At 37.4% G+C, this 133,135-nt stretch overlaps 1 protein-coding gene and 1 long non-coding RNA gene across 7 annotated transcripts; one reads left to right on the plus strand and one right to left on the minus strand.

Moving 5' to 3' along the window:
- Positions 1–48,043: 48,043 nt before the first annotated feature.
- RBM26 (RNA binding motif protein 26) lies at positions 48,044–101,175 on the minus strand. Of its 4 annotated transcripts, none has more exons than XM_051608397.1 (22): positions 100,700–101,175; positions 88,966–89,084; positions 88,282–88,418; positions 87,329–87,417; positions 86,535–86,746; positions 84,335–84,595; positions 81,567–81,806; positions 79,986–80,126; positions 79,467–79,607; positions 78,392–78,503; positions 77,452–77,611; positions 75,996–76,160; positions 72,407–72,538; positions 71,318–71,389; positions 68,100–68,228; positions 65,841–65,915; positions 65,024–65,212; positions 59,276–59,380; positions 56,549–56,758; positions 54,906–54,992; positions 51,459–51,572; positions 48,044–48,873 (listed from the first exon to the last, which is right to left on the minus strand). In XM_051608397.1, the coding sequence occupies exons 1-22, from the start codon at positions 100,768–100,770 to the stop codon at positions 48,784–48,786; spliced, it is 3,051 nt and encodes a 1,016-aa protein (XP_051464357.1). In that variant the 5' UTR covers positions 100,771–101,175; the 3' UTR covers positions 48,044–48,783. The 4 variants fall into 4 exon arrangements, with proteins under 4 accessions (XP_051464357.1, XP_051464356.1, XP_051464360.1 ...); XM_051608396.1 differs by having other exon boundaries at positions 79,959–80,126; XM_051608400.1 differs by lacking the exon at positions 72,407–72,538 and having other exon boundaries at positions 79,959–80,126.
- Positions 101,176–101,263: 88 nt separating this feature from the next.
- On the plus strand, positions 101,264–119,682 carry LOC127380027 (uncharacterized). Of its 3 annotated transcripts, none has more exons than XR_007888411.1 (4): positions 101,264–101,451; positions 101,524–104,968; positions 105,292–106,134; positions 119,511–119,682. It is a non-coding gene; the product is annotated as an uncharacterized LOC127380027 (long non-coding RNA). The 3 variants fall into 3 exon arrangements; XR_007888410.1 differs by having other exon boundaries at positions 105,959–106,134; XR_007888409.1 differs by having other exon boundaries at positions 101,524–106,134.
- The last annotated feature ends 13,453 nt before the right edge of the window (positions 119,683–133,135 follow it).

A 133,135-nucleotide genomic window follows, 5' to 3' on the forward strand; every position in this document is an offset into this window, starting at 1 on the left:
ATCCCTCGGGCAAGTGAAAGTTAAGTGTGGGCCTTTGACTTTCATTATGTACTTCTTAAAGTCTTATTGTCAATTTAGAGGTAAAATTCAGAACTCAAACAGATCTTCAAAATACTAACTATAATAACTGATGTCTTTCCATAGGCAAATCTCTGTATCACCCTCTGAATCTTAATCAAATAAGTGCAAAGTATGGCCTGATGAGCTTATAAGAAGCTGAGACTATTTTTTTTAATTATGATTTTTCACTGCATTTGCAGATGAGAGTTAGGCTCTTAAATCATGTTGGTATTTGGGCAAAATAATAAAGTTCTTATGAAACAATCCAATATATTTTTGTGGACAATTATTATTAGGAGAAAAAAAATCAGAGAATCATAGACTGGTTAAGGTTGGAAGAGAACTTAAAGATCGTGTAGTTTCACCCCCCCCTGCCATTGGAAGGGACACGTCCCACCACACCAGGTTGCACAAGGACCCATCCAGCCTGGTCTTGAACACTTTCAGGGAGGGGGTACCTACAGCTTGCCCAGGCAACCTGTTCCAGTATCTCGCTACATTCACACTAAAAAATTTATTTATCCACAAGAAGCAGCTGTAGTTTCCAATAATTCTTCTAATGGAATTACTTCAGAGAGATCTCTGATGTTCTCTTTATTTCTGTGAGCTTTATCTACAATCGGTGTTCTAAGTCTTCCATTGAGATCTTAGCTCTCTGAAAGGAACTGTCCTTCAGAGTCTCCAAAAGCTAATTAGTAAAAGTTTCAAACTTCTTTCAAAATGTTCTTCTCTCTTATGTTTTAATTTCTGTGTATTCCCAACATAGCGCAATTGTCACAGAGATCAGCATGCAAGCTGTGTGCTTATTGCTCCATATCTGCACAATGCAAGTTTTTATCCCTAGTAATTCTGGCTCAAGTTGTTTCTTTCCTGTATGTCTTGGTTTGGAAGACATTCATACATGGACTGCAGAAGGAGCCATGTGGCTGTGCAATAACAAGCATCTACCAGAAGGACACTTTATCAGAACAGGTTGTTTCAAGCTATCTGGATTCTTTGTTCAAAGCTTCCTAAAAAAAAATAAAAATGAGGCCTTTATTGCTGAGCTGTTCTCCTATGTGTGTGCTACCTAGTGTATTCTGGTTCAAATACATAGCAAAAACTTTTTTAGTGGTCTGTTGGGTTTTTTTTGTCCATAGATCATTTTTTTATCCATTAGACATAGATACACAATCAGATGTGCATTTTAGAAAAAAATGCAAAAGAACGTCATTCAAAATACCATTATAAACTTTCTGTCAGTAGACTTTTTCCAGACACCTTTGGCCTGTTCATGCACCTACTAGAAGAAGCACAAAGTGATATTAAATCCTAAAGCCTAATTTTCACAGTCTGCCTCATGGGCCCTTGTTAAGATAATTAAAAGTAGCTAGGAAAAGGTCCTAGAGATTTACTGTACTGTTACAGTATGGAAACAGCTCTGTTCACATAACTCTTGATCTCTGTTTCTCTAATATGCTCTGCAACGAGAAATAATCCTTAGTTGATGCACACAGACTATCCCAGCGCTTCAGAGTCTCTTACTGTTAAAAGTTTTTACATTATCTAACATGAATCCTAATTTCAGTGCATTTCTTCTTTTCCTGGTTACACGAATGTTAAAAAGGGTGGACATTTTTTCCTCTTTGAAAATAAATTTATGAGAATAGAATTCTTATGCTTGGAAACTTCTACCATTTTCCCACTTGAACCTTTAGCTATTTAGACTAAACAATCCCAATTGTTAACATCATAAAGTTTTTTAAGTCTCTTGTTCTTTTAAGTCACTAGACTTTCTTGCTTTAGCTCACATCTGCCTTGAAATAAGGTACCAGAATGGCATAAAGTTTACAGCAGAGACCTTGTCAAGACTGTCATGACCAGCAGGACATATTCATGTGTCTTGAAAGCTATGTCCTATTGATATACTACATTGTGGAATTTGCATTTCTGGAAGCGTAATATTTTCAGTCACCTTAATTTGTGATCCATTATAAACCCTAGATTATTTTTTTTGTTGCTGCTAAAAAATCCAACTAATTTTCTAGATGTTTACATATATTGAACGTCACTTTTATTCATCAAAAGCATTCTGACTCCTTACTTTGTCCTTTTCTGCAATTGAGTCACACATAGAATCTCTTATCCCAGGCTACCTCTTTTAATGTCCCTTGACAAGTCCAACTGCAGCATGGAGAGTCTATGCAGTTATGTTAAGCTATCACAGCACTGTCTTGTTGGTGTTCTAACTGTTCCCTTTGATAGAGGTATTGTGAGGAGCTCAGCTTAATGGCACACCACTCCCTGCCTTCAAACATATTTTCAAAGGGCTGTTTTTCACTGTAGTGTCCTGAAAGGGACACGCTTCCAAGTTGTCGCAAAGCCTTGTTGTAAGTTTGGTCACTGTGAGAAAAAACAGACTCTTGCCTAATGTTTGTCATGTTAAAAGGGATTGCTGGATTAGCAAGGCTGCTGCTCAGCTTGTCCCTGTTCCTTGTCACCTTTGATCTGATTCAGAAGCATCCACTAAACCTCATTGGTTAGCTGGAAAATAGTGAACATAGGTCACCCTGCTTCAGAGAGCAGCAAACAAGGAATGGTAGAGCCTGCTCTGCCACACTTCATACCAGTTTGAACATATGTAGGTTTGGGGAAGCAGCTCCAGCACAGAAAACATCTAAATTTCCCCACTGTTCTTTCTTCAGCTCCTGATAATATCAGGGAGAGAAAAGGAAAATAAACCCAGGCAAATACAGATTTCGGATTTACCCTGGTTTTAAAAATTACAACAAAATACTTGCTATAGATCAAGCTAAGAGAGTATTGTATCCCCAGAGAGTCAAAAAGTTGAAAAAAAATGTAAAGTTCAGTAAAAAAACAATAACAATTTTTTTCAAATTCTGAACATTTTACAAGTTTCAAAGTTAAAATAAAAGTAAATTTTAGGATTAAGAATTGTTTTCAATGCATGAAATGGCACCATTTTAAGCTTTTAGAAACCAAAAAGGATTCATCTCAAATTAAATCCTTTGTTGAAAATAAGACACACTGAAAAAAATGTTAGTGTCTCCAAATTGTCCTTCATCTCCCTCACCCAAATTACCCATCATGAAACTTCACTGGCATCTTATAAAGAAGATAGCAAGTATAAGGAGTTAAACTCAACAAGAAGCAGAAATCCTTAGCAAATGGGAAGGAGACTGATGTTTCGAATTTTACTCCTCAAATACGGAAGAACATAGAATCCTTTGGGAAAATGAGTAATGTAGAAGGAGAAAAAGATTCTCTTTCCTGGAATAACAAAAATACACTTATATTTTAATCTCTGTTCTGGCTTTCATAATGCAACGATGTGCTTTCGACTCTGTGGTGCTGTCAGCAAAAATTAATTTTTAAAGTAGCACACATGAGTGACTTCAGCCTTTGCCTTAACTTAGATTTTCCCTAAGAGCTGAGATAAGATGTAGCCCCTCTGAAGAAGGATGGACAGCTGTACACTATATTGTAGGAGACGACAGTGCTAAATTAATCATGTTCTATCTGGAATTTACAATTCTTTCAGAGATGCTCAAGACAATATAAAAAATTTAGTGGTAGTGGTGAGAGTAGGCAGGAGGTTGCAAGGCAGAAAGCTTCAGAGGGCACTTTAAATGTGAAAGATGCATTACAGTTTCTCACACATGAAGAAGATAGCATGCCTTACTAAAAATGTAATAAATAAGGAGTGGGATTCTGCCAGGTACAGCTGTGAAGGAAGCACTCTCCCAGTCAGATGTACTGAGCGTGATTGACACCCTTTTAGCTTTGCTGTGATATGACTAAATATGAAAACGAACAGCCTCGGAATGATGTTTGCTTTAGGAACAAGATACCATTCTGTTACTCTTAGAAGCCCAGAAAATATACCAGAAGTTTTGGTACATGTATTAAAGTCAGTCGGTTCCTTGGTCACAGTTTCACTTTCAGTTTGTTTTTCTGCTCTTCTCTGCTTTTCTTTTTTTCTTATCATTTTCCCTGTATAGTTTCATTGCTTCTTTTTGCTACAAACATCAGCTGAACAAAGTGAGACGTAAATTATCTCATTAGTAGCTCACTGTCTGCTCTAATTTGAATAAACCAGTGCATGCCTGGCTGCAGCAGCAACAGGAGGGAGTTCAGGGTTCCTCTACTTGGGTACCACTGCCGCCTCTGCAAAGACTTTTAATGCACAAGGGTGTTGTGAGCATGCAAGGCTCAATATAGCAACAGGGACCCTCTCCTTCCAGAAGGAAAACTGTAAAAGAAAATTCCTCTTTAAGACTGGAAATAAATAACTAGTGAATTTCCTTTTCCTTGCAAACCTACCTGCAGCAGTCAGTGTCTTACAACCAGGTGTTGAAAGTTGCTCTGGGAGTTTCCACAGCAATCAAAGGCTCTTCAGGGTAGCTCCAAAGTCACTCGGTTTCTGATCAAGATCAGTGAACAAAAGGCTAAATAAGTTCCTTCTTTCCCATCTGAATACAATTCTAGTGCTTTTGAGTCAGGGCTTCTGCTGTACACCTGCATGGGTTTTAGACTGTAGGAGGGACCTTTCTCTCACCACACTGATGTCTGTGCATTTAGGGATGCAAGGAAGTGGAGACGATGGCAACTTTTCATCAGATAGACCTATGCAGGCCATTTTTAATCTTTATAATAAAGTGGACTGTAGTTATAAAGGTGAATGAAAGGCTGTAGAAGCTCTTGGAAAGGCAGTAAAAATATATACAGGAGGAAAACTTCGATACTACCTTTCCCAAATACAGAGACCAAGTAAATTGTTAAGCTGTTTCAAGGAGGATGAAAACCCAAGAAGCACAGAGACAGTGCAAGTGAGAGATAGCCTACAGTGTAAGAAAGCAGTTTCTGAAATCATCCATGACTTCCCTGGGCAATCTGTTCCAGTACCTCATCACCCTCACACTAAAGAATTTCCTCCAAATGTCTAACCTAAATCTTCCCTCTGACAGTTTTAAACCATTACCTCTTGTCCTCTGACTACAAGTCCTTGTAAACATTCCCTCCCCAGCTTTCCTGTAGCCCCTTCAGATACCAAAAGGCCACTATAAGTTCTCCCTGGAGCCTTCTCTTCTTCAGGCTGAATAGCCCAAACTCAGCCTGTCTTCATAGCAGAGGTGCTCCAGACCTCTTATCATCTTTGTGGCCCTTCTTTGGACTCACGCCAAGAGCTCCATATTCTTCCTGTGTATCTTGCCTGCAGGTCCAGCTGCATCTTCCAATTTTTGGTTGCAAGACCCTCTTTTGCAATTGAATTTTTAGCTGAGATCACAACAAAAATTACACCTCACACCTCAGTTTGAGAGTCTGTGGTCTCAGAAATCCTCAATGCTTTAAAGGATCATTTTGTATCTCTGAATCTCATCCTCAACAGACCATCTGGAGTGCACTGGCCAGTTAAAAAGTAGTTGTGACACTACATTAGCCAAATCAGTTACAGCTGGGCTTAATTTTCCACTCACTATTTGTTCTGAGAGACAACGTTGAAAAGCTAACACTGTTATAAAGACCTAGGCTGAAAAACCTCTATGTTTTCATGTTGACTCTTTTTTGGTTCTTTCTGCTTTCACCCAGCTGTATTGCTTTCTGGGGAAAAACAACCTGAGACCCCACAGGAAAATCTTTAATATGCCAATAGCCCTATAAACAGATCATGTGACAAGCAGAGCCAGGTTGGCAGATGAAACTGCTGGGCAAATGAGTCTGTCTCACACTACTCATCAGTGTTTACAAGCATGTTAACGATGCTTGTCAGGAGGACTGAGCCAGGCTTTTTTCAGTGATGTCCAGTGATAGGACAAGGGGCAAAGGGTGCAAACTGGAACATCGGAAGTTCCATGTAAACATCAGAAAAAACGTCTTTACTGTGAGAGTGACAGAGCACTGGAACAGGCTGCCCAGAGAGGTTGTGGAGTCACCTTTGCTGAAGACATTCAAAACCCGCCTGGTCATGTTCCTGTGTGATGTGCTCTAGGTGATCCTGCTCTGGCAGAGGGGTTGGACTAGATGATCTTTTGAGGTCCCTTCCAACCCCTAAGATTCTGTGATACTAACTCCAGCAAAACACTTCCATCCAGGTTAGTTACAAAAGAAGACAATAATTTGTTGAATTACCATTCATGTCTCAAAAGTTGCCTGAATCTGGTGACTGTAACCATTTGATATGGTAGTTATCAATAACTGTTTCATTAAAATTGACTCATAATTTCTTAAATTCAATTTCTGTATAAAATTTCATTTAACTAATGGAATTCATTTAATCATAGAATATGTGAAGCATGTATGTTATTCTAAAATATCTAATCATTTGTAACAAACATTGATAAAACTCACGAAACATCTCACTAGATACATTTTCATTTCAATGTTTTCAAAGTAGTATAAACCATAAAAAAATCTTCAAAATTACTTTTTTTCTCAAAGCATGCACAGTGTAAGTTTTGGAAATGTAATCTTGCCTATAAGTTTCTCATCCATTCCTAAGGGGATCCTTTTCTGTGTAAAATTGAACATATTCTCAGCTTCTACTTTTCTAATCTCTCAATAGCTTTGATTCCATTCAATTTTTATAAATATTATTTTGATTTGGAGTATATTAGTATTTATAAGTTTTAGGGTTGTAACAGATGCAGTGGGTGCCAACCTAGTCAATTCATAAAGTAGAACAGATGGTGGTAGTTTGTTTAAGCAATTTTTACTGCCTGTTATACCCTCGGTTTAAATGTCCTTCACATTATTATTTCATGAATTCGTACTATTATTACTAATTATGTGATGTTGGCTTTTTTTGGTTTGTGGGTTTGGATTTTTTTCTGCTTTGCAGATAGTTCACCTTGATGCATGAACTGATGGCTTTCATTACTATGAATTGCAGAAGTAATTATTTTTTAAGCCAGAGCCTTTAGGTATCTCTTTGTACAGTAATGAAGGTGTGATTGCAGCAGGAATAAGCAGTAGCTATTTATGCTAGATTTAATCTTGGCAGCAGCAGCAGGAACAGAGAAGCCATGACTGACTCTGCGTAGCATGACCTGTACAAGCACATTTGAGACTCTGTGTTTCTGCTTCTGCATTGAGGTCTCTGCTATCACCATGTTGTTATAATTCTTAAAGACAGTTGTAGAGCACTAGAACACCCCTGTGAATGCTGACTGTATCACTAATAACTTGGATTTATCCAACTATCAAACCTCTCTTTTTCTGTGTGGACGTATTAAAAAGAGGAAATAAGGCTCTGTGCAAGTTGTCTTGCTATAAAATGAGATAAAGGGGTGAGGATGGCTCCAAAGCCATGTAATTATGGTGGTTGTTCTAGAAAAAGCTCCATTGGAAAGTCACTGTCCAATACTGCAACCATCACTAACCAAGAAGAGCAGAAAAATCTTCAACCGCTGGGGTGTGTGATAAGGAAGAAATATTAGCTCTTACCCAGTAGGCAATAATTCAGTAGCTTGGTGTGATGGTTGATTTTTTTATTTTATTGTTTATTTTTGTGAGATAGCACATTAAAATCATTTTAGACCAAAAATATTCTGATGCAGAGTGTTAAATCTTTTAGAGAGACATTTTAAAATAAAACTTTGCTCGTACTCATCTGTATGTTTCTTTGTAAATTGCCAGAAAATCTTTGCACACAAAAAAATAACAGTTTGGAGGTGGTTCAGTTTTTTTTCTAAGCAGCTCAGTATTTGGTGTTTCTTCTGCAGCAGTCAGTAGGTGAATCCCTTCTTTAAATGAGCAATGAAGACCCAGCTAAACGCTCTTCACTGAAGAGAATTCTTCTAAAATTAATTATTCTCCCCACCATTAGAGAAAGGATATGGTGAATTAAATACTACAAAGCATGTACATTTCACCTAGGCTACCAAAATATATTAGGTGGACATATATAGCATAAAGTAGCGTTTATTGTGGATAGAATTCAGTACATTTTCAAAAATGCAGGGTAAGCCTTCCCAGCAATTGCTCTTAATACAAATTTGCTTACTAAGTGGTATTAGCTCTCTTCTGTGAGCAGGACAGAAAATGTTCCAAGTGGGGACATGAATCACTAGTGCTCTTTTGTGCAAACCCATGATGAGTTAAAATCAGTTAAATTATTTTCAACTCTAGAAAAACAGATATAGATTTTTTTATTTTGTGTTACATAAAATATTAATTTTCTGGGTTAAGAGCTTAGCTTGTCTGGTGCTCTAGAAGACTGAGATAAAGCATCCATATTCCCAAAAAACTTCTTTTGCAAGTGTGTGAAAATGGTAAGCTCCCTTTCTTGTCTTCACTAGGATTTTACATCATAGTAATTGCAATGTTCACTAAGTGAAAGTAAAAGATATATTTTTGTGTTGGTGCACAAAATAATAATAATAAAAAAATAGTTTCATCCTTTTTCCTGGCATGAGAGAATCTGTAGAACCTCATGCACACCTTCCGTATTTTCTGTCTTCCCAGTGAAACACCCTTCTGAGCAAGCACTCAGAAGCAAGCAGAGATCAATATCCAGTGAAGATGGGTGATATATCCAAGGACATACCATGCAGAAAAATTATCCAGCTGAATGTCCAAAACATAAGAGGAGTGGAACAGCAAATAATTAAATAAATTAACCAGAAGGAGAACTAAAGTAGTAGTATTGTTCTTATTTTATACATGCATATACAAAATCTAACATGATAATAACAAAGGCAGTCAAATGCATGCACTGGGCAATTGTTTAAGGTCAGCTATCTAATTAATTATTTATAAACAACTGGCATAATTTGGCACAGTCTGCCATCTCATACTAGTGTACTGTAAGACCCGTCAGAGAGAAAGTTCTTGAGAGAGAGAGAATTTGAGGTCCTGAATTTTTAAGTTCTTTCACATGAAAATATCATATACAGGCCTTTAGGCATCTTTATTTCCTAGGATTTTACTGTATACATCAAGAGTGTTTATTAAAGTTTTTTAAAACCTGGTTGCAATTCTGGCCCTTTCTTTTATTGTTGTCCAGGACTCTCCATCAGTTTGATTTTTAAGCAGATATATTTCATGCTTAATTTTGGCCTGAAGAGTTCCGTTTTTGTTTTGTTTTGTTTTTTTTAAAGTTAGAGCAAAACTGGAACAGCCATGTTGACACAGGGATACATTCCAGTCTGCTTCACCTGGGAATGGAGTTTAGTTGAGAAGAGTATTCAACCAGGTTGTTTGCAAAGATCTTCAAAGGATGCCTCACTCTTGTGATGGCAATTGTAATCCCTTCTCGTGTCAGTTCCCATTAAGTCAATGGCAGTGTAACCTTTTCCTTTCTATGTGTGGCACAGATGATAGAAACTCTATTTTTAATGAGGAAATATCATACACTCAGATGTAAGTCTGGGTAAGAGCTCTGTTCACACCTACTTCTTTTATGCCACTACTCCTCATTTCCCATTCTGTTTGCTCTGTAGCCTTGAGTTGGCTCTGATTTGAGGTATGGAGTGAGGAGAGGCTTTTTGTGGTGACAGGAGTAAATGTTTAGGCTAAACTAACTTTCAAATTTAATTTAAGTCCTCTATTAAAGTGGAAAAATTCCATTTAACACTGGACACAATAAAATATTTCAATTTTAGTAGCTTAGGAGAAACACAAGGACACGAGAAAGTAGATTGGCAAAGAAAGAGTCTGTCGTTTTTCATGGTAACCTATTGGTTAGGACATGCATCCATGAGAAATCTGGACACCAGCCCCTTCTCACATTACTATTTAATAGTTACACAAAAGGAAAGAACATCTTCAGAGAAACTAAGAACCTAGTACCATTGTGCTGTCAAGCCAGTTCCCCGGGGCAATGGGAGACTGATAGTCAAATATCATCACACAGGAAAGTGAGTTGAACCCAGGGCTCCTATATCCTGGCATGTCCTAAATGTCAGGTTACTAAATAAAGGAGGAACATCTTTTGTGCCAACATATCCTACCAAAGTTCATGAGCTATCTTCTCTTTCTTCACCCTTGTTTACTGCAAGGTAACAGGTCAGGAAAATGCTTGAAGAATGAAACCTATGTCTGAAAAATAGCTGATGAAATATAACATGAAAAGGTTTATAATATTGCCTTTGCCCTTGCTCAGCATTGCTGGGGGGCAGTTTCAGAGGTATGTGGACATATTATAACAAAAATAATACAATTATTCAAATTATTATGGTATGTTTCATGGAAAAGGAAATCAGGGAATTCAATTGAAAAAACTAGACACAGTACTCCAGGTGGGGTCTCAAAAGTGCAGAGTAAAAGCACAGAATCTCCTCCCTAGATCCGCTGGCCATGTTTCTTTTGATGCAGCCCAAGACAAGGTTGGCTTTCTGAGCTGCAAGTGCACATTACCGACTCATGTTGAGCTTTTAATTGACCAACACCCCCAAGTCCTCCTCAAGGTCATTCTCAATCCATTGTCTGCCCAGCCTGTATTTGTGCCTGGAGTTGCTCCAGCCCAGGTGCAGGACCTTGCACTGAGCTATATTGAATTTCATTACATGGGAATGGGCCCACCTCTCAAGCCTGTCAAGATCCCTCTGCATGGCATCCCTTCCCTCGATCCTAGTTGATGTCATTGACAAAGATGTTAAACAACACGAGTCCCAGAACTGATCCCTGAGGATCTCCACCCATCACTGGTCTTCATCTGGATGTTGAGCCATTGATCAGTACTCTCTGACCATCTACTCTGCCACCATCCAGTCAATTCCTTATACACAGAGTGGTCCATCCATCAAATTCATATCCTTCCAGTTTTGAGATCAGGATGTCACGTGGGACAGTATCGAAAGCTTTGCACAAATCCAGGTAAATTACATCAGTTGCTCTTCCCTTGTCTGCCAACCCTTGACCCTGAAGGGCCACCGGATTTGTCAGGCATGATTTGCCCTTGGTGAAGCCATGTTACTTGCCACCAACCACCTCCACATTTTCCATGTGCCTTAACAGAGCCTTCTCAAAGATCTGCTCCATGATCTTGCCAGGCACAGAGGTGAGACTGACTGGCATGTAGTTCCCTGGGTCTTTTCTTCCCTTTTTGAAAACGTAAGTTGTTTCCCTTTTTCCAGTCAGTGGGAACTTCACCAGACTGCCATGACTTTTCAAATATGATGAAGAATGATGTTGCAACTTCATTTGCCAGCTCCCTTAGGAGCCATGGGTGGATCTTGTCTGGTCCCATGGACTTGTGCACTTTCAGGTTCTTTAGATGGTCTCCAACCCGCTCTTCTCCCACAGTGGGGGAATCTTCTTTTTCCCAGTCTCTGCCTTTGCCTTCTGTAATCTGGCCAGAGCCCTTATTGGTGAAGACTGAAGCAAAAGAGTTGTTAAGTACCTCAGCCTTCTCCATATCCTGCATGACAAGGTCTCCTGTTTCCTTCTGCAGAGGGCAAACCTTTTCCCTGTTCTGCCTCTAATCACTGATGTACCTGTAGAAACCTTTCTTATTATCCTTGATATCCCTGGCCAGGTTTAACTCTATCTTGGCTTCAGCTTTTCTAACCTGATCCCTGGCTTCTCGGACAACTTCTTTGTATTTTTCCCAGGCTACATGTCACCATTCCTGGAGGTATTTAAAAGAAGTTCAGATACTGTTCTTAGGGATATGGTTTAGTGGTAGACTTGGCGGTGTGTTAGGTTAACAGTTGGACTGGATGATCTTAAAGGTCTTTTCCAACCAAAACAGTTCTATGATTCTAAAAGCCTAGAGGAGTGAACTCCTACCTTATTCTGGCTGAACTCCTAATTTATCAATCTGTAGAAATTCAGATTGTGCAAACACCTGTGTTCATACCTGCTTGATTTTAAGCATAAACAGGACATCTGAAATCAGACTACTGACACACCTGGAGTTCAGATCACAGAACACCTTTGCAGAACTGGGCACACTTGCTCACTGCACCTTTAAGTGAGACAGTATATAATGGTAGTGTCAGGGAGGGGGACATGGGGCACTGCAGCAGCAAAGGCTGCAAGTAATAAAAAACACTTTTCTAATTGGCTGCAATAATGCTTAAATTTTCTAATAACATCCACGCACGCTACAAATAAGCCCTAGGTGGCATGTTCCAATAGAGATATTTATTTGGTATACTGAACAGATTTCATTTATAGAGTTATACTGCACAGCAGGGAAATCACTCCATATGGAGTGACAGGGCAATGGCCTTATAGCCATCCAGTCCCTTTTATAGCGAAGCACTTAGGCACATGAGTATTGATTTCAGTGGAGCAGCTCAAGCTTTGTATTATGGATATGTATTGCTGAATTGGTTTGAGGAGCAGTACAGAAGCAAAGCAACCTTTAGGAAAATATTTATAGGATCCAGATGGGGTGTGATAAGCCCAAGTTCAAGTGTAAGAGGAAATCTGATTTGCTTGTTTCCTTGTTCTTAATATTAAGCCCTTATATTACAGGTATAACTGTCAGAGAGCTTACTTTTAAAATGTGTTAAGCATTACGTTCTGCAGAAGCACAAATGTGCTTTGTCAAGAGAAATATACTCACACCAATTAATTCCTTTTTTTAATTAAGAGATTTCATAATATTTGGTACCTTGAGCCATGCAGCTGCTAGTGTTTACTGCATCTCTCTGTGTATGTGTGTTTGGCCCTTACTTCAGTCAAAATGTTCTCAGCTGAGTATTTCTTTTTTTTTCTTGTTCTGTGCAGGGATGCATGAGGGAACAAGATGAAACCTGACTAATATTGTTTGGTAATACAGTTGTTTGCAGTTTATTTGTTCTCTAGTGGATTTTATTATAGCTGCTGAATTTTTACTCATTAGTTTAATGGTGGTTATTTTGCAGATTTCTTTTATCCTGTATTTTTTATTGAATCCTTATTCACAATACTACAGTGATTTGAATATGCTCTTCATGATGCAGAATTTAATTAGATACTAACTAAGTAAGTGGTCCATTAAAATATTATTCAGATTGTTCAGGGAAATGTTTTGGTAAACATTTTCCTTGGAAGTTGACTTTTTTGGTAAGAGAAATGGAGAAAGACAAATGAAAGTTTCTCTTTATTTTGTCTCTCAGCATGCAAAGGGTGAGAGTGTGCATCTGAATTACATCTCCATTTGCAGTGGGGGAAAGGACTTGGCCATTAGAAGAATCATAGCATCCATTTATTATGCAGTTCAGATCTAGACTGGCTATACTGTGGTCCATCAAAAAGTATTTTAGGAGAAAGATGCTCATAATGTAGCAGGGAGCTCCACTGTTTGAATGATGATGATGATGATGCACTGCAGTTGCTGAAGCCACATAATACACATTGCTGGAAAATGTTCTGAAAAAGAGTTTAGCTGGAAATAAAGATATACATTGTGTGTATTTAAGTATTGCTCCATTCACTAACAAGAGAGGCTTTAATTATACATGGGTTTTCACAAACAAGTTAGTTCAGAGAGTGTTCAATTCACAAAGGTCTCTTTCTCTATACTCTGGGCTCCCCGTTCTAAGCAGTTTTGCAGCTATTGAAACAGCTGCACAATTTTTGATTTGGTCATGGATACTTTTAATGTGCACATAAAATGAAGGGGAGAGGGAGGGAACATCTCTCTGCCAGCTCCATGCAGAAGAGAGAGCCAGCTTGGTATATGAAGAGTATTCAATGGCTCTGTGTTGACCTCATGGAGCTGGAAACCAGACCTCCCTAAATCACACACACAGCTTTGATGGCAAGTAGCTCGCCAAGTGGCAGCACATCCTTTGGTGGTGAGAGAGAGGCAGAGAGACTTGTTAAGTAGAGAGGTGAACAGGAAGAGGAAAGGTCAAATGTTAGAAGGAAAGAACAGCATGTGAAGCAAGGGGGCTAGAAGGAATGTCAGAATTACAAGCGAAGAAAATTTCTCTCTCAAGAAAGTGTGCTGAAACCTTTTAGCCAGAGTTCTGTGGTCAGAGGCTGTCCCTCACCCCACAAATAAACTATTTATTTTAGTACCACGAGGCTTCTTTCTGCATTCGAGAACACCCTGGTGTGAAGCATCAGCTGCTCTCTGCTGAGGTGTGGCCATGGGGAAATATAGGCAACATTTTAGTCATAGTGTTCATGCAGACACAGAGCGTGGAAACATTTATATCTAGGAAGCATGTTTAAATCAATGCTATGGGTAAAAGGGGAATTAAAGTGGGAGGCAGAGCTCCAAATTGGAAGACCTTCGGCAGGAAATATTATTCTTTAGTGCTACAGTTTAGCAGATTAGTAAGCGTGTTGAGGGAGAAGTTCATCTCGGAGTTGAACTGGAATAAAAGACAGAGTCTTCTGGAATATGAAAGAAGTGAGCCCTTCAACAGGACTAGTGGGATTTTTTTTTTTTTTTTTATTTTTTTTTTTTATGTTAAAGGACATGTTAATGGTCCAAAAACGGAGCCAAACCCAAATAGCATTCAAGGTGCTCTACATGGGCAAGAGCCATGCCCAGGAAATACAAAAAGGTCTCAGCCAGGACTGGTTTCTCAAAGCGCTAACCTGTTGGCTATCTGGCAGTTCCAAAACCAGGTAGATTTTCCCATCAGCGTAAGAGACATACAGCATTTATTATGATTTCATAAAAATTCATGTGAATTTTTTGTAGTGCTGGTGCTTGCATTGCAAACCTTCTCTACAGTAGAGCAGAAATAGGAACTCCTACCTATTTCTCTGACCAGTTAATTCTACAAAACTCACAAAAATATAACACCTTATCAAATGGAGTTAAAATTGGATAACATATTTGAAATTATTTTGGTGGAAATGACAGATACATATGCATATATGTATGACAATGTATGATGTACATGCATGATCACAGAGCACTATCATGTGAGTTTCATATCCTTGAGAAATCAGATTAATTATAGCATTACAGGCTGAACAAAATAATTATGTTTGTCTTGCTGATCTGAGAGGTTGAGAGTTCCAGTTCTTCAAAGACTATAAATAAGATTGTAATAAATCAAGAATTTTGGAAATTAACTCATTTTTCTAACATTTTGAGGCTTTTTTTCTCCCAAAGCATTTGCAAGACTACCTTTGTGCTTCTCAGCCCAGTCCAAAACTTCAGTGCAAAAACTATGTCTAAATCTCAAAAAAAACCACACAAAAAACCAACCAACCAAACAAAAAACCACACACACAAAAACAAAACAAACAAACAAACAAAAACAATAAAACACTTCCCAACAAAGAACAAAAGAACCTCAACTATGGATTCAGGCTTCTAGGCAGTTTTTCCTCCCTCCCATGCTGCACAGGAGCAGTTCGGGTCCCTGGAGGATCAAGATGCCTTCCCACCATAGAGCTTTCATACAAGAGCATGCTGTAGGGTCCCTATGTCCTCTTACACAGATGGTCAAGACAGCTTCATTTCTAGAAAAGGGATCTTCTCCATTTCCCTTCCTTATGTTTCCAAAAATGAGTGTGGAGAAAAACAGCATCTGTGGGAATTCATGCCTGAGAGCGGTGGGACTCATTGATACAGTTCAGTTTCTAATCCTAGAAATTATTCCTCCTGTGAAAGCCAGATCATCCAGGGAAAGATAAAAAGGCATTGCAGGAGATGAGGGTGGAAGAGGGTGACTATTAAGCCCCGGTTATCCATCTCAGGCTCACTCACTCCACTTTTCTCTCCTCAGTGCAAAACATGATCAGCCAACTGGCACTTTAGCATGCAAACAGAGAGCAGCAGTTTTCTCTTGTGTGTACTGTTTCAGCTTTCAGCAGTGCTTGAGTAGAGTTGTTTTTAAATGTTTATATTTTATTCACAAAGCTTAATTGGGAGTTTTTCCTCTCCTGCTGAAGCTATGGATAGGAAAAATTTAAAAATGTTAGCAAATTACCACTGGTAAGTAACTTTTAAAGCATGAGGCAGCACGAATTCTCTTTACATGACCAGTAGTCAAGGGCCATGGTGAAGAGAGAGAGAAGTTGTATATTCATTGCACTTGTATCATAACAGTGTCTGAGACAAGGGATTCCTGATTTAATCTCCCTTCTTTTTCTACATACTTTGATCAGGTAATATCACTCCTTTTGTTTTGAATACTAATAGAGTAATTAATGACACTGGGGATAGTGTGTTTGAGGAAGGTCTGCCCCAACATGGGTCTTTGTAAAGCATTTGTGATGCTGCAGGTGACATGCCTGAGATGCCTGCTCATACTTTTTCAGTGGCTCAAACACAGCTGTGACGTCCCACTTCCCTTCTTCTCCTTTCTGCTTCCCTCTTCCTCACTGCCTGGCAAAATTCCTCACTTGAGACACTGTATGCACTGTTTCTGGGATCTAGTGTTGCAGATGGGTGTTATACTGCCAAAGCTGCTTGCCTCACTGAGGTATATAACAAAAGTACTTTCTTCCTTTGAGATATGTCTCAAACCACAGGAGTTTAAAGACAAGAGCTAGAGATAGAATCAGATTAGAAACTGCTGAGAACTCAAGGATATTTCAGTGACAATTGGGGCCTCTTCATTAGGTGATTTGATCAAGTGCATTTCTGGAAAAAAAATCATAATACGCCACTCTGTTTGTACCTAACCATACTATATATCTTACAATCAAAGTGGTGGTTATGTGCTGAAGGTATATGTTTTCATGAGAGTCTAGAGATGGTTTCTCATGCAGGTTAGCACTAGACCCTTCTGCAGAAGCAGCTGCTACAGAAATTAATTAGGTCTCCAGTCAGTCTACGTTAGTATCCCTGGATACTAACCTGAAACACAGGTCTTTGTAGTCTTTGTATTAAAACATACTGACTTATAGGGAATGCAGAAAAATGATGGAGCAGCTCATTCTGGAGGTCATCTCTAAGCACGTGGAAGAAAAGAATCTTACCAGAAGTAGCCAGCATGGATTCACCAAGGGGAAATCATGTCTGACTAGTCTGATTGCCTTCTATGATGGTGTGACAGAATGGATAGATGCATGGAGAACAGTGGATGTTGTCTTCCTTGACTTTAGCAAGGCTTTTGACACTATGTACCATAACATCCTTGTGGATAAGCTCAGGAAGTGTGAGTTAGAAGAGAAAACAGTGAGATGGATCAAGAAATGGCTAAACAATAGAGCCCAGAGGGTTGTGATCAACAGTCCAGAGTCCAGCTGGAGACCCATGACTAGTGGTGTTCTCCAGGGGTCAGTACTGGGCACAGTCTTATTCAACGTCTTCGTCAGTGACCTGGTGAGGGGACGGATGGAGTGTATCCTCAGCAAGTTTGCTAATGAAATGAAACTGGGAGGATTGGCTGATACACCTGAAGGCTGTGCGGCCATTCAGCGAGATCTATACAGACTGGAGAGCTGGGCAAGGATGAACCTAATGAGGTTCAACAATAACTGTAGAGTCCTGCACCTGGGGAGAAAAAACACTGTACACTGATATAGATGAGGGGTTGACCTGCTAGAAAGCAGCCCCATGGAGAAGGACCTTGGGGTCCTGGTGGACAACAAGTTATCCATGGGACAGCAATGTGCCCTTGTGGCCAAGACAGCCAATAGTATCCTGTGATGCATTAAGAACAGTGTAACCAGCAGGCTGAGGGAGGTTCTCCTCCCGCTCTACTCTGCCCTCGTAAGACCACATCTAGAGTACTGTGTTCAGTTTGGGGCTCCCCAGTTCAAGAGGGTTGGGGATATACTGGAAGGAGTCCAACGGAGAGCTACGAAGATAATTAAGGGACTGGAATATCTGTCATATGAGGACAGGCTCAGAGACCTGGGGCTGCTCATTCTAAAGAAGATTAAACTGAGAGGGAACCTCAGTAATATATACAAATATCTGAAGGGTGGATGTCAAGAATGGGCTAGTCTCTTTTCAGTGGTGCCCTGTGATAGGATGAGGGGAAAAAGCACGAAGTTACAACATAGGAAGTTCCATCTCAACATGAGGAAATGACTTCTTTACTGTGAGTGTGACGGAGCACCAAACAGGCTGCCCAGAGAGGCTGCGGAGTCTCCTTCTCTGGAGAATTTCAAGACCCATCTGGGCACGTTCCTGTGTGACCTGCCCCAGGTGTTCCTGCTGCAGCAGGGGGGTTGGACTGAATGATCTTCAGAGGTCCCTTCCAACCCCTATGATTCTATGATTCTATGAAGGTCTTAGAGGGGGGGGGGGGGAAGCAGCATGAATTCATTTGCAAAGTTGCTGTACTACTTAGCCAAATTTTTTCTTAAGTCAACAGGTAGGTTTTCTGTGGAGAAATTATTTTGGCATGTAGCCATTTTGAGGTTATAGGAAATATGAACAGGGCTTGCAACTCCTTACTAGTGGTGCTGTCTGGATGCATATATTTTGACATACTGCCACTTAGTGATAGGAATGCAGTACTGCAAGAGAAGCTGCACTTCGCTTCCATGAAAGAGTAGAACTCTGCAATAAACCAGCTCGTTTATTTTCATGTTGCTAGGTGTGTTGGGGATGGGGGGGGAGAGGTGTTGGGGTTTTTTTTGCTTGTGCTTGGTTTGTTTTTTACATAAATAGTTTGGTGATAATATTTTGTTTCTAGTCATCAGAGTTATGAGGCTATTACTAGTTGAGGTCAACATGACCCTTAGATTAAAGGCTTTTCCTTGAATATTTACGTGTTCTCTTAGAAAAGTCTCTCTGATGTTTTGCCTGTGGCTCATTTTATATTTAAAGTTGATCGTGGGCCTGATGTGTAGAGAGGTTGGCTGAATCTTACTGAAAATTAGCCTCAGAAATAAGGCATAAGAACTGAGCTACTTTATTTTGCCTTGATCCTATCTTGATTCCCAAGCTGTGTTTTCTGGGTTTTACACTGTGTGAGTTCTTCGAGAGCATAAAAATCCCCTGTAGGAGGGACTGCTACTGACAGGATTCACTGTTGTTACTGTCCTGAGCATGAGATAAAATGACTCATCTTGATGCAGTCACAAAAAAAAAAATAATTAAAAAAAATTCCTTGACTATGGGATTTATTTTCATTACAAAAATGTAGGACCAATAGGGTCTTCTTGATTTTTCAATCCAGTATTAACAAGGGTGATGAGGTAACACACACTGTCCATCACAAATTTGACAAGCTCTACATTAAAACTGTCCATTTTTAGGCTTTGCTCCCATTTTTCACGTGGGTAAGATTTATTTTTCTTACTGTAATGTATAGAAGAAAATATTGTAATCTCTTTTGTACATTTATTTTATGACAAGGCTCATGCTTAGTTCTTTTTTTTTCCCTCCTGGAGTTACCCTGATATACTTCTAGAAGACAGTGTTATTCTGTTTTGCTCCTTGCTTTGAGTCTTCTAATTTCCATTCTAGATGTGAGCTGAATTTTCTTTTTCTTATCACTTAGACAGCAGGAGAGTGATTTGGAAAGAGAGATTGCTACTACTACAAGTTACATTTATGTTGTCTCGCTGGTGAATAAAATGAGACAGATATCAAGTTTTTGGGAGTCGTTCTATCTCTTTGATTAGATTTTGAAATGATAGTAGTTAAAAGATCTCTTCTCCTGGTGATTGCTTTGTACTTTCCCACCATTTGCAGAAATAATTGCAAAAGCAAGTGGTGGAATGTGAGGTTTTAACCCATATTTTATGGGTCACAAATGGGCTCTAAAAACACTGCAGTCTTGCAATTTCATCTAGAGATAATTATTTGATAATGCCAGTAGTAAATTATTTGCTGCTCGTATACTTCCTAATATTCACTACTTGCAGGTAATTATTCCACCATTTTAAAGAGAAAGTACATTTGAGACTATTCGCTGGTGCTTTTAAGAATTGTACACACAATGAGCAAACCATTGCCTCAGCATTCCATACTCAAAGTAGCCATATAATTAGAAAAGCTGGAATAGAATCAGATACTTCACTGTCAATCCAGACCAAGAGTCCTGGGGTTCCTGACCTGCACAGAGTTGCCTTCTCATCCCTGATGGATCTCAGTAGAATTGCTCTGGGTTCACTAGGGTGTAAGAGAGGCCAGAAATCTTTTTTTATCATGTCCTAAATGCACCTAGATGTTTCCATCAAATACTTGGGAAGTTTTTTGTTCAGAAAACCTGTTTTAGTTCAGTTGTCTTGTTCAGATGACTGCTACTCAGTAGGGTAAGAACTCATGTAAGACTTTTCTGTCATAAAGGCTGAAAGAGAGGCCAAGAAATGGTTTTGAAAGCACATGCATAAAGGATATAAACTTCTAATTTATGTGACAATATTGTAAAGATAAGGATAATTACCAACTTGTTTTTTTTAGAAAAGCTAACTTGCTTGGTGATGACTGGCATTAATCATTTTGTTGCAGAATGATCAACCACATCATCACCCATAACTTACATGTGGAGTAGATTATGCATTAGGTTTCTAATCAAATTTATATTCTATCTGCTTGTCCACTTCAGGGACCTCAAAACCACCTTTTCTGTTTTAAATTACAATCAATTTAGGCAACCCATATTGTTTCCACACTACCACAGACAGCAGACTAGCAAACTGTTGTCCTTTGGTCAAGTAATTTAAATTATAAATTTAATCATAAATTGAATTAATCCAAAACACACTCTTTACCTCCAAGAACACAAGATTGGAAAGAAAAATATGTTGTCAGCAATTTCACTATTAATACATTGTGCTGAAAATCAGTGTGTAGTTGGCTCTGGCACTGACAAAATCACTTGGAAGTAATCAACAAAAGTGCCATGGTAGCCTGGAATGAAGCATTTAGTATCTCTGTGAGTGAAGGTCTTCTGCAGAAGTCTTTGCAGTGCCTTATCAGTTTTAGTAATAGCATCTGAACTCCTTTTCTAGGCAATCTTTTTTCTGTAAAGAAATCTACTGCATGATGCCTCACATTTTTGTATGAGGATCTAGAACCACTCAAAAAAAAAATAATAAAAAAATTATCCTGCTAAAGCTCTATTGCATTGTGTAAAGCCTCAAAAAAACCAACACCTGCATCAGGTCTGACTACCTGTAAAAACAATTGATTCACACTCATAAAGCTATATTCAGTCCTCAAAACTGTGTCTGAAGGAGTTCCACCCTAGTGAAATACCAAAACCAGCTCCCTGTGCTGTGTGGTGGGAGTGCACTTTCCATTACTTGAGACCTGAAGAAGAGGAAATTAAGTCCCAAATCCACCTTTTGGTTTGAATTCCCCCTTTTTCATGAGACTTGCTGCTCAAGCAGATGCCCCTTGCCAGAAGATGGACGGGACTTGTCAGAGCTGTGTGTGGAAGCTCAGAAGTCAGGCTGGCACAGTGTCAGTGTTAGCTAATGCCATCAGCATCTCTTTCATGAGTACTTAAGACATCCCAAATTTTTTAAAAGACTTGTCATTGTTTCACATGTAGATAAAAGCTTCATTACGTTTCAGGCTACCAATGCTGCCTTCTTCATGAGTTTGGTGATGTTAAGCACTGCTAAAAATTGATAAAATTCAAATCTCTGCCTAATTTACAAAATAAGAGTCATCTGACACCACATTAAAAGGCTGATCAGCCTTCAAAATTATTGCAGTCTGTTTATTTTTTAGATCATGTTTAATCTTTGGAATGTCAAACACAGTGATCCATTTGAGCTACAAAAGTGGATGAACATATACAGGAATGCCATCTGCTTGGAGAAGACTTGAAAGCATTTGCAGATGGATTCATTATAGAACTTATACCTGTTCTGCATAAAATTCATGAAGAACAATGTAACTAGCCAGCCTCCACTTTGCTACTTAATAGTTTTGACCTTTGGGAAGTTGCACTGGTTTGGTTTGAAGGGATTTTTTGGGAGCTGGGGAGTGGCCCCAGGGGTGGCTCCGGTGAGAAGCTGAGAAGCTCACCCTGCTCCAAAACCAGCCAAGGAGCCATTAGAGGGACAATAGATGTGCCTCTACAATTAACATACAAAAGAACTGAGATAAGAGCTGAGCAGAGTGAACATTTAAAGAAAAAGAAGAGCTCTGCTGGAGAGGTGAAAGGCAGTGCTGGGGTGAAGATCCCCATGGTTGGTGAGGAAGAAGGGGAAGAAGATGCCCTAGTAGAAGTTTCCCTGCAACCTATGACAAGCCAGGAGAGGTGAACTTGGCTGGTGACCTTGGCCAGTCCACTTGGATTTTGTGGCCAGTGGATTTGCTGCCTGTGGACTCTGATTACGCAGCTTTGGAAGACCCCAGCATCAGGGGAGGTGGCTGTTCATGAAGCAGCCCATGACTCCATGAGCAGCACATGCTGGAGCTGCTTGCCCCAGACCTAGTGGGAAGGACTCATGAGGGAGAGGTTTGTGGAGGACTCTCAGCCATGGGAGAGACCCTGTGGAGAAGCAGGGAAGGACTGTAAGGAATCCTTCTTCCTGAGGAGGAAGGAGCAGCAAGAACCATCAGCCTGTGAACTGACTCTAAACCCCATCCCCTTGTCCTCCTGTGCCACTGGGGGGAAGGAGGGAGAGAAATCAGGAGCAAGGTGATTTGGGCCCAGGAGGAAGGGAAGTGTGAGGTAACATATGCAAGTACTGCTCTTTGTGTTGTCTGTGTTTGTGTGTTTGATTAGTGTGAAATTATTTTTTTTTTTCCCCAAGTTGAGTCTGTTTTTCCCAGGACCTTAATTGGTGAAGAACCCTCCTTGTCCTTTGTCTCAACCAATGAGCTTTGTCCTCCTCACCCCAGAGTGTATGTTGGGGGGATTTGAGTGAGCAGCCATGGAGCTGTTCCTTTGTTGTAGTGTTAGGGCCAAACCATAACAGAAGGACACCCACCTTATATCTAGCATGCCATTCAGGCAGGCAGGACAGACATGGTCATGGTATCTGCCTCCTCCTGCCCCTCATTGTATGTTTCCGATGCAACTCTGAAGCTATGAATGTTGATACACTTTTAAAGCAAGAGCCTAAAACAATTCTCAAGCCATATCCAGGCTTCACAAAACAGCTGAGCCTCTGCAGCCAGAAGTATCTATAAATAGGGCACACATACTCACCAATTTCGAGTACAGAGGTAGCTAGGACACTAATAAATTTTGGGACTAAGCAGTCCAGCCTATGGGTGCTGTAAAAGCAGTTACTTCTTCTGAATTGCTCTACAGGAGTTTCCACTGACTTTGCAATTTATTGAAAGGCTGTGGTTGTTACTGGTTATACTGCAGAGGCCCCTGCCTGACCCCAAGTGAACACTGAACAGTGCATGGGAAAAAAAGCCAGAACTAAGCTTATACTGGACTATAAGGGTAGAAGAGCTGGGTACTTAAAAGTCCTACCACAGCTGAAACTCTCAGGATGGATGACAACTGGAGAAAGTTGTGAAAACATTTCATTTTGTCACTGCAAACAGTGGGTGCCAACCAAAGAAGAAAACAAGGAGGAGGGTGGTATTATTTCTGAATAATTTTATTTTTTTACCTAGTTTTCTGTTGACTTGAGCAAAAATGATCAATTATAAACTCACACTTGACATAGCTTGGTGTGGATTTTGTTTATATGACTTCATCTAAATTTTAAGGCTAGAGTGTATTTTTTTTTTCACAGTTGAATGTCTTGGTGCACTGTGGTTTCATCGAATAAAGTGGTGTAGAAATAATTCATAACAATGTCAACTATTTTATTTAACGGCAAACCAGATCCTCTTTATCTTTGGTATTCCATTTAAACATCTTGCTGTTATAGATGGTCTAGGGAATTTTAAAATGTTGTAATACAAAATACAATTTGTTTCTTTCAAGCTAATCTGAAGAACTACATTTTTGTTCAGTCACACAGGACACAGGTAGAAAATTCATTTTAGTAAACAGTCTCTAAAAACCATGCAAGGAAGACTAGAATGATGTGTACAGAATGAGGAACATAAAATTCCACCTTGTCAGATCTGAAAACATGCCTTCACCATCATTAAAACTTGTTATCAATTGTGGTTAATAGATTGAAAATGCAACATTTGTGATATTGTTAGTACTAGAAAGAAAGCTTATATTAAGGCTCTTATCAGCAAGACACTGAAGAATCTGTTTAAATCTTGGAGAAACTGAAATGTGTTAAAATCCATGTATAATGTTAAAGATGTGTCTGTGTCATTTATGGAATATACATAGGCTTGAACGTATGTCTCTCCGAAAGTGGGTATCAATGTGAACATCATTTCAGTTACTTTTTCAGGAGTTGTAGCTACAATAGAGAACAGCAGACTCAGTGGATGTGTAGTTCTGGTCCCAGTGTGCTATCATCAATAAAAGTTTACCAGTAACAATTCTCTCAAGAGACTACAAAGTGAAACATTTTTAGAGGCATCTCCAAATAAAAACCTGTAATTCATAGAATCATGGAACTATTCAGGTCAGAAAAGACCTTTGGGATCACTGAGTCCAACCATCATCCCTACTCTACAAAGTTCTCCCCTAAACCCTAAACTATATCTACCAACACCACATCCAAATGACTCTTAAACACATTCAGGGATGGTGACTCAACCACCTCCCTGTGCAGCCTATTTCAGTGTCTAATCACTCTCTGTGTGAAGAAATTTCTCCTAATGTCTAATCTAAGCCTCCCCTGTTGCAGCTTAAAACCATTCCCTCTTGTTCTGTCACCAGTCACCTGTGAAAAGATACCAGCACCAACCTCTCTACAATGACCTTTCAGGTTATTGAGAGTGGTTGTAGAGAGTAGATGTAGACAGTAGATGTAGAGAGTGATGAGGTCTCCCCTCAGCCACCTCTTCCTCAGACTAAACATTCCCAGATCCTTCAAGCGTTCATAAGATTTATTCTCTAGACCCTTCACCAGCTTCGTTGCCCTCTGTACTTGCTCCAGCACCTCAATATCTGTCTTGAATTGAGAAGCATAAAACTGGACACAATACTCCAAGTGTAATTAGTAACCATTATCTCAAGTGTCTAGAATAAAAGATTCATTAGTATTAGATTTGAACCAATCAATCAACCAACCAACCAAACAAAAAGCACCAACAGTTTTCTCTCTAAATTTAAGGTGTAAACTGATAACAGTTTTAAATTTAATTTTGAGCCGTAGTCACTTCTTCTGTTTCTAATCTTGAGTGTTTGTAGTTTTTCCCAATAGTGAATATTCAGATAGTCTTGTTCTGGCAACCCTTGATACCAGAAATTTCTCCATCGTTAATTGAATAACTGACTTTCAGTAAGATGTGCTATATAAACAGGTAGACACATGTTGAGCTACCTCTTTTTTTTTCTGTTGACCTTCAAGAGTGGAGATATCAGAACCAAACATGCTATACCAGCTCCCACATCACATCCTATAAGCTACAGTACGGTTTGAATACATGACCCATGTGCATTTGACAAGTAGGTGTGTTTCACTGTGGCTGAAACATCTCCCTGAAAACTTGCATTCAATACATTGTATAACTCAACTCTTTTTGTTGTAATGTAATGGATACACTCTCTCGTGCAAGCCTGACCCATGCTGACCCATGCCAAATCTATGTCTCTTTTTTCTTACTTGTTATACTGCCAATTTTGAAGAAGAATTTTTAAGAAGAGCAACTGTCCAGTTTCCAATCTGTTCACTGCTGGCTCTGTATCGATCGTGCAAAATGTAGGCTTTTTCATCACATCACCTGCAATCCATTGGAGCGCCATGCAGAAACCCAACTGTCATCACAGTTCAGCACAACCTTCACTGACTTTTTGCTCCAGTCAGGAGAGCAACACCAACATTCTGTGAAACGTATTTTCCATAAAGTCATAGGAACATTTGCAATTAACTTTGCTATTACACTTCCATTCTTTATTACTCATGTTCCACCTCAGCCATTCTGTAGGAGAAACCTCAAGCTGAACAGCCTACACAGTGATCAAAGCCCAGCCTGGTTTGGTTATTGTTACAAATTTTCCTCCTGCACTTTTTCTTATATAGAATCTCCTAAGTCAAAGCAAGGCACCGAGCATTAAAAAAAAAAAAAAAAAAAAAGCCCCAAAATTAATTTTTTAAAAGTAACTAAGTCATAGGCAGGTATCTGTCCACATTTTTTTGTATATTGTTCCTTTGTAAAAAAAGTAATTGTAAAAAAAATGAACTGATAATCTTCCTGTTCTAACTATTGATACAATTCAACACTAGTGAATTAAAACAGAAGCTGTGTAATACCATTCAAGAGAAGTTATTAGCTATTGTTTTTAAAACATTTCTTAGCTAGGTATGTGACAAAAGCAGTGTGCTCATATATACACAGAGAGAGATTTTTTATTTCAGTTCTCCCAAATTAAGCAGGGATTAATTCCAAAAGAAGCAGACTGCTGTGCATTCGACACTTTAGGAAGAGTTAGGCAGTTTTTTAGTGTGCAAAAATATAGGATTTTTTTAATAAATATCCCAAAGTCAGAGAAATGACAGAGATTTACTGCTCAACAGAGGAAATTTTGATAAGAGAATATGCTGACAGGTGCATCATTTTCACTTTAAGAAGCAAGGAATTGGGTATAGCATGTCATCAGTGTAAAAGGTCTGCTGACACAGACTTGCAATAAATCTGTTTGAACAGTTTTTAAATATCCCTTGTTTTCAGCCTGTTGAAGTCCTTACTCTCCTATCTGTTTTTTCCAATATAGAAAGAATGAAAATTAAAACTTAATAGGGGAAGAAAAAAGGAAGAAATATACTAGATTCACCATTTACTTTTGTAGAAATCTAAGTATATACTAGTGTGTTTTGGGCTATGAATTTCTGGGCTACTGTTCTGTTAGTCTTTGTCAGCCAGGTCCCAGTACACAGTTAGCCCACAAATACACTGTTGCTCCATCATAAGCAAGCAGTCTTGCTGAAGCAGTGGTTGTCTGGTTGTCGGGTGCCCAGTTCTTTATGAGAAGCCTTCTCTTACCACAGCTGCTCCAACCAAACTTGCTTCCTTCTTGCAACTCCAAACCATGTCAAGAGCAGTGGAGATACAAAATGTTTAATGATTTTGAGCTAGAAGTTACACATCTTCAGAAATTATGGAAATAGAGAAAGAATTTGCACTGAATCTCCCTTGTAGCTCAGTGTAAATCAATCAACCATGTGACATGGTTCTATTGGAAACTAAGCTTCATTACTTCTGGCACTCTACTACTTGTTTTTAATTAAATTACTAAATGAGAGATTACGTGCAGAGACTGCACTGCTACTGTAATTGCTTCCAGTGATGAAATTCAAATTTCAAGCCATGAGCTTCTGTAACACAAATGGATCTTTTATCTAGCCAGAATGTAGAGCTGCAGCCAGTTAAAAATAAGATAATAGCTTTATTCACAATTAAAAGGTTGTTGTGACATTAACATCATGATTGTTCCATGACCTTTTCAAATAAACATTCATTTAAACATGTACTCATACCAGTGCAGAAAGCAGAGCTAAACTTGCATAGTAACAGCAGCTGCCAGTGTTTTTAAATTATAAGCTGAGTATAGGAGACTTAAGTATCTGTTTTAGCAGATTAAGAGCATGCAAAGGTACTAAGGGTCAATGAGCACATCTATTCTGACTTCTATCATAACAGTGGTTGTAGAATTCAGTCAGTAGCTTCTGCATCAAGTGCAATTTCTGGTTGAACTACAGCACAGCATCTCAAAAAGAGTTGCAGGAAGAAGATGCGTACAACTTTCTTTAGGCTCTCAGTGCAAAACACAAAGAGAGGAAGGTTATTCCTAAACCCCAAGCTCAGGAGGTGAAAATGCTTGTGTGCAAGAGTGGAGCATGGGTATGTTCAGTCACTCAACAGGGAATTGGCTGAGCATTGTTTTAAAGAAGACATCATATCTTAATTTAAGAATGTCACACAACAGTGAATCATTGTCTGAATTACCTTTGTTAAGACTTATCCTTGTTAAAATTTCCTCACAGTGTTTGAAAAGCTGTCTTTTTATATAGAATGTGTGAAGTCACTAGTCCACCTTCTTTTTTTTTCACCAAAGAAATGCTTACAATTGTCCATGTAGGAGATATTTTTCAGTTTTATTTTGACATACATATCATGGTGCTACTAAACACCCACCAGTTGCTCACTCACCCTGCAGTGGGATGGTGGAGAGAACTGGGAGAGCAAAAACTAGAGAAAACTCCTGGGTCAAGACAGAGACAGTTTCATAAGTGAAGAATAAAAAGCCCAAAACAGAACAGTTTGGGTCACAAATCTAAACCACAGCACCACATGTACTGCTATGAAGAAAATGAACACTCTGCCTTAAGGAAAACAAATAAGCCATAGCTGGGATTTTGTTCTTAGGGTTCACAGAGCTCTGATATTCCACAGGTACATGATTCAGATTAACACTGAAGTTCCTACAGTAATAATTCAACTTAAAACACATAGGATGATAATGAAGCTAACAAAGCACCTGCCTTCAAGTTTCATAATTATATTATTTTGCAACATAGATTAAAAAATAATGAAATGTCACTGGTATTGGAAAAAGTAGATGAAGTCAAGAAAATATCCATTCCATTATACATCTGTAAAGGCAAAATAGATGTAATTTCTCTGACTGCAACCACATATTAAGTTGAAACTTCATACACAGATGCTGTCCTTTTCCAGGACAAAGGATTTCCCTGCAAATTCTATCTTCGCCCAATTCTTTAAAGATGGCTGTTCAAATTCATTAAGTATGTGGCTTTTAAAGGTATTAGTCTGTGTTAGGTTATCAGATAAAATCTCAGCTCCACACAAAGATGCACAGATGAGCAATGGCAAGAGGAGTAACCCAACTAAAACACCACCCGGTGACTTCCAGGCCCATCACAGGAAAGATGTCAGCCTCAGGAATGGAACTCACCACCAGCCAAGGGGAGCAGCCCTTCAGAGCACCTTTTGGACTGCAGGACATCACTGCCTAGGGGCACAGGACATTTTATGGGGTAAAAGGGAAGAGTGTTTTGGAATTGCACAGGACTTAATGTAGGATGTACAGGGAAGAAAGTAGTTGGTCAGTAGGCAAGGTGGTTAAGGAGCCAGGGGGTGTCTGAGGGAAAGACCATGGAAAGAACTGGCTACTGGAAACACTAGGAGAATCCCATCCAGCTGCTGGAGAGATCTCAGGGCTTGGGGCTTGCTGAGAGACTCACATGTAGGTGTACGTGAGGCACCCAAAACCAAAAGGATCCAGGGGCAGTTACCAGACAGGCTGTGTGTCAGATCCCAGTTACTGGAGAAATCACATTGCGCATACATCCACATTTTTCCCACAAATGGGCCTTCACTCCAATCAGCCAGAGAGGCGGACAAGATGAAGCCATGAGTGCCATTTGTGTTAAAGTTTGTCTGCCTATGTTGATCTGTATGGCTGGACAGGTTATATGTATTTATATACATGTTTAGTAGACATGCATTTGTGCACATGCCTACTGGGAATCCAGCTCCATTGCCACTGGTCAGGGATCCTGGAGCTGTGGCTACCTCATCTCCACAGGACTGCCAGATTAGGTAACTCACATAAAACTGTACTGACATTTCAATGTGTCATTTTACAAGTATTGAAGACTTCTGGATCAGCTTCAGTGTCATACACAGAGCAGTGTAAACAGCAGCTTTTGTTCATGTTGAAGTGTCCCTTTTTTTACTCCTTTACTAACGCCTGCCTTTCTGCCACATCTACATTTGTAGTTTAGTTGAAAAGCTATCTGTCAACTTACTTTATTAGAACATAAGAACTTTTTTGTCTTTGCTGGTGAAGTTCACCCAGGTGCAGAGGTACCTTCTGCCCAACAGGTAAGAATTACAACTGTCACCTCTATTGTCTCTCCTTACAGCACACACATGCTCTGCCACAGCATGTGGAAGGCAGGCTATTGAAATCAACTGTGTACAGCATATGCAGATCTCACTTATTTTATTATTCACATTAACCTCAGGTCATTTTCCTCTTATGTGAGCATTTTGATTCAGGTATAAGGCAGTTTATATTATATGCTTTATTATTATTCTTCCATCTTACACCCCTAAAGGTCCCAGCAGCCTCCATTTTTACCATTTGACTATTTGCAGTGTTTCAAAGTAACCACTGGGTGCCTGTCCTTTTTAGCATCTAATTACACTTTGAAAGGGTTTGATTACTAAAATGCATTAAACAATAATTAGATAAGGATAATTTACATCCAAACAATAAAGTTGAAAAGAACAATATAACTGGTAATTGGCCTTGACCAAGGTAAATAATGTCCTCTTTTTTTATTTACATTTGGTTTTCCCCATAAACTGCCTACTGGGTTGTACAGAAGTAAGAGGCTAGCAAAAATCTGAATCCCCATCCATCAGTATTAATCTCACACTTTACTGAGGCCCCATCCATTTATCTTTCCGACACAAATTAGAAATTCAAGAGTTTTAACAAATGAGCCTGCAAATGTAAACTTATTAGGCCATATATTTTTACTACACACTGTGCAGTGCCCTCCACAAAGCTGTCCCTTCAGAGAGTGTTTTCCTATTTTGTGTTATTGATGGCAGCTAACTAATCACATTTTTAATGTTGTCTTTGGGGAGGGCTGTTTGAGTGAATGTGCAAACTAAACTACCCAGAATAAATCTACCTTATTAAATGCTTGAAATTATGTGTCTTTTACGATAAAGAAACTCTCGAGCATTGTTACATTTGCTAACCTTCTTTTTTTGCAGAAATCAAAAGACTGGGATTAATTAAAATAATACATCAAAACAGAGGTTTGTACAGAATGTGTCTGCGCTTGAGAGAAAGGCCAAGAAAAAATGGTTAATTGGTCTCTTCATCCCTGCTCTCTTTCCTTCCATTGAAATATCTTTAAAAATGGCTTTTAAACTAACCTTTTTTTTAGCTAAATGTTGTAATTATCTAGGCTTTCAGAGAACTTACTGGTGAATGAATCAAAATGCAAACCTTGAGACACAGCCATCCTCCTGCACTTGTCACAAGAGTTTGTCAAAGCTGCATAGCAAGGAGACTCTGAACAGAGCATTTCAGATTTTACAAAATCAGGTTATTTTACTGATAATTCATCCCTAAAAGTTTCTGCTAAGTGATATGTTTAGTTTTCTATCTGCTTTTTTAAGGTACAGTTGTTTGTATACGTCTTTAAATCTGTGTGATTTTAAAGACTGGAAGAAAAAGGGACTGATCTGAATGGCACAAGCATTTCTACAAGATCATGCTTAAAACCTTTTAATACGCACAGATAAACCTTGTTGACCAATTATATTAATGAGGTTTTATCTCATCATTCTTAGTGTTTACCAAAATGATGTAATTACTTCAAGGATCTTTATTACTTTGCTAAAAGGCAGGTTAAATCATTTTAACCAATAATTGGTAGAAATGCTAATTGTCCTTTTATTGCTCCCTTCCCAGCAGCAAATACAAACACGGGTGATATCTTGATTCTTATTTTTAAAAGTCAGGCATATTATCTGCTTCCAAGATTTGAGCAGGGAAGCTTGGCTTGGTTTTTTAGGACTGTTCAACGTAGCACACTTCCTTAGTGACTTTTACAGAAAAAGCAGAGAATATTTTCTGTTTTTCAGATAGGTAGAAATTGAAACTTGAGGACCTAGAGATTTATTTATTTTTTAAAAAGGGGAAATATTAATTGCAAATGTACTGCCTCATACAAAGAAAGGGTGATAGTTTTAGGAAGCAAGGCAGGGGATACAGTTCAGTTTGCTTGACATGTGCAACAGTGCAGATGTCTGCTTTTGCAGAAGTCAGCATTTTAAATCAGTTCCCATTAGTTAGTAACAGTTGTTTATATCAATGGTTCTGTGAAAATTAAAACCAAGCAGCATAGTCCTTGATACCAGCCCAAAGGAAAAAGAGCTTTACCACAGGACAAGAGTAAGCCTTGTGAAAGGTACACAGATTTTGTTTTAATTTTCTCTATTCCTGCTCTAATACTCCAGTTACTGTAATGGACCAGATAGTAATATTTTTTCTTTTCTTAATTAGACTTCAGATTCTACAGTACTTGGTAATTAATAAATTACTTGGATTAAACTCTATCAACTGTATTTTTCTATTAAATATATGGTTCTGCAGCTGTTGTCTCAAGCAGATTTATTAGATGTAGTCACAGTTTTTAGAAATTTACTTGAAATCGTTTGATTTTTTATTATTGTTATTATTAATATGCAACGAGAATGTTGTAGGTGCCACTACAGTAGTAAAATTATCTAGCAGAATTTCAGAGCAATGAATATTCTGCCATCTCAATACTATATGTATCCTATAAATAGCACTCTAATGCATATGAAATTACAAATACTGTTATGTTGTCGAAACCCTATGGCTTGTGCTATAGAGGAGGTCAGGCAAGATGATCATAATGGTCCCATTTGGCCTTACGATCTATGAATTTCCAAGAGTTATAGGTATAGTTTAAGTGCACCCTCAGCATGAGTTGCCTTATTATTTAGCAGAAAGAGGGGAAAAGTAACCTTGTTCATGTTTATACTGTAATACAGCAGGTCAACACACATTTTACCCATAGGGTAAATAAGTTTTCTTTTCTATATAAAAAAGGCAGGCAATTTAGCATATTTCTTCCTTTGCAAATACTCACAGACCATGGAGATCTGTGTGTGTAACCTGCTAATCTTTCTACATGGGCCTATTCTTTTGCATTTACCTAGTGTCAAGAGCTAAGCTCATAGGAAGGGGGTCAGCTTTGTATAATAGAATACATAGGGAGAGATGGAGCAGTTGTCTCTTACATGCTTATTAAGTTAGTTGCAATCTAAAGCAAACTAAAAGCAAGTTAAAAGAAGTTTGTTTTTTCTAACATCCACCCTAAGAGATGGAGCTAAGGAGAAACCTTTATTTACCAAGGTGGACCTGGGAAAATGAGAAAATCCCCATGAATCACGCAGAGGTACTTACAGAAGCAGGGGAGATGGTTTTTCATCAAACATCGATAGATATCTAGTTGAAGGATAAATGAAAACTACATTTTATTAGAGCTGAGGGAATATGGCAAAATATTTTCCATTAACATTATTTAAACACATTTTTTGCCCTTAGTCTGTTGTGTTTCTCTGACTTACTAGCAAAACATTTTCCAGATAGGAATATTGAAGGATACAGAACTTGAAGAAAGTTTGCAATGGAGTTTCTGAAATGATAAATCAGGTGCTCACATTTATTAAGGAGACAAACTTACTGAAGAAAGTTTAGAATCTAATTTCCCTTTTCAGAAACTGCCATTTAAGTTCTACTGTCACAAATATTTTGACTGTAAAACTGAGAGCTTATATTTTCCTTTATGTCTGTTGCAGTCATTCTCTTCTCCTTTTCTTGTACTACTTCAGAATAAATCTAACAAGATGCTTAACTAAGTTCAGAGAGGCAAAGCAAGTAAAACAAGGGATGTTTTTGTTTAATTTTGTTTTTTTAATGAATGAAAAGATTGCAGGATTGATCAATAACATTTCCACATATTAATATGGCTAAATTAGAAACCAAGCAAGAAATTAATGTATTGTTAAAATCTGAGAAAAAAACAGAGGACAGAGTCTTACCCATAAACTCAGATCTTCCCATGACCAATAAGGTGCACGAGGATAAGTATTTAATTCTGGTCTACCACTTCTACCAACATACCTATGAGATTTCCAGTTCAAATTATTGCATGGCAAGAAGAGATAACAGTTTAGCAACAGATACTAATGCCACTGTTGAAAAACAGGGTAACTAAGGAAATTTCTAATACACTCTTTATATTAAGAAAATAGGTTTTGAATATGGCACCTATTTCCATGAGAAAATAAATCTTCTGCCTCTTTGATCACAAAGGTATCTCAGGATGCTTCAGCTACCAGGATGTATTTTGCAAGTGGGAGAAGCTGGGAGGCAATATTAGATTCACTATGGAACATGTTATTGAAGGTTACTCAGAGTAATATAAGAGATGTAACAACATTCTGGAAATCTGCAACCATCTTTTTGGTCTGGACCAAGAGCTGCTGCTTCAGATTTTCAGAATCATTTTTTTCAGAATTGCTCTTGTTTTTTTAGCTAAATAATTTCTTAAATTTCCATTGCTACTCCACCATTTGATGCTGAGAGTCTGACATGCTAATAGTATCTTCCAAACATGTCTGTATCCCTCTTTTCCAAAAGTTTTTTTTGCAGATATTATTTGTGTATGTAAACCATTCATTGACAAACTGGAGAAAGAGGGCAGGAGAGGAAGACAAATTTGGAAAGCTATTAATGAAGAAGCAGATAAAGTACTATGATGTGAAGGCAGCATGTGGAAAAGGAAACTGATGGTAGTCGAGTAATCACAAACAAAATTTAGCGCAATAGAGTACAGCGGAGTTATTTCTCCAACTGCATCTTTAATGACAGAATTCAGTAGTAAAAATGAAGAAGAGTAAAATTTTGTGGAAAAATAAAGGACAGTGATCTCCAACACATTGAGCTGTGAATGTTAGTATCTTAAACTGCTGCAGATAAATGCATCAGAATGTCTGTCAAAGCCCTTTAATAGCTCAGTCTGTTTAACCTAGTAAAATGAAAGTGGTGATGACATGACAGTTGTTCATGAACATACCAATGAAGTAAACGTGGTGAAGGGAGAAAAGCTAATTGAAACGAAGGGTAGATACTCAAAGTTAACCTAGATGTAAATCAGTTTAGGTTACAGATTATATAGTTGTATATAATGAGAAAAAATAAACTCTTTGTTTGTTTGTTTGGTTTTTGCAACCTTGCCAGAGAAACAGATGAAAATATCCTACAGTTTTAAGATGGGTCTTGATGAAAGGGATTATGCCATATTTACTACCACTGTTATCAGTGAACTGCACCTGACACGAGGGTCACTTCAGGGACTTTTCCCCCTTCACCAATAGAAAGAAATGAAATTAAAAAGCACGTTCAGCACTATGTTTTCAATTTTATTTTTAAACAATATTTCAGCCATATCTGAAAATAAGCATGTCTTTTTATTCACTATTCCCTTTTGAGAAGAAAATCTTTGTCTTCGTTTTGAAATAATGTATGTTCTTCCTATATATAATCAAAAGCAAAGATATTTCAGGGTTTATACATAAAATGGCAAAATGCAAAGGCATATACCAGTAATAGACTGCAAAATCAATTTAAGAAGTGTGACTGCAGTTGTCTTTCCCAGGTTTTTAATTATGTGTTTGTTTGCCATGGTGGCCTAATTTAGTCAAGTAGATGAGCCAACATTAAAAGCTGGTAGGAGAGGTAAGTAATCCCCAGGGTGGGCTGCTTGTGTCGAGAGTTTAAAAGCTACATGTACAAAAGCAGAAGCCAAGGCAAATTTGAGAAGGGGGTCCACATGATAAACAGTGAAAAGCCAACAAATCAAATTTTTCACAATTAGTTGAACAACAACTGTGACAGGTTCAGCGCTTAGCATTTTCATTTGTGTGCTCAAATTTGGTTATCCGTCCTCTTTTATGCAAATGTGATGTGACAGGAGAAGCTGGGAGCACTCAAGCAGGCCGATCACTCACAACAGGAGCTAGGTCTGTACAGCTGAGAGGCCTGGATTAAATGGACTGAGTGCTGAGGGAAAAATGACATAAGCCAGGTTGAAAGCCTCATGAAGTGATTTAGAACTTCCACAAGATGATGCCCAGAACATAAATTGCACTTTATCCTTAAATGTAAAAATAAAGAGAAAAACAAACAACAAACAACCATCAGCTTCTGCTAGTAAATAGCCATGTTTATAATGTCACTAAATCCAGCATGCTTGCCACCTACTAGAATGCAGAAGTTGGGAAAACTACCTCAAATAATTGCTTATGCACCTCCAACTAACTGCACAACTCACTGTGGTGTTTTTGGGCCTGCATGGGAGACTCAGAAAGCTAATTAAGCAATTAAAACATTCACCCTGCTTTGACAGATGGGAGCATAGCTGATGAAATACACTTACAGACACAGGAAATATTTTCACAATGTATGTGCAAATTATTTGGCAACAAAAAATATCTGGCCAGAGAATTCTATCCTGCTGCAGAAGGTATAATAATTAAGGTGATGTATTGTGCTAGAAAGCATACTTAAGCAAGGCTAAAGGACGAATTGTCTGTGTATAGCTCCCCCTTTGTCAGTTCATAGGAAACTGCAATTCTATAGATAGGCTTGCCAAAGAAGTATCACAGCTTGTCCCTTTCACTACAGTATTGCATTATCGCCAGGTTAATTTTTCAGATGGCTGATGAATTAGTGCATAGTTCAAGAGATCTCCAAACCTTGCTAATAATAAGAAAGTTTGAACATCATGTGTATTTAAACTTGAAGATTTTTATTCACTTCCTTTAATAAGGATTTTTTTTAATGGTTCTCATAAGACCATCATGCATTTTACACTTCTCGTTAAATCCAGTAGTTAATAAAGTCTATACATTTTTGATTGCTGATTGCCATTTATTGGTATGTTAGCAATAGTACTAGGATTTTTTTCAAAAGTACCCTTTCTTTCCTTTTGCTGGTGATATTTTTTGCTAGAGAGGATGGATTCCTTGTAGAATAGTGTTGTCAATCATCCTTCATCTTCCTACAGGGTCCTCCACCTATTGGTGGAACTAGACCCCGTGACCTGCTGCTGTTGGACCAACCTTGGCATTTAAAGATACTGCACAACTTGGACCACATCTGAGTATGTAACACAAACAGATGCAACATGCATCATAGGCACTGGAACTTCATTGTTGGTACTGTTGAATTGTTAGGCCTTCACACAGCAGAGACCTGGATTGGCTATCCCAAGCCGGACTCCATTCCCAGCAGAAAATGTGGACATGGTTGTCCTGTTTTGAAGCATAATAGTGTGTGTGTGAGTTGTTCCATGCTAGTTGGCCTCAGCATCAGAGAACAGTCCCAGCCATGTTTAATTTACTAGTATTGAAGTAGACTAAGAGGCTGAGTACTAACATTCAGACAAGGAACAAGACACTAAGATAAAACTATGCCTCCAGTGAGTTCTGCTAAAAGGAAAATCTACAAAGGCATGCTGAAACTTGATAGTACCAGACAGGCAGCAGACTAAGCCACAGCATGACTGCATAACATCAAGTCATTTGGAGCCACCATGGCTGACCACCTTGCCAAATCTTCAAGCAAGGTGTTACAGGCAGAAGCAGTTGGTGTTGCAGGGACATTGATGGGCTTTTCTCAGTGTTTGATGGTTGCGGCAGAAGAGCAAGTTGTATGTATTTGTCCTTTGTCCCATAAACATTTGGTGTAAAATACAGAAGGTCTCAAGATACTTGCATAATTTAAAATTTAATTCAGTATCTTCAAAACCAAAATTCCAGAATTCATACTGAGGGTTCCTAACATGTAATTTCCATAATCACAACATAATACTTTAGCCACTCTGTTTAGAAGGCTGTGCGTTTTTTGTTTGGATATTTGGAAGGAAACAAACTGTTGAGTTCTTCAACAGGCAATGAGTATTTTTGCAGGTAACAATATATATGGTATTTGATTACATTTTAGAGACTTACATGTGTCACTGTCAGCTTTGAGAACTCCTTAGATTGACCAGTAGATCCACAGAGATAAAATTACTTTTCATTGTGATTTTTGGACTCCAAGAAAAATGTAAGATCACAGCCTACACCTCTTCTTTCATGTTAATATTTCCATTTTTAATGCTTTTGATTATCTGATTTTAGAAAGCAGGCATCAAAGCATACACAACCTCTTTTAGATTAGATAGTACTTGGTATGGCTCCTAACACTTCAGATGTTCAGATGAGTTCCCAATCTGTTCAGAGAAAGAAGGGCAAGACAGGACCATTGATTCTTTGGACAGCTGGAGAGATATCTGAAAGGAGCTGGGTACTGAAATGCTTTTCACTGCAAAAATGACCACTTCCAAAGGTTCACTTGACACAAGCTCCTGCTAATGTAACTGTAAGAGTTCAGACCTGTACCTTCCAGCTTATTATAAAGCCACAAGAATCAAAAAGAGTCCTATATTCCTGTACTATAATAACTCTTCAAAATGTATTTTCCCACCTGAAATTACGAGCTGCATGCTAAGTTGTTCATGTGTTGCGAGCTGATGCCAAAAGAGGCTTCCTGATGTGCACAAGCAGGTAACAAGGTCAGTTAAAAAAACAGCAAAGATCCATTACTTCACCTGTTTCTAACCGGGACTAACAGGTTTGAACACACAAGCACCGACTAGAAATGGACAGCAGTCTTTCAGAACACCAACTGACAACACAACATACTCCATAGAGATCCATAATAAGGGGCACTAAATTCTGTGATCCCTAAGCCATCCAGACGGAACTGCTAAATTAAGGTTTATCTAAAATATTAGGCATCTTGGATGCTATTTTAAAATTTCAGATGGAAGTCTCTGTGAAAGGACAAGGCAGGGAATTGGTATTTCCTTCCTAGTTCTGTGGATTGAGCAGTATATCCCAGATCTTTTGTAGAAAATATTTGTCTCTTCTGCAACAAACTGGGCTGCCCCAGGTGTGGAAGACAGTGGGTGGATTGCAGGAAACATGAACATAAGCTATTTTGTAAAAAAATTTGAACCTCAGCTTCCATCTGCCTCAGCACTTTCTTCTAATAATTTAGTATTGGTAGTTTATTTCACAAACACCCAAAAAACTTCAACAAAACCAGCCTCGATGCTGTCTAATCTAACTTCTAGCCCTATGCCACATGATACATCCCTATACTCACTCCAGTCTCTTCCCACCTGCTTGGTTCCCTGACTAAGCTCCCTAAATGCCATCAGAATAATCTGAATTTCCTTCCAATGGTTTAGCCGTCTACACAAATCCATTAGAGGCAATGATCTCTTCCTGCCACAGCCTAGCCTCAGAGCTGTCTTACCCAACTGGCAAACCTGAGATCCCCCAGGAAGCAAAAATGCGGGCACTGTGGTTCTGCTGCACAATGGTGATGTGGAGGAAACATCTCCTAAGTAGCTTGCTTCTGCTGCATTAGCACTGCACTGACACACCAACGACATGGCCTTTGACACAAAACTACTGTATTCACAATAAGGTAAGAGAAGATCCAAAAGGTCTGACAAAATTCTTCCAAGTCTTCTCATGCCTCCTTTGGAGGCGATCCTGACTCATCTGAGAATGCCTTCCCCACCCACCCCACCAGAACCACTGCAGGATCCACCAAAAGAAGCCAGAGCTCCCAAAGCAAAGTCCCTGTTTATAAGGCTATGAAGACTCCCTTTACACTAACTTCCAAATGGGTACACAGGATCAGCTCAAATGCAGGGACATGCAGCTTTCAGGTTAAAAGGTCAATGTTCAACCACAGCACACCTTGTGTTCCAGAGGAGCCTATGCAAGTGCAATGTTTCTGTTCTCAGTTGCATTTCTGATCTTCTATGGAAGTGCTTCAGCTTCCACATTTTGCTTACTAAATACTTTGTTAAATGTTTCGTCCTTGGTCCTGTAAATTGGGGAAAGAGAAAAAAAAAAACAAGAGTTGAAACCAAACACATGTACCTGTGGTGCCGACGTTTCCAATGAAAGTAGCTCAGGTTGAACTGGACTTCACCTGGCAAAGTAGATTAGGAAGGTAATTCAGCCGGACAACTCCATTTTTAAAAGCATAGCCCAATTCTTCAATTACAACATTATCACACAAATAACTGCTCTGGCAAGCACAAAGGACAGGCAGTAGCAACCAGCCAGGGTCACCTTTAATGCCAGCTTGGGACAAGACATTTTGCACAGCTTAGTCCTGGCCATGAAAGAGTTAACTACTGCTCTAGCTAGAAAATGACTTCTTTAAAAACACTATAAAGTTCAGTAGTGGGCAGAAATTATTTAACAAAAAGATTCAAAAGCTGTAAGATAATTCACTATTTGTTAATTCAGGGTGACTCCCAAGAGTAATTCATAAGCTTCTAAATTAATATTTTTAAGGAGGTCATTAAATGTGAACTTTAGTAACTGTTACAACCAATCAAGCTGCCATCAATCCTGCTTTAGACTACTAAAACACTAGTAATTACCTATTCAAATTACTACAAAAGCTTATCTATGGATACTATTGTAGCATGATATACTGCCATCTTAAAAACAGCACTGTAGTGAATGCTAATGGTTAATCTATTATTTCGGATTCTAGTTTCTGTAACTTATTTCCTTAATACAAAGTTATTTCTTTAGTGCTTTCCTGGCAAGCTGTCTTCAAAAAACTCAACATATGGTGAATTTGCAGAGAAGGGTCAGTACAAGATCAAATGCAGCAGTATTTTTAGTGCAGAAAGCATTATAGTAAATAAGGATGGAAAAGAAACGGCATTTTAAACTCACTTGAAAGGATGTTTAAAGATAGTTCAACACAGAAAAAGAAGCTTAATATATTTAAAATTATTTTAATATAAGGACATAAAAACATACATTTAGTGAAGACATACAAATAATATTGTGGGAAGTTCACCAACACAAAACTGCAAGTAGAGAAGGTATTAACCTGTTACAAGTTAATAAGGTCTAATGGTGACTTATGTTAATTAATTTTTCATTATATAATCAATAGAAAAAAGTGTTCATCTTCACTCTGATATACTGCCAATATCCTTACACAATTTCTAATGGCAAAATGATTTTGTAATTCAGGTCAGGCAGTAAGTCTGCTGACAGCACTTTGCACATTAACCATCTCTCAGCTTGTTCCACCATAAAGGTTACTGCTATTTCTCTTTGCTCTTTAATCTCACATTATTCTGTAACAGAATACTCCCACACATAAATCTGGCTACACCAACATAATACCTGTAAATACACTATGTACATGATGTTCCTTCTAGGAACAAATAATTCCAAACCATAAAAACAGAAAATGGCTTTTTCAGATTCCAAAAGGTAGCTTTTCAAACTGACTATTGACATTTTACTACAGAAAGAAAACAAAACAAACCCAACAGAATTAGCTTGTAGGATCCCCAGTGTTCAAACCCCTGAATACTGGGGTGAATATTCGTGAATAAACAAATATTCACCAATTATTTACTTAGTATTTTAAAAGCAGACAGATTCTTTGTTTCCCAGAAAGATATTAAATAAGTACTCCTGGATATAGCTGCAAAAGCTTTCAATTCTCTCTGTAGAAAGATTAACACATTAAAAAGTTGTTCCACGATACAAGCAGTTATGTTTCCATATCCAGGCCCATTCAACCACTAAAATAATGCATGGAAGCAAAGTTTGCAGGTATGAGCAGTTAATGTTTCCCTTCACTGTAAGAATTTGTTTGAAAGACAGTCAAGATTTCAATTACTCAGGTATAGAAACCCACCTTTGTGAACAGCTGCACTTCACAACTCTATACTGCAGCAAAGTTTTAAAAACCTGCTCACTTGGTATTCCTATTTCTGTGTTCTTGACAAAACTTGCAATTCTACTTAACCTTACATAACTGTTTTTGTCTTACACTTAAGGGAGGGTATGGCCTACAGGGGAGTTTTGAAAACAGCAGCAATTATAAAGGTTAAGAATGTAGAATATTGCAAATAAATAAACAGTAGCTTACCACTCTTCTCTGTTTTCTAAGGTAAAATATTACCACAGAGAATGCAGATGCAAAAACAGCATTAAAATTGGATCAAAATAAAAGAGACATACTATCTTCATATGTATTTGCTACCAAACTGGTAGAAATAGCACATGGGGATATGTAATTTTAAACACCATCTAATACCTGTTTGAGTGCAGCAGTGAGTAAATGTTAATTATCTACCAGATCTGAATGCAAACAGATATTCATGATTGAAAAATCCAAAGAATTTTTTCAACAAGTATTTATCTTCTCACAACCACTTTTGGCAAGCACAGTCCCCATCTTTAAGTTAACTCAAAGATACTGACATCTTGGAAGTTTTCCAGCATTTTACAATGTCTATCCACAGGTGATGATACAGCTGCCATCTTTCAAGAAACAGAGAGAGCATAAAATTATCTCCCCATAGCTGAACTTGAGAGTTAGTAGGTTTGGGATACCTCAGCACTTTCTGATATCACAGTAATGGCTGAGAGGAGAAAGAAACCAACACAGAATGAGTCACACTGCTGACCTAAATGTGATCGGTGTGAATGGATGCTGCACATTCAGAGTTCCAAGTGTAGAGATGCATGGGCTCCCAGTAGCTACCCAGTGCACTTGGGCAAGACAGGAACAGTCATACTGGAAGCACCAGAATGAACAAGTATTCCATACCATAGCTGAAAAACTGTTTCATGTAGTTACACTGCACCAGTTGTGGAGATACAGTAGTAATTCTTTCATGTATTTACCATGACTCTAGCATAAAGCAAATCAGTTACAGTGGTGAAATTTCTTCAGACCATGTTAGGCTGGCAATTTCTTTTGTAGTTTACATAAAAATGTAGTATCATCTGCCATTTCTGTCCCTCCACTTTCCAGCAGTAAGTTTTAGCTTTCCATTGGGTGTGTATGTCCTACTCCAGCACATAAACAGATGCCTAAGAGACTAATTTTTATAAAAAGCTTTGACAAACAAGATGTAGTTACCCTAAGTTTTCTGTAACTTCAACTGTAATCTATCAAAACCTAATTAAACTCCCCGAACAGAAAAGGAGATGCATATATACCTCTTGCAACACAGAAATGTTCTTGTGTTTTATTCAGATTTAAACACCTGGAGTCACATTTTATCCTTGGTACCTAAATCCAAAGAGAGATATTTTTTTTCAGTTCACAGAAATAGAATTTCTACTGACATGGCAGAGATGTATACAGGTTTCTGCGAGAAATGCAAATATTAGTACGGGAACTGAAACAGGAAAAATATCACAGAAGTGTTGAAATGGGAGCAAATTACTTCCAATTACTGCGTTTCACTTGTGTAGCCATAGTGCCCTCTAGCATTCGAAAGAAGAAATACAAGGGTTTGTCTCAAGGTAAAAAAAAAAAACGCGCAAAATCAAAACTGCCCGACTTAAAGCAGAGAAAGAACAAGTTAAAAACGTGCGGAAGAACATTTCTTCATGTTAAAACAAGATACTTAAAAGGATAAGTCACTTTGCTCAGCTTTTCTGCAGCAGAGTCCTGCAGAACTGGGAGGCTCTGTAAAATGAGAGTTCTTGTACCCTCCAGGCATTTCTGTGCTCCCATAGGTGGCACCTACACTGCATATGCATTAGCAACATGCACACGATTTTGGCAAAAGGATATAGATGTTCACACGCAGAGATCAACTCACATTCTTGCGAAGTCTCTGTTTTCTGTACAAGGAGGAAACATTTTGGTTCCAACACCTTTATTGCACAAAACTGCATGCAAGATGAAGAAAAAATCATGACCTTTAAAACCCAAGAAACTTCTCTCATTTCCCTACAGAGCAAATTATTGTATAGAGTTCTTATGCCTTAGAGCTTTTTTTTTTTTTTTTTTTTTCCTAGCTGCAGATCATTAGGAAAACATTTTAGGAACGTGTTTCTTTTTTTCCTTTGCATTTAAAAGAACAGCAAGTCTAAGAAGCAGAGGGATTCTTTAGTAGCTGGGAAATGGTCATCTGCACTGCTGGTGTTTTGAGGCTTGTAACATTTCTGATTTCAAATTATCTCCATAGTTTCCCAGGATAAACTGTAAGTACTGGTTTGCTTTTATTTTTCCCTTCCTTTTTAACAAACAGTATATGCTAGATTATATTAAAAAAAACTGACTTTTTAAAGAAAAATTTACCCATCAAATTACCATCCAAAATCTTATGAAATTGCAACACAGAAGGGCAAAATAGATAATTTTATCCTCTCTGCATCCCAAAGGTCAAAATAAAAATGTCTATTACAGATGTTCCCCAGAAAAGTAACTTTGAAGAGTACACGCCTCAATTTTTTTTCTCTCAGTTGCTGATCGGGAAATACTAGAATCCAGCTCATCAAATAGCACAGATAGATTTGTTGAATGTGATATTCCAGTCTTTGCCAGAGAATGAATCAGTCTGTTGTGCTAACAAAGCAGGAAAGATCTTGGAATTCAAGAATCCAAACCGTAACATCAAAATTATTATAAAATACCACAGGGTCAGATGAGATGATTTTCAAAGACATCAACTGGTCTCAGGGTTACAAGCTTACTGTAAAAAAGAAAAAAAAAAATTAATGTTCACTTACATGGTCGAAGTGCCAACATTCAGATAACCTTTAGCATTAATGTATATAGGATTTTACAAATAATGATCAGGGAAAAAAGAGTAACTTCTTGTGCACTATGTTCTTGAAATCCCTCTCATTAGTGTTTCAATTAGAATTGAGAATTCAAATCTAAGACTGAAATCACTGAAGTCTATTTCTCTTGCAGGTATTTTTGATGTGTACAAGTTTAAAACATAGTTCAAAACACAAGATGCAGAGACATCTTAAAATAAAAAAATATAAAGAGCTTTTTTTGTAAAACTGCAGTATTTAAGCAGCTATGTGACAAGCAAACTTCTATTTTTATACATTCCTACATGAGTCCACAAAAAATTGAGTTCATTTTCACTGAAGATCAGTTTACAGCTATACTGGCTCAACTGAAAATTATTTTTTTTTAAATCTTGATCAACTACTTTTTCTGACTTTGAACAGTTTCATCTGAAAGTAATTAAGGGCTGTTAACATTGCTACAGTAAGAAATAGCTCCACTCAGAAGACAATGAACAATTAAAACTCTTCAGATTTTCACTTTTTCAACTTCTTTTTCCACAAATTAATAAAATTTCTGCTATTGGTTCCATTTATTTTCATCTTGTTAATGGTAACTTAATTAGTTCAAATTGTAATAAAAGGTAAATTACAGAGGATTGAGTATCTTTTGTTGCAACATTGAATTACAGCAAATTAGGTACTTCACTGAAGATCTGTGCCTCCTTATGTTATTTTGTGTATTGGTACAACAGCAGTGTGTAATTGGTGGAATTATGTATTACATATATCTATTTATATTATATATAAAAAATAATCCACTGCTCCTCCCCATCTATTTTTGGTGAGGCCTACTAGTTCAGGCATTAGTTAAAACAACACAAGGAACTTCCAAAATCACTTCCTTGAGTCAAAACCAAATTCTTCTGCATCTTTTTGTGCTCAAGAGACAATAATAAATTGTCATCTTAAAAAAAACTCAAATAAATGTACAGCTATCCAAAGACTGATGAGAAGCTTAGCCAGTTTGGGCACCTCTTCAGAGTAGATGGTCAACAACAAAATCCTATGTTTTAAATTAGGTACAACCATGCTATGCTGTTCTCAGATACCGAAGTTCCTTGAATAATTATTTTTTTTTTCTCCTTTTCTAGTTAAGGAATAGAGAGTGTGGTTTGGAACAGAAACTTATTTTAAGTGCTTGAAGTTTTACAAATTCTTTTCAATGAGTTTTATTTAAGAAATAGCTCTGCTTAAATTTCATTGTAAAGTCAGTCCTGTACCTTTGTGCTTCACTAATAAATAACTTGTATTTCTTTCTTTCTTTCTTTTATAGGTCTTCTGATTTGAAATAAGACAGTTTTAAGAGAAGAGATAATACAATTATCACTGGTCATAAGTAATGCTTCAAGGTGGTATTCCTCTTGCTTTACTGTTGTGTCAACCGACTGTAATACAGTCTGAATTACTCCCATTATTTTAATTCAACCAAAAGTGGCTAACTACATTGTCATTGAACCAACTGTCAAATCGCATCTTATTCAAGCTCTTTAGCATCTAGCTGGAAAAAAAAGCACCTTCTTAAATGTTTACCTTTTTTTCCATAGCAATTTTGAAAAGCGGTCTGGGGAAAACCAAGGTAACCTCATTGTTGGTGTTTCAGACTAGGAAAATCCATTTGCAGAACTGTTAAAAAAATACAATGATTTAGCTAATCACAGTGGAGCCATACTTGGGAATGCATTCAGGATGAAGTAAGTAAAGAAGGGAATGAAAGTCAGCAGGATGCTTGGTTTGTTGATTCAAACGAGGAAGGAAGCTGCTCCAGGTGACGACAGATTTCACTGAAGGCTATGCTAGTAAAGGATCTGACTGAACTGAAATGAAAAGAGCTGGCTGAAGAGTAGCAAAAAAGTGAGAGCAGAGCTAGACGACAAATATGAGGGCAAAGCAAGCCAAAACGCAATCAGATCAAGAAAGTAATTTGATAATGACAGAAATATGTACAGAATCCATTCACACTGCAAATGGGAAATGCTTTTCTTATGCTGAAAGATACAATCACTGAGCAGTTTTGACTGCAACTGACTGGGTTTGTTTCTTAAAGCGAGAGAAAACCAGGCCATTCTAACTCAGGTCATTTTCAATAATTTCAAGTTTCACAAGGTAAAATCAGGTGACAAAATACATGTCAGTGAGAATTCCCCTTTACACCTTTCATCAGGGAAGTCTGAGGGACAAATGTGGTAAAAATACTTTTAGAAGGTTTCATCTCCTTCCAAGTAGGCCAGGGTGCAACCTGTTACTAAAAATGAATCTTGCACAGGTTACCTGTCTGAATTCAAAACAAGCAAACCTGGAATACTAATTTTAAAATTATGTGATAGTGCAATTTCAGATGATTCATAAGAAGCATCAATGAAAAGAACACAGTAACAGTTGTCATTAGCTTGTTTTGATTGACTGCACTGAAAAGGCAGGTTTGAGTGCCAAAGCCTGCCACACAACCATCTTAAGGCAGCATCCACATTCCTTTCCTGTGCTCTTCATGTTCTGTAAGACAACACACAAAAATATTCCACCTCCCAGGCTGTCAATCTGGCACACTTCAGATGTACTAAATTATTAAAAAAGAAAAGTAGGAAAGCTTGTATATAACTCAGTGAACTAGAACAGCTCATCCAGAGCATTGGATAAAAAGGTTCTTAAAATATTTTATTTTGCCTGAAATTCAGTGTAAAAAGGAAATCATTTTCCCCAATACAATTCCTTATTGGCAAGACTAAGAACTTAATGTAACAAGCATGGCAGTCAATTGTGAAATTTCAATGTGAAACTAAGACTATACAAAAAATTTAAGTGCATATTTTTGCAACAAGATATGCATACACACAGAGATGTAGGAAAAAAAACATCACACACACACACAAAAATAAAAATCTAGGTCTCAAAAACCTCTCAAATAACTAAAAAGCACAGAACACAAAATTTACAGCCATAGTTCCTCTCTCTGGGATACTACTACTTCTACTTTCCTCCATTTCTTATTTGGAATTAACAAAAAAAAAAAAGGCAAGGACATGACTTACAGTTCTCCTCCACCTCCCCCTCAAAAATACAAAAACATGGACTAAAAAATATACACTTAACTGAAGTACTGTCCCCTGCATCTAATTGATAAATGAGATAGTGGTTTTATACTGCACCCATTAATGAGTTGATGGAGGGGGACGTAAACCCCACAACTCTAATACTTAATAAATTGATTTTCATTGTTTCAACAACAGATGAGCAGAATGCCACTAAATGGAAATAAAAACAAGTCCTTCTGGTGAGAGAGGTCCTTTACTGCAAAGGACTAGGCAGTTCCCCTTCTTAAGTTGAGGAGAAATGTCAGACTTCATGTAACAGAATGTGCCATTAGAAAGAACCAATTAAGTATTTCTCTGTAGTAGAAACTCTACTTACACCACATGTATGTACATTTTAAAATGATGAATATACACTACTGTCTGAGCTATGTATCTGCTGAGTATTACTTTTGAAATGGAAAAACAGAAACACCGGAATAAAAAAGATGCATTAGTGTGTGTAGTCACATTCTAAAGTTTTTAGAATATTACTTACCAAATATTCCACTTCACCTAATGTATTTTTCCAATTACATTTCAGCACTGCATATACTTCTGTGGGATCAAATTGTCTTGTATAGTTGCACAGTGTGGGGGGACAGAATAAATTCCTTACGGTTGGAATATTATTCTATTATCTTTGACTTATATCAGTTTAAAATGCAGGAGACAGGCAAAAGCTTTTATGCAGTGGAGTGCACCTGTGTGTTAATGTAAATGAAACATTATTATGTGGATTTTTTTTTAATATTCAATACTAATTTAGTATAAGTGATAGTGATTAGAGCTCCTTTTGTGAATATGGGGGTTGGGGTTGCCATCTGGAATGATCTTTTTTTTTCTTTTTTTTTTTTTCTTTTTTTTTTTTCATTACGAAGGACCATTGCCTTAGCTTTTTTGGTTATTACTTTTTCTTTTTTTTTTTTTTTTCTTTTTTTTTTTTTTAAGACCATTCCATTTCTTTATTTTTTAACATCTTAAAGTCATAAGGACTTATATGCAAAGCAGTCATACACTTTATCATTAAAACCCATAGGTAAAATACGTACACAAATCCAACAAAAGGCTAGTACATAGTAAAGCCTAAGCATACTACTATGCAATATCATGAATACATAACTTTAGAGACTTCGGTTTAGTACTGTTATCTATTCATTTCTGAAAACATTCACAAAGATTTTTAAATGCAAATTTTCATTCCGTAGCTGGAATAGAACAAAAATTATCTATGTTATAACAACTTTTGGTCATTTTTGTTTGACCAATTCAGTAAATTACAAAGAACCCAAAGAATTCTGTAACTTTCTGTAGAACTATGTAATAAAAACATTGCATATGTTCCTAGTATGATGTCTTTAGCAATCATTTACTGAAATGTAACTCAAACACCAATCTCTCAAAATGTATAACCAATCAGCTGCTTTTTAGTCTATATCTGAATCCAACTTCATCACAAAACCCCTTTTAATACAAAGATGCAGAAGTACATTAGGTAATACTAATGCAACACAGGTGCAGTTCTAGCATTGTCATTGATCAGTTGAATCATCTTCTCCATGAACGAGATTCATTATCCTCCTCCTCTTCATCATCATCTTGAAGCAGTGAGTCATCCACCAAAGATTCTTCCTGAAACTTCAAGAGAAAAACATGATACTGTTATGTCAGAAAATGTTGATAGCTTGAAAGTCAAAATACAAATCTCCAATACTTGTAATTTAATAAAGAAAAAAAATGGGTTTTAATAGGTAAACAGTAATGCTTTTAAAAAGTAAGCAGTATGTATAGGTACTATACATATATATTGATAATAGCAAATAAGACATGGTTGCGTTTTTTTTTCTTTCCACTGGACTTCAAAATGACCAAGACATATGCACCTCATACTTAAATAGTTCTTTTGATTCCTCAGCATATAGTTTATGCCCAAGCTGCAATATATGTATGAAATTTAGGATGCTATAATGAAAACTAGTGTAATTTTTGAATGTTCACAGTAACTGTGCTTGCTTTCATCCAAGGGCTTAAACCACCCGTAACTTAGTATCATAAAGGCTGAATCCAAAACATTTTGATTCTGACAGCATAAGCAAGCTTAAGACCAATATTAAGATTTAAAAGATCAGGACCAGAAGACAGGTATCTACAGAAGTGTAGACAAAATATATGATTGTATTTTTTTTTAACTGCTTTCAGTAACAACATAGTAACTCAACAGATTTCACAAAACCCTGAAAGTTTCAGGTTGATAGTTGTAGGCTTCAGAAAGGCAAAATTAAAAGAACAAGAAACAGTTGTTTTAATTTTTGTCTACATATAGACACAAGGATGCATTAACTAACCCATCTCAGAACTTTTTTGATGATTGCACCTATCACAGCAATTTCTGCACTAAAACACAAGGATGTCTTTTGCTAGGAAAGTCTCTGAGCTGTTAGAGAACAGTTATGGTTCTTCCTTGCTTTTTCTTCTTGTTACACTAATTGTTTTTTGCTACAGAATTTCCAAATTCAACAGAAGGTGTGAAGATTGATTTACAAAGACACAAAGCGTTCTGGAGAGATGTGAAGCTCTAGGCTGAAGAAAGCCTAGAATTAAGCCTTCTTTCTTTCCACTAGGCTGTTTTACAAGAGGGAAAAACTACTATTTTTGCCTATGGAGAGTGCATTTTAAAAAGCAACTCTGTTAACATCTGACCTGTCAATGTATGCTTGAGTACTCTCAGCCAGAATAAAACACATAAGCTGTCACCAAGCATCTAGGCCCAAGACCTCTGTAAATCTGTCCTCCTCCTTTTCCAGGGCAGACAGAGCATGTAGCTTTTTACTGTCTTCCTTCCCTGTCCATCACTACCTACACCCCAGAGGTTTCCACCTACACTTAGTGTCTTCAGGTGGGGTTAAAAGATTCATCTTGCTTTAGTCCACCTAGCAATGTATCTGCACTTTTCTTCCTTGTTTGCATACCCCTGCATGCCCTTCTTTCACAATGCAAAATGGAGAAATCCCAGTGAAGTAGTTACTCAATGAGACCTCTGGATAAGGTAGACTCCTTGCATCAACAAAGCATTGATGTTGAACTTCACAGGCAATATACCTCTGAAGAAGTGATAAATTATCTAAGATGCTCTGACAATTCCCCAGTGTCGTCTCTTGTTGACTCATAGCTCATTACTACCTGAAAACACTTGAGGTTTGTGTATACAAGGAAAGTAAGACTTAGTAAGTCAGAATGTACAAATGCCCCCTATGAATATTCAATGGTGCAGGTAGTCTACCTGTCTTCAACTGACATGCTGAAAAGAAATTAGCAATTTTGAAGAAGAAATCAGAAGGACAAACTGGCTTTCTTCAGAAAAAGAAACACAAAAAAACAAACCATGAACAAATAAACAGAAAGTGGATACTATAAAATATAAAAAGAATAATCACATCTGGTTACATTAAGACAATCTTGTGAAGCTGTTTTTATAGTTGGCCTGCCAAAACATCACAGGGAAAAGATACAGAAAAGATATTAACACTTAGTAAGTCAATGTATACTTCTGCTTTGGCTATTCTATGGCATTTATGTACATAGACAGTTATCTGACAGTAAATGAATTAGAAAAAAGATTGCTTGACTTCCTCCCTAAGTGGTATTTTTCAGAACTCACAAACATTGGTATTTTGAGTGTAATGAGTTAAATGCATCAAAAAATGTTGCCCCACTATTGCTATATTAACCAGTTAAGGTTCTTTGGACGGGACTTTAATAACTTTCCTGCACCATGACCCATGAAACACTCAGCAGGGGTACTTCAGATGTCTCACTGAAGTTCATATATACTCTAAATTATTCCTTCACTTGTATCTCCCAAGCCACATATCTCTCTAAAGGAAAATTAGTTTCTGAAATTTGATCCTTTAAGAAATTAGTGCTTAAAAGTAGATGATACAAAAATCCATGTTTTGGACAAAATCTTCAATATCATACAAGTTCAAACCCATCCCTTCCAATTTCTACATATATCCTCCAGAGTTTTTTGGTGTGTAAGAAAGGAAACATTTCTGCAACAGCTCAGAAAACACAAAATGTATTTACAGGTAAATATGCTGATACCAAAACATAAATTAGATTCAAAAACAGAAGCAGGAATTAATAGATCACTTTCTTCTGAAAATGCTGCATTATTTCATCTTAAAAAAAGAAAAAAAGAAAAAAAGAAAAAGCAAGCTTACTTCTTCATCATCAGGTTCAGCTTCTTCTGTTTCAACAGCTGACATACTAGCAACAGGCTTGTTCCATGCCAACTTCAGCTCTTGTCCTTTAAAACGAGATCCGTGAATTGCAGCCTAAACCAAGTTTAAAACGTTTTAGTTATATATCTCTTAGGAGAAAAATTAACTTCAATAATATTTAAATGCCATATATAAACCAACAGCCTGCTTTTTCAAAATAAAATCCAAGCTGTAATATCTTCATACTGAATTACTATTGATACGTTAAAGAAACTGCACGTGTTTCAGGAAGATGATAAAAATATATTCAGAAGAAAATAATATTTGAAAACCATAAATCATTTGCTGATGTGGGCAACATAATGAACCAACACCTCTTCCTGGTTTTTAATAATATTTGATGGGTTCTTCACTTTTCAAAGATGAACATCAAACTGCTAATGTGTAACTTATTGGAAGAAGACATCCCAGAAATAAAAACTATTTAATATAATAATAATAATAAAAAAAAATCAACAAAACAAACAACTAAAAAACCCCTTTGTGATTACAACTTAATCTACTGGAAAATGTTCCCCTTCCTGTAAAGCCATTGTAATTGAAACGTAAAAATTTTTAACTTATGGGATATTCATGCCTTTCTACGTATCAGCTGCATTAAGTAGCTGCTTTGGAAATAGTATGTTCAAATTAAAGTAACATGAATGAACATAAATCAGCATTAGCAACATTCCGAAATAACCGTCATGGTCACAAAAGATTTACAGCACAATCTGAAAGCACAGCATAATGTGAAACGTAGAAACAATTACATGTTCAATGACATCTGAACATGAATTGTGTGATATTAAAGTCCCCAGGTATAAATTTTAAATCTGTACATATAAATTTATGATAAATTTAAAAGATTCTATGGTTATTAAAATGCAGCTCAGGAGCTTTCTGTCCATGGTCTCATCACAATGTCACACAACTAGAATTTTTAAAAGTACTTATATGTGACATTTAGGTCCAGAAACAACTTGTAATCTTTGGAAGAAATTACTACTACATAAAAATGCAACATTTTACAATAGGGAATCCTCCCCTCTCTTTCAGGCTAGAACATATATGGTCATAAAGCCTTGGCCTATTCTCGTTTAAGAAGGTAAAATATTAACTGCATTTACTTCACAATTGGCCTCAACAGAGGCTTTTAATGATTACTTTCTACAGCTTCTCCAACTGCCCATCTTAAATCTGCTTTAGTAGTAAACACAAATTCCTGTGGAAATACATTTAGTATATAAGAATACCTTAAGGAAAAGAGAAATTTTGCTATATTTGATCAAACACAGTTTTCATAAAACTTTAATTTAAAAATGAAGGTGCAATTAAGATACAAAAAGTAATTAAACAATTACAAGTTTTAACGCTAACTAGAACATGGACATCTCACACATGGATCATAAATTCTGACCCAATTACAACAACTCCACTTCCCAGAGCATATTCTCAACTTCACCTTCAACACAGCTCGAAAAAAATCCACTTGAGAGTGATTGAGGAAAAACGTACTGCTTTGAAATGCAGTGAAACGCTTAATAAGTAAAAAAGAAAGTACAAAATCATTAATTTCATCCTTCCTACCAAACCTATCTCCCTTCTCCCCCTGCCCACATTTTTCTTAATTATCTCTAGTACCTTCTTCTTCATTATCTCTACTACTACTTCTTCAGGTGCTTCTTATCTCCACACTTCTATACTTGGCTTCAAAATACTACCATTCCTTGCTTTTTGGGTACAGAAATTTAGCTAAGGCTGAAATTATTTTCCATGCCAATTTTTAGACAAAACAGGCTGTAACAGTGAAAAACTGACTCTTGCTAGTAAGTAACTGCAGTAAGATACTGTCAAGATCCTTGCTGTGAATCATACTCCATCTGGGAGAAATAAAGACTTTATTTGGACAGTCTGTAAAAACATAAAATTGTTCTAAGTGACATATTTTTATTTTCAGGGAAGCAGAAGTTCCTCTTAATACTTAGAATATTTCCTATGTAAACCATAACCTCAAAGAATATGAAGTTGCAAAGGAAGTACCCAGTGTCAGGAAGCACCAAAACTAAAACTCCAACCTTAATTCAGTCCACTTTTGAGTATACTAATTACAACAACTTTCACCTGCAACCAGGTATTTCTTATTCTCCACAGAACTTCATTTCACTGTTGAAATGTGTTCCTTCAATACATTTGTGCAGCACCAGTTTTCCCTACCAGTCACTATATACTCTGTACCATTAACTACACTCCATTTTTACATAATAATTACAATCTCTGTACAGTTATTGCTCATCACTGCTACATCTAAGAGTTTCACAAACCAAATTTCTGTGCTTCCGTAAAACGTCTTTGGCACATGCATCAAATTGTTTCTCAAAATATGTAATCATAATGATAGTGTAAGTGTTCAAAACTATTGTCCCCATTGGTTTAAGCTGCACTCTAAATACCAGTGCTTCTGTCCATCAGACCACTGGTGTCTCAAGATAAAGCATATAAAAAGAAGAGCCTGGCCAGGTATGAAAACTGTGTTCCAGTAAACTCCACAAGATCAACTTTGTGCAAAAATTAAAACTTTGTGCATAACAGAAATATAAAATGAAATCCTTCCATAAAACCATACCATAAATATGAATCCTGAGGGTCCCTATCATTTTCAAGATTCTCCTTCCCAAAAGTGATAAAAGGATTTTAAAGAAAAATAATTTGCAGAACAACTTTATTTTGCACATGTTCACATACTGCCTACACCATGGACTGAATAAGGCAGGAGTCGTGCTGAGGCAAATGTAGTGTCCTAATGATCCATATGTAAGGATGCTAGACTACAACTCTGGATTTTAGTTTCTGAAAGTTACTTCTATAATGCTATACTTCTGTAATTACCTAAATTTCTAAGTAGTATGCTAAAAAAAAAAAAAAGAAGGAAAAACGGGGGAGGGACGGAATGGGAAAGCAATCCTCATCATATCAGATCACATTTACACCATCACAGGCTTCAGGAAAATCTAAATTCAACTGACCGCAAATAAAATATATATAGGCTCACTCTGCAAGATCTCAGTAAAATTTCAGGAAGACTGTGAGGAAACCAATTTTTCAGGTGAAAACAACTGGCAATTAAATAAAGAAAAACCAAGCAATCCAGCTATTAATTCTCAAGTATTTATCTTACTTTCTCTCTTGTATCTTGCATGTGAGTTTGCTATAAATACCCACTTTACCCAAGGGTTCCAGTAATATGCTGTTCTGACAGATTTGCTTAATCTAGAAGTAAAACTTCTGTGTCAGACTTCTTTTATAATGTTTTTACATAATTATCACTGTTAAGTTTTATCAAATATAGAAGTATAATGTAATCAGAAAGTAGGTGAATATGGCAGAGTATGAACAGACTATACTCACAGCTTCAGCTTCTGCTCTTGTCTTAAAAGTAATCACCGCATGGAGAGAAGAATCATCTATCTGGCAATCTTCAATTTCACCATATTGCTTTTAATAAATAAAAAAAAGCTTAGTGAAATAGTTCTCCACCTCTAAAAATGCTGCCCTAAATCAAATGCCCTCAAAAAACAAACAAAATTAGAATAGTGTACCTTTCACAGCCTTAATGCCAATCGGACTACTTGTCTTTACAAAGAATACAGTTACTTTTAGTTGCATTTCTAAAACACCAAAGGTCTGTAGTCTCTGGATTTCCTGACTGTAAACACACAGGTATGAAGTAAATTACAGAAAAAGATGTTCTTCTGCCTCGATACTTCTCTCTTGATCAGAAAGAAGGGATCCTGAGATGATTCCATTGGTCTATCACCAAGCCCTTCCACAAAAAGTTTTATTAGATGTGGGGACTGTAGAAATAGTTCCAGAAGTTGATTTCATCATCTTAAAAACCTGGCCCATACATTCCTGTAATGGTCTCTGTGGTATTGCTACCTTTAATGCTGTCATCATTGTAAGGTGCAAGGCGCAACATATCTGTACAGGGGGAGTGCACTGCTAGTGTGCAGAGTTGTGATACCGTATCACAGAAAAAGAAACACAGCTCAGTGCATCTCCATGGAATTGGGAGCAAGTTTAAAACAGCAAATGCACAACCTGAAAAATGATGTAACATTTTTTCTCAGTGTTATACCTCTAGCACTGTGAATAGAATTGTACTTGTTGATGCTAGTAAGGACTTTTTTTTTGTTAATATTTTTGTTTGCTAAAAGTATTAAGTTTAATATCCCAGTAATAAAACCAAAATATAAGGAAATGCTAAGTTCTGAACAAATATACGACCACAAACTGACAACACACAGCAAGCTTTTAACAGTGGCTGACTCTGTTTCCATTTTTATATTCTTTGCATGACATCAGTAAGAGAAGTACATCAGAAGATGAAAAATTTGAAAGGCGACCAGCAAAATTTACTTCAGTAATATTTATAAATCATAATATAATGTTGTTGATTAATTTTTCTTATACTCATTACTGAAACTGGATTCAGACACATCCTATGGTTAACCAAGTCGATTGTATAGCTTCACTTCAAAGTTACATATTCTTAGCTCTAAACCAAAACTTGTAAAGTCATTGCTGAAATGTTCGGTCCATCATACAGCTCTACAGAAAGTACATTTGCTCCCCTTAAATACACACACATATATAGGTATGTATAAACGTGTGGTCTTGTCATACATCTCTATAGGAAGTCATTCTATTCCCTTATGGGTCTCATGGTTACCTTTCTGTTCCCCTACATAGATATGATACAGAAATGCACTGCATGTTTATGTGTCTACATATATATAGCTCCAGGAAACATGATACCCTAAAAAAACATTATAATTGTGGCTGGTTTTTATGTTGTGGGCTTCTTGCTTGGTTGGTGTAATTTCTCTTTGTTTCACCTTCTAATGCATCCCCTTTTCCCATTAACAAGTATATAATGTTGACAGATTCATTCCTAAGTAATACTTCCAGATGAATGGAATCAAGAGAAAACAAATCAGTCAACAGAAGAATGGCATCCAAAGAACAGAAAAGGTGAAATTGCCACATACCGCAAAATGAGGAAGAAGATCTTCTCTATCACTTTCTGTAAATGCAGATATTTCTAATGCCCTAGGTCGATGATCCACAACTGCATGCACAGGAACTCCTCTGCCTCTACCCCGGCCTCGTATTCCTCTACCTCTGCTACGTGATGCACCCCGACCTCTTGCATGAACCCCTCTACCACGAACTGAAGAAAGAATCCCTCGTTTGGCAGCCTAAGATGTTTATACATAACATATTGATGTATTAACATTCATTATCTATGCAGTTAGACAAAAACAACAAGCACATAACCTGATGTTTCCTAAAAGCATATCCTGAAACAAGACAAAAAAAGCAGTTTACAGGTCTTAAAATAACAAAAGATGAACATGCTAATAACATTAAACAGCTAATACTGTTGATTATCACCAGATCAAAAAGAGGATGGAAATACAAAAAAAGAACCAGGTATTAAAAACAGGTATCAAAAGAGCCCTTATCTGTAAAGAAAATTCTTCACAGGAGAAAGGAACTGCAACACATCTCTAACTTCATTAACAGGTTTTCTTGGTGTGGCATCTAACTACCTAATTTGTCTATTCATATTTGTCTCTTAATTTGTCTCTGCAAGTCCAGCCAGGACTTTTATTTGTACTAGAATTAATGCAGCATAATAGCTTTTGGCCACAGACTTGTGAGGAATGAAAAAGAGGCTCTCACAAGCACCTCCAAGTACAAAGTATTCTCTAAAAATTTAGCTCCACATACTCATTCATTTCCATTCCCAAAAGACCTGAGCATCCCTTCTAAAGAATGGGCATGCACTCTCCAAGAAAAGTCTGAAGGCCAATGACAGGATCTCTGACACTCATTTCAAAAATAATTTGTATAGGTTAATCTAAGTTTCAAAAAAGAACTTTCAAGGATTTAGTTTCGGTGTTTGCAACAAGGGAAGAAAAAAACCAAACTCTTTTCAAACCCAAATAGCTGTGGTGTAGGAATCAAATGTTAAATAAAAACACTATAACAACATTTTTAACAAATCCTATTGTGCTTAGAACTCAAGCACTACTTTAATGCATGCCAGTGATATCACTCATAAGAAGATCAATCTCCTATGGCTTTATTAATTAAATTACTCAGATAAGTTCACAACAGAATATTGTTTGCTTTCATTTTTTGTAAAGATAATCTTCCAGAGTTTTTGGTGGGTTTTTTGTTGTTGCTGTTTTTTCTTTTTTAAAGAAACAAACATTTTAAAATGTTTTAAATTAACAATCCAGAAAGTAAAATATTATGCTGACTCAACAATCAAGCTGTACACTTTGAGTTTTCTCCCAGTAAAATCAGGGCCACCTGGAACAGAACAGCAGGTTATGAGCTACAGAAGCAAAACATTAATATTATGGGGTTAAAGTCACAGAGATAATAAGTGAATAAAAGTTTTTCTAAAGAATTTGTAAGGTTATTGAAGAATCTAACAAACATCAAGGGGAAAAAAACCTCTATATCCCATCTGTAAGTTATAAAAGGGATACATTTTATGTTGTTCCTTGAAACATAACGGGGTGCTTTACAAATAAGCTTGTTTTCCTCCATCTACTCTGATTAGTATATGCTAAAGGCCTCAAAATATTCATTTTACTAGCAACATTTTTTCTCCTGAAAGAGCTCCATTTTTTTCCAGCTTGATATACAGACTTAATGAGAGACAGAGTAGGATTACCCCACTCAACTACAGTGTAACTTGAATAAGCATCTACTTTTCTACTGCTATTTTACAGATCATTTAATTAACACATTTTCTAAAATGTACTATGTAAAAATAAGGTTTCAGTATGTTTATGAAATAATATTCACCACCAAAAAATATACATCTTGTTAACATAAGCTTTTATGTCATCTCTATTCAATTGGCTTGGCTTATTAACAAACCTATTCTCACAATTACCAAAGCTGCGTAACAACTTTGCTTTAAAATGAGATTTCAATGCAATTTAGTCATATGTATGTGCACTGTGTTATACACAAGACATGACCAAAATTCATTAAGAGGGATTTAAGTAACACAGCAGCCTGCTTAACAGTAAAGAGTTAAGATTATAATGCAATTAAGCCGATACTACCCAACCATATAAGCAAGACAGTGAAATATAACATAGAATAACACCCACTGCATTCAGAATTTCTCAAAATAAGACACAGATATTAATAATCTTGCATGGCCTTCTGAATTTTTTTTAAAGTACTTAAAAAGTGTTCCATACATTGAACACTTCTTGAAACATGTATTTGCTTTTGATAAGTCCTCTTTCTCTTTAAATGAATGTTGTAATAATATTACTTTTGGCACTTCAGCCTTCTTGATTAATCTCATTAAGAGGATGATAACACTTAAGAATAAAGTATCAGTGTTTTTTAACTCTTCTGTATCAAACACAACACCACCCATAAGAAACAATTTATCTCAAGAAGTTATTACTACCACAAAACTGTAAAATATCACATCATCTAAACAGTTAGATTTTAAACAGATTAACAATCAGCATTTAAGACAATACAATTTCTCTATCTCAGTGGAACTCAGAAACTGGTTTTCTAAAATAATACTGCTATATGCACCCATCTACATGCAATTTTACATTGTAGTCTGGAAAAAAAAAGCTTACGATACAATACACAAGGCTAATAAACACATATGAAAATATTTGATTAAAAGCTAACTGCTACAAAAGAAGAGACAAACATACTTCCAGCTGCAGCTCTGTGTATTTTCGTCTTAATTCAGTAACTTCCTCCCCAGCTTGCATCTTCTTGTATAAATCCAGTTCAGTATCTAGTAACTCTTTCTGCATCTAAGAAATTGTTATGGTAAATTATTAGTACTACAGTTCACATTCTCTACTGAGGAAACATGTTTCTGATAGAACCCCAAAGTCTATTGATTTACTACTATCAGCTGGCTACTTAAAAAATACACAATGACTTAAGGACTGGCCAGTGTCAGCCTCTAGGTATGGTGGAAGTCTGCTACAGCATCTCCATCTGGAAAACAAGTTCCTAGAAACTCTTGCAGAAAAGGAATTTGCAAACTAAAAGATGTAGTGAAATGTTAACCAAGTTGTGGCTTATTAATTCAGACAGCAGCTGTAACTTTGCAGGTGTACTGCTTTAATACACTAGGTTTTCATCTTCAAAGCACAAGCTTAGGACCCTTCTTGGCAAGATTTGCAGCAGTATGTTTCTGAGCTTGGTGATGCTTTTAAACTACCACACAAAGCCAAAGCCAATGGAATTTTTTCTAAACTAGTGAAACACAAAATAGAAAATGCAAAATGATATAGTAGTGATGATGAGATAAAAAGGGATTCTACAAAAAAAAAAAAAGCAGCACAATTAAGAATGAATACAAAATCTATAATCAGTAATGAGAAAAAGCATCTAAGTTTACCACAACTGTATAATGCAAAAAGCACAAACAATGGTTCTGTTCAGACCACAGCAGAAAAGAAAACATTGTAACAAGATCTCTGCTAACAAAAAGTTGGTCTCTAATGCACCTGGCGTTGCCTTCCAGCACACCTTACAAGAAACTACAAGAAAGTTAAAAATATATATGAAACTGAAAAGTGTCTCTGAACCCAAATTTAGACATGATCATTGCAATCACTGAGGTGCAGATGCTGGTACAGGTGCAGGAAAGGGCTTTATGTGACAATGAAAATTTTATTTGAAATTCTGTTCCAAACAGGAAGCTTGCTGTTGTGGTTTTTTTTTAATGGAAAAAGCAGCAGCCAAATGTTTCAGTGACATCACAAATGAAGGATAAAATTACAGATGATTGTGAAACAGTTTTACATTTACACCTGTTGATACAAAACCACAGCATGTAATGTATTCAAAGGCTGGTTGTCAAGAGATGAAGGTTTCGCAGTTGTGACAGTTGGAAACCAAGTATCACCACTGAATGATAAAGAAGGGGCTTTTTTGTTTCTTTGTTTTTTTCCTGGAAGCTTTAAAAGAAAAAAAGCTGGATTATTCAATTGACAATCTCAATCTGAACCCCTTTCAGCCCTGCCCAGGTTTTAAATGCTAAGAAAATGCAAGTGAACCAAGAGCAAAGTCTTTCAGAAAATTGTCAAAGTTGTAAATTTTAACAGAAGGCTATGTTAATTCTTCACTTTCACAGAAGTGAGGTAAGACTCTTTCCTCTTTTTCAAACATTAACAAAACAATGGTCACAAATAGCATACAATCTCCCTGAGAGAAAAACTATTAATAAAATCAACTTCTCTACAGTCTGGATATTTTGTCCATTACGAAACTGCTTTGATTAAAATGTTTCTACACTTTCCTTATTACAAAGGAAATGGAAAACCAGCTTAAAAAACTAATTGAAACTGTAATTCAAATTAGTTCATCACCTCACTTTACTAGGTAAAAACATAAATCACAGGTTGCTAAGCAAAGGGTGATGTAAGCACAAGAGATGTGAAGATCAACAAAACTGGCTTGGAAGGGGGACCACCTCAAGAATGCACATACCAAACCACATAAATGAGGCAGGGCCTACAGAACAGTCTCACAGGGGAAGATCTCACTTCTCTTCTGGGAAATTAGTGCCTCTCTGAAGAGACTGTACACTAATACACACAAAACGTGAGAAAAACAGGACGAGTTACATGTTTGTGGGCAGTTACAGGACTATAAACTCACTGTGAGTAAAGAAACACCACAGGAAAACTTGCATAACTGCAATGTTGCAGTGACAGACACTGTCTCTTACAGAAGTGCAAGCCAGGCTAGAGAGGAGCAGGAGTCACCCTTTTTGTGGCAGTGCAGTACGCATGCACAAAGCTCTGCCAGGGTACAGATGATGAGCCAGGCACAAATTTATGTTAGTTAGTTAGTTAGGATGGAAGACCAACGTGGGTGACATTGCAGTGGGTGTGTACTACACACTGCTTGGTCAGGTAAAGGAAGTCGCTGAGGCCTTCTTCAGACAATTGGAAGAAGCCCCCTGTTTGAAGACCGTGGGCTTGGATATCTACCTGAAAGGCAGGATGATTTTCAAGCATCACATTCTCCAAGCTCCAGTGCATGCAGAAAATAAAAAGGATGGCAGGAGGCCTGCCTGGATTAACAAGGAGCTCCTAACAAAACTTTAATCAAAAACCTAGGTATACAAGAGTTGGAAGCAGGGTCAGATCAAAGAAGGAATACAGAGAAACTCCCTGACCACACAGGCACTGGTCCAGAAAGACAAAGCTGAATCTGGCAAGGGGGCTGTGGAACGAGAAGAAAGGCCTAGCAGCAGCAAAAGGAACACTATGCTGTGAAAAATGTGGGCTGACTTCTGAACATGAAAGGGAACCCGTCAACAAAGCACACAGGAACAGCTGAAATACTCAATACCACCTGCTCCTTACTCTTTAGTAGAAAGACTTGCCTTCAGCAATCCCAGATCCTGAGACCAGTGGAAGAATCAAGCTGGGCAACATTTAAACACACTGCACATACAGAAATACCTATTACACAACAGGACGCAACCTTAAGAACTGAGGAAGCTCAATGATGTCATTGCAAAGCCAAACTCCATTATCTTTAAAAGGTCATGGCTTTTGGGGGAAGTTCCTAGGGACTGAGAAAAAGCAAGTGTCACTATGATCCTCAAGAAGAGCAAGGAGATCTGAGGAACTATATGCTGGTCAGCCTTACCAAAATCCCTGGGAGGAGGAAGGAGAAAATAAAATCATTTCCAAGCATATTGTGAACAAGAAAGTGATTGGGAAGAAGAAATCATGCTTGACTTCAAAAGCCGTCTACAACGAGGTGACTGGCTTGGTGGACAAAAGCAGAGTAGCAGCTGTTTATCTTGACTTCAGTAAGGCTTTCTGTAGTGTCACCCACAATATCCTCACAGTCAAAAGCATGGCATGCTAAAAAGGTAGGGAGACAGTGAGATTGCCTGAAAACTGGCTGAATTGCTGGGTTCAAAGGGTTGTGATCAATGGCAGAAAGTCCAGCTGGAGAACAGTCACTAGTGGTGTACCCCAGCAGTCAATACCGTTCAACATCTTCATTAGTGACCTGGATGGTATGACAGTGCGTCCTCTGAAGTCTGTAGGCAATACAAAATGCAGAGAAGTGGCTGCTACACCAGCTAGTTGCATTTCCATTCAGATAGCTCTTGACATGCTGGAGAATTGGGGCAGGAAGAATCTCCTGTATTTCAGCAAAGGGAAATGCCAAATCTTGCACCAGGGGAGGAATAGCCCCAGCCACCATTACAGGCCAGGGGCTGTCCAGATGAAGAGGACCTGAGGGGTCCCAGTAGAACAGAAGTTGTTGAAGATGAACCAGCAATGTGTTCTTATGGCAAAGAAGGCTGACAGTCTCCTGTGCTGCAGTAGGAAGAGCAACAATAGCAGGTCAAGAGAGGTGATCCTTCTCTACTCTGCATTGATGAGACCACATATGGAGTGCTGTGTCCAGCTCCAGGCTCCTCAGCACAAAAGATATATTGCATAGAGTCCAGCAGAAGGCTAAAAAGATAATTAAAGGATGGAATTGTCTACTGTATGATCAGAGGCTGACAGAGCAGGGATTGTTCGACTTCGGGATGAGAAGGTGGTGGGGTAATACCCAGTGGGGATCAGTAAAGATGACATCCATACTCTTCTTTCTGGTGCCTAGTGATGGAAGAAGATGATTCCCAGAGATCTCTTCTAATCCCAATAATTTTGAGCAGTTTTGTGTTATCAGACTATGCTTTTGGCCACTCTAAGAATTTACTGGACCACTCTCAGGGTAAAATGACTGTCATGGATTAAAATGCTGCATTTACAATTTTCTAGTAAAGAATTCACCAAGTTTTCATCATGCAACTTGCTTCTTCGTTTCTCTGGTCTGGATTCTTTCCCTTGGATGTGATAAAATTCATAACCAACTGTTACTCTTGCATCAAAACTGTCGAAAACTATTCTTCCTGTTCAAATCTATGAAGCACTGTACAGCATCAGCAAAAGTTTTTCTCAAAAACATGAGGGTTTAACAGTAAAATGGAGTTTTGAAAGCATTGCAAATTCCTAGGACTTTTATAGCTCAAATTCTCTACACAAGTAAGCGTATTCCTTCAGAACTCTCAAACATTTTCTTAACCAAAGAACGTCCACTCTCTTTCAAAAATATTTTAAAAAATTTATTTTCTCTCATCTCAAAAAAAAAAAAAAAAAAGAGGAATTTAATCTTACTTCACTGTCCCCATTCTAGGATTATTTACTACTCATCCCCCCTCTAAAACACATTTGTGTATTCCACTGCAACTGAAGTTCTTTTAAGAGATATAGAATATAAATTCTGAAAATCAGTTTGTGTCCACTTTCAGGATAAATATATGCTGCATCAACTTCTTCCTGACTAACAATGTAAGAAGCTACAGTGAGTACATACAGGTATTTCAGTATTTCTTTTTAAAACTGTACTTTCACTGTAATTAACACTGCAGTTACTTCTAATGCCTCTATTTCTGTGTAAAATAAAGCAGTAGAGATGCTATTTTAAACTGAAAACTAATGATTCATTTAAGCTAAATAAGGATTGTAATGTTACACCAGCTTTTTGAAACAGAATCTCTAACATTAGAAAAGACTAAGCATTCTGAAGATTTCAGAACTGAAACTTCCACACTTGCTAAAGCAAGAAAAGCCTGTGATCAATTTAAAAGAACACATTAATTTCTTTAAATGTTATTTCTCAAATTATCACCTAATTCTTAATTACTTTGTGACCTGTTAAGGAACAAACAGTTTTATAAAAAAACCAAAATACTAGATTTTAAAAAGGTAATATAATTGCATCTTTAAGCAGCTGGGAAACTAGTTACAGTCATATACTAACAAGAATTGTAGCAAAGAGGGAAGCCCCTCTCACAATACAAACATGGGTAGTTAGATCTAAGTAAAACTGAACAGCAAAAATTTCAATCTAAAAAGCTTCATACAGTGAGAAAAATTTCAGTGATATAAAACCCCTCAAAAAACTATGAACCACTACAGTAGTCACCTAGTTTAACGACGTTTGCTTTGTGTATGAAACCTGACCAGAAGATACCTGTGTTGCACAGCAATAATCCTTTTGCAAAAGAAATAGCATTTTCATTATTTCTGTTAAAATTTAAGAAAGCAACAGACTATACACAAAAGATCACATAAGGCAAAAGAAACAATCACATTGTTTTAGTTTGTGGGTTGTTTTTTTTTTGGTTTTCCAGATAATGTACTAGCTGTGTAACAGTGGATAAGCCTTTTAGACAATAGCATGGTTTTAAAATTAACTATATTCCTTTAATAAGAGGGCAAAATCAATCTCACTTCAAAAAAGACTTTAAAATTAAATCAGTATGTTTCTAAATACTGCTGATGTGGCTGCATATTTTTATTCTGCTGACATAAGCATGTTAATTCATCTTATTAAAAAGCAGACCAAAACTTGAGTACCTGAGTCTTAGTTTTCATGCTTTTTAAAGGAGTCCCTCCTCCTATTCCTCCTGTTCCTGCTGGTGATACACCTTTTAATTCATCCTTTAGCTTAGTAATGCTGTTTGTCAAAATTTCCAGTGTTTTCATGATTTCTGCTTTGTCTTCTGACTTCATAGCTTTATTCTTCTCCAGCTTTGAAATCAGCATCTGTCAAATTAAAAAAAAAAATCTTCATATTCAGCAACTGCTATTACATGTGTTTTCCAGTACTTGTTACAACTAATGAAAAATAGAATATTGCATTTCTTTTGGTGTGATCTTCGAACAAAACGCATAAGGCTTTTAGCAGCTTATATTAAATTTAAATCTTTGACTGAATCTCTGAATAATCTACTAATGAACACCTGGTATCTTAATTTCATTTGGATAGATTTGATCAACATACTTAAATTATTTCAAAACTTTTTTACAATTTAAATGATGCTTAGGCATTCTTCTCCAAAGCCTGAGTGCAGTCATGCATATTCTTCTACATCAATCTCCTTTCTCTTGCCAAGTAGAACTCTCAGGCTTTCACTTCTCCCAAAAAACATATGCATGTTGCACCCAAATTAGGCAATTTCAGCTAAAACTGCACCTAAGTTGCATAAGCTTGTAGTTTTTTAAGTGAACTAACAAGAGTTAGATTAAAACTTTATAAACTTAAAATAATACATTATTCTAAGAATGCTTATTTCATAGGTCAGTTTTGTAGCTTATGTTTACATGTGATGAAATATTTTAGAGATGTGAACTGAGACTTCATGACTGCCTTTCTTTAATGCTAAATTTTTACCTTTTGTGTTTCAATGTGCTTCTCTAGGATTTCTTGCTTCTTTTTTCTCACATCTTGTTGAAGTCGTAATGCTTCCTAGAAGCGTAAAAATTACAAAAAGTTTCTAGATTTTGAAAAGTAATTACAGGAGAATAATACAGTATATACCTCACAACTATACAGGAGTAACTCAAAATAACAGGAAAAAATTAGTCAGAAACTCAAAGTTTAGGTTCGAAACACAGTGTTTCAAATTATGTTTTGGAAAACCATACATCACCAAATTAGCGAAAGACTGATCTTTCTTCATTTTAACTGTGCTGTGAAGACTTTGTTATTACTTAGATACAAAGTAATCCCTTACACAACTTCACTGAAAGCTGTAAAGCAAAATAATAAACTACCACAAGAGGTACAACATGAAAGAGTTTAAGTGTGCAAGGACAGTATCTTGAAATCAACTGTAAATCAAGTCCATCAATTAAAAGACATTCTCAAGTACAGTTACAAGGAAAAAGAAAACACATTTTATGTTTTAAAGTTAAAACATTACCCAAAGAAAACTACCTCTTTTGCATCTGACTACTGTAACTTGGAAGTAACAAGTACTACCACTCTGCTAAAAAAAATTAACCTGACATTGCAATGAACAAATGCAAATTAACTGAAACTGAGAAATTTGTGACATATAAAGCAGGAGACGCCACAGCTAGTTTGCTCAGCTCCTACTAATGCCCATTGATTGAAAACAACTGCTTCTTGCTTTCAGATACAGGATGTAGAAGCCTTAGATACTTGCAGAAAACAACTAAGAGCTTTGATGCCAACATATTTAATAAGAGGAGAGGCAAAACATGGTTTTGCCATCCATCACCAATTGGCTGGGATCAGAATACAAGTGGACCACCTTATGCAAAGACTGTAAATGCACAACAGTCATAAAAAAACAAAAGCAGTAGTAAGGTTTCTATATGTCTTCCCAAAAACTGACAAACACTGCTGCATGAAATGTTAGTTTCATAAAATAGAGTGCAATCATTTTTCTGAAGGGAAAGGGAAGATAAGACAAGGGGATGAATACTAAGAAAAACTAGGGATGAATACTAAGAAAAACTAGGGAGATGGAGGAAAGCAGGGAGTGAGCACCACAAAATCATGTTTTTCTACAAGTACTAGTATATTGCAATAGAAATCTCCAAAGACAGGAAAGAACTTTAAGAGTACATGAAAAGAGCACCAATCACTTAGACTGTCTTCAATGTCTTCTCAAAAAACCCCAAACCCTACAGCTGTTTTGAGGAGTCAAAAATTTTATTACAACTTTCTTTGCCATTTCACAGGCACTAAGCATCTTAACTTGAAACATAAAGGCTCTAATTTTGAAAAACATGTTTTAGGGAACAAGTATGAAATGAAATCCCAAAATTAAACATAATTTCTTTCAAGTCTGGACCAATGCCATAACCGACATGCAGCTACAAACTGCTACTTCCAATTATATTAAACATTAGTTACAGAAGTTAGGCTAAAATCTTTGTTTTGTGGTTATAACTCTTACAATGCTTATGTTAGAATCTAACTTAGTATTGAACTCTTAAATTGTGGTTTGAAACAAGTAAGGTAAATATTGTCCTATGCTTAGTTTTTCTAAATAATAAGAATAAACCTGAAAAAGGACATGTACTGGGCTCTTCTGAAAATACTAAGCAAGCTAAGCTACAAGTGACCTATATAAGGCCAAATGCATTTTTGCTGCATTTCCTGTCTAACATTAAAAAAAAAAAAAAAGAGAAAACATAGCATTATGCAAAAAATAAAAATGGATGCAGGGGAACTATAGTTTGGAATGCAGAGTCATTTGGTTTTAACCATTTCAGTGACAACTACAAAAACCACTCAGAGTAAGTGCCAGTTTAGTGGGAATAAAGGCCAGTTCCAGAAAGGCTTAAGAGAAGGGTAATGACTATACCAGACTCCCTTCTCGCTCACAATTGATAATTCATGCCTCAACATGAAGATTCTGCTTCCAGAAAAGAGTGTTTCACATTTTGAACTTCTAGAGAATTTTAAAACAACTTCTTATGCTGCCTGAACATACACTGAAAAAATAATAAAAGAATGCTGGATTTTCTTGTCCTTTGAAAATAAACTGTTATAGTGAATTTAATCTTTTCACTAGTTTCATCTATGCTCTCGAGATAAATATACATAGTGCACTACCTCTAGTGGTCACAAGTTCCCAATCTAGGTCCATTTCATAAAGAAGCGTATTTAATTTACCTGTTTTTTCTTCTGTGCTTCATTAGAGTCTAGCACGGAAGTGGAAACAACAGGCAAAGATTTCTGTGCTGCCTTCAAAGCAGCAGGGTTGTACACAGTTTTTGTCAAGCCAGTAGAAGTGGATAAAACCTATAGGAGGAAATCCATTTTATTTTTTTGCCAGTGAATTTCAATTTAAAAAAAAACATGAGTGCTTAAAAATAGATAAGCGTCTTTTCTTTTGTCTGTTTCGATGATACGGAATAGAAAAAATTTGGCATAACAATTTTATTTGGATTTGTTGAAGTTAAACCATTTTTGAAGAGGCAGCATCACATCAGATATCTAAGAATTATGAACATCAGATATAAATATTTTCCATTGAAATGTCATGTACTTCCAAGTTTCAAATATTTGAAATTTTAAATCTTAGAGCATGATTAAGGAAACAGAAGGCTGATATTTCCCCAAGAATAGCTGAATTTTTTTTGTTTGTTTTGAAGTTTAAAATACAATTTTTCATGGCTGCAAGAATTTTCCAAGCAAAAATTTAATGTAATTTTCAAGACAAAGCTCCCAAGTAGGTACAATAGTTCCTTTTCATATGCAGTTTGTGCAAAATCAAGTTTGCACAATCTACAACAAGTAACTCAAGTACAGGGAAGTCTTCAACATCATACAGCAAAGAAGAGACTCCTATGTCTCTCTTGTTCTCTTTCCTATATTTGTAAAGAGGTATGAAAGTTTCTCCATGACTTACTGAGAACACAGTTGTCTACCTTACAATCTCTCTTAAATATACTATGTACATCGCCGTAATACTTAAAGATTTGGACTATTCTCTTTCCTTATCACGGTCCTTAAAAGACATTTTGGCCATGTTAGTATTGAAAAATCCACAGTTAAGTGCTGAAGAGAACATAGGCATGATCTTGTCTGCCTTGTTAGCAGATCACAGCAATTATGCAATTTGTATAATTTTCAGGAGTTTAAAAATAATATATGTATGTGTTGAAAATTAAAAGATGCATGCAGAGTCTCCATAAAATAGACATGATGCCCACCAACAAGAAAAAAACAAGAGACAGCCAAGAAACATTAGAAAGACATATTAAGAGATCAGAAGTTACAAAAGGAATGCTTCATATAAAAGCTTTTCACTTCATTGTGCTATTCATACTATTTCTTCCCACAGTGAAGCATTTTCTAGAGTAGGCAGTGCAGAGAGGAGAACAAGGAAAAAATAAAAAGTATGTTATGGGGTATTAGAAAAGGTACATAAAATGTTCTAAGCAGGCCATTAAAAATAAGATGAAGCACATTAATGTATGCACACCACAATCATACAGTTCCTATTAGAAAGTAGCTTTAGGACAGGCAACATTACAAACAAACTGAGCACCGAGTAAAGACAAAATATTGACATGCTCCTTTTTTGCTCTGAACTGTCTTCATGGCAGAATGAGCCATGATTCCTCATCTCTTCTAATATAAGAAGAGATGCCACAGCAAACGTACCTACATCAACTAATACAGAAGGGCAAGAAGCAAGATATTAATGTCTTTTAAATCTCTTAACACCACTAAAGAGAAGAAATAGGGTGAATCTCTTCACAGGTTCATAAATCGCAAGACCAAATACAGATCTTAAAAGGTCTCATGATGACTATTTCATCTCCTTTTCCTCCTGCCCTCTTGGAAGCATAGCTACCCACTTTCTTAATGAAAAGTTCTCATCAAACTGCTCAGTAAGAAACAAAAAAGTAAACATCTATCACACAACATCTACATTTTTTGACAGTGGTAAATCTTTTAATTTCTAATGTTTATAGTTTGTTGTCACTGCAAACTGAGCAAGGTATTTCCTTGCAAAAGGACAGCAGTAAAAACAGGTCAAACCAAGTTTCAGACCCTTATTAAATTGCCAAAGGAAGTTGTTTCTTCACAACCAGTCCATTGAACAGGCCAACAGTTAATTAGAATCAGTCTGTACTGTAAGACAACACACCAGAAAACCATTTTAGCATTAACATACTCTTTGTAGAAAAGTGTTTCAGAATAACTGTTACGGAAGGAGGGGGAAAACAGTATTTCCAGTCAAACTGAAAGACTTCCTGTAAGTAAGTTATACTATGTATGTAAAATGTAGCTTGGGAACATGCAGTAAGATATATTTTCTGCAACTAATTTAGGGCAAAAAGAATGCAACTGAACAAACCAAAAACAAAATATAAGAAGACAAGGTCATTTGATTTAAGTGGACTGCTCAGCTTGAAATTAGTCTAAGAGACACCTTCTACTATTACAACTCAACATTAAGCATTGTTACCTTGGTATGTTAAGTAAAGCACACAGTCTTTGGAGTGAATTTTACTTGTTAGACTCCACTAAATGCATTAAATGCCATGCTGTACGGGGGCAGGTGAAGGAGAGGGAGAGGGGAAAATACAGTGTGGATGCTTCATTCATTTCAGGTCAAGCCAATTCCCAATAGAAATATAAACCTAGATAGAGGAATCTCATTACTGGATAAAACTTGCTGTCTTTCTACCAAAGGTCTTCTCAAACGGATGTTATGAACACTGGGAAAGCCTGTCCCCCTAAGATGCTAAAAAGACCTGGAAATAGCCATCACAAATCTTGCTACTAATGTAACATCAACAACTCTGGTGTTCTGAAAATTGCAACCACTAGGCAACGTACTTAACTATAACCAGAACTCAGACACATCTTTGCCACCTTACCTCTCTTTGTCTTTCCTATACTGATTAATTTCCACTTTTATCTTTTCACAAGTACTGCAAATTGCAAGACCATATAAGAGGGAAATGTTTACAGCATGACCTCGTAAAGGACACAAAACCCCCAAATGTTTTCATAGAAAGGTCTTTTACAGATTCCTATGTAGTGTCAAAACAGTTTTGGTTTTGATTTTAAGTTTATGTTTGCATTCTTCTAACAACTCAGAATCCTGAAACATACCTATTTATTTTCACGACTGAATAAATGGAACCTATTATACTAAAACAAAAAACACAGAATAGCAGCTTCAGTCCTAGCATTCTTATAAGCATTTAGCCATCTGCAGAGTTTCAGTAAGTTATACTTCATAAACCTTTAACAAATAACATTAATCATAGTTATGAAACAAACTTAATATTGACACAACAGATTTTATAATAAAATTCATCCTGCTGGTATTAAATATGAGAGGAAGAGAATAAGAGACATTCTCTTACCTTTTCAGTTGTTGGAGTAACTGGCTTTGACACAAAACCCAATCTATCCTTTACAGGTATTTTAGTCACGTTCTAAGAAAACAAACAAAAAATTATAGTTAAAATATACTTTACTTTAAGAATACTTTAACTGTGATTCCAAATGTTAGGAATTTAGAAAAAAAAATATTTAATTAATAAACCATAGACTTTTAAGCAACAATGTAAGAAAAATATGAAAACTGTTTATAAAATGAATTTTAGCCATTTTATTTTACAGATAATATACATCTATAAATAGACTGGATAAGACAAAGACAAAGCCTAATTTGGAATCAAAGATTATACTACATATTTTTTGCAAGAAATCTATGACATATTAGCTGGCAGAGCATTATGTACACAGGCCCTTTTAAATACACTTCAGTTTTTGTGTTTTATAATCTGGTATTTGCAGGAATCAACTACATAAAGTTGTTGCTTGAATTTACATTACAAATGTTTTCTGAAGCGTGGTGGTCTTCCTTTCAGAAGTAAAACTAGAGTAATGGCACAATGCTAATAATTAAATACTTTTAAGATTATAAATATTTAACAGCTATTTCTAATGGGAGTAACATGCCAGATTCTGTCATGATTCATACTGGTACTGTGGTTACATTCTTCATTGTATTAAGGATGACCTACAAATACTGAAAACACTTAGATGCTGACCATTGGTTTCTAATGGTTTTAGCTGTTTAACAAACACAGTATGTGTAAAATAATAGCTTTTAGTTCTTTGGATAGAAACCAACTTCATTTTGAAATCTGAACACTACAAACTAACGCAACATTACTGAACATTAGTTTTGGTTTGTTGTTTTTTTTTAAGTAAGCAAAAGCTATCATACTAAAAATTAAGCCTCATGCTTTGGTAAGACAGCCAAGTGTCACTGCACTGAGGAAAAATTTAGTATCAAAAAAACACCCACAATCAAACTAGATCCACTTACAAGCAGCAAATGTGTACTTGCACTACATGAGTAACTGTAACAGATACACTAAAACACTACAGAACGTATTACAGAGAGAAAATCGTGCAACTGATTCTTTTACTGTCATACATACCTGAGTGACTTCTGTATTGGCACTCTGTGCTTCTGCAGGTTCAACATTACTTGCAGGTACTGGGCCTAATCGCTCCTTGACTGATTGTTTCACTACCGGTAAGCTAGGTTGCTGAACTAAGGGTTGTATTACCTGTAACACCACCCCATCCCCAAAAAAGCACATAATATTAACAAAAAGGTAGCTACATATACAGTTCAGTAATACACAATGAAATTTCTGCAATGGCATTTAGATTTACACTTCTTCCTCCTTTCTATTATTCAATAGCTTTTTTACCTGATGGAAAAACTAAACACTTCACGAGATTTAGGATGTTACACTGACTATTTGCATGGTGCGTACAGCAACAGCATCTATTTTACACTTGCAGCTCACAGAAGTGATCAGACAACTCTACTAATAATATCTACTTGGGATATCTTAATTTCCATCTGTTAGAACTGAACAAGTAGTCTTCTGATTCCTTTCACAAATCTTTCATCATCAGCCATTTAGTTATGGGAAGGCAGAATACAAACTTGTGTCATAAAGACTTGCTTTTTACATCAGCATGTCATTTTTCATCTTCTATGTGCTTAACTTGGACAAAACTGGAAAAAAAAGGATATGCAGTCATGGGACTGAGGAAAAAGAAAAAAGAACAGCTAATCCTTAATCTATTGTGGATATGCCCTGACAGCTAACACCTTACTACTTCTTTTTTTATAAAAACCTTAAGACTTCAGACCAAAAAAAAATGCTTCTAAGCAAGCTTCCTGTCGTATTTATGACCCTCAAGAGGTCACCTAATCCATTCCTCCACTCCAGGGCAAAGTTAGCTATACATAAGCTATTACTGACAGTATGTATTTATCTAGTTCTTACAGATTTCCCATGAAAGAGGTCCTATCACCTCATCAGGCAAAAGTGTTTCAGTATCCTTTAGCATTAGAAAATGCTTCTTAATACCTAAATCTCCTGTGATGCCATTTAAGCCCAGTACTACCACTTATATGTAACACAGATGTGGACAGCACATTATTTCTGCATCCTCACAGAAGCCTTTTATTTGATGATTTATTATGGTTGACTCTCATAATCTTTACTAGGTACTTCCACTCCTTTCTAAATTTCCACAGTAAGAATTTTTCCAAGCAATCCTGCTGAGGAAACAGCAATGATCAAGAAACTGTGCAAGACCAGATACTACTGAAAGGACAATTTAAAAGTCAACTGATTTTACACTGAAAGCATTTCAAAACCCTGTTTTTAGTGCCTGACACAGAAAAAATTCTGTCTGGAAATCATTATAAATACATGTGGAATAAATTAAGGTGTAATTAATTACTACAGCAGAAATCTTGAAAAAAATCCAAATACTGTGAGGTACTGTATGAAAAGTTTCCACACTACTTGTAGATATGACATAAAATATGAATTTCAATGAAAAGGGAAGTAAATATTCATGTTCCTGAAAGGCTCATGAATTAAAAATGCCTGTTTACTGACACAACAATTTGGTAACTTTTACATTTTGGGGTAGAGGAAGATTAAAACACTGCACTTTCCTGTTTAATATTTTCTTGTCATTGTGTGCCCCCTATCACCCACAACAGACTTCAAATTGTACGTTCCTGACACATAATTAAAGGCTGTCCTTTGTGAAATGGGAACCCTTAATACTATCCCATGGTACTGAAGGGAATTATTCTCAAACTATCAAAGTAAACTTGGCAAAAGTGGTGTGCTGGGAAGCCAGAAACATCACTAAAAAATTGTAACACTATTTAAAATTGATGTTGAGCAAAATAAATATACATATCAGATACTTGTTTGGAAATACACAGCTAATACTCCAAGCTGGATGGCATAATCAACAAATAAGCTGATGTCCACAACTATGCAAGCTATCCTACTCAGGAGAAATGATTGTGTGAAAGCAAAATACATACTCCACTGCCCTCTTGTGGCTGTGTGATGTAAATCAAGCCTATAAAAGCATTTTGAGTAGCACTAGTTCAGATCACACATCAAAGATATTTATAAATTTGAATCCAAAACCAAATCTAAAGGACAGTAACTCAGTAAATAGTGAGACAGGCATAGTTAAAACTGCATTGCTGTAGATAAAAACCAGGGCAACTGTTACAAAATGGGGAGAGAAAGGAAACTGTTACCTAAAATGCCCTACAGCAGGATTGCTATGGAAAATGAGGTCATTGACACTGAGTGATGACAACATACACCATCCCCAGAAAGGAGGGATTCACAACTTACAGCAGCAATTGAAAGAATCCTCTAGCAACCTGTTCATTTTATCATGTATATAAATAAGTGCAAATCGCTTCTACAGAGTCTACCTTGTTTTTTTCTGTGCAGAATGCATTCTACACTTACAACAAATCTAGTAAAGCAGGATACTCAGGTATTTAGAAGGACTTGCCTAAACCAGGAGCTAACTGACAAGACTGTCTATCCAATAACCTAAATGACTAGAGAGAATCCACACTTCCTTGCGTTTGAGTAGAACCACTACACCTGCTAACCAATCTGAGTTGGCTTGCCACAGGTTACTAATCTAAACTCTGTAACAATAATTGCTGTTTCATATTATTAAAAAGTTGCCAGGGATACTATGCACATGATAATTATGCACTCCACTATGCAATACAATTCAAATATATAGAACAGTTCGCTTGGAAGAGACCTACAGTGATCATCTATCTAATCCAACTGCCTGATCACTTCAGGGCTAAGCAGAAGTTAAAGCATGTTATTATGGGTATTATTCAAAATGCCTCTTAAATGCTAACAGGCTTGGGGCATTGATCACCTCTCTAGGAAGCCTGTTCCCATGTGTGACCACCCTTGTCGTAAAGAAAAGCTTCCTAATGTCAAGTCTGAACCTCTCCTGATGCAGCTTTGAACCATTCCCGTATGTCCTGTCACTGCATACCAGGCAGAAGACATCAGCACCTCCCACTCCACTTAAAAATGTAAAATGTCCCGAATCCATTTCCATAAAATTTAGCCTCTGTAGTGCAGCTCTTCTCTTACACTGCTGTTTGCATGTCCTCTCTATATATACATACTTGTGTATATCTGTACAAACATATAGGTACCTTTGCATAAAACAAATTCTACTGCTACTTTCTACAGTACGCATGCTCAACAAGAAAAGATAGACTGGAAAAAACAGCTCCCTTTGGATGAAAATTCAGATTACCTCCCAAGAAAAGAAGTGTAACTGCTGTCTTTCTTATGCACACCAGAAGAAAAAAAAAAAGCCTATACTGGCTAACATATGTTATTTGGCAGACAGTGGCATCAAATCTTACTTAACGTGAGATGACCATAGAGCCGAACTCTCCGTAAGTCACAGAAGGGCTTTCTTTAAATACCTTTAGCCTTATCTTGCTAATCAACTCCTGACTGTTGTATCTGAGGTCAAAGAATCTACAATTTAAGAGTAACTTTTGGAAAAGAATTACATGAAGTGTTCATTATTTCCCAAGTATTTCGTTTACTTTCTATAAGCATATTTTAATGTTTGAAATACTGTATTTTTTACGCAACATTCTAGATGGAATAGACTTAGATCCTCTACCTTCTGTGTGGTGGCTTGGATTGGTGGTGCACTGCCCTCTCGATGCCAATAAACTTTAATAAAACGATTATTTAATACTGCTTCTGTACTTGATATAGCTTTCTTGGCTTCCTCATGTGTGGCAAACTGAATAAGCGCACCTTCTGGATCACCTTGATATGCAACCTAAGATGTAAAACAGAACAACAAAACTTACCCATGTAGCATTTTCATTTGTGCCTTAGTTATCACAAAATCACTAGTACTAACTTTTAAACCCAGTATGGGTCAGCAGATAAATTCTGTCTGTGATTGTTTGAAAAGCCTGTTTAAAAAGCAACCTTGAGATTAACCTGATAGACTTTTCTTAAAGTTAAAAACCCAAGGCAAACAAACTGAAGTAAAATACCTGAACAGTCAAACAGTATTTCTAATTGTAAATATGAGTAGTTGCTTGAGAGACAAGAGAAAGCATCACTGAAGGGAAGAAAACTGCTACAAATAATACAGAGATCAGTTAATAAATGTCTTGTCTAGTATCAGAACTAGACAACGAAGTTGATTATGGTTTTCCATTAGCATTACTGTATTATTTTAGACACTTTCAGAGGACAAAATTATAAACTTTTGGAAGAAGACCATAGTTGCAGTATCTGTGTACCTGTCTCTCTGTAAACATCCACACATCACTTTACTTGGCTTACTAAATTATACTGCCTCCTAACACCCATATTCTTAGGTGAAGTATGGAAAGGCTTAAGACATGTTTAAGAGCAATTAAGAGAGATTTAAATTCCCTCAGTGTTCAAACAGGTACAGGAGATTTATTCTGCACTGTATTATGCCACTTCATTCAACCTCTCAGTGCAAACAACAAAGTGTACATGAAGACAGTAGCTAGCATCTACAACTTGTTGATAAAGAAACACTAAGAAAACTCAGTAGCTTAGAGACTGGATATGAAATACTGACATAACACAGATTGCAGTATGTAACATCAACTCAAGTTAGGTCTTAGTTCATTGCATCTCTCTTTTATCCTTCTGCAATTGTTTGCTTATTTTTGCTTATAAATGTGGGTCACTCATGCATCGTGAAGTAATTTATAAGGACACAGGGACTGCTTTCTGTATGAGAAATACAAATTTTCTGTATTCACAAATTATCTCAAAAAATAGAGGGTTTATGGTATCAGACCCAAACTTCAGAACAAGGGTGAAGAAATAACACTTCCCATCAATTTTCAATGTATCATTAAAGTCTTACCTGGGAGGAAAACCTTTGCGTAAAATCTAAATAAGACCATAACATTTCCTTTCTGCTTCCATTAAAAACAATTAGATCATGTTTAAAAAACAAGTTGAGAAAATAATGAGAATAGTTTCAGGGAACCAGTTAAAAAAAAAATGGCATTCTTTTAGCAACTGCTTCTATATCATGAACTGAAGCATACAGCCTTCTCTTTGATGATTCTTACCTGCAAGTTGACTAAGTTTCCAAACTTACTGAAGTGCTCATTAAGTTTGCTGATATTGTTAAGTTCTGGGGGAACCTTCCTCAATTCAAGTTTTGTATTTTCATTTCCAAACTGCACCTTCTTCTGGAAACCTGGACTATTTGTTCTGTTAAAATTTTGCCTGCAACAAATAAAAATCAAGCCAGAAATCCATAGCAAGCTAGCAAACACAATGTTAAATTCTATAAGCTTACAGAGGAGCATGTGTGAATGAGACACAGATTTGCAGACTTAAAAAAAAAATAAATATGCAATTTTAGGAAAGTGTAGAAGAGAACAGCACACAGGCCCTTATAGCTGCAGATTTCCCCACTGATACTCTGAGCACAACCCAGCACAAAAATGTGTGAGATATTTCACAGGAATTTGCGTAAGTCCCGACTTCTCTCAAAAAGCTATTTCTCAGCTATTCCATGGAACCTTGCCACTAAGGTTTAAACTAACACTTCAAGGCTTTCCTCAGTCCCAGTAAACTCATAAAATCTCTTCCAACCTTTTGTTACCCCAGGTATATCAGGAAACTAAGCACTAAACCCTGTATCTTCTGTCAGTAACACACCTGGCAACTCAATACAAAATAGCAACGATACAATCTCAAGATTAAAATCAATCATCCCTAACAATCACCACACTGCAGCTTCTCTGTTTCATAGGCCATTCCAGCTTTCTGGAAGTAGATCTTGTTACCATCCAAAGCAACTTCAGCTACCTCTATACTGCCTTTGAGAGTAGACAGTCAAATACAAATGACACTACAGCATGATTTATTTTAGTACAGCCAGCTTATTCACAGCTTACCTTGCTTGCAATTTATATATATATTTAGATATGTTTCAAGTTACAGAAAAGAGCTCCACAAAATTCCAACCATTAACCCAACTTAGTGTTAATGATCACTCACTTGTCAAACCAAGTCTTCTTTGTAGGAACTCCACCATCCCCTGCACCAATTGTTCTTTTCCTGGATTCAGCATCTACCACTATTCTCATACTACTTTTATTAGGAGGTTTTTCTGTAAACAGACAAAGATATTACAGTATATTTTTGTATTTTCTGTGTATTTGATTGTAAAAAAAATTGTGACACTGAATTTGCAATGAAAAGCCTGTTTACTTTGAAATTACTATGATCCTTGTTCAAACTGGATCAAATCTTGGGCACAGGCTTTTCTTCTTAACTATCCACAGACGCTGTAGCAGATCAAAATAGCTAGTAACTTTTATTTTGTCACAGTAACATCATATGTAAGGAAAACAAAAGGGTGTGACAGAAAGCAGCTGCCTCAAGATGACTGCACTCACTCATTGACAATGTTCCACACAATATTCTGAGGCTCACACAACTTCTACTAACACCTCCATTTTACTATTAGATGGCATACACAAAAAAACTAGTGATAAGAAATGTACAGTACTCCAGAGCACTAACATGCAGGAGCAAGATTTAATGATGGGATGGGAGAGGAGTGGCTCTTGCTGAAGAACAGGAATTCTACACCAACAGAAATGTAAGATTATTAAATACAAATATGTACAAATGTAAACAAATCCAAATTTTTAAAATTTGGTTTATCCCTCCTCCTTCTCATTTTGTATGCTGCTGTTTCCTCCCAGAGCCACAGGAAGTATGACATTAAGATTACTCATGCATAATTGGCTGCTATCTGATAAAAATTACTCCCTCCTCTCCGCAACCAAAATCACCCTAGGAGTCTGTTACAGAAACATTAACTGTGAGCAGTTATTACAGCCAAGTGTCAATTGTGCAGTATTGCAGCAAGAGATTTCATTCTTCCTGTAAAAATGCACACACAAACCAACTATAAGGGTAATTCTGTACAACTGAACTTCTCTAAATTCCTGAAGATTTTTACATATGCAACGCTTTCCAGTATTACATACTCTGAAAACTGCCTCAATCTACATTAATTTAAGAAGACCAGGTAAACTAAGTAAGCATAACTTTGACAGCATACCTCTAGGTGGTAGATCCATATCACCTGATGTGAGTCCTATCAAATTTGGTCTTTGGGCATGTACTCTATGCCTATACATAGGTCTTGAAGTACTTGTTATACTTGGAGCTTCTGGATTATAGCCATCTGTGTCATACGTTTCTGGTAACAAAGAAATTGTCTAATTAAAATAAATTGCAGTTAAACCCCCAAAGTCTTCAAATTTATTTCTTATAATTACAAGAAACAATTACAATGGAAGAGCTGTGTAAACACTACATTAAAAAACTATCATGACACATCTTCTGCTTAAACACAATGAAAATATTATTCCATAGTCAAGATTAACATTTTACATGCAAATTTTACTTCTGTTCTGAAGTAATTTAGGAAAAACGAGTGTTAAGTTACTGTCACAGTCTAAATGATACAAACATGTTCTCCTAAACTACGAAATTATCATCTCTAAAACATACAGTATAATATAAATCAATGTTATTCTATTTAGCAAACCTTGTGGGCAAAGCCTCAGTACTACACCTGCTGTGAAAAGAGAGGGTGGAGCAGGAGGCGGCTGATGATGAATACCCGTTGTGACAACAGTAGGAACTGAGCTAGTTGCTGAGTTTGGGGGAGCATCCATGCCAGCAGGCTGCAATGGGGGAAGGGGAGGGGGTGGTCCTGTAAAAAAATTAAGAATAACACTATATTCATTTATCATCCACTAGACTTATATTACACTCAACTCTTACAGAAACTGACCTGAAATGATTCTAAGGCTATTAAATAAAGGGGGTGAGAGGGCATGTATACAGACACGATGCTGAACCATTCATTCATATGAAACCATCCCCGCCAGCAAATGACTCAGAACTTAGATTACAGAGAAAAGTATTTGAATAGTTTAGTATTTCTCCAAACGCTTTCTTTCTATAAGCAAAATTCAGTTGCTAAGCCAGCATTTATCTTCACCAACAGAGTATCTTTAAAGGTCTAAAAAACTCGCTCAAAGAAACAAGTTATTTAATAATCTATAACAAAAATATTAAATGACAATAACTAACTTGATGGAAATTATTTTTCCCAACCCCCAAGAATACCACTGAAATTCTGCTAGAAAGTCCAAGGGAACCTTCTTTAATCTAACAGAGGTTTTAATCGGTTGGTTGGACTTTTTTTTACAACAGGTAACTGACACTTTCAAAGGAGAACAGTCAAGCCTGACCTTCAATCTAATCATTGGCAAAATCAGGCTCTGGGAAAAGATACAAAGTCACATATTTGGACTTTCCACACAGATCCAGAAATAATATTTGAGGCAGAACCAATAACCCTAGCAATAGTTTACTTTCTATACTGAGTGAAATAAATACAGTACTTACTTTAATACACTATCAACCAGAAATTAAAACATTTTAAGAAACTTCCAATCAATATCAAATATCAATTGTTGAATAATTTTACCAAATGAGACACCTATGTTAATAAAAAAGAGAAAGGAATACTCACATAAAACTAATGTAACAATTCTTAAGCCATGCAAGGGAATTGAATACTGAACTGCTATTTTATATAAATGATAGTCAGGCACACAAGTCTTTATGTCATTTTTAGTACTTGAGCCAAAGTACTTTCTAATGAAAGAGTAAGCAAGCTGGAGAATTTTCTTAATTCATTTATAAATTTAGTTTCAAAATTCATTTTCAGGTGTAAATTTGATGGGGTCATGAATTCTCATTAATTTTAGCATTACAATTGAAATGCCAAGTATTTGTTGTTTCCAGGATTTTCCCTTCTTCTCTAACAAGAGTCAGTTTCAGACAATTTCTCCTATAAAACTCAGAGAACTAAGTTCTGCCATGCCATGTTTTTGCTTAAGCACAGTTAAAATACTATCCCATATATTCAAGATTCCCACTTAACATGCAAATTTTACAACAACCAACCATGCAACCATCACTATAAAACCAAGTATTTTGGCATAAGCTATGACGCAGTAGAGCAAAGCAAAACTCTGTAAAGTAGAGTTGGCATTCCTAAAACAGCTTTTAGCACTGCATACAACTCAAGTAACATACAAGCTTTTCTACTAACAAATTCGGTTTAATCTTTTTTAATTACCTGTTACAGGGGGAAGGCTAGGTGGCAAAGGGCCTGGTGGTGGCACTGGAGGTCTAAGGTTAACAGGAGGAGGACTCAGAATTGGTGGAGGGGGAGGAAGTCCAGGAGGAGGTGGTCCTTCGACAACAGGGGGTTGTGCTGGAAAAGGCAGAATGCCAGGAAGATTGACATCTTCTACCACTACTGGATCGCTTCCATGATCAAAAGGGCACATGTCTCCTCTCATACAGAAACCCTTTTCTGAAACATCAAAACAAAAATAATTGTTATTAGTAATTCAATAGCTGTAGCTTAATGCAGAGTAGCTAAGAGAAGTTCTGTGTGTAATGCAGTAGTTTGTAAATGAAGAATTTCACATACCAGCAGAACTAGAATATAAAACTGACCATTTAACTTCATTTTAACAGCACACAGAAAGACTGCAGCAACATTCTAGCAGAATAAAGGTAGGAGTTAAGAGTTTTCTTGAAGAGTTCTGCAGTGAACTGAAAGCAAAGAGTGAAACCCTGGTGGAATAACATTAACATAAATACAGTGTTTCTAAGTAACAAGTGTACAGGCAGGGATTGAGAAACCCCTATTAAAGTTCAGAGAACCTACTCAAATTCTTTTTCCTCTTTTCCAATTATTGCAGAATGAATTAAGACAATTTTGATGTAGTTTTATGCAATTAAAAGCAAAACAATTTGTTATTTACACACATATGTACTATAATGTGGATATATACACAAACACGCAAATATTAAATATACACACGCAAATAAAAATTAATATGCATTCACTTCTTTTCTTTTACGTGTGAATAAGACAATGGAGTGGGTGCAGAGGAGGGCCACAAGAATTATCCGAGGACTGGAACACCTCTCCAGTGACGGAAAGGCTGAGAAAGTTGGAGTTGTTCAGCCTGGAGAAGCGAAGGCTTTGGGGATACCTTGTTGCAGCCTTTCAGTATATAAAAGAGGCTTGTAAGAAAGATGAGGACAGACTTTTTAGCAGGGTCTGCTGTAACAGAACAACAGGTGATGGTTTTAACCTAAGAGAGTGTGTTTAGACTAGATATAAGGAACAAATTTTTTTACAATGAGGGTGGTGAAACAATGGAACATGTCGCTTCAGAAAGGTGGTAGATGCTACCTCCCAGGAAACATTCAAGGTCAGGTTGGATGAGGCTCTGAGCAACCTGATCTAGTTGAACATGTCCCTGCTCTATGCAGGGGGGCTGGATGAGATGATCTTTAAAGGTCCCTTCCAACTGAAACTACTTTAAGATTCTATGATTAGAAACAGCGCCCACAAATAAACAAACCAAAACAAAAAACCACACCCCACGAGAAACCCAACAAAACACAATGCAATAGTGGAGGAAGCTTAAAACATCTTCTGGTAAAAGAGGAAGAAAGCTGAGTGTCCACATCCTCAAAACATGATGCTGAAAAGCAGTCTGTATTACCTCATCTTCAGGAAGAGTTATAGAATATATAAACTGAAATATTAAGGAAAAACAGAAGTTCTGCAGAGTACATTAAGTAGAAAATGTGGAACTGCAAACACAAAGAGCAGTATGTTGGAACCAATTAGCCACCAAAGAGAGATGAGCTTTCAGTTTAGAAGACACAAACAGCCATGACAAGAGCAAATGGAAGAGACATCTACTGACATTTTAGTAATAATCAGAAATTTAGAGGAAAAAACCAAAACCAACAGTAAAATTTGGAGGACAACTATATCAGTTTTCCAAAACTTTACTATATGCTTCATATTCAGAAATTTCCAGTAATAAGCTGCTACAGAAAACAGACTTAAGGACACAGTTTTCGTGTCATTCCTGGAGATGTTATTCCAGAAGTATACACACTTGCATGTTTTGTTCCTGTCTAAAAGACCTGTAGAGCTGCAAGACCATGAGAACAACGTTCTGCAGCTCAGCTTGCACTAGAAGAAAACTTCAAAGCAAAACTATCCTTTCACAACTCTCCTCACTCCACAGTATTGCTACAATGTACACTGGAAAAGTCATCCTCCACTAGTACAACTCTGCCAACATTTGAGAGCTCGGGCTCCCATTTTCTTAAATTAAATCACACTATTCTAATCAGAGCTCTGAATGTAAACTGGCCTAGATCTTAAATTTGTTATTGTGTTACACAACAACAACAAAAAAACTTTAGGAGGAAATTTAAACTCTATTGAGCTAAGAGGTCAATTGGCTGAATTAGGTAAGTCACTGTTAACTGAAGCAGCCCCTTGTGTGAATTTCAGCACAAGATATGCAAAAGGATACTTTAAGACACAAATAAGCACAAAAACTCATTATTGTGACACTCACAATGAAAAACTGGGTTAACATGAGCTTGGGAAGTTGCAGCTCTAGACCTTCCTAGTTAAAAATTACCTCTTAGGATGGAATAGGAACAATGTCCATAGGGTGTTAATCATGGTCAAAACTACGAAATACAATACTTAGCCTGAACATGATGTAAGACAGGAAACCTGTGTAAAACAGGACTTTTTAATATAATTTTTTTAATATGAAGTACACAATGTTCCATCTGCATAAAATAATATAGTAACTAAAAAAAAAATACACGCACACTAAGAGAATTGTCTAAAGCTAAGTGATTAAAAAAATAAAATTTGCCTTCAATAATTGTGTAATAGAAAAAACACAGCATTAGAGGAGATTAGGAAAAGAAAGGAAAATTACCTCTATCTTTTCAGAAAGGGACTAACTACAGCTGCAGGAAGCAAGTAAAAAAATACAGACTTACCATCATAATCTCTACAGCGTTTCTTTGGCAGCGGAGGTCTTCCATAGGAGTTGTGGTCCAGCTGCTCTTCATGGAACTCTGACCAGCTTTCAGTAGTGTTATTTCCATGATGAGCAGGAGCAATAACAGTAATAGTGCTGCTCAGAGTAGGAACAGGGTAGTGGCCGGATGAAATATTTGTCACAGAAGAAACTGGAGTATAATTGTTCTCTAATGGGTCTGTTCTATCTAGATCGTATTTTGGCTTTCCCAAATCCCTTTCTGTAAAAAGAGATAAACCAAAGAAACTGTAATTATTTTTGATGCTTCCTTCTGTACATTTTTACCAGAAACAGCCAATAACCTATGTAAGTATCTTTATTTCACACGTATTCAACTCAAAATATGAAAGTGATAGCTGAAATGTTCTACAGGTTTTCTAGACTGCCTGTACAATCACCATTTGGGAGTTATTTTAAACCCAACTGGATAAGGTGTTGAACAACTTCATCCAGTTTACTTTATTTGAGATAGGATGTCGGACTAGATGACCTTCAAAGGTGTCTTCCAACCTCAACTATTCCATACTTTTACATGCCAAAGGTTTAATCAGAAAAATAATTATCCTAGAAGTACATAGCTGCAGTGTTATTTCAGTAACAGCTATACTCACAATAAAGCAGAAACCCTATTTAACTTCAAGCACAGAACGTCTTCTGTAGTTATGCACTTATTCTAAGAACTTCACATGGAAAATTAATCTGAATGAAGGGAAGGAATGGGCAAGAAAAAGGTAGCCCCCACTTGAAAATAATGTAAAAGTTACACATTTTTATGTTTTAAGACACTGTTATTGTTCTATCTTCACATTGTTTATTTTCATTTTATGTGCATTCAAATGTGTATATTTAACCACATACAAACCTTTATCATGTCGGGAGAAATAATAGTACTTGACAGTTTGGAACACTGCTGGCCAGACACAGCAGTAACATAACCTTTTATTCTGAATACATATAAACTATTATCTTATTTTCTAGTATTGCCATAAAATAAACAGTAAGTATTATGACACAATTGGCAGACTCACACAATGACATGTGAAGGTGTCCCTGCCCATGGAAGGGGGTTGAAACTAGATGATCTTAAAGGTCCCTTCCAACCCAAGCCATTCTGTGATTCAGTGATTAAAGGAACATCATTAAAAATGTCCTAAAGATGGCAGGTAAGTGTGGGTAAAACACTTTTCTTAACGTACTTAGAAAAAGAAACAAAGCCTGCACTACAAGATATTGTCTGCAAGATATCACTGCTGCAGCTTATGTAAAATACTCCATAAATTAAGATTTAATCACATTGTAATATTTTTATTTAACTGCTGTATGTTAACTTGATCATTCACAGATTGTTTGGAAAATACCTGCTTGCCTATTTTCAGGAACTCTGCACTACTATTTTTAAGACTGAGTTAGCAAAGACCCATCTACAGAAAGAAAAATAATACACAGGAGACTCAAGCCACACTACTACTTACCTCTACAGTGTTTAAAACAGAATAAAGAGATTATAAAATAACTTTCAATGTTCCTTTTCAATTTATCATTAACAACTACTGTGGGAAAAAGCATTCATTTCACCTGAAGAAACAGCTTTATTTTTCAAGGCACTTTATTTGAAAAACAGCTGTACTGAATCTTTTAGTCCTATAGATAACTGTACAAATGCAAACATTTACCGTATTGATTTCAGCCCCTCCCTATGACACCAAGAATGAGGCAAGACAAATAAAACAGAGCTGTACTTGTGTGTACTGTGTTCTGCTTGACAAGTCCTTTGCTGCCAAACAGGTAATTTCTCCTAATTCTGTCTTCGCAGATGGGTATTAATTTTTAGATCTTCCCAAAACGGACTCTGAGTTTTCTAAAATTTAACAAAACTCAATTAATTTGGATTTTTCTGCCCCTCTTACAGCATTGCTGAGAAATTGCTTGCAGCATTGTGAGAAACAGTCACAGGTATTAAAGAAGAACGGAGGGAAAGAGGGGAAAATAAGCACTAAAAACATATTCATGTAAGCCTAGTACCCACAGACAACCAAGCTAAACTTGAACAAACAAGAACAGTAGAGGAAATTTTGGTACATCTTGAACACAGTGTTTAGGTTTAGCATCTAATTTTTGTAGACAACATTCACCGTATTTTAGAGACCAACTGTTGGTACCTCTGCTTCGTGTTCTGCTTCGTGTTCTGCTCCGGTCTCGATCCCGGTCCCGCAGTCTCTCTTTGCTCCAACTTCTACTTCGACTCCTGCTGTAGCTCCGACTCCTCCCTCTTCTTCTGTTATATCGATCTCTATAGGAATCTCTTCTGGGAGGATTTCGGTCATAATCTCTCTTCCGAGAACGTTCATCTTTTTTCCTTTCATCACGGCTTCTAAACAGGCAATTTTGCAGGTTAATAATTATAATAATCATGAAGCCGTAATTTAAAACCATAACTACCATTAAAAACATCAAGAAATGGCTATGGAAAATGTAATCTAACTATGGACCTTCTGTCTTCTCAGAAGACTTCTAAAATTATTTTATTTGATTTATACATTTTACCTTTACCATTTATAAGATTTTAAAACATACGTAAAATTCTATTTCTGCCCAATACTGCATCTTCCTCAAGTTGGAAACACCAAAAAATAACAGATACTGAAGGGAAGTCTTTGAAATTAAAATTATCACAAATCAATCTCAATACTGAGCAGAGTACTGTAATATAAAGCACAAAACTAACATAAAAATTAATCATAAAACTCAAATGTGATAGTTGTGCACAACACAGAGACAATTCTCGCTGTCACTTATATCCTTGCCATTTAACTACATATGCAAAAAATAAAGTCTTATTTTTAGGCTTATTTGGTGATGACTCAGAAAGAAAATATTTAATTTAGTAACACTATAAAAATCAAAATCCATTTGATTACAAATACAATACAAAAGGTTAAGCAAAACTTATCACCTGGTTTCTCTGTAGCGAGAACTTGATTGAGGAGGGCTGTGATTTAGTCTTCTAGAAAACTTTTTCTCTCGCTCTTCCTCTTTAACTATCTGAATTTAAAGTATATACATTAGATCAAAACATGAGTACACTATCATGGAGACTTCTGCACAATCAAATAAAAACAACTCAAAATGTTGATCCAAGTCAGCAGTAGCAATGAACTGAAACATTTTTGTTTCTAATGCAATTAGAGAATCTTCATAAGGGATTATAATTTTATTTCTAGGAATATTCAAATCGTAGAAAAAAATGGAAAAAAATAAAGCAGATTAAGCAATCCTTACCGTGCTACACTTAATATACATCTGCTTTTGCTATAGGTGGACAAAAATCCATACTAAGGTGCAGTGACAGAAGTGGGAAGACATGAATATTCAATGAGTGACTCAGTAAGGTCTTTTCAGCAGGGTTAGCTGGTTCAGATCACATTTAAACACATTCATGCAGCTAAACCTAGGCTGCTGTTAAAAAGGGCAAACCTAAACTTCTGACTCAAAGAACAATATAAACACCTGGGTCAGAATAAGGATGCTATCTAGATCAAGCAGCTGTAGGAATGAGGACTGCCATTTGACATGGCAGCCTGGATTTTTTAATTCAAGGGCAGCATAACTACAACAGCAATCCTGAGCAAGGTAGGTTGTACTGCAACTCCTACACGACTCAGTAACTTTACTGACATTTGCCTAGTTAGAATCACTTGCGTTTACCTTTGAAGAATCAACTTATGTTTAGAAAAATTGTGTAGCAGTACTCCACATATGAGGCACAAATGTTCTGACATAATTTAATGCTGTAGTATAAGTTTGGGAACTATTACTAATAAACAAATAAACATGGTGAAGTTGAATCACATAAGCAAAACATAGGAATTAAAAAAAAGACAAATATAAAATGAAGTAAATGTCTACCTCTTCTTTTTTTGTCTCTTTTTCTTGGTGCTGAAAAAATTCTACTTTCAGACTTCCTGATGACGGCTGTTCTGGTGGAGGTAGGTAGCTTTTTGTATTCACAGCATCAAACAGTTTTTCTACAAATATCTGAGTTTCTAAAAGTAAAGAATGTTCAAACATCCATTATTCAAAATATCATTTAATATTTGCTTTAAAAAGAAATACTTTTTTTAAAAATCAGCATTCACCAAGAAGTTAAAATAATTAATAGTACTTTTTAGAATACTCTGCTGCAAATTCTAGATTATAAAAGGACATCTACAGAGTCAAGAAACTTGTCAATAATTACAATGTTTCATAAATGGTTTCCATCACTGAATTGTTCAATGTCTCTTAATAAAACATATGGAAGAATATTTCAGAATATATACAGAGCTCCACTACTACCAGTTCTGAAACTAATTCTTAACATCCATAATTTTCTTCTAGGATACCAAAAGACTCAAAACATATTCCTAATATATATGGATATTGTACTTTATACATCTGTTTTTTAAAGCTAATTACTTCAAAAAAATTGAATGACATCCTTCAAAGTAAACAAAGCTAATAAAGATATTCATGCACAATGCCATGGTAAAAGATTATTTGAACGAATTAACAAGACAGACTGAATCTTAATTTTTCTGATGAAGACCATACCTTTCTGAAGAAATACATCCAGCTGATCAACACACAATGCCTTCAGTTCCTTTTCACTTTTATCCTTCTTTACCAAAGCCAAAACATATTTAGCTAGGGCAGATGGATCTGCATCACATCTGCAAACAGATTAGTGAAACAAGAAGAAAAAAAACTTAAGTAAGTTAACATCTGAAACTGGTATGACCAACACATATAGAAGATCAAAACCTTTCCTACTAAAGTAATTGAAAAACACTCGGAAATTTTTTAAGCCAGACTCCAGATATATAAGATCTCTACCTATCAGCTTTCTCTTCCAGAGAAGCAACTGCCTAGAACATTTCAAAACAATATTCCACAGAGCACCTCACAGCAAACTAGAAAGAACCATTTAGATTGAAACAGTTTAAACTGCCTAATAGTCTTAAAAACAATTAAAACCATAACAAACACTTCTATCATTTCCCAGTGATTCAATCAGTAATTCTGAGTGCAATACTAATTGACTGATGTGGGAAACTGTTCTTTTCTTCCCCACATAGCCCCCCGGTACCGGCTTGCGACAACTGCTAATGGGAAAAAGTCAGTCTACTTAATTACAAATGAATACACTGACACAGCAAAAGTAACCTATACTAAAAAAAAAAAAAAATCAGAATCTCAGAAAGACTCTCTTAAATTCATCTTTAAAGGCTCCTATTACCACCTACATATGAACAACAGAAAAAGCAGATTAACTGGAAAACGGTAATTTCAAAATGCTAAGGAAAAGTGTCCATACGATACTATCATAGAATTCTCTGCAAGCAGTATACAGACAATTAAGTGAAATTAGGAGATAATTAGCCATTTTAGACATCTAAATTCAACCTAAAATTAAGTATGGAGCACTTCCATGTAGAAGCTGGCGGTCTCATGCACACTGACAAAGAGCTGTATATCCACATGAAGCAGAACTTTATTTGATATAACTGCTATCATCTTATCATAATGTTTCACAAACAGTAACCTAAAATGAACTTTATAGTTGTGTTATAGTGTAAGCCTGCCAAAGCAAGCAAGAATACTGTAGAAAACCATTTCACACTTCATCTTTCAAAACCAGTAGCTAATGAAATGGTTAGACACTGGTTTATGAGGCACAACAGTAGCATTTTCTTAAACCATTTAATCCCATTATTTAGCACTAACCAAAGGAAGACTGCCAACTCCACCAAACCAGGCAGGAATTTAATATACACACACACACCCCCCCATCATGCAGTACAAACAGCTCAGTCATTTGGGTGGTGATCCAAGTTAATACTAGTGTTTTAAAGAACTACAGTAAGAGGAAAAAAATTGCACTGATGTATTCTAACTGTACACTCTCTCTAGCAAAAAGAATTGAGAAGTAAAATTAAACTGCAGTCAGGAAGTTGTCCTGAATATGAGTATTACACAGAAGTCCACTGTGTCCACTGTGTTTCAACATACAAGTCCACTTACTCACAATGATGAACTAAAACTGCAGCTCCCAGTCTCTTCCACATTAAAATAAATGAGATTTCATTGCTGAAGTTTAATTATTAATCTGAATGTTGATCATTTAAATGACATGTATTTTAGACACTAGGCAGAAGAAACCAAATTCTTCACCATATTATGCTACCTAATTCCTCTCTCCAAAAAAGCTATCTCTTGCACAGCAAGTAACATCCTCCATGCAAACATAACTAACTAAACAAACAAAGATAATCTGTCAGCATCCATTCTCAAGAGATACTCTGGCTAGCCTGGGCCCAGCACAGTGTTCATAGAATCATAGAATCATAGAATCCTAGGGGTTGGAAGGGACCTCGAAAGATCATCTAGTCCAACCCCCCTGCCAGAGCAGGGTCACCTAGAGTACATCGCACAGGAAGGCATCCAGGCGGGTTTTGAATGTCTCCAGCGAAGGAGACTCCACAACCTCTCTGGGCAGCCTGTTCCAGTGCTCTGTCACTCTTACAGTAAAAAAATTTTTCCTGATATTCATCTTAAACCTCCTATGCTCCAACTTGTATCCATTACCCCTTGTCCTATCACTGGTCTTCACTGAAAAAAGCTTAACTCCATCGTCTTGACACTCACCCTTTACATATTTGTAAACATTGATGAGGTCCCCCCTCAGTCTCCTTTTCTCCAAACTAAAGAGACCCAGCTCCCTCAGCCTTTCCTCATAAGGGAGATGTTCCACTCCCTTAATCATCCTTGTGGCTCTGCGCTGGACTCTTTCAAGCACTTCCCTGTCCTTCTTGAACTGAGGGGCCCAGAACTGGACACAATATTCCAGATGTGGCCTCACCAATGCAGAATAGAGGGGGAGGAGAACCTGTCTTGACCTACTAACCACACCCTTTCTAATACACCCCAGGATGCCATTGGCCTTCTTAGCCACAAGGGCACACTGCTGGCTCATGGTCATCCTCCTGTCTACCATGACCCCCAGGTCCCTTTCACCTACAGTGCTCTCCAGCAGGTCAGCCCCCAACCTGTACTGGTGCATGGCGTTTTTCTTCCCCAAATGCAAAACTCTACACTTGCTCTTGTTAAACTTCATCAGGTTTTTCCCCGCCCAAGTCTCCAGCCTGTCTAAGTCTCTCTGAATGGCAGCACAGCCTTCTGGTGTGTCAGCCACTCCTCCCAGCTTGGTGTCATCAGCAAACTTGCTGAGGGTACATTCTGTGCCCTCATCCAGGTCGTTGATGAAGATATTGAACAACACCGGTCCCAGTACCGACCCCTGAGGGACTCCACTAGTCACAGGCCTCCAACTAGATTCTGCCCCATTGACTACAACTCTCTGACTTCTTCCTTTCAACCAGTTCTTGATCCACCTCACTGCCTGATCATCAAACCCGTACTTGATCAACTTATCCAGTTAAAGGTCAAAGCTTCAAACATAACATAGAAAGCAGGCAATAGAAGAATTTCATGCTGTAAAAGTAACCTGAGCTGCTATGGGACATACCACAGTATTCTGTATTAGCCTACATTATTCATAAATACAGGAGATGGGAGTTCTCCATCGGTCTACAATTCCAGAAGAACCCCCCACATACACTAAACTGACAAAATGCAATTACATAGTGTTGACTGAAAAACAGACTGCACACAGATGGAAAATTCCTCACAACATTTTTCCTCCAACTATCACATCTGGTTTGCCCCCATTCAGATTTCACAATTCTTTATCCAGAAGAAAATGCTGTCCAATCACCAAGTCACCTCAGAAGTGGGCACATAAATAACTGCTTACAATGAGAGTGGCAGGACTGCACAGTCTTTTTTCCACTGTTAGCTGCTGAGCATATCATCCAACCAGATCATCTGAAAGCCCAGGGTTAAACAGTGCTCATCACAAGCTCATAACGCAGCCCCCAGGAGGCCCTAATGCTAGCATTTCATAACTTCCTAACACGTAAATTTGGAAAACTATTTTTTTTTCCTTAATGCAACTTCAATGTCACTACAAAATAATATCAGTCCTCTCCCAGTTTCAAGCTGAAACATGCATCAGCAAATCAGTGTGCTATTATCATCTATCTATAGGTCAATTTGCTTGGATGATGTGCTCAGGGACTAGCATTGTGAAGAGACTGTGCAGTCCCACCACTCTCACTGTAGGTTATTTATGTGCCTGGCTTCTGAGATAACGTCACAGACCTGAGCATAAATAGAATCTCTGCATTGAAAGTATGACAGCAATTTAGACATTCATAATTTTATCCTCCTCTTCTTCATTCTGTCTTAAAAAACAGTTGGTGCAAGTAATCTGAACTCGTTTCCACTGCAGGAAGTATATCCCAGTGCCTGCTACAATATGTTTTTCTTACACCCACTTTCTGCAGATCCTAACTAGTAATGCAAGATGTTTTTACCTCTAGTAATGCTTTTTTGCTGAGTCTGTACTGTATCAGTCAGATAATATACAGTGTCTACTGTTCTGTATTAAACAGTGAAGTTTGCTTTGTTAATCCTGCTCTAATAAACAGTATTTGATACACAGGCATAGAAGGAAGAATTCTCTTGCTAGAGCTCTACATGGTCTTCAGAAAATGATCTGGATACCTTCACTGCCAACTACCAGAGAAAAGCTTCAAAAAGGAAAGCAACACCAAATCAAATTTTTTTTTTTCAATTGTAGAAGCAAGAGTTCACAACTGCAACAATCCTCACAGAAAAGTTAAAAATCGCTCCTTGAGAATCCTTTGTTTCTGATCTCATCTGGTTTTGCAATCATTATTCGAAATTAACATTTCAAATAAAGAAAAAAAGTGAAGTTGCTAGGAGTAAATTTAAGCTTTAAATATATATATCTATATATTAATAATGAATGTTGAAGAAGGAGAAAGCAATTTGGCTAATGAGGACTCACTTGTCTGTAGTTTTTTTAATTGAATGCTTTGCAATTCATTAAACACCACTCTATCCATTTCCAACACTCAGATTTACATATTTTAAAATATAAAATACTAAATATGTTCTGATTTTTATGATCATGCAATTACAGGCAGCAGCCTTAACTTACAATTCAGTGAATGTGGAGTATGTATTAGAGTCGTTTCCTTGTGTACCTGTACGTACAAAACCCCTTATTAATAACAGAGTTTATACTGACTTTGAAATACTTGGACAAAATAGCTAGCAGGAATTCAACAAGGCAGGTAAGCTAAACCACCAAAATACCTATGTACATAAATATTGCGTAAGAATCATTTTAAAAGATACTGAATAGAAGCATTCAGTAAATATCCCTGAAGCCTTAAGAGTGAATGAACACAAACTTTTAATACAGTAGGCTGAGGACGTATTTTGCCATGCTAGTGCCTATGAATGTGTTTAAGCATCAGTACAAAAATATGTATTAAAATGAAACACAGAACATGCTGTTTGAGTATTTTTCATGTAAAAGGCATCAAAAGGGAAGGCAGATGTGAAAGCCTGTTGGACTAAATATTTACGTCACCACCAACTGAGAACTTCAGGCAAGTCTCCCCAACAGGGCCCTGAACTCTACAGCATCTAAATACTGAATAAGGCCAGTAGGACTCCTGTTACAATACTCACACCAACAGGGAAAAAAAGCATCAAAAACCTGAAGAATTCTTAAATCAAGACGAGGAGGAAGAAATACAAGGAATTTTAAAATGGCAAGCAGACTCAAGATATAGTTCTGAAGCTCATGAGAATATACCTGAAAAACTCACATATTTAAATAGCTGATTAACATTGCCTATCTTACTCCAGTCTGCCTTCCTCAAATAACATCTTCCAATATGAAAAAAGCACAGAATGCATAAAGGTACATATTCTATGTACCCTACACATATACTAGTCTGAAGCCTTTAAAGTATTAAATAATTAGCCTGATGAACGGAATGAAATATCTAAACCCAGATATTTTCCTCCCAAGAAAAACCCACCTCTCTATGCTATGAAGTTCCTTGTGCTGCAAGTCATCATTTAAGTCAGTTCTTAATAACAAAGTAGCCACTCTGAACAGGAGCCTTAAAAAAGTAATTATGGTAATTTTTTAAAAAGCAGTATCCACAATATTTGGTGCAGACCTGGTACAATGGTGCTATAGCAAACACTACAAAAAAATCAGTTTAATAATACGTCATGAGCTGATATTTTATTTTACAGCATAATATTTTATTTTGATAAAAATCTTATCAGCATGGCTAAACAACTGCTGCTTAAATTTTAGTTATTAGACAACAAATCAAACACGATGTAGAACATGAATTTGATATTTTCAGATTTTTGGAAATACAACTCAATTCATACTTCCTACGAAGAAAAAAAAAAAATCCAGCATTCTGAAGTCTACCCTCTGGTGAAAATGTCTGGAAAATGTATGGAAATTCCCAAAGGGAGATATATACATAAGTAGTGGTTAACTACAGGGTTACTATCTGGGTAAAAAAAAAATAAATAAAAAAAATAAATCCTATGCTGAAGCTGTCACACTCTTAACAGTTTTCATGAAATGAGAAGTTTATTCTCTAAGGAGTAAAAATACACTTGGGGGAGGGAGAGGAGTGAGACAGAAAACAAACATAAGTTTCCTTGTAAAAAAAAACACTAGTTGTTCATATCAGATGTAATTTCATTGCCTTTATTTCAAGCTAACGTCAAGACCCTAAATCTACACTTCATTTTGGACACAGCTGGTGAGGACACACTTTTTAAATTGTAAAAGAAGCTACATAAAGGTTTTTTTAATACATTTGTTTAAATGAACGTACAGACAAAAAGGTGCTGCAAGTGCTGAAACTAGTTCCTTGACAAATTAAACTACAGCAATAGACAGAAACTCCAAAAGCATGTCTGACATCCTGCAGGCAGTGAATGGTCTTTCTGTAAAGGAAATAACATGCAGGTGCACATTATCTGTCCTACTCTGATCCTGGAAATTTACAATATACATTTTTAATCTTTTTTTTTTTTTTTCCCTTGATATTTATACTCGCTCCAGAATACTGCTTGCTTCTCGATGGTAATCAAGGTGGACGTGGTTATGTTTGAATGTTCAGAGAGAAGATTTGTATTTTCAGGGCTGAGTGGGTGCAGAAAAATGTACGTTGCATACTGGGCAGAGAAGCTAGTCTAATTTAGGTAGCTATACCATTCTGTTGTGCTGCTACTACAAAAAAAAGCCCATAAAAAGCTACAGTGTTTGATTAGAAAAATGAATTACAGACTCATTCAGCAATATCTGACTTTTATCTTGAGATACATGAGAAGGACTACTTTTATAATGCTCACTTTAATTAACTTTTAGCAGTACTTAAAGTAATAGAAATACACTGAGGAATGCAACAATGCTGTTACATAAATTAGTGATGTCATTACAATAGTTCTAAGTTATCCTGATACCCAGATCTGACATGCTTATACAGCTGCAACCAGTAACAGGCAGCTTAAAATGCCACCTCTAGATTTAAGACAGCTCTCATGAGGCAGAACAGCTGTCAGCTTGCTAGTTGTCCAACACACATTTAACGCAGAAAGCAAAAATCATCACAGTCTCTGTGACTTGTGATGCAGCCAAGGGGTTCTATTCTGTTGCCTGTGTGCAGTGTAAGAACAATATAGGTCTCCTGTAACACAATTTTCTCCTCTTTATTGTCATCTTCAACTACACCTTGCAATATCAACACTTTAATTCTTTCACGGTATTGTTACACAGAAGTGTAGCACTATCAGCATTCTGAGTTAGGAATCTCAAGTTTCTCAAATATAGACACTGTTCATGAGTCAGGCGAACTTCGTAACAGATGTAGAAGAGTAACCTCCTAGTGGTAAGAGGACATACAGTATTTGCATGCTATTTATCTTAGGTATAACTAGCTTAATGTAAAATGTTAACAGAATAAATGAAATGAAGAGAAACACCTATTGCTTTTGAACTTCTCAGTAAGCTCCATGGGAAATAAGAGTGAAATCTCCTGGTGAGCTAATGAGTATTACCAGTAAGACTGGGTGCCAAATGTACATGGAAAGGAATGCCAAAGTTTTTTCATTCTTACTTATTTCTATTATTTTTGTATCTTACATTATTACCATATTCCTCACACCAGTGTTAAAATTTTTTAGTCACTACCTTTAAGCAACTAGGTGAAGCTAACTAAACAGTAAACTCTTCACAGTTAAACAAATATCCAAACAGCCAAAAAATACAATGAGCTTTAAAAAAGAAAGGTTGAAAAGCATGACCAACAAAAATAGAGTGCTGAAGGCATAACTGAATACTAGAGCATACTGACTGTTTGCCATAAAATATTCCAATGATAAATATAATACAAATATTCTTTAAACTAAGTGGATTTTATTGCTTCTGACGTAAGTAGCTACAATGCCATGATCACTTACAGAATTAACCAATGCAAAAAACCTTTCCATTTTACTGAAGTATGCCCAAATACTATAGAAATATTGCTTTATATACTTTTTCATCTTCCTTCCAAGTTTGATTTAGTACATGAAAGTAAACACAGTGAAGAAAATTAGATACAGGAGCCTTAATCAAGCTGTAAGTAAAATTCAGTGGGTGAGCGGAATATTTTAATTAAATTTATTTTCTACAAAGTAATTAAAACCAAGAAAATTTTCCACAATAATGAAGTAGGGAAAGAGGGAGAATGTTACGATGTCTTACAAGGCAAAAGGATAAATGCAGCATTAGTAAAAAAAAGCTGATTTTTTCACAGGTAGAGAACCAAACAAATGATAGGGGAAAACAAACAAACAAACAAAAAAACCCAAACAAACAAACAAAAATAAAACTTCCCTACTTGGAACTTTGCCAAAGCAGATCCTGATATTCCAGTAAGGATTATCTACACAGCTTACACAGGATCTGGAGCATCTTTCTGGAGAACCACAGAAAGCTACCACCCCTCAAGCAGAGCTGGACTGCGTATATGGTCCAGTCTGCTAACATTTTGCAGTTTCTAGCTCACTGCAACAAGATCAAACTCAGAGAATGAGTGTTTGTATGGAGGATCACCAAGGCTTTGTCAAAGGCAACAGAGCAGTCCAAAACAAACAAAAAACCAACAACCTACCAAAAACAAACAAAAAATTATGGAATTTAAACCCTCCATCATCCCTTTCCTCCAAACATTCTTGATTATTAACAGTATTTCCCCAGAACACCATGTGAAAATAATCCAACATCCAAATTATGTCCAGTCAATACAATTATATAACACTTTTTTCATTACACTAAGAAGTTAGCATGCTTGCCGATGCTTTAAAACAAACACAAAACTTGATGATAAAATGAAACAACCTATATGGATATTGCTGTCTTCTAGTTCTGAAGCACATTTCATTATTTTTCAGAAGCACGGGTTACATGCGCCTTCGGAACAAGCTATACATCCTGACTGAACTATTCAGCTCTAGATATATATCATATATATATATATATATATATATATACACGCATACGAAATTCATGTAATCTTCTTCAGTACACTTCTCCCCTTAAAACTCCCCTAAAAAAATGGTAACACCTCCATAATGGCCTAATACAGTGGTGTCTTCCTTGGTCTGGTTAGGAAATTCAGCTGCCTCTAACACGGCTAAAAGTTTCTGAAAGAGCCATGAGATAAAAACAGTTGGCACTTTTGTTTGTTTCATTAAAAGCACAAATAAAATATTTTCAGGCTATGGTAATGTCTCTAGATGACCAGCACTGAGGGCCTTAATGTATCAGCACCGCAGCAGCAGCAATTACTTCTTTACAAGTAACTTCACACTAAAATTTTCATACAGACAGAAGCTATGGCTGTAGGCACACATTTCAGACAGCTGAGACCAGAAGCAGCTCCAACAATACTTGACTGCTAGGAAATGACAATACTTCTTCACTAATGCCAACACTTATTGGAGTAACAGTTACATAGGACTCTGCACAAAACTGAATGACAGCTGAATTTTACAGTCCCTGTTGGCTTGTTTCCTCCCAAAGCTAAAAATTCATGAAAACCAGAATCCTCAAGGCCAGCAGTTCCCTATCCCACAACACAATTTCCCAGTATAAGAACCACACTTGAACTGCTCACACACTAAATTTAACTTGACAGAAACATCTTGGTCCTTTTAGTGCTAAAAAGCAGAAAATCACACTAGTCACATAAGCTGAAAATCTCAATTTCATCACCTAAATGCCTATTATCACTAGCAGACATCACAATGCGATATTAAAACAAATAAAGAAACATTGAGCAACCTGAGTTTGTTACCAAAATAAGAAGTTAGTACTGCACATCACTAATGAATGGAGCTTGAGGAGAATGCCCGAGGAACCATACTGACTTCCAGCTAAATAGCATATGGCAAACTTTCAATACTTTTTATATACTTTATATACTTTTACATACTTTTTATAGTGTGATAAGAAACTTCTAATTATTCTCTGGTAAAGTAAAAATTCTGATGGGTAATACTCAAGAAAGAGCAGACAAACTGTGTAGATTAATTTCATACAGATCTGCAGATACAGATCTGCAAAATCCAAAGAACCTCGCGTATTTACTCAAAAAAAGGGATTTTGAAGTCAACTGAAGCCCTCTTGTGAATGCCACCAGCAGACTTCTAGTTTCACATTTCACAGAATTTAAAACTGCTTCTTGCAAACTCTTTCCAGCTCACATACCAATCTCCAGCTGCTGACCAACTGAGAGTTAAGTATCATAATTTCAAATTATCAACATGAACTTCGGAAGTGATGAGATTTTTCCTATGTTTGATATTATCTCCTCTAGGCCTCTCGACCAGCACACTCTTAAGTATCGGTATCAATCATGCAAGAAAGTATTCGAAGCCTTACAGGGAGCATTCTGCACCACACAACTATTCTATTACCACGGAACACAATGTCCTCTGTTATTCTAATACTACCTTACCTATGTGCTCTGCTAATCTAATACTACCTTGCACTGACCCAAAAGAAAGACTATTTCACCCTCCCAAAACTGCATCATTACAAGGCGCTTAAAAAAAAAAAAAAAAGCTTTTTGTATAAAGGCACTCAGCATAATTTGCTGAATGCCTAATCCAAAATCCACTGAAATTAAGTTCAAGACTCATCTACTCTAGTGTGGTTTGGCTTAGGCTCTATGGAAAAAAAGAACACCACAAACAGTCCCCTCCAAAACACAAGTGATGCTCTCCTAAAAATGTCCCAGCATTTTATAGCTTATTTATTTCAGCATAAGACATAGATACATCTACTTAATTAATGGCTATGGAAGCCACAAAGCATACTTTTATTTTCCCTATTCAATAGCCTCAGAATAAAACAAACAGTTTTGAAAAAAAAAAGTTAATATCAGAATTAATTCATAAGTTGTAGTTCTATTAACCCAAATCAAGTAATTTAATTCATACGTGTTAAAACAGTGCTTCAAGTGAAGCACATGCTTTGATCTAAAGTGTCTATAGACACCAGACTTCCAGAAGACAAAACCTTTAAAATCAAGTTCAGGTCTCAGTGCCACTAAAATATAATTCAGAGAAAGAAGACATGGACTATTTGCAGGAGGCCAAATTACTCACATGAATGTTATGCTTAGAAGCCAAGAAAGTATTCACAAATAGGCAAATTAGCTCTAGGGCTCCTACTCCCAAGCGCTCTACTGATGCAATTTTTATTCGGGGGGGAGGGGGAGGCGGGTAGAATGAGAGCGTCAAACATTCAAAACAACTGAGAATGACGTGCGAGGAGTCTATGAAAATGCTACTCGGAAGGTCCCAGGATCCTGGGAAACGTCCCCATGGCACCTGAGCTCTCCCAGAGAAGGTCACTGGGCAGGGCGGCACACCGAGGTTATTAACCTGGCCTCTACGAGGGCTGAGAGCCGGGAGCAGTGAGGTGCACACGCAGACACATTCTCTGCCGCTTTCCCTGGGCTACAAAGAGAAAGGCGAAGGCGGTCGCTAGGGGGGGAAGCTGCATCCTCCGGAGAAAGACGGTCCTGCCTCCCTCCCTCCCTCCCCGCCGAGGACGGCGCCGGGAGAGCGGAGGGACGACACAGCCCCGCAGGGCCCTCACAGAAGAGCCGGGGGAGAAGGACGCTGGGAGGGCATCTCCCGGGATGCCCTCACAGGCCTATCCCGCACACCACTCCCTGCTCCGCTGAGGTTCCCGAGCTTCTTCAAGGAGAGGATTATTTTGGAGGGGGCGGGGGAGAGAAGGGTCGCGACTACTCACATGGGCTCCAAGGTTTTGCTGAGCCAGGATTTCAGCGCCTCGAAGTTTTCTATGATCATTTTAACCACCATCCAGAGCGGCCCGGGCCCCCCGCCTCCCCGGCAGCAGCAACAACGGCAGCGGGGTCCGCGCCGCCGCGCCGGCCGGGACCCCGGCTCCCGCCGCGCCTCCCCCCTCCCGCAGAGACCGCGGACGTCTCCCGGTTCGGCTGCAGCCGCCTGGCAGTGCCGGAGGCCCAGCGCCACGAAGGGGGCGGAACCAGCCGAGCGACGGCTTCTCCGTGCGGGCCCCGCTTCTCGTCGCTCCTCGGCCAGGGAGCGCGGTCCGACCGCCCCGCAGTTTCCTCCCGCCTCAGCGGCGGGCAGCGCGGCCGGCGGGCCTGCCGAGCGACGGGCCTGCCGAGCGGGGCTCCGCACGCACCGGGCACCTCCGCTCCCTCCGCCGCAGCGCCAGCCCGAGCGGGCGAGCAGGGAAGATGGCGGCGCCCCGCTGTCGCGAGAATCAGGCGCCTCGCGAGGCCAGGCGGCGCGCGGGGGCCGCCGGGAGGTGGGGCCGGGAGGGAGCGGCGGGGGAGGCCGCCATGGCGGCCGCGGCGGCGGGGCCGCGGGTCTCGGCGTGGCCCGGGTGGGAGCGGCCGGCAGCGGCCTCCTGCCGCCACCTCCTGGGGGTGGGGCGGTCCCCCGGCCTCCCGCGTAGCCGGGAGAGTGCTGGAGTAAGGGAGCGCGCCCTGGAGAAGTAGAAAGGCAGGCAGGGTGAGTGACCCCGCCCCCGTGGTGCGAGCTGACAGAAATTATGAAAGTGAATATTTTTTGTTTTAAAAACAGGTCTGAGTGAAAAAAGATAGCTGAAAACCTGGAGCTTGGCAGTGGAGTGCCGTGCCTTCCTGACATGGCCCCGCACGGCGTGGGACGGGGCGCAGCTGTGGGCTGGCAGGTGCCAACGCTGTTCCACACATGGCAGTTCCCTGGCGTATTCAGGCCCCACAAGGCGGACCTGATGCAGGAGCTGAGCTCATCGAGCTGCTCAGTCCCTCCCAGGGGCAGCGGTGGTGGGGACACAGGGACTGGCTCCCTGCAAACCCGTGCCTACTAATGTGGGGGCCTTCCCATGGAAAGCGAACATGTGCTGCTGGTTTCGCTGGTATCCCGGAGTAATCAAGCACTGGAAGAGAAAAAGTCCGAAGTGAATGTACCTCAGTCACTTTGGTGTGCTTCTGATAGACCAGTGTCTCACCTGAGCTCCTGAGTAAGGCCTTTTGCACAGTCAAGGAACAAAAGCGATTATTTCAAGGATATCACTCGCTCTGCCTGTCTTGGGGCAGAGTGGATGACGCTCGAGCTGCCTGCCTGGTTTTCTTAGGCAGAAAGGCAATTTATGTAGTTGATTTAGATTAGAGGCAAACCATGGTCTTTGCTGACACGTCAACTTAAAAGTATCCATAAGTCCTACCTTTCTTACAGCAAAGGTATCCCTAGAGAACAGGGGTGTAGGCTATAAAATGTGTTCGGGTATAAAACAGGATGCCTGCCTGTTCACCCAGCATGGGAACTCCTTCAAGATCTTTCTCCAGCTTCATCCTGTCCATGGGAAGCCACCACAGACCTCTAGTACTTACTTCTGTTTGAAAAAGCTCAACTTTACTTTGCTGCATCTATAAGGGAACAAGGGACATTGGAAACTAATACCCTTATGTACACTTTTTCATGCCACCAAGAAGCACTTGACTGCCAGGAAATCCAGTATCTGAGACAGTTACTTAAACAGGAGCTAGAGGAGGCTAAAGATGCCTGCATATGGTTAGTTTGGGCTTATTATCATCCTTGAAAGTTTGTTGAAAACTGGACAGTGTAACAAGCCAACCAAATGAACTGCCAGCTTCATAGGTACTTCAGTGAGGACCTCTCAATTACAAAATATACTTTGGTTTCCTTGGAGAGGGAACAGCACATCCAGTCAGTAGACAGAAAACCATCAGAGCCCAAAATCCTCTGGAGACTGTTTTCTAGTAATCTGAAATGTTCCTGGCTCATAGTCACCAACTTGTAAGTTAACTCCCCCTAAGCAAGTAAAAAGGGTCACTAAGCTTGGGATTCTGATGTTCTTTGAAGGGACAGGCATACAGAAATTAGGCATTGTGATAAGAATCTAAGTTTGGGTTTGAATCTGGCCTTTAATCCTTTGCAAAAGCTGGTGTCTAGTGGAAATAATTCAGGCAAGCACTGTGTCAGTCTACTTCGCTCTCATCTTTGTAGCTACCTTTGATCCTTGGATATACAATGACCAGCAAGAAAACATTGCCTCTAAGGCTTCCCCACATAAAATGTATGAATATAATTGTGGTAGCAAATTCTGTGTTTGACAGTTCGTTATCTAAACTGCTTTCCAGCCATTCAGAAGCGCAGTGCTGTAAGTAAATGAAATTTGTGGTCACCAAAGGATTTAATGACTACATTTTCTGCACTGGATATGACTTCTCTACCTCTGACAGGTTTTGAACATTCCCATGTTGAAAGAAGTGTGCTGTTATCACACTTCTGTGGCAATATTCAGAGTAACTCTACTAAATAAATAAAAAAGCTGCTGACATTTCCAGTTCCAGAGTTTGCAGACTTGAAATCATAAGGCCTTTAAAAAGAATTAGATCCCGTCTCTTCAGGAGTGACTGAAATATTCTTTCAGGCACCTTTCAGGCAATTTATATTTCATTTCATGGCAGGAGTTAGGGGAGTCCAAACTACGAAGTAAAACTCTGATGTGAGGAAACCATTTCCTCTGAAATATGCAGTGGCTTCTATATATAAGGTGTCTTCTATGTAAGGCACGACACCTGTAGGTTCTTAATTTTAAAAACACAAAATAAGGAGTAGTCTTTAGTCATACGTGAAATCAGTACTTTAACTGAAAAAGTTCCTGTTGCCATATTATAGTGATGCTCTCTATCATCTCTATGATCTGTAGATACAAAACACTTAATAGGAACTAAATAATAGAAATATAAAAAATATGAAAATAGGCATATATATTCTGTGGATTAATATAAAAATGCATTTTAACATCAATAATCTTTAAATATACAGAGATTTTTATGTTAATAAAGTAATACAAATCTAATTCCCTTATTTATTCATGCATCAGAAGTACAGAGTGCTAACAGCCCTTTTGGCTTATAAAAACTTAAGTTCTTCAGAGTACTATAGATGTTTTCATATACAATAACTCCAAAAGTTCAGAGGTTTAGCTTGTGCTTGGTTCGCAGTAGTCTTATCTAACTCAGTTTAATGACCTTTGATGTCTAGAAAGAATGAGTTGTATTTTTTCACATTTTTATGGTTTCATGTACTCACATGGGAGCTGAATGTTACTAGCCAAGACAGAGCTCTCAATCCTTACTGACATTTTTGAGATTTTATTTCTGCTGGCTGCTCTCCAAAGCAATTGTACTCATAAACAATCTTTGTCAATGTGTAAAGCTACAATTTTTAAGTATTAAAGATTTTTCTTTGAAAGATGACATTTCCTTAAATGTCCATAGATCTCTTTTTTACTTAGCTTTCTCCCTTTAATTTTTTAATAGAAAAAGTAGTTGTACAAGAGAATAGAACTTTTGGAGACATTCATCTTTTTGCTGAACCTATCCAACCTATCAGTCCATGTTTATATCATACAGAAAATTTTTTTTTTTTGTTTTATTTGCATGTTTGTTTTTTAGTTTTTTTTGTTTTAAGTGAGTTACTTTTTTTGTAAACTGCCAGGTTAGTCTAAGACATGAATTTTTTCCATCTGTCCTTCTATCTCTTCATCTTTTTATTTAGGAAAATTAATTTGCCATTGTAATTGGATGTAAGCATTCATTTCTATTTGTAGGTTTTCTGCTGATATTAAATGTGATTCTGTTTTTGCATAGTGAATGTAATCCACCAGTTCCTGACTTGAGGCCCCTAGTGTCTCCCAGAAAAAAACATGTAAGCATTACAGACCTCAGATGTATCTGAGTGGATGATCTGGAGATGATGAAATCTGCCTTTGCTCTGTGTAGAATGGTCTAATGATATTCTTCCTGATACTCCTTGTCTACTCTATAGTGAGTTTTTTTCAGGAGGCATCAATATGGTTTTATTTAATGTCACAAAAATAATCCAGACCTGAAGACTCACTCTCCTTCTGTCCTTCACAAATAGCAAATGTCTGTCAATTGCTGAGCCTCTGAAAGCTGAGGAACTTCTGCCTTTCCACATAACTACACCTACTAGTGCTTCAACCAATCAGCAGGTCAGCTTCATATTACTCTTATTTGACTGTGCCTCAAAAAAGATCAAGTTTTATATGAATGTTAAATCCTTTATTTTTTACTGTTGACTCCTTCATAGTTAATTTAATCGAACTGAGCCATTGCCACTTGAAAACTGAGGCCTATAAAAGCTCTCAGAGCAGGTGGTCTTTAAGATCTGAGCATTTTCCTCTGGTGTTGAGCCCACAAAAAATTAATAATGAATTTGCTGTGAACATTTAATTACTTTGTGTGACCATAGTATTTCTATACACCAGACCTAAGCTATGGGACTGTGTATCTCACCTACTCTCTGTTGCTGCAGGAAGAAGATAGGTGACATAGCTGGAGAAAAGGGCTCTATGTGGCCCTGCTTGAGCACTGGGCTTGAACCAGATGACCTCCATGATCAAGCTCAACCATCCCATGATTCTATTAAAGGCTTTTGGCAGAGTGTTTGAAGTATTTGTAGCTGTTGCATGTGTATCATTAAGCCTGAGATTGCAAGTCATAGAATTGAGTGTTGCTTTTTTGTACTGACATAGCAGTTGTTTAACAGGTTTTCTTGAAAGCCAAGGTCAGAGTAAGTTGTTGCAGTCAAAACTGAAATCAAAACAGTCTCCTTGGGTTTTATTATTGTTTAAATATAGAGACATTAGCTGTGGTGGATATTTAACAGCATACATCACTCTTCTGAAGTCACCCTATCCTAAGTCTATATTGTGTATCTCTAAATGGCCTTGTGTTTTAAATAATAAAATGGGTCAGTTTTGTAATACAAGGTGCTCATGTTTTGGAACCTCAATAGCTTTTACTAATGCAGGGACAGCTTGTTGTTTACTTGCTCATTAGCTTGTACTAATGCGGGGGCAGGATTGCCCCACTTTGCCAATGGCAGCAACATTAAGCTTAGCCCCTGCTTGTGTCTATAGGAAGGATGACTGGGAAAGGGCTCAGGGTCTAATTAATACCTCCTCTTCTTCCCAAAATAGGGTGAAGCAGGGAAGGAAAGACATAGCTCATAGCTCTGCCCCTATGACACCAACCAGCATATTTTCATCTTCCAGAAGTCTTCTTAGCGCAGTCAGCAAGTTCTGTGTCATTCTGGTCTGTGCGAGCAAACGATTATGGGCAGAGAGCCACACCTGGATTTGTGCCTGCACATAGGGTAAGTGGCCACCCACGTTTCGTTTGGGCTAACTGCTGTGATGGAGGCAGCCACAAGGACGCTGTGCCTACAGGAACACAGTGGCTCCATGTACATGGCCGAGGCTGGAGGTAGATGTGACGCTGATGGTGGTGCTGCAGTCTCATCTTTTGTGTCATGAGGCACATGCTATGTGTGAGGAATTTCCTGCTAGGGAAGAGAGGCTGGCTTCCTAGTAATTAAGTAGGTCCATCCCAAATACTACTTTCAGACTCCTGTCTACTGTGCATCTAAGGCTCTGCACCATTTTCGGCTATAAGCATACTGTTTTGGGCCACACTGCACAGCACATGGACTATTGATTCCTGGAGTGGCAGATCTTGAGTTGGTGCTGTCTAGTGTATTTTTCTATTAAAAAAACCTACACAGAAATAGAAGACACAGTATCCTTTCCATTTCAGATGTTAGTCATAGATTAATTATAGGAGGAAGCAAGCAGGGACTTGATTTTGCCCTTTCTGCTACCTCTTTGGCCCAACCCACCTTACTTTTAAACTGAACAAGTGTAGAGAAAAAATACTTTTCTGAGCCCGCATTTGTATGGGATGTACCAGACTGCAGGTGAGGCATTCCTGAACATCCTTTGCCTCTGAGATGGCTCAGCTACCTAGGATCATAATTGAACTTGTAGGAAGTGAAACGAATAATCACAAGTGGCAGAATGCACTTTATCAATTTATCTCGAAACCACTTACTTAGTTTTAAATGCAAATGAATAGTCTTTCCAGTTAAAACTGAATGCCAGCCACCATTGCTCTGAAAAGCCACGTGACTAACCCAGCAGAGATGGATTTGAACTACAGATGTAAGAGCTCCATGTTGAGCATATTGGAAACACTGTCAAAAAATTCTAAGTATACATTCTGTCATACTTGAGGTGAAAGTTGTATTTTTCACACCATCTAACACCACCTGAAAATGGACTACTGTAGAGAGAATCACGTATGGTGAAGCCACAAAGTCTTGGTTTTGTGAGTTCTTCTGACAGAAATACACAAATAAATAGCCCCTGAGAGCATGAAGCTATTTATTTTTAATTTCTGTTACTTTTTGGTTTGGTAGAGTTATTTGATTTACAATTAGACCATTCAAAATAATCTGATTTTAGCTTTAAAAAGATTATTTAAATATTCTTTGTGAGCAATTTATTAGATAAACTAGCACAAGAAAGATGTGGACCTGTTGGAATGTGTCCAGAGAAGGACCACGAAAACGATCCAAGGGCTGGAGCACCTCTCTTATGAGGACAGGCTGAGGGAGTTGGAGTTGTTCAGTCTGAAAAAGAGAAGACTGCGGGAGGACCTCATAGTGGCCTTCCAGTACCTGAAGGGGAAAGCTGGCGAGGGACTTTTTACAGGGGCTTGCAGTGAGAGGACAAGGGGTAATGGTTTTAAGCTGAAAGAAGAGAGATTTAGGTTAGAGATCAGGGGTAAATTCTTAGTGTAAGGATGGTGAGATGCTGGAACAGGCTGCCCAGGGATGTTGTGAGGGCTCCATCCCTGAAGGTGTTCAAGGCCAGGATGGCTGGGGCTTTGAGCAGCCTGTTCTAGTGGAAGCTGTCCCTGCCCATGCAGGGGAGTTGGAACTCAATGGTCTTTAAAGTCCCTTCCAACTCAAAAAATTATGTGATTCTATGATTTTAAAATTTTCAGATTTCCCACCACAGAGATCAGGATTTCTGTTACTGATTGGACTATTAAAAATTACTGCCATCTTACATATCTTGAAAAAGCACTGTTGTCCTTTGTGCAAGGCATTTTTTTATTTTTCAGCTGTTAGATCTTAGAAAAAAACTTTCAGGAAGTTTGGAAATATATTTTTAAAAATAATTTTAATTTCCACTTGAAGCAACTTTTACTGTTTCTCTTCAAGGAAGCTGAAATAGTACAGTGCCCTAAGTTTTTGTTCTCTCTGATGAGCACAGGCCTCAGCCTTGATTGCTTACGTTGATACTGCTGCAGAGCCAGAAGAGGGAGCACAGATATTGTTTTTTCTTGATCATGCTGTAGAGGTAATTTGGATTATTTCGTAGAGGAAAAATCACTAAATCTTCTTAATCTTAAGATGAGGTATTGTAGAATACTTTTTTCCTTCTTTTTTTTTTAATATTTTTAATAAAAATTAATCAAAGGAAAATTAAGAACTGGATATTTTAATCAATTCTTATCAAGCAAAAAATCTGCTTGAAATTTTACGAGTGGTTTGTATAGCATTTTAACATTTTAGCACCTTTTGTAGAGTATTTTTACTTTTACTTCTGCAGCCACTGAGACGGGTGAATCTTATCAGAATCAAATATAGCAGAAACACTTAATTCACTGCAGTCTACTATTAGAAAGTGTCTTTAAGCATGTTATTGTATATTTAGTTATTCAGATCATATAGTTGCTCAGTAATTTTCAGATATATTTGTATTAAAAATGTTACTTTAAAGGCGAACAGTATACATACATTCTCTCCAACTTTTTAACAGTAGTTTTTAGAACTTAACATATCTCACCTCTGTCATGATTTCTTGTATTTCTTAGTTGTTAGAATTTCTCACACCACTTAGATATTCCTGATTTTGTGGAAAAGGTCATTGAAAAATGCTTTGTTGCACCTCAGTAATAATTTTTACTGCATAATCTGTTGCTATAGGAGAGTCACATTGCTTTCCTGTAGCAAAACTTGTGTGAAGCTTTTTAAAGACTTCTCTGAATAAAATTAAGATGTATACTCTGTCTGATGGCTTTGTGGTACTGAAAATAGATTCATTCTTAAGGCCTTTGGTTTTGCCTAAAATGGCTTCTGTCTGAGATTTGTGAGAAGAGGACCTAAGATAATTTATGGATTACTCTTTCCAAAAGATGGTCACCTGACAAATGGTGATGAAGAAAAGGTGGAGGCATTTAATGCTGCCTTTTTTTTTTTTTTCCCCCGTCAGTCTTTAACAATAAACCTTGGAGCATCCTGTCCCCTAAGTCAAAGGACCATGAGTACAGGAACAGCAATGCTCCATTTGTGGTCACTGAAATTGTAACTTGTATCAGCTGAATATTCACTAATCCATGGGGCCTGATGACATTCTTCCCAGAGTCCTGAAGGAGCCAGCAGATGCTATGGCAGGACCTGTCTTTATCATCTACCAGAGGTCCTGGGAGTCTGGGGAGGTCCTTGGTGACTGGAAGCTGGCTATTGTTATTCCAGTTTACAAATATGGCATATAAGAAACCTGCTTTGTTTTTGTTTTTTTTTTTCCCTTTAAGAAAAGAGAAATGAAGACACATACACAGAATATGACAATCACATTTTATACAGTTCCATAAAGTACTCTAACCTGGCCTGATCAACAATGATCTTTTTTGCATCTAGCTTCTGATTATTCTAGCAAAATGCCCTTTTTTTTCTTTCCTCTGCCCATATTGCAGCATAGGCCCGTCGTCTATTTCAGTCATGGGGTGTGACAGGAAGAACTCTTTTCCAAAAACTTTCCTCTCTTCCCGCTAGAGGGCTCTCCCAAAATACTTCTGGGACAGTTCCACTGACAGAGACATTTCTACTCTCGATAGGCATTTATGGTAATGTTTGGGCTTGGTAATGCCTAGTCTGCAGGGAAATGTGAAATAAAATTTCTGTCAGGTTTTGCAAAAATAATTGGATAATGGTATTTGTTTGTTTTGTTTTGTTTTGTTTTTTTTTAATAAAGGCATATTTTTGACGGGGGGTTAAAAAAAAAAAAAAAAAAAACCAAACATACAAAAAACTATGCACATTCTGAGGAGTAAAGCTGGCAGAATTGTAGATGTGGAAATCTTGGACATTTAAGAATAAATAGAATTTGTACACAAGTATTTGATATCTTTGTTATCACCCATAGTAACATGTCTATAAACCTGTTTGCTCAAACCTTGACTGTGTTACAAATCTGAAACTAAACACTTGCACCGGCACTCAGTAAATATGTTGTTCAACTAAAAATAGAAATTATTGTCATCAGCAAAGGGTATCCATGAGGGAATGATATTTCCTATAAATATACTTAGACACATGTGGATTAGTTTAAGCTAATGAAGAAGATGTAAACAAAATAAAAAACAGAGCGTTGAATAGCGGAAGTGGGATGCATAGAAAATACTCAAGAGAAACTTTTCTGCTTGTCAAAATTCTTAATATTATGCCTTGTATAAAAAAAACAAAACAAAACAAAACAAACCCTACAAAAGTTTCTTGTTTGTTGACCAACTGTTACATGAAGAACTTATAAAGTACTATCCCCAAATAAGTTAATCAATTTTACAAAGATTTTCAACAGCAACAGAATTTCTTCTATACTTATCATATATTTTCAAATATCAGCTGTGGCGTATCTAAATTTTAATTTGCTGCCTCAGATACCTGAAAAGTGGCACATATTTAGAGGGTGTCTGCTTAGTGTTTTATAATTGTAGCATAATCTCAAAACCAGGCACATTTATTACTCAGGTTAGAGTCTCAAAAACTCATTCAAAATAATTGGTGACATTTTAAAATTTAGGCCATGGAATCAAAGACATGAAAACATTTTACAAATAATAATTTATTTGCCTGCTATAACTGTTTATGTTTCCATATTTATCTATCATCAGAAAATTATGGCTAGGAAGTAGTTTTCTATTCAGATAATTGTGGCAATGCATAAAAATAACATCAGAAGTTTTAAAAATATTCATGAGGATAATATGGATAAAAATACTGCAATTTACAAGTTAAAACAGGACATCTCCAGAAAGAATTCCTTTAAATTGCTTTGCTATTAAATCATAGACACAGAAAGGAAGCTCTTTCAGCTCCAGAATTTGACTGCTATCAACATTTAGTATATTCTCCTTGGTTAAAAAACAGTGCTCTTCACTATTTATTCAAAGAGGGAGGGGGACAGGTGTGTGTGCAGAAAGCCCATGGATAGGTGCTGTGTCAGATTATCAGGGAGCAAGAGGAAGACCCAGCTTTGCTGACTGAGGAGTTCTCAGCTGTGCCATGCAAGGAAAATACCAGCTGGCTGTGAAGTTCTGCCAGGTTTAAGTGGGTTAAATTAGTCCACATGTGGCCCCATTAAAGTCAATTTGTATTTAGACTCAGTGGATAGTCTTTGCTAAGGGCATAAAGTAACTTTGGGAGAAATAATCTAATTGTTCTTTGGAAAAAGTTATAAAACTAACTAAAGTGTAACTTAAGCAGAGTACATTTAATGTCTACACACACTAACCATTTTCATAAGTGAAATTAAAATAGTGGCATCTTAGCATTTAAAACACTACAAAACCCTGCAGACATTTTCTATTGATTTTCTCAAGGGTACAGTCCAAGATTATATTGAGCTATGTAGCCCAATACATATATAGCCAAGATAATTAAATATATATTGGATAATTGTTTTTCTAAAGGATAATGAGCATGAATAGAAGATAAAGGACTTTCATACAGCTAGATAATAAAGAAGTTGTTGTCCAGATGGACTGTCTACACTTGGCCTTTTTTTTCACTGTAATTTTGGCATTTTCTAGTTGATAGAGGTCAGACTTCCTTTATTTATTGATCCTTAAATGTGTGTTTGGTTTTGTACAAATATATAGAAATTAGCCGTGTTCCTGCTCAAACATCACCCAACATTAGCTATATATAGTACTTTGAGGCACACATGAAGCAACAAAGTACAAGGCCACACTGGGAAAAAAAAATAATTAAAAAAAAATATATATATTATGTGTTTTAAGAAGAGAGCTGAGGAAGGAGGGTTATTTGGTTCATAACAAGTCACAAGCCATTCCAAAACAATCTGTAGCACCACCTACAATGAAAGTATGCATATGCATCTCATGGTTCTCAATATATAGCTGTGTTTGCTGGCTGCTTTACAGCTAGGCTCTGTCAGGAAGGAGTAACTCTGGGCTGCTCCACAAGGGCAGGGGGACTGGCAGCTGGGAATGATTGTGGGGCCGGCAGGGCAGCAACAGGGTGCAGTCCCATGGCATCCAAAAAAGAAGACACACAAGCTGGACATGTACATGGGGATGAGGCAAGTCTAGGGTCAAGGGAAGTCAGATCAGCAGGTGGGGATCATGTCTGTGACAACAACTGTGGCCAAACTCCGACCAGTAATTGCCAGGCAAGCTCACAGTGATGAGGTAACTCCAAGGCCAGAGTCCTGGCCCCATGGACAAATGGATCAGGAAAGGATTCTTGCAGCCATGTAAAATAATGAGGTACTGCAGGTTTGGGTTTTTTATCAATCAATGTTTACTCTTGGGTATTTGAATAGGGCTGTTGACAGTAGCATGGCTAAATGCTGTGTTGCCATTTTCCTCCTTGATTGTTTCTGGTTTTTATATACCTACAAATTCCAGCTGATTCTGACAACTTTTTCAGACAGTATGCCAATACACACTGGAAGATAGCAGTGGAAAAGTTCACAAGCTGAACAGAAAATGCGAATATTCTTAGCCCCATTTTCAAATGAGGAGCAGAACTTGGTCTAAGTTATACCTGAACTCACAGAATCGCAGAATCGCAGAATCGCAGAATCACAGAATCCTAGGGGTTGGAAGGGACCTCGAAAGATCATCTAGTCCAACCCCCCCGCCAGAGCAGGGTCACCAAGAGCACATCATACAGGAACGCGTCCAGGCGGGTTTTGAATGTCTTCAGTGAAAGAGACTCCACAACTTTTCTGGGCAGCCTGTTCCAGTGCTCTGTCACTCTCATAGTAAAGAAGTTCTTCCTGATATTCACATGGAACCTCCTATGCTCCAGTTTGCATCCATTGCCCCTTGTCATATCACCAGTCATCACTGAAAAAAGCTTGGCTCCATCGTCCTGACACTCACCCTTTGCATATTTGTAAACATGGATGAGGTCACCCCTCGGTCTCCTTTTCTCCAAGCTAAAGAGACCCAGCTCCTTCAGCCTTTCCTCATCAAGAAGATGTTCCTTAACCATCTTTGTGGCTCTGCGCTGGACTCTTTCAAGCAGTTCCCTGTCCTTCTTGAACTGTGGGGCCCAGAACTGGACACAATACTCCAGATGTGGCCTCACCAATGCAGAATAGAGGGGGAGGAGAACCTCTCTTGACCTACTAACCACCCCCTTTCTAATGCACCCCAGGATGCCATTGGCCTTCTTAGCCACAAGGGCACATTGCTGGCTGATGGTCATCCTCCTGTCCACCAGGACCCCCAGGTCCCTTTCTCCTACTCAGTTTCATGATTTCTGTGCATTATTTGAAATTTGAAAATTGAAATTATTTCAAATATTTTCACAGTTTCTCTCCCTCACTTGGCTGACGAGTGGTCCAGGTTCTGTGGTAGTGACTAGTGGTTGCCTATTCCCTGCTGGAAGTGCCCATGACAGAACTGGTATCAGTACAGGAGGGTTTATCTGCTCTGACCAAACTGGGTTAAGCATTTTTGCTACCTGTGTAGCATATGACTGCAACCATGATGTTTACATTGTCAGATCCAGGGACATTTTCACATTCCTCAGGGTGGAACAGCCAGCTACAAGACACGGGCATGCACTGGCATCTATATCTACTCATAGGCCCTCATTTCTGAGGGAAAGAAAGATGTACTGAGGCTAGACACAAATTGGACAGCCACAGCTGCCTCCATATTTGTTCTTCTAGGGGTTCCGGACCCCACAGCATGACTCGTGCTGGATTCAAACTCGAGCACAGGAAGTTCCACCTCAACATGAGGAAAAACTTCTTTACTGTGAGGGTGACAGAACACTGGAACAGGGTCCCCAGGGAGATTGTGGAGTCGTCTTCTCTGGAGACTTTTAAGACCTGTCTGGATGCCTTTCTGAGTGATCTGCTCTAGTTGTGTTTTGGGTTTTTTTGTCCTGCTATGGCAGCGGGTTTGGACTCAATGATCTTCAGAGGACCCTTCCAACCCCTAATATTCTGATTCTGTGACTCCAGCAGGTCAGGCTAGGCATTGACACTGAGATTTACATGGCTGCTTAAGTCCTACCCTAAACAAAAACACTTTTCCAACTGAGGCATTTCCTGTCATCATTTAACCCTTAAGTCCCTTGTTTGTCCCACTGCCATTTAGCCCCTTCCTGCTGCATATACTGATCACTGGGCAATGTGGAACATCTAAATTGTTGTTTCCACCCAGTCGTTTTCCTTACATTTCTGTGAGAAAATGTTACCAGTCATTTTTTAAGTGGCCTGATCCTGAGCAATGCAAGAGCCATCACTGTGCATCATGCAAGAGAAGCAAAGTGTCAAGTGGTCACAGCTTTAGCTTGAAAAATGCATTGCTTTGTTGTCTCATTTTACTTTAAGCAAACATAGTGGGGTTTTGATTAAATGCAAATTAACTAACTGATTTGTTTAATAACCTTGTGTAACCCAGCCCTTCAAAAGGTAAGAGATTTGCGTACTTTTCATCTTAACCTTATGCTAAAATTGAAGATGTGATAACAGATGCTGACATGTTATCCATGACACATAATACTTTTGGATCTCCTAGTGTGTTTTGTGTATTAGTGCTGTCCTGCAGATGTTAAAAAGTAAGCTAAATTTTGAATGGTTTATAACCTATAAAAACTGTTCTACACTAACCTTCCATCTCAGATTCTTCAGCAGAGGTGGGTATGTGCTATAGATTAGACATAGTATTTTATAAATTTAAAGATACTGTAAAATTATAACACAGGATACAAGTAATATAAGTGATAATAGTTTATGAACGGTAGACATATTATATATTATTGATCACTGTTATAATTTTTAAGTGCCTAGAGATCCCAAATTACTATGGGCTCTGAAAAAAATAAGTTGTATGTGACATTTCATGCTATTTAAAGCTGCAAAGTGTAAATAGAGAAAAGGCTGGGGAAAAAAAGCAACAAAACAAACAATCAAAAAACAACCAAAACCACAGAAATTTGCCAAAGCCATAGACCAGTTTATTAGAATATCCTCAATGTGCTGAAGATTTCTAAGGCCTTTAAGACTTCCCTTGTCAAAATGAAGTACTCAAATGAAATATAGGCATATATCATTGATAATGCATCCTCCATCCTGGACTTAATGAGCTGCTCCAACACTTGCTCAGTTCAAGTATGTTTTTAAGCCCAGATGAAATCAGTAAACTTAAGTAATTCCTGTCCTGCAGATAAACAGGTTTTTGACCCTTCCAAGAAGGACAGCTGACCAGTGCTCTGCATAACCTCCTATGCCGGTGGCATTTTCATGGCATCCTTCCATTTAATGAGATTATACAAAAATGCCCCCATTTTTGTGTTTCACCCCAAGGACTGCCAGCTTATGCCTTTCTCATGGTAAGGAAAGGTTCTGCTGCCACTTCCTCACACGAAGTGTTGAAAGAATTCAATGGATAGAATAACTGTTTTGGTTTAGTTCAAGGAAGTGCAAGGGTTATCTTCTGCAGATACAGAAACACCAGAGCTTGCACTGGCACCATGTGTTTTACGGGACATTAGACCCAAAGAACACCAGGCCCTGTGCATAATACTCATTATGTACATCACAAGGTTGGAGTTCAGAACCTTTTATTTTTTTTTCACTTTAGACAGACTTTAGACACCTAAATATTTTATTTTTTTTTTAAATAAAAATCTTTAGTACTTCAGTAATAAAAGACACTGCACTTCATAATGAAATAGTTAACTAAAGCTGCAGTAATGTAGGCATCCATGATATTACTATTTTGCATACTATGCTTAACTCTTAACTTGTCTTTGACCTACAGGCATGTGACATTAACAAGAGTTATGATTCAATATACCTAGCTTCATGTCTATAAGGTCAACAAGAAAACTGTGAGACTGCAACAGGGAAACTGTGGGCCTCTTGCTAAGTATGGTGGGTGATTTAGGTAGCCACAGACATAGATAAGCTAATGAGGCCCCTTGAACTCAGAGACAAGGTTCAAGGAGAACAGCAATTGGCTGTGGTTGAGGATTGAGTCAGGTGTTACATCAGAGGTCTCATACCAAGCAACTCCATGTGACCTATAGGGCTGCACCAGGGAGTGCTGAGAGAACTGGCTGATGCCCTTGCACGGCTGCTTTCTATCATCTTGAAAAATACATGGAGAACAAGCACAAACTGAAACAAACTGAATATTTTATTTTTTTCCCTGTGGGGACATCTGGGGGATGCAGCAGGTCCAGAGAGGCTATGCCATCTCTGTCCTTGGAGGTGGTCAAGACTTGACTGGACACAACTCAGAGCAACCTGATACAATCTCAGTGGGCAGGAGGTTGGACTGGAGACTCACTGAGGTGCCTTTCAGCCTGAATTATCTTGTGTAGTTATGATCTACAGCTCTGTTAGTCACCTTAGGTTACCTTTACGATTAACAACATTTCTAAGATGTGACTAATTTGACCTATTTATTATGAGTGTTTATTTTAACTGAGGGGAATGGTGCCATACAACTGCCTGTTTCTTCACTATGAGGATATCCCAGACAATACACATTATCAACACATTAAGTGTCCAAAATCAGGTCAGGTTGATCCCATCCTGGGTGTCTGTTCTCTCTGAACAGCCCCATTGGATGTCAGGGAGGGAAGGGATGAAGTTACTTCTGTACAGTGTCATAGCAGTTCCAACATTTGCTCCAGAAGAAAGATCTGAAATCTGGACTATATCCCCCCACCCCCTTTTTTATTTTTTTTAATCCAAAACCTCATTGATACTAAACTAATAAAATTGTAGAGAATTGATCTTTCCATCTCTCTGTTCATTCTCTCTCTTCTCTGTCCCCTTAGGCCTTGGTTGGGGCTGTGCTTCGTGTCCTGGGCTCTCTCTTCCAGTGACCGAGCAGTGGCTTCTTCCCAAACAAACCACAGGACCAGCTCTCCCTGTTCCTCAGGAAATGCTCCAGCTGCTACTAAGCTTGTCCTGATGCCAGCAAAATTAGAAATAACTCATTTAGGTGCTTCAGCTGGGACTCTGATTTTCAGCAAAGATGAGACACATTCTGATTTTTAAATGTTATTGTTTAAAAACAACTTTCTCCATGTAATATGTAAATAAGCTACAGATGCAAGGTTCATGCTACCACAGTATCTTGCCCCTTTTACCAGTGTAACAGTAACTCTGATACAACTAGTTTATACGTCCATTTTGTAGCTGCATGTAGATACATAAAAAACTTTGCCACATTTACTTATATTACTAAAAATGTGTTGGAAACAAGCAATACAAATGAGTACATCAATAAAATACTGTAGGGATAATACTGTTGATTTTTCCCTTTAATACTGTATTCAGGTTACACATGTGGAAAAGTTCAATAGTTTTCAATCCATTTCAATGTGTGGATCTCCTCCACAGGAGAAAATAATCCAAAATTTAAGCTTGCTAGAAACACTGTTGCTACTCTATCTTTAGTTCACAAATCCCATGTGTATCAATACCACTCTGATTTCTGGACTTTTCAAAACTATGTCTTTAGCTTAATTACGACTAGGGTTTTTCATGCCTTGTTAGTGTGTTTTATGACCTTTGGCTTATTTTTCGTTTATATTCATTATACCAAGACACTTTATGTTGCTTTTCTTTTATGGTTTTGAATGTTTGTACAATTTTTCTTTCTGATAAAAGCAACAGTATCTTTGCTCATGCTAAGTCAAAGCAGAATGTGATACTGCATTTGAAAGTGTGGTTGTTCTGACACAACTCTTGCTTCTACATGGTGTATTTTGTCTTCAAATATTAGCACCCCATGGCACGTGTGTGACTGAGCTTTGGGAATGTGTATTTCCTTTTGAAGTTTGTTTGCATTTGCTAATTCACAACAGGGTGCAAAGTTAAGACTTCTGAGCACAGAACTAAGGACTAATTACCATTCTTTTGTTTTAGGCATCTCATCCATAGGCATGTGCATTTTGTTTCCATAATTATTACAAACTGTAATAGCATACATATTGACACATTCATTTTGTACTAGGCTGTTACAGAAAGCTCTAACTTAAAGACTGATTTGCCTCTATTTTGCTAACCTATCATAAGAAAAATACCTCCTACATTGCAAAACCAGTAGAAAGTCATATCCACAGAAAAAAAAAAAAAAATGTGACTTCTGTGACTTCATAGCAATTAAGTGGGTGCTCTAACTTCAAGAATACAACCAGAACTTCTATGTGTCTCAGATTTAGCTGTTTTGAGTACTTGCACTGCTTTAAACACCAGTTATACACACAGTCCTACTGCCAGTGGAAACCGAGAACCCTCAGCACCTTTCAAGACATGTTCAGCTCTCCTTGGGTTAGGATGCTACTTGAGCACATGTGAATTTCTCTACCATGAGAATGTATTTCATCCTGGATTAAGTTGCAAGGGATAGGAATTGTTTGCCCGGATCCATTCTTTTTAAGATTAAGGAACAGAAAGATAAAGCTAGGAAGGAATTGTTTTAAAACATGAGAATAAACATACCCCCCCTCCAAGTCTTTAATAACTGAGTAGATAAAATTACATCTCAGACACCCATCCAAATGATGTTGCTTCCCTTTTTCACTTTGTGTAAATGCTCTTCTTCAAAAGTTGAATAATCCAGTTTCTTCAGTCCTGAAAACACTTATATATGCTCTTACATTTCAGACATCTCAATAGAAGTGGCATAAACAGTACTGTTCTTCTGCAAATTTTACACTTGGGAAAACATGCAGGATAATAAGTCTTTGTGAAGAATTACCTGAAAGAATATTTTAACTATATTTTACAAATTTCCCTGCTACCTGCTTCACTCAATACCCATCTTTAATTATATGCCAGAAGATCTATATTATGTCATAGATCTGCGACAGAAAGCAAACACCATTTAAATTTCTTATTTTTGTTTTTTAATTATTGTTACTTGACAACATTAATGCTGTCACTGTTGAAAGGTTGTTGTCGGTATGTCTGCAATACACAAGAATCTTTCTCTACTACTATGCTTTAGTTGTTTGCCTGAAGACCACTGCAGAAGGCTCACATTTTCTTTGCAGGCAACATATTTATCACTCAGCAAAATGAACTGCCATTATGTCTCCAGAATTTTTCTTTCAAATATTGACTCTTGACCATGCGTGGGCAAGAACAGATCTTGCTAGTCCAGGTTTACTTTTTTTCATGCTAGTATTGTTATAATCACACATTTAGGATTCAAAGACTGCTCTTCCTCCTTTACATTTTTCTTGGAAGTGTAATAGGTTAAATAATTGTATTTCCAGACATTCACAGAAAAACTGTCAGGATTTACAGCAAATGGTATATGCTCTATCTTCTATTGTCTTTATTCATGATTTGTACTTAACTCATTCTAATGATTAATTTCTGCTTTCTCTAGATACGGAGCTCTGCGGCTTCTCTTCCCATTAAATTGAACCAGTCAGTACTTTTGTGGATATATGTGGAACAACCACCTACTTGAATGGCAAAGAAGAAAATGAATAGTATTAAAATGTACTCTCATACAAGCCTTCTGTATTTTTCATTAAAAGCCTGACTAGTAAAATTGATATTCATGTCCGTAGTTATTAAAACAGACATTGCTCAAATATGGAAACAATTACTCCCATACAGTTGCTAATTCCACCTCTGCAAAATATATGTTATGATAAACAGAAATTTTATCACTTCAAGTTCTATGACTATTTGAGAGATGAACAGTGTTTAGAAACATGATTTTCAGTCCTCACTTGTATGCAAAAGGTCACTAGATAGTAGGCTGGAGAGACTACTCAGATATTTATTTATTTTTTAGTGACTATGAATAATTAAAAAATCGTACTAGATTCCTGCCTCTTTAATATTTTAGAAAAAGAGGTATTTTGATAATGACTGTGGTTGTTCCTTATAATTTCCATTACAGTGTTTTAATATCGCATTCAATTTTGTTTTTTTTATGTTACCCAAATAAAAATAATAAAAAAATGAAAGCAAATATTGCAGGTATATGAGAACATATAACCATTTTATGTACCTATTTGTAATGCTAGGTGTTATTCCTTTTGCAACTATGTTACTGTTGTCACACAAGCATTTTTAGTATTATAAGGTTTCAAATGGAGTTTGAAATCTCAAAATCAATGTGCAGCCCTTTGCACAGCCTGAATGTGAAGACTTCTAGATCAAAAAATGAGAATCAAGATTTCAGTACTTCTTATATACATGAAATATCCTCATTAGTCTCGTTGACCATTGTATAGTCTATAAGGAAGCTTTTGGTATAAACATTAAACATGTATATGCTTTGGGAAAAGCAACTTCTGGTTCGATTCTGCTTACTTCGGTGCCATAATGGAAGGATGCATTTTACCCAGTATGTCACCTGAGGGGGGAAAAAAAAAACAAAAACAAAACAAACAATCAAACAACAACAAAAAAAAAACCCACACAAAAACCAAACCCAAAAATCCTCCCTCCAAAAAAACAAACAACAAAAAAACCAAGAAAAAATAAAAATACCAAAAGCCTCTCTGAAGAACGGAGAAAAATATACTAAATATTTTCTTGCTCTTTTTCTATCTGTTTGCACAGCTGATGTACTGAGGCAATTCTACTGGAGATGTAAGCACAATAGGCAGCCATGATAATAATTGTACTAGATGCTTAAAAGCTTCTCCTCAAATTTCTGCTTAGGTTTGTTGTTTTTTTTCCTTGGTCTGAGGGATCCTAAGGCTTGCTGCATTCTCAATAGGGAGCAGTGTCTTCTTACTTCCTTATGGAGAAAACTGATGCCTTAATCTTAGCTACTGTTTCCATTTTTGGTTGCTGCTTTCTTTTACAGTATTTTTGAACTGAAAAATATAGTTTCAAAATCTCATGTGTAGATAATTCCTTCCTTAAATTGATAACAGAGGAAGCAGACAGCTCTGACAAAATACACTCTTTCTTTGCTTTTTATTTTTCTTTTTTTTCCTTTTTTTTAAAAATAGCAAATCAGGAGTAATAGGAACCCTTTTTTATGAAATTGTGTGGTCTTCATCCAAATGGAAGATAAGAAAATGTTTTAATTATATTTTAAATTACAATATTTTTTACTCAGTTTGAGTTAACTTTCCAATTATAATTGTCAGTTACAGGAGAATTAGATGTGTCCTCATTGCCACTTTCTGTGGCATACTGTACCACAGTACACTTAAATATAGGTAGATGGCTGTTTTCTTTCTCAGATTTTCTAAATACTAAGAGGAAACAATCTCAAAACAATCTGATGTCTGAAAAAGCATAGTTTTCTTAAAACATGTGATTAGGCTCTGACCTGACTTTTTAATGGCAGTTAAATCTAGGATTATTCCTGTCCCTACCTTGCTTTCTTTTTTCTTTAATTTTTAACTTTAAAACCAGCATTATGATCTATTTTTCCTTTCCTTTATTGATAGCAATCATACTGACATCAGTGGACTACTTAGAGTAAAATACTGTTTAATATAAGCAAGAGGATCAAAGTCTGGCTGCCTGAAAAGTACAGTACAAGGAACAAGACTGAACTTCCAAAGTCCACTGCACCAGTCCACATCTAACTTTGGCAAGTTAATGTGTATCTAAGAAAGTGAGGTGGTGAAAAGCTGGAGAGAACATACTAGTCTAGTGGAAAAGATATAATGGAGAGTCTTTTCTCGCTGATATTAGTAAAGAAAGAATGTGGCTTAGGCTAATATTTTCCAAATGGGAACAGTAAGAGTGAAAGAAAAAAACAGAACAGTACAAAACAAAACAAAAAAGCACACAAGAGGCCCTGTTTTTAGACATCCTGAACACCTAGGACTGTTTACTAGCCATGCCTGTGCTAGCAATTTAAAAAGACTGGGGAGAATCCTCAGGAACTGTAATCTAACACTTTATATAATTCAACTGCAACTATAATCCCTCAGAGAAGTCTGGCCTTTGCTCAGCTTTCAAACAGTTCCCAAGCGTGGTTTGGGTGTGGTAAGAAACCATTTCCAATAGGCAATTTAGGCCAGGTCACCCTGTCCTGGAGACCCTAGTTGCATAGGCACAGAGGTGGGGGCTTCTCCAGGCCTATCGCCTTTAGTGCCAGAGAACAGTCCTTGGTACATTTGATTGCTTAACATAGACCAGCCAGCTGATGTGGATATGATGTGGAATGTAGAAATTTCCAGCAGCCTGACAAATCAGGAAGTCTGACTGCTTATGTTGAATGTATGGATAGGGACTACTTCTAGGCTTGTTTTAAAATAGATGTTGCCCTGGATAACTGAACAAGTACAGGGCAAAGGGTTCTTCCTTAATGTTGGAGGAAAACTGATGGCTAGGAGACATGCCAGCTGCCAGCTGGCTCACTCCCTCCGAGTGCTGTATTTGCTTTCCCCTCCTCTGGCTGTTCAGTAAGTGCCCAGAAATGCTCCTTCCATTGCCCACTTGTACATAATTTATGCACACTAGGTTATCACCAGCAAACAGTTGTGACAAAAATAGCAACTCCAATGACTGGAGTTATTTTTCTTAAATTTGTGTATCCTCTTAGTTACAGACCTGCATTTGCAAGCAGATTATGTCTGAAAACTAGTTGATGAACTAACAGCTTTCAGCCTTGAAACACGTAACATAAAACCTCATGTTAGATGTTCAAAGATGGAAAAATAATCACTGTCCAGATTTCGCTCCTTGCAGTGCACAACTTCTTTTGACTTTAATGAGCTGTGAAAACATGAAGGGGACAACTTGCAGTTAAGTACATCGATGTTCATGAATTCTCAGATTGCTTTAATAAGAAAAACAGTTGTGTCACTATTGTACAGCATTGCATCACACGCTTCTACTTTAATTTTTTGGCAGGTACAACTGTCTCAAGTGTTTAGTTCTGTTAAAGAACACAGGTTCTCCAGCAGTCACTGCAAGATGATGATCCTTTAAAAACCCACAGTGGAAAAATGTGCACGGAAAATGGAAGAATCAGACCATTTCCTAGAAAAATGACACTTGATTGTGTCCCTCCTTTTTGACTTGTTTAGTATTTCAAAGTATACTAGAAGAAGGGATGAAACATTCAAATAACAATTACTTTCCCATACATGTAATGAAAAAAAAATCACTATCCCAAATATAAATTGGTACTTTTTTCGATAATATATTGAATTCTTTATTTCTCAAAAGTTCCATCCATAGACAACAAAACTTTTAAGACTCTTTTATAGAATCATAGAATGTTGGAGGGACACCTAAAGGTCATCTAATCAAACCTTCCTAAAATAAGCAGGAACATCTCAGATTAGAACAGGTTGCTCACAGCCCCATCAAGCCTGACCTTGAATGTCTCCAGGGATGGAGCCCTCACCACCTCTCTAGACAACCTGTTCCAGTGATCCAACACCCTCATATTAAAGAACTTTTTCCTAATGTACAACCTAAATCTACCCTTCTCTAGCTTAAAACCATTTTCCCTTGTCCTATCATTACATGCCCTAGTTCAGTTCTTCACCAGCCTTCTCATTGGCCCCTTTCAGGTATTTGTAGGTCCCCCTGGAGTCTTCTCTTCTTCAGACTGAACAACCCCAACTCCCTCAACTTGTCTTCATAAGAGAGGTGCTCCAGCCTTCTGATCATTTTCATTGCCCTCCTCTGGACATGCTCCAACAGGTCCACATCGTTTTTGTGTGGTGGGCTCCAGAGACTGATGCAGTACTCCAGGTGAGGTCTTCGCCAGGGCAGAGTTGAGGGGTTCAGAATCACCTCTCTCAATCTGCTGGTCACACTTCTTTTGATGCGCCCCAGGATGTGGTTGGCTTTCTGGGCTGCAAGTGCACATTGGTGGCTCATGTCCAGCTTTTGGTCCACTAGTACCTCCAGGTCTTTTTCCACAGGTGTGCTCACAAGCACGTCTTCCCCCAGCCTGTATTGATATCTCTGGTTGACCCAGCTCAGGTGCAGGACCCTGCACTCGGCCTTGTTGAACTTCATGAGGTTCACCTGGGCCCACTTCTCTAACTTGTCCAGGTCCCTCCAGATGGCATCCCGTCCCTCTGGCATATCGACCGCACCACCCAGCTTGGTGTCATCAGCAAACTTGCTGAGGGTGCTTTCAGTGCCACTGTCAATATCATTAATGAAGTCATTAAACAACACTGATGGCAGTACTGACCCCTGAGGGACAACACTAGTCACCATTTTCCATCTGAACATCAAGGCATTGACCACTACCTTCTCGATCAGACCATCCAGCCAACTCCTTATACACTGAACAGTCCACCTATCAAATCTGTATCTCTTCAACTTAGAGAGAAGAATGTTGTGGGAGACTGTGTTAAAGGCCTTGTAGAAGTCCAGATAGATGACATCCATAGGTCTTCCCTTGTCCACTGATGCAGTCATTCCATTGCAGAAAGCCACTGGGTTGGTCAAGCAGGATTTGCCCCTAGTAAAGCCACACTAGCTGTCCTGAATCACCTTCCTGTCCTCTGTATGCCCTAGAATGTCTTCTAGGATCCATTCCGTGATCTCCTCAGGCACAGAGGTGAGGCTGACAGGTCAGTAGTTCCCAGGGTCCTCCTTTCTATCCTTTTTAAAAATGGGTGTAATGTTTCCTTTTTTCCAGTCTCCAGGGACTTCACCTGCCTGCCATAACTTTTCAAATATCATTAAGAGAGATTTGGTAACTGCATCAACCAATTCCTTCAGGACTCTGGGATGTATCTCATCAGGTCCCATGGACTTGTGTATGTTCAGGTTCCTCAGATGGTCACAAACCTTGTCTTTGCTTATGGCTAAGGTTATATAAGACACAGACTTATCACAATTATTTTTTGGAGCTAAAATTATATGAAGAATAATAATAAGCCTTCCAAGTGTGCACCCAGGCCTTAATTTTACTCCAAATTACTCCAAATAATTATCAGCTATTGCTTGTAGGTATTAAAATTGCTTTAAGTTACTGATATTTAAGTTTACAGACTATTGTTTAATATAATTTGTCAGCTTATAACAATAGGTTTAGTTTTCTTTTCACTGATCTTAAATTCCTTTTTCTCAATCCAGTTCCACCCCTGATGTATTTCCTGTCACAACCCAAGTATTAACATATCTAAAAAGATAGTAGAACTCTTCTGTAAGTGTGATATTCTGAAAATTTTACTTCTATTAAACCACTTTCTCAGTAGTCATTTTTAAGAGGATAGAGTATTTTCCAAAGTACTCATGAACTGTTAAAAAACTGGAGATTTCCCTCCCTACCTATATAGTACATTTTTCAGTTCCAAGTATCTAATTCCATCATTCAAATGTTTTATTTGACATTCCACATTTTTCATCCAAATCCAAGACTGTTTTACAGAATATCATTGTTTTGTTTGTTTTGTTTCGTTTTGTTTCAGATTTGATAAGATCAATATATTTAATAGTATTTTGCATGTTTTTCTTAAGAAGCTGACAAACGTAAAATACTTGATCCACCAGGCATACTTTTATTCTAAATCCCATATTTATGTTTCCTTCTCATTTTCTTTGATTTTGGGATAATGTAATAAAGAAGGCATTAATGGTAGAGATGCCATGATACTATCACAATTTAATGTTGTAATGCTTTGTCACAATTTGGTATGTGTTGGTGTTCATCTGTTTCACTGAGATATTTCCAGACTACTAAACCTAGCATGTAAAGTCTTTTTGTTGTCTTACGTGTTTATTAATCACAAGATGTATCAGTACCTGTTATCTTGCTGTTCCCAAGAAATCTAATTTCCTCTTTAGTTTCTTTTAAAAATTGTCTCCCATGCTTGTTTCCAGAAATGGTTTGCTTTTAAGATAACTAGGAAGCATCAAATCCTCCCTCAGCTGTTCTGTGACCGTACGCTTTTGAAATGAAAAGATGCCCATTATTGTTCTTCATCAGAATTTCTTCACCAGTTATGTGATAATAATTTCCCATATTTCTTTTGCCCTACTCCACCTCCTTCAGAGAGCTACATATGCAGTGCTTTTACAACCAGCTTTTCTCTGGCTCTTTGAATTTGAGACCTAGGAGGTCTGAAAAAGAGCAGATCCAAGAGAAAGACGACAGCAGTGTACACAAGTAGGGTGGACAGTGTGAACATAAATAGATTTCTCATTGCCTTTCAAGAAAAGGAAATACAGGGTGTAAGAGAAATGGTGGTGTGTGACATTAAAAAAAACAGAAAAGGAAATCCTACTTCACACAATGTAGAAGTCTGAGGCATGTAACACTGGAATATTAAAACGTCACAAGAGTTCAAAAAGCAGTGGAAAAATTGATTGAAAAAAGCCTTTTGGGGACTGTTAGATACAAAGCTGTTGCATATGGTTTGTAAACCACTGGTTGCTTGGAGCTGGGCAAATACTCTGAGGGAGTGCCACTCTGTGCTTGCCTTGTTCTTACCCCCTGCATATCTACTCCTGACAGCTTTTGGGAGCAAGATCCTGAAGGAGTGGGACACTTTGTATGTGTCAAGGCTGTCCTTGGCCTCTCCTCTGCTTTATCACATTTTCCAGATATTTTCTTTCTGAAGACATACTATCTTTGAGGCACATCAGTTTTCAGATGTTCTTTTCCATTCTTTATCAAAACCATGTTCATATAATTCTCTTTGTCATACTATCTGATGGACTCCTTGTTTGCATTAAAATCAGCCATAATATTCATGATTTGAAAATCCACAAGCCTGTTTCATTAATGTTATCTGATATCCCTATCTTTATTTGGATTCCTCCAAAACACTGTATTTTATGAACAACTCAGCTATATTTTCCCATTTTTTATTGTGCCAAGGTTGGTTTTTTTCACTCCTCTTCAGTGCTTTACAGTCTCACAATCAGCCTCCCTTATTAGTATTCTGACAGATAAAAACTAAATGACCACCAGCTGGCATTATAATTTTTCAAAACATAGTCTGATGTAGAGTCTGTTAGACTAGTGTAATTACTGTCCATAGCTTTTACTTTTCATTAAAACTTGATTGGAAACCAGTGAGATTTCAAGAAGGAATATTATAGGACTAAGTTATCCAGCAATTCCAGAAAGAAAGGCTATTTCGCAATGGAGGAAGATAATGGCTAGGCAAGAGAATGTGACAGCTCAGGTTCTGGGCATTGTCACTATTCCCGATCTCTTGCTATACCTCCTCTAGAGTTTACTATTTATTTAATTTATAAAATGTGTGTGGAATTAGTGTTGTGATTTTCGTGACAGTCCAAGAATGCAAATGAGGCAAGATGTATGGAAGAGAGATTTTAGTTTACTAGATAACTGCTGGAACTGTGAAAAAGGCAAGCTCTGAGGCATAAAAATATTTTTTCAGGATATTGTCTCTTCCTACATACCTTTCCTCCTTTATGTAACATCTGCATAATTTAAAATGATTCCTTATTTGTCTGGGCATTTTTCATAATATCAGATTATTAATGGAATTAGTTATGGATGTATTCACTACTTATCTGCTGGGCCTTTGTTGTTAGCTTGTTTCTGTTTCATTTACTAATAATCTGGTCCTGTGACAATTAAAGCCAGTCTAGTTTTAATCTTTGAGAACTTGGGGAAAAAAAAAAAAAAAAAAAAAAAGGATCTCAGAAAGATAATTTCATAAATTAAAAAAAAATCCTTCATAATTTCTTAGGAAGCTGCTGTGTGGACATCTTGAGCTGGGTGGGGAGGATGGAGAGAATTAGAGAGAAAAGATATAACCGGTTGGTTCAGTTGCCTCAACTTTCAATTGCCATTTCAAAGACCCTCAGGGTTCTCAGATGCCATCTAACACCTCAAAAAGCTGAGGTAACCCCTGGGTTTTGCCAGCTCTATGAAGGTGCCTTCAATATCCCAGGGCATTTCAGATGGCCCTCAGCTAAAGTCTTAAATGATGCAAAAAACGTAGGGTTTCTTTTCTCTGTTTTGTCTTGTTTATGTGGGATGTTTATTTGTTGTTGTTGTCTTACGTTGGTTATTTATTTTTGTTATTTTTAGCTTTGTTTTTGTTGTTTTAAATCTAGACTTTCCAGTTGATTTGGTAAATTGTGTAGTACAACTGTAATCTGAAGTGAGACAATTGAAGGAAATAATTACAGGCATCTAGTTTTATATTCCCATGAACTGGGGCAAGTCTAATAACTGTTGTAAGCTAATAGTGTCTTATGGCTATATTTATTTTTTTGGTCTGTGTTCTGATTCATGGAATATCTACTCTATTCTAGAAAATTATTTATTAGAAAATACAAACAAACCCCTCCCCCAAAAAAACCTCAAACAAACAAAAAAAACCCCAAACATATATATATACATATGTATATATGTATGTATATACATATGTATATATATATGTTTTGCCACAATAAAGCAGCTTGATGACAACTGAGGATTTATTTCAGAGGGATTTATGAATTCTGTTTTTATAGCTGCTTCTTGTCTTTGAGCAGCATATCAAAACAGTTAGGGACATGGGAAGTCTCTTGCTGTTGCAGTTCAAAGATGTTTATTTTAGCCTTGCTTGTTTTAACCTTAGGAAGTTCTACTACTGTGGTACTAACTGCTGTTGCAAAATGCACTATTCTCTTTTTCTAGGCTCATTAAAAAAAGAAATTATACTGAATCACTGAATAGATTATTCATACTTAGCCGAAGTGATGACATGTTATTGTACCAAGATACAGGAAAATACAGAATTGTATTTGTTCTTTAGCTTTGGACACGATATTTTAAAAAAATCAAATACTAATATGTACTTTGGCACAAGATCTTTAGCATTTGTGACTCCTTTTGACAAAAGGTGATGCAAGAGCTTTCATGCAGCCACTGTGCAGGCCAGGGCACTGCTACAGGGGAATGCCGGACTATGCAGTAGCTCTTCTGTAGCAACCAGGAAAAACATACTTCACCTAACAGCTAGCTGCTAAGAAACCTTGGTTTTATCTTCTTTCCTTTTTAAATACTCAATTCTGCTTTCATTAAGATGAGTGAGAGCTTTTGCAGGAAGTTTGCTTTTGTTCCACAAATAGAGTTAGTTCCTGTACCTTTATGAATTGTCTAGAGCAAGGTTCTATAGCAACTGCATTTCCACTACATTTACCTGCAATTCAGAAATAACCTTGAACTCTCATTTCTGTCAGCTATGTGTATCATAGAATCAGAGAATGGTTTGGGTTGGAAGGGGCCTTAAAGATCATCTAGATCCAACCTTCCTGCCATGGGCAGGGACACCTCCCACTAGACCAGGTTGCTCATCCAACCTGGCCTTGAACACTTCCAAGGAGAGGGCATCCACAACTTCCCTGGGCAACCTGTTCCAGTGACACCACTCTCATAGTGAATAATTTCTTCATAATATCTAATCTAAACCTACCCTCTTTCAGCTTAAAACCATTCCCCCTCACCCTATCACTACACACCCTGGTAAAAAATCCCTCTTCAGCTTTCCTTTAGGCCCCCTTCAGGTACTGGAAGGTCGCTCTAAGGTCTCTCTGGAGTCTTCTCCAGGCTGAACAACCTCAACTCTCTCAGCCTGTCTTCATAGAGATGTGCTCCAGCTCTCTCATCATCTTTGTGGCCCTCCTCTGCTCCAGCTCTCTCATCATCTTTGTGGCTCTCCTCTGGTCTCTCCAGGAGCTCCATGTCCTTCTTACGTTGCAGGTTCCAGAACTGGACACAGCACTCCAGGTGGGGTCTCATGAGAGCAGAGTAGAGGGGCAGAATCCCCTCCCTTGACCTACTGGCCACGCTTCTTTTGATGCAGCCCAGAACCTGGCTGGCTTTCTGGGCTGAATGCACACATTGCCATCTCATGTTGAGCTTCTCATCAACTTCTCATTGTCTGTGTTTTACTATGAGAGAAAATTACACCTTAGACTTCAAAGTAAAAAGAGAAGAGAATTGTGACAGATTTTACATTCTATAAAATATACTCAATTACAGAGGGATTAGTCAAAATATCACACACAACCATTACACTTACTTTGGTTTGCTTTCTTTTATGAAAACAGCAGAGAGCAGTTGCGGATCTGCATCTTCTCTTGGTTATTGTGCACATAAATCAAACACAGATTTGGAGGCAGGTATTCTAGATCTTGAACTCTGCATGACATTCAATACAGAGTCAACATATAGTGGTTTATTTTTCTAAAGAACTGAGTTTGAGCACTTGCCTATGAATATTCCAGCTATAGTGTAGAGAGTGCACATATTTAAGATACATTCTAGTTAGAACATTGCCAAACTTCTGTAATGAAGACAGGAAGAATGAAAGAAGTCTAGTCACCACTTGTTTTCTTTTCCTGTTCATGCAGTTGGGAAATAAGCCAGTCACTTAGTATTGGGGCCATCAATAGACTCTGATTCATTGACATTTTTGCCCTGGTCATTTTTTTTTAGTGTTTTTTTGTTTTGTTTGTTTTTTTTTCCCCTCTGGTATAGTGTTTAATAGAAGACTTGCAGATTTAAGAGTTTGAATAGCATGGCTGTGAGATGATTATCACATACACCAGTTCTAACAGGGTTTACAAACACAGGCACTAAATAAAATTACTACCCGTTAGTAGCAACTGTAATAATAATGAAATTAATTAGCAACTTGATCTATTTGATATATTAATTTGCTGGCTAGATTTGGACAAAAGTAGCATAAGAGGGTGCAGTATCAGACACTTTATCCTAAAAGACAGAAGATGAAAGCAGTGATTTCCTGAATACTGACTGAGTCATTATTATTCTCTCTGACATGAATCACTACAGTTTTCAGTATTAAATGTCAGGTATAATGTTTAGATACAGGAGAGTTACAAGGTATTTCAAAGATACAAACTGCTTTTTCCTTCACTAAATCTGAACTTTGTATCAATTATTGCTACCCTGGTGATAAGTAGCCTTCTGAGCTTTGGTAGAGGAGTATTCTGTGACATATCCTGAGAGTCCCATTACAAAAAATATCTCTCTTCTATTTAAGAGGTACCTTTGTTTCTCTGATTCAGAAAAAAAAGCCTGAAAAGCTATCTTTTTTCATCTCTTAGCTCTGTTCTTACAGGCATCTGTTTCAGAGGGAGTTAAGGGTCTTTTAGTTCTTTCAAACATCTGGCACTATAAATATTCATGCCTTGGTGGGATTCCAAATTTTTTTGTGTCTGTTTTTCTAAAAAAATATGTGAGCAGTTTAGATGAGGGGAGCTTTCCTCCAAGTGCTTGATCAGAGTTATGGCTGTCTCTCCAAAAACTGCTGAAGGAGGAAGAAAATTGAGGTTGCATAAAAGCAGTATAGCTACATTGAGTCAGACAAAAAAATAAACCACAACCATTTCGACCAGCATCCTCTCACTCTGATCAACAACACATGACATATTTGGCAGTGCTCGCATGACTATACATTGAGTTCCTCAATGCTTCATTAAGCCTTGTCTAAAGTTAGCAGATAAGCTTCTCTTACAGCTAACAGAGAGGAAAAAAGTAAATAGGGAGTCCAGCTGAAAAAGAGTCTTCATCACTGGAGATACCCAAAATTTAACCGGATCAGTAACCTGATCTAACCGGGCCTGCTTTGAGCAAAGTGTTGGACAAGCTGACCTCTGCACCTGCTTTCCAACCTACATGATTCTGTGACTCTAACTGTTGTATTCAGCATCCACTGCTAATCCCTTGGCAGGAGAAAACCAAATCCTTCATATGCTTATCTGGGATCTCCTTGGTTATGTAACAGCAATGTCAAAACACACATTCAGTAGTTTTCTGAAGGTACACATGGTATAACAGGATGCCTACATATGAGCTAGACACCCAAGCTCCCATTACAGTCACTGGAAATCAAATCAGTCGATAGTTGCACTAAATTTTAAGAATCTAGGTTTCCCACATTCTCCTCAACCTTGTTACTAATTTGTTGCATTTAAATTGCAGCCTTGGTCACCCCTGCCAATTTGGAGTGCTACAGCTTGTGCAGTTTATGTGGGTCACACATGTTTTATGCAGAACTGGGAATTTACTGCTAGTCTAATTAAAGTCTGTACAGTCTAATCAAAGAATTAGTATTAGTCTGGGCCCAATGGTAGGAACAGTTATAATTCAAATTATCCAAACATTATGGCTCATCCCAATAATGATACAGTGAAAACTGAAATACCCAAAATTTACAGTTATTCTCTCTTTTTCTGCTATTATGCTTACCCTTTCACTGTCACTGGTGACACAGAGATCATGTCCTAAGGTTGACAGCTTCTGTCTAGGGAGGAGGGTGTGATGGCGAGTCATCTATGATGAGGTATAATGTTTGGGGCGGTTCTTCCTTTTCTTTTCTGGAAACATGATGTTGGTTTTGATTACTTCTTCCTTCTTACTCTTGGGTCTGCTTATTGTCATTAGTACGTACTTGCTAACACTTGCTCCTTATTGGTTCGCAATTCCAGATTATATCAAAATCTAATATATATAATATGTTTTACAAATATCAGATACCTGTTCTTTGTTCTTTTTGTCACCCCTAAATTGTTTTACCGAGCTCCCCAAGGTTACATTCCTTTAGCAGCCAGTAACTGATGCCTGCCGACTTGTTTACAGCCCAGGGGCCTCTGTTATCATCTCTGTCTGCACTTTCAAGGACCCATTTATGATCCTATGCCTGTACTTCTTTACACTGCATTTTTATTCCAGTCACAGAGAAAGAAAAACTACACGTTGTATCTACTAGTTATAAAAATGTATATTGCAATCATCCTTACACCATTCAACCGTACAAAGCTAAACAAAGGCTACAGTCACTTGGTTATTAGACAACTGCTATTACAGCTAAACAAACTAAACCCAACCTCCAGACAGGTCAAGACAAATCCAGATGAATCCTGACATGTACTAATACCTGTGGTGCCAGCTTAGCACAGAGCCTGCACACTGCCACTTGTAATGGTAGTAGCACTGTATACACTGGGCTGTAAGGCTGAGGAGTCTGGAGAGCTGTTCAGCTCACCCTGTAACAGATGCCTCCATTTGAAGAGCCCCGTTGTGCCTGTAGTGTCCTGAATGTGTTTTGAATC

Source organism: Apus apus, chromosome 1, assembly GCF_020740795.1.
Source record: "Apus apus isolate bApuApu2 chromosome 1, bApuApu2.pri.cur, whole genome shotgun sequence".
Lineage (NCBI taxonomy): Eukaryota > Metazoa > Chordata > Aves > Apodiformes > Apodidae > Apus > Apus apus.

Coding starts and splice junctions, on each gene's coding strand:
- RBM26 (XM_051608396.1), bottom strand. CDS start 100,770: ATGGTGGTTAAAATGATCATAGAAAACTTCGAGGCGCTGAAATCCTGG. Junction 86,747..87,328: donor TCTCGCTACAGAGAAACCAG/GTGATAAGTTTT, acceptor TTGCCTGTTTAG/AAGCCGTGATGAAAGGAAAA. Junction 78,504..79,466: donor TATGGATCTACCACCTAGAG/GTATGCTGTCAA, acceptor GTCTGTTTACAG/AAAAACCTCCTAATAAAAGT.